The 121,896-nt window shown below is 40.7% G+C and overlaps 4 protein-coding genes across 8 annotated transcripts in view; 1 reads left to right on the forward strand and 3 right to left on the reverse strand.

Moving 5' to 3' along the window:
* The window catches only part of anks1b (ankyrin repeat and sterile alpha motif domain containing 1B), a 180,917-nt gene extending 130,365 nt beyond the window's left edge, over positions 1–50,552 (forward strand). Inside the window, exons 17-29 of one of the 3 annotated variants that reach the window (XM_083906997.1) lie at positions 1,806–1,912; positions 9,920–10,018; positions 11,145–11,297; positions 33,016–33,123; positions 33,943–34,146; positions 36,756–36,878; positions 41,099–41,170; positions 43,332–43,418; positions 44,401–44,538; positions 44,619–44,786; positions 46,717–46,839; positions 48,106–48,197; positions 49,326–50,552. In XM_083906997.1, the coding sequence (XP_083763123.1) occupies positions 1,806–1,912; positions 9,920–10,018; positions 11,145–11,297; positions 33,016–33,123; positions 33,943–34,146; positions 36,756–36,878; positions 41,099–41,170; positions 43,332–43,418; positions 44,401–44,538; positions 44,619–44,786; positions 46,717–46,839; positions 48,106–48,197; positions 49,326–49,374 (1,523 nt within the window). In that variant the 3' untranslated portion in view covers positions 49,375–50,552. The remainder of the gene's footprint in view (positions 1–1,805; positions 1,913–9,919; positions 10,019–11,144; positions 11,298–33,015; positions 33,124–33,942; positions 34,147–36,755; positions 36,879–41,098; positions 41,171–43,331; positions 43,419–44,400; positions 44,539–44,618; positions 44,787–46,716; positions 46,840–48,105; positions 48,198–49,325) is intronic. The other 2 variants (XM_083906998.1, XM_083906999.1) reach the window with 2 other exon arrangements.
* A 14,868-nt stretch (positions 50,553–65,420) lies between these two features.
* apaf1 (apoptotic peptidase activating factor 1) lies at positions 65,421–104,733 on the reverse strand. Its single transcript, XM_083907147.1, has 27 exons — positions 104,638–104,733; positions 103,467–103,641; positions 102,841–103,030; positions 102,385–102,582; positions 102,014–102,203; positions 101,776–101,888; positions 101,513–101,644; positions 100,805–101,043; positions 100,463–100,630; positions 100,127–100,258; positions 99,851–99,964; positions 98,832–99,016; positions 98,191–98,317; positions 97,788–97,913; positions 97,559–97,699; positions 97,297–97,422; positions 97,070–97,216; positions 96,421–96,549; positions 95,545–95,670; positions 94,588–94,707; positions 94,290–94,415; positions 91,972–92,097; positions 90,519–90,638; positions 90,304–90,429; positions 88,374–88,499; positions 85,922–86,068; positions 65,421–67,147 (listed from the first exon to the last, which is right to left on the reverse strand). The coding sequence occupies exons 2-27, from the start codon at positions 103,608–103,610 to the stop codon at positions 67,001–67,003; spliced, it is 3,765 nt and encodes a 1,254-aa protein (XP_083763273.1). The 5' UTR covers positions 103,611–103,641; positions 104,638–104,733; the 3' UTR covers positions 65,421–67,000.
* A 644-nt stretch (positions 104,734–105,377) lies between these two features.
* Positions 105,378–114,620, reverse strand: tcp11l2 (t-complex 11, testis-specific-like 2). 3 transcript variants are annotated; one of them, XM_083906825.1, is made up of 10 exons: positions 114,508–114,620; positions 111,779–111,962; positions 111,407–111,539; positions 110,306–110,426; positions 109,511–109,734; positions 109,284–109,420; positions 108,645–108,814; positions 107,879–108,060; positions 107,604–107,776; positions 105,378–107,466 (listed from the first exon to the last, which is right to left on the reverse strand). In XM_083906825.1, the coding sequence occupies exons 2-10, from the start codon at positions 111,948–111,950 to the stop codon at positions 107,207–107,209; spliced, it is 1,572 nt and encodes a 523-aa protein (XP_083762951.1). In that variant the 5' UTR covers positions 111,951–111,962; positions 114,508–114,620; the 3' UTR covers positions 105,378–107,206. The 3 variants fall into 3 exon arrangements, with proteins under 3 accessions (XP_083762951.1, XP_083762952.1, XP_083762953.1); XM_083906826.1 differs by lacking the exons at positions 111,407–111,539; positions 111,779–111,962; positions 114,508–114,620 and adding an exon at positions 110,549–110,856; XM_083906827.1 differs by lacking the exons at positions 111,407–111,539; positions 111,779–111,962; positions 114,508–114,620 and adding an exon at positions 110,505–110,856.
* A 2,906-nt stretch (positions 114,621–117,526) lies between these two features.
* Positions 117,527–118,672, reverse strand: LOC310941580 (4-galactosyl-N-acetylglucosaminide 3-alpha-L-fucosyltransferase 9-like; the record flags this gene model as incomplete). Its single annotated transcript, XM_083906767.1, has 1 exon — positions 117,527–118,672. The coding sequence occupies one exon, from the start codon at positions 118,670–118,672 to the stop codon at positions 117,527–117,529; it is 1,146 nt and encodes a 381-aa protein (XP_083762893.1).
* Positions 118,673–121,896: the final 3,224 nt, after the last annotated feature.

The raw sequence follows: 121,896 nt of genomic DNA on the forward strand, positions 1-121,896 counted from the left end.
CCACCGAGTAAATGTTCTTTTTTGGAATTCTGGTAAGACATACTTTTGTAATCATGGTAAAAATGTATCGGCAGAATTAAAGCTGCAGTGTGTGAGCTCTAATGTTGAGACTACAGAGAGAGAGAGGAACCTTTCTAATCACTGACAGGAAATATGACCACGACTTAAACTGAAGTTTTGTGCCCTTAGCAATTCCCGTGGTCTTTATTCCTGTTTATTCACTCTTGTAAAGATGCAGCAGGCGCAGAGATGCAGTTAAAGACACAGGTACTTTTTCCTCCTCCTCCTCAGAAGCAGGTGTTCTGTGTCATAAGAAGCAAACATGCCATGGATTACACAGAATAACCCAGTTCCTTTGAGACGGAGATTCATTTATTGTGTTTTTTTTTTTTTCGCTGAAAACTCAGTCCTGGTGCCAAAGAGAATAAGAAAGTGTATCTGTGTAAAAAAAAAAATCTGCTTAAGCATTTTTAATTCTAATAATCTGGAATGATATTTAGCTGCATGTTTATGCGAGTACATTTTGCGAGTACATTTTGACTTTCCTGTGTGCAGTACGTCCACTTTGTTCACCTGCGTTCTCCTCATCTCTGATAAACGCGCTCATCCCTCTCTCCCTACATTGACTCCCCTCTCCTCCACCTCCTGATCCCCTCCCCTCTCTCCCTCTCTCTCTGTCTTTCATCTGTGAATGCACAGCCTCAGTTAACCATGGTTACCACTGGGGAAAAATCCTGTTTGTGCCAAACCTTCTTTACCCCCCTCCCTCCCCCTCCATCGATACAGATAGCTAACAGTATACCACACACTCTCTCACAGGCCAGTGTGTGTGTATGTAGACTGCATACGTACGTTCACCGCGGTGCAAAGGAGTGGGAGGGAACTCGCTCTGCTTCTTGCAGACAAAAGAAGCTCGAGCTGCTGTGGAACTGGAGTGAGCGATAGAGATATATGGAGAGAGAGAGAGAGAGAGAGAGAGAGAGAGAGAGAGAGGGGCAGCGATCGAAACCCTGAGAGGAAGATAGAGACAGGAGGTAGACAGAGGTGAGGGAGGAGGAGAGAAAGTGAGGGGACGAGGAAGGAAAGCAGCGCTCAGAAAAGGAGAGAGAGAGAGAGAGAGAGAGGGGAGGCTGCAGAAGAATACAGATGAGAGTGGGAGTACTTGATAAAAAGAAATCTACAGCACAGGCAGCTCTCGCTCTCTTTCCTCTCTCTTACGCACACACTCTTACATTTACACACACACGCACACACTCAGGAGCAGTCAAGCGAGCGCAACAGCTGAAAAAAAAAGAAAGCGACCAAAGCTTGTGGGCACAGTGGGTTCCGTGCGCGTGGATCTGTAACTCCAAACACACGTCGCTGGGAGGGATTTAACCCCCCAAGACAGAAGCTCTTTTCTGGATACAACTTCAGCCTTCACCCCTCCTCCTCTGCCACCCTCCTTCTCCGTCCTCTCTGGTTGGATTCAGAGAGAGCATCATCTGGACTCCTTAACCTCCTCCTTTTACCCACTTGCACCCTCGCATGCTGACCCTCTCCATCCTCACCATGCCTCTAGCCTAGCTCTCCCCTTCCTCTTCCTCACCTTTCCCTCCCCCTCCTCCTCCTCTTCCCCTTTATTCTTTATTCCACCTGCTGCCTTGCCCAAAAGACTCCTGAGAAAGGCATGGCGGGCTCCTTCGACAGCCACTTTGCCCGCCATAACATGATGTGGCAGTGCCAGCTCTCTCAGCCGGACTGCCGCTGCTACCGCGTGGACGGCTACTCCCTACTGAAGCGTTTGCCCCTCCACCCTCTCATAGGTCCCCGCTGCCCGATGCAGTCCGTGGGCCAGTGGCTGGACTCCATCGGCTTGGTCCAGTACGAGAACCACCTGCTGGCGAACGGGTTTGACAACGTGCAGTTCATGGTGAGTGTTTTCGCTGAATGTAAAAACCCTCATGCTCATGTGTCACCTATACTTGATCTTTCATGTCTTTGTTTGGGTCTTTGAATGCATCATGTGTCCCTCCCTCTGATCGCTCTCTCAGCTTCCCAGGGTTTATCTTAGATCTCTGTCATTTTTATTCTTTCTATCATCCTCTCTCTCTCCCTTTTCCTCCTCTGTGATTCTTCCTCTCCCATCATCCCTGCCTCTCCCTACTGATGCCATGTGAGGTCCTCCTACGCACAGAAATCCTACGCCACATCTCTTCCACCACAGCAAAACAACTCCAGCCTCAAGCTGCACACATAATATACACTCACACACTGCACTGAAGCACCATGCTCTCTTTAATCCTTTTTGCATGCATGCTTTATTATATTATTATGTATTATTTTGGTATTATAAGACCGCAGGTACAACCACCTGTAGCCGGTGCATCGGGACGCAGCCCCATCCTGTTAATGCTCAATGGTTTGTTGATCTCCAGCGACACTGGAGGGGGTTATTTAGCATTTGGAGAAATTCTTAACGTGGATTTTGCATGCATTTTAGCGTAGGCAGGCTTCTACAGGAAAGGAAGGGTAATGCGTAATTCTAATGCTGGGAAGCAGAAAAAGAACCTGCACCACAGTGACACAGAGAGAAAGAGATGCTGACTGCATGAGTTTATCTGGAGTTTCTGTGCCATTAGTGCATGAAACATCAGACTGTGTCTCCAAAATGGCAACTTCAGGACCCACAGAAACATGTATTTCTTCATATGTCAGTTTCTGCGCATTGATATGATCTTTATTATTTTGTTGATGACGACTAACGTGGAGGCATTTGAAACAAGTGTGTGTGTGTGTCGCAGTCCTCCACTCAGTATGACCTGCATCTGTTGCTTTGGTTACCCTGGTAACAGGATGAAATCATAGAATCTCTGATTCTTTCTCTCTTTCACATTTCCAAATGTAGTCAGTCAGTTTGTTTCTGTAATTCTGGTTTTAGTCTCCAGCGTTCTGAAGCATTTCATATCATTTATTCATCTCCATATCTACTTCCATTTCTATTCCTTCCCCATTAATTCCTCTTTTTTTTAACCTTTTTTATCAGTGGAATTGAAACCGCACCATTTCAATGTTTCAGGACATAAATAAAACACACTCACATTACAACTTCACTTACAAGCGCTGGCTACCGATAAAATAAATTGGAAAAAGTGTTTTCCTCATCCTGTGAATCCTCACAGAGTGAATGATAACGCCTGCAGCATTAATATTTTAGCATTTCTGCACAGATTTAGCCTTGATTTGCTTTTCAGGGTTAGAACAGAAGAAGATTCTATGCATTTGCAACGTAAGGCGATATCTTTCCATTATAGGTTGGTGTTTGTTTTTTGTTATCAGCATTAATCAGAAAGTATAAAGTTGCATCAAGTTGCTTTTTCACTATTCACATAATCAATTCTCTTGATCAGAAGCCTTTTTGGAACATTACATCATTTTGTTAAAGTATAAAAGCAGACACATACAAATAATGGCCTCTTCATACATATATGAAGTCATTTCATGATGCATTTGTGTTTTTATGTCTAGTATTTGAATTCTAGAAGTTCCTGAGAAGAATATCTTGCTTTATCCAAAGTGGAGAATTTAATGCTGTCAATGTTGTCAAACTTATTTTAAGTTCAGTGGCCACATACGACACAATATGATCTCAATAGTGGGCTGGACCAGTAAAATAATAGCCTAATAACTTATTATTAACAAGACTCCAAATGATTCCCTTTATTGTACAAGTACAAGATTCTTTGCTTTCATTTTTGGTTTTTAGACAAAACATCAACACGAGACATTTGAGAACATCCTCATTTCCAGGTTTGAGAAACACTGATCAACATTTTCTGACTTCCGACTTCTGTTTTATGGACCAAACGATTACTCGATTAATCGAGAAAATAGTAAGTTGCAGCTCTCGTTTCAGGCCGTGACAGAGTCAAAACACGATAAAACTTGAGAGAAGATGCAACACTCCAACGACCAGGGGTTCAAATAAAAGGCCAAAATAACGAATAAAACAACAGCATTGTCTGAATTGTACTTTAAACAGGAGCCGGTTCATTTTTAAATAATTAATTATCTTCTCACTCACATAAATATCAATAAACACCTCTCATTTTTTAACTCTCAGCGGCTTAAAGTCACAACCTTTCCACACCCATGTGACCTCTGGTTATTTGCTGTGTCAACTAAGTCTCATTTTTATTCACAGTGAGTCTACAGCGGTCAGAGAATGAATGAATGTTTATCTGTTAATCATGTCCTTAAGTGAACTCCTTCTCCTGCTGGCACTCTCATAAACACAGATGAACATGCCATCACGTCAGTGTGCCAACATGTTTTACTGTCATGTTGCACCTACTTTAAAAGTTGTTAACAGAGCTGGCAGAGCTTTCCCAGAGACTTAAGGATTCCCCTGCTCTCGCCTCTCGTCTCTAAAAATGTTTCTCCGCCGCTTTACAAAAAACGCCTTTAGACGCAATTAATAACAGCCTTTAAAAAAACATGGTGGGGACTTCAAAGTCCTGTTTGTGTGCGAGTGAGTCTGTCTGGGTCTGTCTCTGTGGAAAGCTGTTTTATTTTGTGCGTGTCCCACTTGCCGAGTGGAGATTTTGCCTCTTTGTGTTGTTTATATGATTATATTTCAACCTTGGAAAAATGGAAATATTCACACAGGTCACTGTATGAGGAAGATAAATCATCTATTTTTCTCTTTTGAATTCAAGGACAGTTCAGGTTCATCTGTAGGACTCGTACTGTAGATAGGCTTGCAAATGCATGTGACCTCGAGGCTGATCTGCACCAGTGTGTAGGGAGAAGACCCTGCTGCACGTAAACACAGACTATTCCCATCCAGCGCTAATTAGGGTCATCGGAAGTGGGCGGGGTTTTTTTTGGCACCTTAAGCAGACAGCAGAGGATAAGTGCTGCTGGATTGATGGACAAACAGCAAAGGCAGCATTTAGCATGGATGGAAAAGTCTGTTACATACACAGCGTGTGTGAGTGTGTAGATGCAGCATAAGATACTGAACAAAGAAGCAGATTCATGCACAGATTTTGTAGTTTGTATTTATTGTGTAACTCTAAGCTACACGGAGCCAGTGTAGTTGAGAGGGCGTGGCTATGAAACCTAAACAAACTGCTAAAAAAGATGCCAACAAATCTGTCTTATTTACCTGAGACCAACTGCAGAATAAAGTGATGCTGTCATGTTTAGATGCGGTCGTCACTAAAGCTGCAACTAACGATTATTTTCATCATCGATTAATCGAGTAATCGTTTGGTCCAGAAAAATCAGTGTTTGTCAAACCTGGAAATGATGATGCTCTTGAATGTCTTGTCTCGGAGAGCTCTGACCTCCGCCAAGGCAGCTCAGCCCCCCACAAAATAGCGATTAAAATAGTGATAGGGTCTATGGATCACAGCAAAAATGTTCCTGGTCCCATTGTGGACTTTTCCTGAAAATTTCATTAAAATCTGTCTACGACTTTTCAAGTTATGTTGCTAACAGACAGACGGAACGTATACCTCCTGGCGGCGGTCAAATATTTAAATTTAAGAGGCTAAAACAATCAGAAATCTTGATTTAATCATGAAACTGATTAAATTAAACTGATTTATTAAAATAATCAATAAAATTGACAATTAATTGTCCAAGGCACTTGCACACTGTATGTGATTGAGACTAAATTGCTTTTTTTTTTACCGTTTAGTCTTTTACTTGGTTTTACCAGTTAATGAAGGCAAAGATAAAGCCGTGTTGAGATTGTAAGGAAAATACATAAGGATGCAGTATTATAGATAGCACAAGGGAAAAGATAGCATGTGATATTAGTCAGGTACAGTCGTCTGTGCGCTGATAAAGAGCAGCTGCGAGGCTGGTAGAATTAATTAGACCTAGCTTTTTCCTCAAAGAGAGATACTATGAGAGAACATTACAAATACAATGTAAATAAATCCAAACAAAATTCATCATTTGTACTGCTTTATCTTCTTTTTTAAATTTTAATCTGAAAGAAAATATGAGCAGCAAACAACCACTGATGTGGGGGATTTAGGCTTAAGGGAAAACTTAAGCCGCTGCTTTGCCATATCAGCAAACAAGCACACACACACAAAAAAAAAACGACTGCATGAAATGAATTTGAGTTGGTCTGAAACGTAAATAGAGAATAAAATCGTGTGTGAAAAGAGGGAAACATCTTTGACAGCAGAGCCATGGAGGCGAGAGGCTGAGGGGACGAGCACATGACTGAGATACAATAGACCGAGCATCATCTGTAGTCGTGGCATCAGCCCGTTTGTGTTGATAATGGCCTCCACCACTATCACTGAATAACAATTTTTGCTCTATCTCTCGTCTTGGCTCAATCCCCCCCTCAGTCCCCTCCCCCTGCACTTGTACATGAATTCTAATTCTCATGACCCACTGCTGCGCCGTCATTATGCAGAGTACGCAAAGTATCACAAGCAAACCGCGGGTGACGGCAGTCGTATCAACAATGAGGAGGATGCTAAACACCTTCTTCTGCCTTCTGGCATAAAAGCATGGTTAGAATTCAAAAAACAGTGCTGCACAAACACACACACCACAACAATACCACCATATCAGTTTACTTCAACAATAAAAAGTAGAAAATAGGCTGAAGAAATGAAGCCAAACCCTGATGACTCGATGGCTGAATCACAATTCTTTTGCTTAGAATTGAGATCACGACTCTCTGGCACGATTTTAGAGACATACCGCAGTTTAAAAAGACTTGACGATCCTGAAAACGTGGGTTAATCTCCGACATTTCGCAAAGGAAAAGTCTAAAATATAATTTAACAGAGGAGTCCGGTTAGCGACAGCACTGCTGAACCTTTTTTTTCGGCACAAGCTCGGCTCGGGTGGTCGTGTGATTCCTGTAACTACCACCTTAGCGCACACTTTCTCCTGCATACTATTCAGAGAGAAAGCAGCGACGAGGCTGCAGTGAGAAACAGAGAGGAATTTATTAATTAATCGTTTATTAGCGATGCAGCTTATGAAATAAAATGCATAAGCCTCGTTGTCATTTAGACAACTCATTTAGAAATGAGATCACGCATAGTTTTTATTATACATACATATACATATTTTTTGTGCAGCCCTATTGAACACACAGTGTTGTCATAAATCGGTTTTCTGTTTATCACGTCTTCGTATGCGCTTGGCAGATATGGGGCGAACTTAATATGGTTCACAAATGTTTAGAGAACGAAAAAGAAAGACCAAAATATAAAGGTTTCCATCTCGCTCGATCAGGAGCCCAACAGGGAGCAATTAGTCAAGCCTTGAATTCCCCCTGCAAATCTACTCTGCGAGTCATTACTCTGCTGTAAAGTTGTAGCGGCGGTTACTCCCGACGTCGCCTCTGCTCTGTGCTCTATTAATCAGCCTGGGAGCTGATCTATGAACTGCCCTGTTTCTCGATGAGGCCCCCGGCATACCGGCTGCTGAGAGGAATAGGGAGGAAAGAATAAGTTGCGGCTCAGGATGAGGCCCGATCAGCTGCGGGGATGAGTTTTTACTAACAAGCCTCCTGAAGCATCAGTCACTCTGTGCAGAGAGTGTGATGTGACAGAGAACTCACAGCATGGAGAATTGACCGATATGGTTTTATATACAACACGAGTAGAAAAAGCAACACCAACGTTAATGAAATGAGGCCAGACGTCGTAACCTGACACGACAGATGGTTTGTTAGTATGGCAGCGTCTGGGCTGATGCAGGTGATCGGCCCAAACCATCTGCCTTTCATTGAGGAAAAGGTTTCGTCCAGTTCTCATGATGATGATGATGTAAGTGGGGCTGTCTGAGTATCGACTAATGCTAACATAAGTCTGATACATTTGCTTCATAGCTTTTAAACCACTGGGCTGTTAACAGCACATCTATGCTGACGCTTTCACCGCCTCACTGTAACCAAGCCATTTCAAAACACATCATGTTCTGCTCCCATAAAGAAGAAATAAATGGCTCACAACATTAAAATGCTATTTCGCTGCTCCTTTACATTTACATCACATTATGTATACAGTGTGTGTGGTTATTAAAGCATTAGAATGTTTGTCCAAATTCCAGGGATTTAAATCTGTGTCAGACACTGATGAGTGTTGTGTTGGATTTATTTCGATTTAATGGCTGTACGATTGTCCAAAAAAAGTTAAATGAGTGAGTTCTTCTGCTTCCTTTTTTCCAAGATAACTTTTACTTCTTTTTACTTTATTGAACTGTTTGGGTATTAACAGTACTGAGAAGCTGACTTTAAAAAAACAACAACGTGTGATACGTTGAGGAATCTTGTTTGTGATTGGACGGTGGTTTCACAAAAGTCCAGAGGTTCTACCGTAATGACAAGTATATGGGTGCAAAGATCTATTTCTCTGCTTTCTGGTATCTGTCCATCCATCTTTTACCGCTTGGAGAGGTCGCCAGTCCAAAGTTTTTGAAAAATCACAAACGGTCTAGGAGTTACGACAGTGAGAAGTACGTTTGCCAAATCCTGTCGCTGAGTGTTAATGGATTTCGATTTCTCCATCATCATCATCATCATGTCATTTTTTGTCCCATTGGACAATACCAGCGGTCAATCACATGTGTGGCCACTCATTATGTGCTATGCAAAAAGACCTTAAACTCAAAAATCTAGCAGTCTCATTGTTCCGTAGACTATCATTCAAAGTGACTTGTTTCTACAACCAGCACATTCACCCCCCTGGTGGCCAACTGCTACCTAAATACTTACTTTATGGAAGATCGTTCTCATTTAGTCTGTGGTTAAAACAGCACGTGGCTAATTGAAGTTTAAGAAATTAAGAAATGTAAAAATATAGATATGTAGGTTCTCTAATCTGCTGAATGCATGGTTTACTTTTTGTCCTTGTGAGAAGTTTCCCAGCTTTTGCTTTTATTGATGATACCCAGGTTGTACACATTTATAATGAGAGTCAGTATCTGCAGTAACAGTAACAGTAAAAACATTGTGCTCTCAGAGAATTCAAGAAAGTAAATAAACTATATAGTTAGAAGCATTAATTACACACCGTCACCTTTGTGCATGTTTCTCAGGATTTCACCACTTTGTCGACTGAGGTTGTTCACAGCTATTAAAATTCAAATTTTTTATACTAAATTAATTTGTCTTTTCCCAAGGATGCCAGGCTGCAGCGAGCATGTACACCACTTAACGCAGGATATTATTAAATACCTGAAGCTCGCCGTGCAGGACATTTCCCCCCGTCTTATTAATTTGAAAATGCAATGATAGGAATTCTTGCAGATTCGTGTGCACGAAAACGCAATGATTGCAGCAGATCTGCCGCTGAGATTTCCCGGTGAATGGTCTTTATTTTGCAGGGGGAGGTGAACGGTAAATGACAGCTACAGCCATGTCTCCTATCTTGAATTAAAATGTCACAGCTGCGGAGCAAAATGTCCTTTTTTTCAAGGGAACGGCGATCTCGAAGTGGACAGAAAGTGAAATAGAAGCAGGGGGGAAAAAAAGCAGATAAGTGGTATCTACGTGCGTTCTTTCTCCTCATCATTTGGATGTTTATAGTTGTTATTAGATTGAAAGGAAGGAAAAGTTGAGTCCTTGTGTGGTCTCTGGTCCCTCCGTCCCTGTCCTCCTTCACTATTTATTTATTTATTTATTTATTTATTTATGCACCATTATTTTTTACAGTTACCTCCTTTTACCTTCCTCCTCCGGTGTGATCCATATGTCTAATGGTACGTCTGGCTGAGTTGCTGCGGCTGTCTAACTGCAGCTCTTCCCCATCCCTTCCTGTAATTATCGAATATCTGTATGAAGACATGCTCTCCTGCTGTGTGCGTGTTGTGTTTTTAAAGGAGACTGTGAAAAGTCTTATTTTTAATCTTTTTAATCTTTAACCTCATTTGTTGTTGTGTTGCTCTGCAGGGCAGTAACGTGGTGGAGGACCAGGACCTGCTGGAGATTGGGCTCCTCAACTCGGCCCACAGACAAAGGCTGCTGCAGGCCATACGGCTGCTGCCCAGGGTCAGTACTGCAGACCATCAGAAATAAGGACAATTTAGTCACTTCATCAGCGATGTTTCCTTTAAATTTAACGCAAATAGTAACCGGAGATCCAGTTAAAGATGAGGACACCTTCTCTGATTTTCTGCTCAGGAGAACGGTTAAGCTTTAGAAGCAAAAGCTGCTTCTAAGAACAACATGACATCACCACTCTCTTATGTTCTGATGGAGGTAAAGTGGACCATAGAGCAGTTACTGCAGATGGTGGGTTGCACTTTGAGGCTGTATATTTCACACAGATTTTTCTTTGTACGTTGTTATTAGGGATTATTGGAAATGTAAGACTGATATTTCAAAATATCGGTTTCCATCACTTTTTTGAATACACCTTTTAACTTATAGATAGATTTGACTGTTATTGATGACATTGACATGATTTATGTTCCTATATTACTTCATTGATGAATGATCATGGAGTATTTGCACATGTGGGCTACTGTAAATGAAGTAGTAAATAATAGGCTGTTTGGAGTAAGAACAGAATAAAGGATCTCCACTCCACACACCTTCCTTCCTTCCTTCCTTCCTCCTCTTCTCAGCCCTGCTAAAACTTTTATTTTGAAACACTGTGAAGAAAAAGAAACAAACATTTGACTCTGGCCTCACATTTGAAGCCAAACACACCCGACATGAAGCGAGAAATAGTGGAGATGTCTTTGAAGCGTGTTGTTTGCATCTCAATCTCCTTATCCTCCTTTTTCCTTTCTCCTCCAGATGTCAGGCTGATGTTTGCTCTGTGGAGATGCTCACTTAGATTGTTGCTATCAAGTTCCTGTTGTCGACTCATTCCTCTTGTACTCTGTGGACACTGCACTGAATCCTTAATGTGTAAAAGAGGCCACTGCAGTAGATCTAAGAAAGGAAGACGCGATGAAGTATAACATGAGTGGAATTCAAACAGCTGCTGTGTTAGATAACTGTGCGTACAGTACAGTATCTTTAGGTAGCTGCAGGGTTATGTAACTAATACTGCATCACATCACACCCAGTGTTCAGAATCACTCATGATGACACCACGAAATGAAGAATAAACAATCACGAATGACCACTCATCATCTCTCTCATCGTCTCTCTCCTCGTACCAAAGGTTCGGCCCATCGGCTACGACGGCAACAACCCCACGTCTGTGGCAGAGTGGCTGGAGTCGCTGGAGCTCGGTGACTACACCAAGTCTTTCCTCATCAACGGCTACACCTCAATGGAGCTGGTCAAGAAGATCTGGGAGATCGAGCTCATCAATGTGAGTCTCTTTCTTTCTTTCTTTTTTTACACTCCCGCCCAGTGAAGCGCGAGGAGCTGTTCCTACCTGATCCGTACCGTAAACTGGATTTGTTCCACACACTTGAAGTGTTAATAATTATCATATTATAATACATTTTATACATACTTTACTTGTGCTAAGTCAGAGTCTGAGCCCGACATGTCCCTCCGTCACAGTGATCATCACTACTGTAGTTTCTTTTCTTGAAGTGATCCCACGTACACTGCACCATTGCCAGAAATGCTTACAGAACACAACGTGTATTAATCCGTGGCTGAAAATAGTCTGCGACAAATGCTCTACATTCACTGCAGTAACATTTTTCTAACAAAAAAAAAAAAGCCACAGTGCTACACTCACAGTGAAACTGATGAGTTGTGACCTGGTTTTGTCACCATTTGCTGTTTTCTTCTTCAGCAAACAGAAAATAGATTCTGATAGTTCCAACAAGAGGCGACATAGAAAAGATGAAACATAGAAAAATGTCCAAGAAGTGCTTTTTTCCTAGATCTGTCCTCCCCGCAGTAACTATATACAGTACACTCAAAACGGAGGGAACTGTTACCAGTTTATGCCGAAATGTGTTCACATTTTCAACAAAGTGCTGATAAAATAGCTGTTATTTAGTGTTCAGGTGTTGAAAATCAGAATTTTAAAGATCCTTTACAGTAAATAATGCAGTCAAAGCACAATATAATCGCTATGTAGCCATGTAGAATTAGAAAACACCAACGGATATACGCCGTAATTAGCACAAATGCTAAGTCACGCAGGACAAATAACCCACCTAACTTAATTACTTGACAGTTTATAATTAATAATAATTTTTTAACATGCATTACAGTAAATAAATACTGCCAAAGCACAATGTAATCAATTTTAGCCGTATAGAATGAGAAAGCACCAATGTAAATATGCCAGAATTAGCACAAATGCTAAGTCACGCAGGACAAACTAACCTAACTAAAGTGCTTGACAGTTAAAACTAGTATTCACGACTACTTGTAATGACTGGGTGAATTGAATCAAACTGTGAGAACAACTCATATTTGCAGACTTCACATATTCCACATTATTATTATTATTATTAGGATGCAGTGATTCTCCAGTGAGAGGGGAATATAAATGGTGATAAAGCCCAGCGCTGTTTTGTGATAAAGGACAGTGGAGTCACAGCTGGGGCTTTTGTGCCGCTCGTCCTCATCGTTCACCCCCGTGACACAGAATTTGTGTGTGCTACTACTACGCGCTGGTAGATATTGCACCATACATCAGTGTGGAGCGAAACACACACACACACACACACACACAAGCTTTGCCCTCTGGATTTTATCCAAAGCACCAGGCTGAAGTCGATGTGAAAGTTTCCCTCTGTGGGTCGAGAGCTGAGGATGCGCTGTGCTCAAATACCCATGAGGCCCTCGCTCTCATTACTGTGCTGAGTAAACAAACAGGGATGAGGTGCATGTTTGGTTTTATAACACATACTATCTTCACTTTTCTTGATTTTTCCTCTCGTCTTACACGTGTTTGCCTCATAACAGCTGTTTTCTCTCCCCCCCCACCCCCCCCCCACCCCCTCCGTCTGTTAATATCAGTTCTGTCTGGATAACACGGTTTGACATTTGAGCTGCCGTGTTGTCATGAGTAATGCAGAACTTCACAAAATCTTCCACTCTGGCTTTCAACCGCAGCCTGATCTCATCACAGCGACGCTGTCGCTTTTGATGCCGAGAGTATAAATCACGCTGGAAACGTAGAGGGAACCCGACATACACATTTCACTGTGTATGAGTGTGTGTGCATGTGTGTGTGAGAGATGGAAATGGAGCAAAAAAGAGTGATGAATTGATGAGTGATCAGCTGGAGGAGGAGGCGGAGAGGGAGTTATATAAGCATGTGGGATGCAAGATGTTTCAGTGTGTGCTGGGGAAACCACCCACATGCTGTGCTTGTGTGTGTGTGTGTGTGTGTGTGTATTTCTGGATGCATATGTGCGATGGAGAGAGTGTGAATACGTGTGCCTGTGTTTACGTGCGTGCTTAAAAAAATCTTGTTAAATTGCACATGGAGCTATTAATCGTCTGCTTCCGAAGTCTGTATCGTCAAATATACATAATACACCGCCCATAAGAGTTTTGGGTTATAAATGAGTGTGTGAGGATGTAGTGCAGACTGAAGCCACAAGAGGCTGCACAAGCACCAACTACTGTATGTGTATTGTCAGTATTTAGACCGATAATATACAATTGTATCAAGCTATATGTTTATACAGGACAGTTCTGAGTCAGTGATTTACAGTATATATAAGCAGCAGCAGCGGAGATTGTTGATACAAAATTATACTGATATCAACTTTAATTATAGCATAATAATAATAATGGTAATGATATGATGTGAATAATAATAGCCTCTAAACGGGATCTGGATCCTGCAACCTGCCAGGATAATGAAGTCATATTCATACCCTGAGCGTGAGTGCACCACGGGAATCAATTAATAAAAACATGACATTGTCGTTAGCTTGTGGAAAAAAACTAAGTATTTGAGACCAAGAAAAAAAATGATTGATCAAGAATAATAACCATGTTTGAAACAGATCTCATGGACTCTGCAGCAGAACACTGTCGCTGAAGTTGTCTCTCGGGGTCATGGAGAGGTCACCGCTGCTGCACCCCAGAGACGGCAGAGTGAGATATTAAAAAAAAAAGCTGATGTGGAGAGGATGGAATCATAGAAGAAAAGATGGGAAAATGGGGATGGGGGGGGTGGATGTGTTGTAAAAATAGGCTCGGTCCACTCACTGCCTTCAAGTAATGACCAGATAATCGCTATGGGCAACAGATGCTGTGGTGTCTACAGTGACAGGGGAGGGAGTGTCAGACATTGTTGGAGTACTTTAAAATAGAAAAGTGTGTGTCTGTGTGTTTGATGGAGCACATATGTGCAGCTCTGTTGCTTTGGGAGAAACATCCACAGAACACCTTTTAATCCTGGCTGTCCTCACTCATCACTCACACACACACACACACACACACACACACACATTCTTGTACTTGCTGCATACTGAGGACCAGCATTTCCACTTTATAAATCACCACAATTACAAATATCTACTTCATGAATGACATCTACAAAGAACTACTGGTTGCAGTACAATACAATGTCTGCAGGAGGAGCCCTAGAGCAAAAAGGGCTGGAAAACTTATTTGATTTTTTTTTTTTTTTTTGGTCCAAATTTTGACAAAAATGTCATACTATACTGTCATCCAAAATTTGAAAAAAATCTTTGACAGAAACATTTTGGTCCAAAATTTGGCCCACAATTTGAAAAGAATATACTATGTCGTCCAAAATTTGAATGAAAATTTGACCCCAATTTTTGGTCCAAAATTTGAAAAAATATGAAAAAAAAGTCGTCCAAAATTTGACAAAAACGTCATACTATACTATGTCATCCAAAAGTTGAAAAAAAATTGAAAAAAAAAATTTGGTCCAAAATTTGACAAAAAAAAAATTGGTCCAAAATTTGACAAAAACGTCATACTATACCATGTCGTCCAAATTTTTTTATTTTTTTTGACAAATTGAGTATAACATGTTATAGCAACCTAAGGAAGTGATTTGAATGAAAACAAAGTGAGGACCGGCCAAAATGTCCTCACTCTGTAAAAATGACCTCACTCAGATTTTAATCGTTTTAGTTTTATTCTTTAGGTTATGTATTTAATTTCATTCAAAAACTGTCCATATCTTGAATGAAAAGGAGCAGAAAGAAGAATAATCTTATTTACTCGTTTACCCCTTTTATCCCAAGTAATCGATTTACGGCAGTATATAAAACAGAATAACAACAACGTACACCAAATGAAGCGAGTAAATGAAATAGTCCTGGTCCAACACAGCCACTCACTTTGCTGTTGTTCAGACAAACGAGAACATTACAAAACTTCAAAGTGGAAAATTGGAAGGATTCTTTGGTTTGTTCCATCGACTGATTCCTGTCACAGAGATGCAACGTCGTGGTTAGATCAAGGTTAGACGTTAACTAGTTATCGATGATAATGATTGATGTGGGTTAGGGATAAGTGTGTCTTAATGTGTAGAAGTCACTTAAGGATATAGTCCTTAAAAGGATAGATTCACAAATCAGGGAGAAATACTTTATGTAATCACTGTAGTTTGACTCATTTTGCCCAATTTAACTGTTATAATAATGGATGACTCAGTTCTATTAATGTGGGACTTTTTAATGATGTCATCATTTTTTGTAGGTGTGGATAAAATCTAATAATCTGTCCGTTCAAACCAGTCAATAATATTCTCAACAATACGGTAAATACTTGTCCTAATCCACAGAAAAACATATTGTTTTGGTTGAAATTATTCACAGAAAAAAGGAATTTTTTTATCCCTTTTTATGCTTTAATATAATTTAAAGTGTTAATCAAAACACCCTGCACATATTTGCGTTGCGTAACAGCAACAAAAAATGCTCCTTTGTATTTACTTAAAGAGAGAAAAGTGTGATTTTAAATGAGCTTATAAAGATGAAATGATTGTGTGAAATCAGTGACACTTTGTCTGGCTCAAGACTGTAACACCAATTATTTTGGACACATAATAAACTGGAGGATTCACTCATTTGTTCTTGCGTTTTGAGACAAAGAAAAGATTCAGTTCAGAATTTAAGAATCAAAGAACAAATCACATTATTGGTGAAATAATCTGCTGATTACTAACTGGCTGTGACGCCTCAGAAACTCTGTGTGTGTGCAGTGAAGAAGGGATTTAAAGCCTTCAAGACCTGAACGTATTAAATCTAATTGAGCTTGTTTTTAAATTATTGAACGAATATTAATTTATTTAAATGGATTCCATAATTAAAACTGGTCAACTGTGCACACAGTGCATAATTGGATTTTTTTCTTACACTGTTAGGATTTCACTATAAACTCTGATTCCACCCATATTCAAACAATAATGATGTCTGGGGCTGCAGAGTTTGAATAAAATAACACGTTTTTCTTTAGTTTGCTGCGCTTTGATTTGCAATTTCTTCAATTGGCATAAAACAGAATTATCCTTCATTTCCTCAAGTTATTACCAGTACTTAAAATTAAATGAAAATGACTCTCGTTTTGTTTTATGTCTCTCATTTTATCTGACGTTCTGTGCGAGGATGATTATTTTAGATTGACAGCACAAAGATCACAAATTATTCAAGCAAAAATCCCCATTTGCTGGTTCTAGAGCATCCATAATTATGTTTTTATTCCAGCTCGTCAGATGATTGCAAATGGACCGTCGGCAGCAGCAGTTGTTGAACATCTTTGTCTTTGGGGAGACGGCGTTTAAGCTGCTTTGCTTTTGGGCTTTTAATTTTCCCCCTCCGGTCCAAACTAATTCAGAGGCTTATGTCAAATGACTGTGGAGGTAATAATAATGGAAATAGACTTTAATATCCCAGGTCCCCCGGATAACATCTATCAGCTGTCTGTCACACAAATAATTTACATTTTATAATCTTCCCTCGCAGCGACCACACAGTACATTTAGGGACGTTTGTACCATTTAATGGTCAAATTAATCAGTTATGGAGAAGAGGAAAAGCAACATATATTCTACAAAGAAGAAGCCTGTGTATAAAACCTTTAAAAGTGTAGTTTTCTTCACTGTAGAAGCAAACCACAAACCTGGATTTTCCTGCAGTGTGCTGTCCTGTGAACGTCCACATGGTGGTGCTGTTGCCTCTAACTTCAGTTGCACCACCTCGCTTTGAGGTGAGAGAGAGAGAGAGAGAGGGAGAGGAGGGGAAAAAAGAGAGAGAAGTTACAAAGCCAACTGCATCAAGGCTGACAAATTGATCTGCTGTTGGAGTGAGTGAGTCCTCAGAGAAGCCAGAGCGGAGCAATTAGACATGGATTTTATTTTGAAAAGTCACGTTCACGACAGTGGAGTGCAGATCGTTTCTGGCCCTCAAGGAACATTTGCCTTAATGTGTTCTAGATGAGTGGAAGCTGATATGTGAGGAGGAGGTGTGTGTGTGTGTGTGTGTGTGTGTGTGTCCTTGGTTGCCTGAATTGTGCTGAAAAGGCAGAAAGTGTTTGATTGAAGGTCAGAGGACAGAGGATCTGCTCTTGCATATACATTATTCTCTCCACCTGTGCTACTTTAATTAACTGTTTTTGTGCCCATAATTGACAGATAAAGGCCGTCTTGAGGTGCTTGAGTAAGTTTAGTTTTTCAAGTTTAGTAGAATTTTAAATCACAACCCTTTCCTTCGATGACTACAAAAACCAATCCAATCTTGTTTTCTGATATTAAAGGCACAGTCAGTTGTGTAAAAGAGTTTTGCAATTGTTGACTCAATTCAGGTTTAAATATCCAGGGCTTTATGGCTCAGTATGTCGTCATATCCTATAGGTGTGATGTCAGGAAAGCTTTCATGTGAAGACCTGTGTGTGTGTGTGTTTTACCTGCAGGGCCTGACTTGTCCCTGGATTGCATGTAATTTTAGAAAGAACACACACACACACACACACACACACACACACAACACACAGGCAGCTATCCTTCTTATGACCTTAACAGTAACCAGCGAATACTTTTACACTCGAACCTAAACTTAACCAGTTCCTCAGAAATTAGGTTCTGGTTTGGGTCTCCATGAGGACTACTGGACCCGACAAGGTCAGGATTTATGCCAGAAAAGATCCCAGAGAGGTAACAAATACAAGGACACACACACACACACACACACACATACACATAGTATTGGGAATAATCTGAAAACCTCAAAAAGACCAACTCTGTGTGTGTGTGCATGAGCGTAACAGTCAAAAATAAATTGAGGACAGTCATGAGAGTTCAGTCTTTCTTCTTCTACCGCGTGGACTCAGTTGCCATGGCGGCTAGTAGTTACCATAGAGACAAGAGATATGTGTGTGTGTGTGTGTGTACTGGATTGCATTTTTCCTGACACTATTCCAAATATTCTGCGTGTGTGTGTCCGTGTGTGTGTGTGTGTGTGTCCAACGCTCCTGTAGGTATCACCTTCTTTGTCACGTCTCCAAACGGACAGATTGTCCCACATCCCGACACCAGATGGTTGCTGCCTTCAGTGGGAACTGCAGGACTAAATCCTATACGTACAATAATAGCCACACTTTGAAAGTGTTGGTTCATTAGTTTGCCTTTACATTAATTAACATATTCATGAGTTTTCACACCAAAAAGACGTTGTGTCATATATGTACATTCACGTACAGCGTCTGTTTGTGTGTGTGTGTGTGTGTGTGGGTATAAAAAAAAAAAAGAAAAATCAAGTGAGTAGTAGCTGGTGTTAATTTTAGCGTGGGTGGATTCGCCTCAGGACTGCAGTGTACTTCACCGTCCCTCACCGACGATGTGCAGCCCCTTATTTGGCCGGCCTGCACTTCCGGTTGTAGAGATAAAGAGTGGGAGGTGTCGGGATAGAATGTGTGTGGCCCCGCCCCCCTTTGAACCTGTGGCTCATTATTGCAACTGAGCAGAGAAGGATTAAACCCTCCTCCTGCTGAGGTGTTGCAGTGTGCTGTGGACCTAAGCCTGCCCTGACATCCAGACGTGGAGTCGTTGCCTCATTGTTTAAGCAGCGTTAACATGATTGCGTCATGTGTGAGTCACACTGAAGGTACGATCTACTCCGCTGACGTCATAATGTGTTAGTCATAGTCAGAGTACTGCACCTATTTCCTCACATATGTCTGAATATGTCATAGTACATTGAAATATACAGCATTAATTAGGCTATAAATAGTCTCAGTATTGTTTTAGTTTTCTTTGTCCTCTTTAAATTAACTCCACTCTCGTACAGAAGGTATGGTTAAATCAGTAATAGACTTATTTTGATTTATTTGATGTCAAAATGATGACAAAATCAACCCTAACCCTTCAATCTAACTCATACCTATGTGTAAGGGGGTTTAAAAAGCCAGTTATTTATTTATTTATTTTTTAAACCAACCTTAAAATCACATCAAGTAAATGCACAGTATGTCATTTGTGCCATTTCTGAAGTCGGGAGAGAGTGAAGCATCATAGGAATTGTTGTCTTGTCTAGTTCTCCTGTGCATCCTGTGCATTTTGGTCTTTACAGGTAGATCTTTAACGGCAGAGTGACAAATAAATGCAAAAATATAAAAGATGACGCTCACTGGCTATACTAGATGATGTCATTAAAAGAGGAAAATTAAGTTAACTTAAATAGAAATACAGATTTGTATGGATTTAAAGAGTGTTGGAAGCACAACTCCACGTGTGTGAATTTTCTACTCCACTTGGACTCCCCGACACATTCCCTTAGTTTTTAAAGTACCGATGTACCCGTTTAAATCTATGTTATATTTATCTATAAGAGCAGACTCTGCTGCTTCACATAAGCAAGGACCTCATAAAGACAGAAATAGCCGGCGTGACGTCAAGCTTTTTGGGTTTGGATTTCATTTATCTGACGCCTGTAAATGTATACTCTCATACGTAAACAGATGCACGCACACACACACACACACACACACACACACACACACACACACACACACACACACACACACACGCACATATCTCTGGCGTTGGCGTCCTCCATGATTATGCCGCGAGAACGTTTCATAAAGTAAGTTTTATTTCTAACTGGATACATGTTCTGCACGCTTTTGAAATGAACAATATTGCGCTCTGTGATGACGTCGCTCTGAAGTAAAGGAACATTGCAAAAGAGTCACTGTGATCAGATAATTGGGAATTTCTCTGCTGCGAGCCATTTTCCACCAGATGTCTGAACTTGTCTGTGTGTGAAGCTGACGAGAAGAAAATGTGGACTTAAGAAGACTAAAATGACAGAGTTCTAAAGTGAAGCCTGTAGTTTTCTCCTGAGATAATGTGAGCTGACTGAGAGTTAAAGTTACCAGGTAACCACACGGCTTGTTTCTCCACAGATTTCAGTCTTTGTGTTAAACTTCATCCTTTCGTTAGAAACAGATCAGTCATGCAAACATCTCATTTTCACTCTCGTGTGAATCCTTTAAAACAAAACTTACTATATTTGCTGTATATACTGTACACTCCACAGCCCCTTTATTATGTATATCTAATCAGATATGAGAGGGGAATTATCATTTCGACAAATGTATTCTCATATTTAAAATGATTACGGTGATATTTTTGCAGCACTCTGAATTAAAAAAAGATGTTTTCTTCAGTCTGTAGCAAATAATGTGTATAGGGTAATCTAAAATGGAAATTTGTTATGCATTTTGGCTTGAGGAAATATTGCGTTTCCATTGCAGTAGGGGCCATATTGTGCTTTTTGATTAAATTTCCATGAATTGTTCAGCCCGAGTAGACGCGATCATCAAGACCACCTGCTGTAGGAATAAAGAAGATTTAAGTTGGAGCCGCAACTAGAGATTATTTTCATCATCGAGTCGAATCTTTTGAGCGATAAAATATCAGAATATGTCAAAAAATGTTGCTGATGATTTTCTCAAATGTCAAAATGACTCAGTTTTAATGATTTCTTTGTTTTATGGGGCAGAGAAACCAAGAAATAGTATATTATATATATGTTTATTCTATTATATTATATTTAAGAAGCTGAAACAGTCAAAAATCTAGTTCTAATCATGAAAAAAGCTTCAAACGATCAGCTTGAAGCGTGTGGAGCAGCAGCAGCAGCAGCAGCATAAAGACCACACCAGCATACATTAGGCTCCATGTGTAAGTGTATAAGTACACACTGTACATATGCACATTATTCCCATCACGGCGATGATGATGATGCTTGTGCTGCTTGTTGAACTCGTCTAAACTCACGCATTTGCACCAGCACGAGCTGCTCTCTGTACGAGCCCAGTGTCTCCATAGTGACGAGATGGAGAGGAGGAGGAGGAGGAAGAGGAGGAGGGGAAAATGTAAACTGGGTAAAGAGAGGGAGAGGGCAAGCGCTCAAGCAGAGACATGTAGGAGATGTAGTCTGACTGCTGCAAGCTAGAGAAAGAGGAGGAGTTGGTGAGCGGAGGAAATATCTGCAGACAGAGTGAGCGTGAGAGGAAAAGGAAAGACGAAAGCTGTCGGTGAGGAGGAGACGAGAGCGCGGAGAAAGAGAGGAGCGATAAACGCAAAGGGACCAAAGAAATAAAGACTTGTTTTGGACGGAACAGAGAGAGAGACACTGCAGAAGAGGAAAGACGACTTCCCTGTGTTTCTTTTTGGATTAAGCGGCGTCTCGGCTGCAGAGGTAAGGCTACGGTGAGACGGGATGGAGACGGAGAGAGATGAGCCGTGATCCTTTTGTTCTTCACTTCACTGCTGTGTGTTTTATTTCTGCAGCTTCCTCCCGTTCTCTGCAAAGCTGAGGTGGTTTTAAATAAGCACTGCTACGAGATGAAGGTGTTTTTTTTTGTGGTACATTTAGTGTAGGAGTAGGAGTGAGTTGAGGATGAGCTGAAGCGTATTTTGTGTGTTTTTACTGCAAGTCTGTTGTTTCCACTTGGTAAAGACAACTCCTCTGTTTTCTGTCTCTTTGCTGATGATGAAGTTACTTTTCTGAGTTGCATAATAGGAGAGGCGGCCGCGATGCTGAGCTGTTACGCCGACTTGCGTGCACACTTGTAGTTTTCGTGTTTGCGCCTTGTAACAGGACTTTGTAGAAAGTCAGGTTTATCTTCAAGCTAACGTTGTCCTGATTTATGTCAAATTCTCATTTGCATGCAGCAGCGTATGCTGGGTAGATGCAAGAGGGGTGAAATCTGGGACAAGAGATAAAGATAGTGCCGAGGAAGAGCGGTGTGGTAAGGTTTTAAAACGGTTATAAAAGTAATGTAACGCAGTGATTGTCACACTTAAGGCGTCTTGGATTGATCTCAGTGGCTCACAGTCGTCCATGCTTCAAAAAGACGCTGAAAAGTTTCTATTCAAGCAGCCTGTGTAAACTTGTTTAAAGAAAATGATGAAGGGGTAGAAGATGACTGTGATTGCGTAAGACTGTGAAAAAAAAACCTTGCAGGAGGTAAAAAAAAATAAATGGTGGGACAGAATGAGACAGGTCCCAGCAGGACTGAGGAGACATAAATATGTTGAGCAACAGAAACACGCCTGTCCATCAATCACAGCACAGCCTCCCGTTCATGGAGTCATCTCATAACTGCGAGTCATTGCCATAGATTTTTTACTCTTTAGCGACCGGCGTTAGTCAGAACGCAGAACGGTAACCGACGTCATGAGGCTACGGTTTTCAATTTAATTTTGTTTACTTAATTCTGCCGGGATTAACACATACTTTACACCTGATCTGTCATTGACATACAGTTTATTTTCAATGCGTTGACATATTGTTTTACTAAGGCAGTGGAACGCGTGACAGAAAAGTGTTGGCAGACGCCCCCGTCTCCCTTTACAGGCCGTCAATCAGACAGATCTTTTTCTGCTCTGAAACATTTGTCCTCGTCGTCGTTGGCGGCGGTGAATAAATAGACCGAGGCGACCGCGTCCTGAAATATAACACAAACGTTGTTTGTGTAGGAGAGGAGTGACGTGATGTTGGATAACCTTGAAAGGACGCGGTGTGTTATTGTTTGCTTCTAAGTTGATTTATCTTCAACACCGACGCTGCTAACCTCTTTGGTTTTTTTCACCACAATATATAAACACAAATGAGGCTACAGTTAGCTAATGGAACAGGCTAACACATATTTGACCAATGTAGGTGAGAAAACACAATTTTAAACAAAGACTCACTCTTGAAGTCAAAGAAAGCAACGTTTTACACATCTCTGTTAAAACTTGTCCAAACAGCTGTGTTTTAAATCTTATTAATATACTGTATCTTGAACATTAGCCAACCCTGACATCAAAAACATGAAACCTACACGTTTTAAACGACTGTCGTTTCTTCACTTTTTTGTCTACGCGAGTTATTCCGCATCTCAACTTCTTACTCGAGACGTGAGGAGAGCACAGTGAAGTTGTCCCACAGACGCACATAATATGGTCCATACAAGCTTCTTTATTAGCCGAGTCTTGTCTCCAGTCTCGTTTTTGTTCACGCTTCAGCAGCCGTGATGAGCAGCTGTTGTACTGTACCTACAGTATGTCAACCTGAACCTGTGTTATTGCACAAACTGCGCACATCACACACACACACACACACACACAAACTATACACACAACCTTGTTTTAAGATCTCATTTCTTATGCAGCTTCACTTTTAGATGTAGTATTATTTCTGTTTCATGCAGTATAAAACTCCTCCTTCATCCACAGATAGTATACATATATATATATACATACATATATATATATATATATATACACACACAGCGTGAGGAGAGCTGATGTGCTGCTCTGCAGAGTAAAGATTATTTCCATCCTCCAGGATTTGAAGTATTTTATAATCCAGAAAAAAACATCATAAAGCATTTCCTCTCTTATCTTATTGGTAAATTCAATTCATGAGCTACACACACACACACACACACACATACACACACACACACAGCACTGGCAGTCATCGTTACGCTTCTCTCGCTATTATTGGAGATACATCTGCCTCCATGGCTTATGAACGGCCCGCTCTCATTGGCCCGCTCGCTCTTCTCGGCAGCGTGACATCATCGTCCTATTGGTCCGTAATTTTTTATACATCACCCTCAGCTACAACTACAAGCTTCCACTCCGCTCTCTCTGGTTGCCGGGCAACCCAGAGGTATCCGGTTTCTCTCCAGTGTACCCCCCCCCCCCCCACACACACCTCATTGTAATGTGGTGTATGTGCGTGTACATGTGTTTTTTTTTTTTATTAACTTAACCTAAATTCACAGAAATTTGCCCTTTGTCACAATTTTGGTTGCAAAGGTTTGTCCTTATATCACTGAGGTTGAATGAGGTGTGTGTGTGTGTGAGTGTGAGAGAGGGAGAGAATAATCAATTAATAGTGCAAGCAGATCAATACTAATCATGCCACACACACAAGTGAGGGATGGAGTGATGAAAGAAGGCAGCGGAGGAGGAGGTGGAGGAGGAAGGTGACTGCGGTGATTAAGTGTGAAGGGTTATAAATGCATCAATATTCAGGGGTGGAAAAATTAACCAAGCATAAACGTCTACACCTTTACAAACACTTAGAGCTGAGCACATGATTCATCTTGTATTAACAACTTGTGTTGCATAACAATTCACATTTCCTGGCTGCTGAGTCTTACAGTGGGCAGATTTAAGTGCCTCAGGTAGGGCAACAACGTTGGCTGACATTATCCCTCACATTTATGTGACTATAATAATTATACTGCAATAATTGGGAAGAAATCCTTTCTCATATGCGTTTGGTTTGGACTTGATTGAACTTGATGGTTCAAATCCTGACTCACTGTCAACCAATTCTCTAGAATTTATTTTGTATTTAAGGAAGGAGAAAATAATAATGATGCATTATCTTTGGAGGCGCCTTTCAAAGTGTGAAATAATTTCCTCCAGTGGTTGCTGCTCTCAGCTACAGAAGAGCATTAAAAAAAAATCTAATAAAACAGCATGAATTCTGAGATTAAAGAAAAAGTTAGAATTCTGAGATTAAAGAGAAAGTGGGAATACTGAGATTAAAGAAAAAGTTGGAATTCTGAGATTAAAGAAAAGGTAATAATTCCGAGATTAAAGCCAGAATTCTGAGATTAAAGAAAAAGTGAGAATTCTGAGATTATCTGACATTACAGTGAGAATTCTGAGATTATCTGAGATTAAAGTCAGAATTCCGAGATCATCAGAGATTAGTCAGAATTCTGAGATTATCTAAGATTAAAGTCAGAATTCTGAGATTAAAGAAAAAGTCAGAATTCTGAAGAAAATCAGAATTATGAGATTAAAGTCAGAATTTTGAGGCAAATCGGAATTATGGAAGTTAAAGTCAGAATTATGAGATTAAATTCATAATTATGAAAAAAAAAGTTATAATTCTGAGATTAAAGTCAGAATTCTGAGATTAAGGTCTTTTATTCTATAATTCTGGCTTTTTTTTTTCATGTGGCTCTAATGCTCTAATAGTCAAGCATATAAAAATATAAAAGCTGCAAAACCAAAATATGTCCAACTGTTATAGAGTTCCTGAGCTTCATGAGTGCAGGAGGTCCATTTTAATCACAGTCAGATTTGACAAAGCAAACATTTCAGTTGCAGTTCTACGTTACTTGCCAACCAACTGTTGGCTCATATATTCAGCATAAATCTGTGTATGTTTCAAACTAGTGATGACACCTTTTTTCTTTTGTTTGTTAGTTTGTGCCAATACACAGGCAGATCTTGAGGAATCGAGTCTAAGAATAGAGTAAGAATCATGACCATAAAGTGTGAAAGCTACAGCTCTGTGTGTGTTTAATTACCTCCACCGTGAGGTGGTTGCCTACCACCAAGTTTCATAAAAATGTGAAATATATTTTCTACTAAACCTCAAAAGAGACACAAAGACCAGAGGTTTGTGTGTGGGAAAAACTGAGTGCGTACAATCTTTCCTGAACAGACTCATCTGGTGTGATTCACTGTCCACTTAATTTGATTTGAATATCCCAGGCTTCAGGCGGAGTTTGCTGAAGCAACAAGAGAGAGACGGGATGATAAAACTGAAGCTAACCAAGAAGAGAAAGATGTAAATGAGGAGGACGAGGATAAACCTGTCAGAGCAAGAGCAATAAATGAGATGTTGTTCCTAAATATTACAGTGACTCAACAGCTTGTTTAATTTGGCTTTAATGCATAGTGTGTAATCTATGCCACTAGGGGTCTCTGAGTCAAAACAATAACAAAATAATTTGTCGTTTGATGACGTCAGGAGGCGCGGGATCAGTTATTGCTACTCTCTCTCTTTGGTGAAAGAACAACACAAACGCCACCAGATACTTCCTTTACATGGCGTTATTTAAAGGGAACCTCATCATTTTTAGATGTTTTAAAGCAGAAATATGACCTGTTATTAAAATTATGACTTTGGTCTTTTCTCACTCTTTGAGGCGATGCTGAGGCAGCTGCGGATCAATATGACCATTCATTGTGTGGCCTGTAATGTATTCTGACCCAGGCAATTTAAGTAACCTGACACCAGTGGTTCTTGAATCTGGAAAAATCAATTCAGTATTCTTTCGAGTGGTGGTGCGTGTGTGTGGGGTCGAACCCCAGTCTTACACCATTAGAAGATGGCGCCAGAGTGTGGAGCTGAGGCCGTCTGGTGATATCACAGATGTCACGCCCTCACAGTTTGCAGGGAGAGAAGTGATCGGTCATATTGACAATGTGGCCTGGAGAAGAAGGTAGAGAAGCACACACACACACACACACACACACACACACACACACACACACACACACACACACACACACACACACACACACACACTCTCTTGTACTTGCTGCATACTGAGGACCGGGTTGCTGACAAAGTGAGGACCAGCATTTCCACTTTATAAATCATCACAATTACAAATATCTACTTCATGAATGACATCAACTACTGGTTGCAGTACCATAAAAGGTCTGCAGGTGGAGCCCCAGAGCAAAAAGGGCTGGAAAACTTTTTCTATGTTTTTTATTTTGCTGTAATTTTTGGTTCAAAATTTGACAAAAACGTCATACTATACCATGTCGTCCAAAATTTGACAAAAACGTCATGCTATACTATGTGGTCAAAAATTTTAAAAAATCTTTGACAAAATTTTTTTGGTCCAAAATTTGACAAAAACGTCATACTATACTTTGTCAACCAAAATTAACAAAAAAAATTTGACCAAAGATTTTTGGTCCAAAATTTGACAAAAACATCATACTATACTATGTGGTCCAAAATTTGAAAAAGTGTTTGACAAAAAATTTTTGGTCCAAAATTTGACAAAAATGTCATACTATACTATGTCGACCAAAATAATAAAAAAAATTTGACCAAAAATGTTTGGTCCAAAATTTGACAAAAATGTCATACTATTCCATGTCGTCCAAAATTTGACAAAAATGTCATACTATATGTCGTCCAAAATTTTAAAAAATCTTTGACAAAAAATTTTTGGTCCAAAATTTGACAAAAACTTCATACTATACTTTGTCGTCAAAAATTTTAAGAAAAATTTGACCAAAAATTTTTGGTCCAAAATTTGACCAAAACTTCATACTATACTATGTCGTCAAAAATGTTAAGAAAAACTTGACCAAAAATTTTTGGTCCAAAATTTGACAAAAACGTCATACCATACTTTGTCAACCAAAATTAACAAAAAAAATTTGACCAAAGATTTTTGGTCCAAAATTTGACAAAAACATCATACTATACTATGTGGTCCAAAATTTGAAAAAGTGTTTGACAAAAAATTTTTGGTCCAAAATTTGACAAAAATGTCATACTATACTATGTCGACCAAAATAATAAAAAAAATTTGACCAAAAATTTGTGGTCCAAAATTTGACCAAAACTTCATACTATACTATGTCGTCAAAAATGTTAAGAAAAACTTGACCAAAAACTTTTGGTCCAAAATTTGACAAAAACGTCATACTATACTTTGTCAACCGAAATTTACAAAAAAAATTTGACCAAAGATTTTTGGTCCAAAATTTGACAAAAACATCATACTATACTATGTGGTCCAAAATTTGAAAAAGTGTTTGACAAAAAATTTTTGGTCCAAAATTTGACAAAAATGTCATACTATACTATGTCGACCAAAATAATAAAAAAAATTTGACCAAAAATTTGTGGTCCAAAATTTGACCAAAACTTCATACTATACTATGTCGTCAAAAATGTTAAGAAAAACTTGACCAAAAACTTTTGGTCCAAAATTTGACAAAAACGTCATACTATACTTTGTCAACCGAAATTTACAAAAAAAATTTGACCAAAGATTTTTGGTCCAAAATTTGACAAAAACATCATACTATACTATGTGGTCCAAAATTTGAAAAAGTGTTTGACAAAAAATTTTTGGTCCAAAATTTGACAAAAATGTCATACTATACTATGTTGACCAAAATAATAAAAAAAATTTGACCAAAAATGTTTGGTCCAAAATTTGACCAAAACTTCATACTATTCCATGTCGTCCAAAATTTGAAAAAATCTTTGACAAAAAATTTTTGGTCCAAAATTTGACAAAAACTTCATACTATACTATGTCGTCAACAATTTTAAGAAAAATTTGACCAAAAATTTTTGGTCCAAAATTTGACAAAAACTTCATACTATACTATGTCGTCAAAAATTTGAATTGACAAATTGAGTATAGCATGTTATAACAACATAAGGAAGTGATTTCAATGAAAACAAAGTGAGGACCGGCCAAAATGTCCTCACTTCGTAAAAATGACCTCACTGTTGGTTAAAAACCCTCACTGGTCCTCAGTATGCCGCAAGTACAAGAACACACACACACACACACACACACACACACACACACACACACACACACACACACACACACACTAACACTAACAAAGACGGACCAATCACACACAGTTGTCAAGGTTGCACCAGAAGAAAAAAAAGCCTCTTCTAACCACCGAGCCTGGTCTTTTCTTTTATTAGACCCAATCGCAAACAACACTCGCACTATTTGTTCTCCGTGGCTCCTTTTTTAGCCTCTCCTGCTATCGTCTGGGTTCATAAGCGTGAGAGGAGAAGCAGTGACAATAAGGACAAAGCAGCAGAGGAGAGACGTGCAGGAACAGACGATGAGCGCTAATTTCAGGTCAAGGGAATAATACGGGCTGATAGTGAATAGGAGGCTGATGAAAGGGATATTTAGGCCAGTCGGTGTGAATTAGACAGAAGTAAAGACACTAATGAAAGTGTTTTTCAGTCTCCTCTCCATGTCCGTCATTAAAAGTTTGTGCTAACTTGAGCACAGACCACACTGTTGGTTCCCTTCACTGGGTTTTGTCATGCTTCAGTGACCCGAGCAGCTTCCAAACGGCGAGAAAAGAGCGCTTTGTGTCCAGTGTCCCTCAAAAAGAGCGAGGTCGCCGCTGTTAATGTCCTCAATCACTGACATTCTCTGCTCAAGCCTCGTGTTACTGCACAGGTTTCTCTGCTACAGTATCTATGGCACCATTTATTGTTCTGATTCAAGGTCGTTTTCAAGGTGAATTCACATTTTTCCAGTACCTTACAGCCGAGGTTTATGTAATTACATATTGCAAATAAGTATGAACCCTTTTCATCACATTAGACGATCATATTTAATAATAATAATTACAGTCGCAGTTTTCAAATCGTTTAAGAGTCGTTTTAATCCTCCATCTCGTAAGTGAACTATCCAGTCAGTCACATTTTCAAATACTTCATCCAGAATTCAAGGACTTCAAGCACCCATATATGAAAGAGGTCGGCTCGTTTATGTGATTCCCTTGAAAGTGTTTGTATGTAATTGAATTAAAAATAACTTGAAGGCGGAGCTTTGATCCTGACATGACAGAAACGCCAGAGAATTATATTGATTTTTTTGCAGCAGCAGTAAAAGTGACAGCAGGGAGTTCAGAGGAGGAGACGGCACGGCTCCGTTAACCGTATGTGTGGCGGCTAATCCGTTAATCAAGCCTGTTCAGTCTGGACTAACGGGACTGTTAAAGGGATTAGCGGATTGATCGACACACACACACAAACATAGCAGCTCATCCAAATGCTGCAGGCAAACGGCGCTCTGCACATCACATCGTGCTACTGTTCTGAAATCAAGATCTGTGACACAGAGAAGACGTGGATATCACTTTTTATACGAACTCGTAAGAAAGGCTCTCGCTTAAATGTTTTCTGGTTTCTTTGCTCCATGTAACAAAGAAAATCATTAAAAACTGACTCTTTTTTGGGATTTTTGAACAAAACGAGAGATTTGTCATGCTTTTCAGGTTTGAGTGGAATTTTCTGACATTTTTTGGGCAAAAACAATTACTCGATTATGAGAATAATCATTAGTGGCAGGCCCAGTGAGATTTATACACTCTGGATTTTTAAGGACAGTAGATCACAACATGTAACTGTTTGACTGTTTTTAAGCAGAAAGTCGTCATCAACTGTCTCAGGGAGTTTGGCCTAAATAAACAATGGACCGTAACCACGTACACAAACGTGCTCATTAAGCTAACAGGTAAACAGTGGGTTGTGGAAATGCAAGTGAGCACATGGTCAATTCTTAAAGACTCAGGTCTTATGTTCACTGTCCGTCTGCTGTCCACCACAGCCTGAAAGTCCTCAGCAGCAGAATGGCTGTTTATGTGACAAGAAACATAAATAAAAACACAGTAATAATCCAGATATATGCTGTGGTAGCTCTGCTGCGATGAAAATAATCTAAATGCAGATTATGATGATGATGCTACTGCTGCAGTGAAAATGTGTCTTTTAACAATTCAACCTGGCATCCATTCAAGAAAAAACAACCTCTGATGTAAGAGCTGTAGAATCATGTGCAGGTTTAAATGTACATACATTTTTATTATATCAGGGTTTTATTTATTTTTTTTAAGGATGAGTGAGTGTGGGTGGGTGACTGCTGGTGCTCAGTGTTGCCATGGCGATGGTTGAACTTGAGGCTGAGGTTGACGCTTGTACTGTAGTTGAAGTAGATGCTGTTGCATAAGGCAAAGAAGTGTAATACAGGGACACGCAGGTATATGTTCTCTGTGTGTGTGTCATACTATTATAGCACACAGGAGGCTGAATATTTCATAACCTTTTGTATTTGCTGCATAAAATCTAGGTAATTTACTATGAAGTTAGTGCCATCATACATGTTTTCTTTTCTTTTTTTTTCAATAAGGCAAAATTAAATGAAGACAGCAACTTTACTATTTTTCTAAATTAAAAATTCTAAAATTCTTGAAGCCCAAGGTGAAACTACAGCTAGCGATGCTGATTGTGTGTCCAGAAAAGCCATGAAATCATATAAAGCCAAGACAAAAAGTGTTAGAGAGGCTTTAATATAAGAGTACGAGAGAGAGAGAGAGAGAGAGAGAGAGAGAGAGGAAGATACAGAGGCTGATGAAAAGCAGAGAGAGGAAAGATGGAGAGTAAAAAGTGGTGGAGGGAGCACAGGGTGGCCATAATACGCCAATTAGTTCCACTGGCCGCTAGTCCCAGTTCTGGTCTGTTTCCCTTTGATCGGTCTAAATTTAACAATTAAAACACATTGTTTCCATGCAGACGAGAAGAGCAGAGGAAGAGGGAGTTGAACGCCTTCCTCTCCCCCCTCTCACTGAGTAACTGTAAAACGTGCAAAGTTTAGAGCTTAGCATTTTTCAGCTCTCTGTATCAATTATGCAAATGCAACGTTTATTTTGGTTCTGTTTGGGTGTTTAGGTTCATCCTCGTATAAATCCACAGTGTGCGCTTCCTGCACCTCTGCCCCCTTGTTGCTAGTCTATATTTTTGTTTCTGGAGCAGATGTAGGGCAGTAATTGGTGCAGCTGATGATGAACTCTGTGTTTGTGTGTGTGTGTGTCTCTGATTGCGCTGACTCCAAGCAAGACTGTTTGGAGAATCATTAGACTCGCAGCAAGGCCTCAGATTGAAGCTAATTACCACCTTTTGCCCTGAAGACGCACTCACAAACACACAAATATTCTCTCACATTTTAAAAGACCTTGAGGTTTAAGCCCTGGCAGCAGTTTATTATACAGAAGCCTGGGTGACAGAAGGTAAACATCGGCCATTTTTTTTTAAACGTAATTCAATAGAACAATTGTAAGTTCCAGCTATTTCTGGTGTGTCTGCACCACATAGGAATACAAACTCTGACACAGGGACCTCACAAGCCACTGTAGCTTCATGTAATCCGTGGCTTTGCTGTCGACTTGTGTGCTCTACGTACCGTTGACCGATTACCAGGCTCCTACTTGGGGTACAGACGCGTTTCCACATCACTTTGTTAAGAGAATTTCTCATAATCCAGTCGTCTCTTACTCCAGTAACTGTAGTAGCATCAGTGAAGGCCTGGTGTCCACAGAAAGAAAGAAGAGAGAACGCTGAGTGCATTAGTGTGTTTGTGCCTCTGTAATGAGCGCCTCAGGAAAATCAATATGCTATTACAAATTTACCACGTTCTCATATCAGTGAATTTGCTTTTTCCACGGTCAAACAACTGTATCTCAGCAACAGTGTTTTACCCCTGGCTAATGTATTTGTTTGTTTTTATCACTTTTTTATCATTTTATCACTCCACAATTTTATATTTTTTTAAATGTCTTAATTCACCTTTTTGATGTGACAATGTAAAAGATAAAGACCACTGTACACATTATGGCGTGTATGAGACTCCTTGAATTTTGATAATTTTCTATCTTATGTTCCAGTAAGTCTTGAGTCTTTATTTTCAGGAGTTAAGTTTGACTTGAGTTAAGTTTACAGTTCTGGTTAACACGCATTGTCTTCTCTGTTGAAAGGTATTGATTTTTTTTATCCATTTGAGAGAAAAAGACCAAAGTAATAAATTACAGCGGCAGGTTTATTCTATATTGAACCTTGTGTCTGTGTGTACAGCATAAAGACTTAAATTTACAGCTTGAAATCTCAATTTCCCAGTTGCTCCATTGGTAACTCCTGTAGTTATTTATGTTCAACCAGCTGTCCAAAACCAGGATTGAATCAACAAACATGAAATAAATGTTAAAAGAAATCCTGTCTTCTTGTGTGTTTGTCCAGGTGTTGAAGATAAGTCTTATCGGACATAGAAAACGGATCTTGGCCTCGTTGGGGGACCGGCTACACGAAGACACTCCACAAAAGCCACCGCGGGCCATCTCCCTCCGGGTGAGTGGGTCACAATGACATTCAGTGACTAAACCAACACACATTTAAATTATTATTATGAATTCATCATTGATGGCTGCACATAATCTCTGAGGGGAACACAGCCTCCCCACCACCGCTGCTGTCACCATCTAAATGATTACCCAAACATCTCAGGCAGGCACAAAATGGCCGACCCATTGTAGGTTCCTTTCCTGTTGGCTTTTCCTGGATACTAATCACAAAGAACTGGCTTTCCCCATCCCCATCGGTGCTATGCACTAATGTTCCCCGTAATAGTATTTTGCTCTTAGTGCCGAGGGAGTCATGAGTGTCTGCCTGGTTGATTCTGCTCATTTCTGTTTCTTCCAAAATGTCTCATGTCAATTTGAGAATTGAAATGATGTAACTAATCATTTACTAAAATAAAATGCATGCAAACCTTTGAGCGATATTGTAATGATAGGATTAAATCAAAAATCCTCAAAACCACGACAACGTCCAAGTTCGACTTAGGTAAACATCCTTTTCCCTAAGTCGATTATTTCTCTTAGCGCGACTTCACACTGAAGAGGTGTGGCTTCAGTCAAACCTGCCGAGCTTCTGCTCACAAAACAATGTCTTTGCCTCTTAACAGAACAATTTTTAGATACTCGTACACGGGCGCCATGGCAACACTGGAGCTGAAAAATAAAATGCGACCATGTACAGTACTGGGAAGGCAACTGCCCTACTTAACTGTACTCGCAGCAGTGACACAGCACATTATGAAATGATGAACGAACCCTGCCTTGCTTTCCCAACCTTTTCCAAATTATCTTACCACCCGTGTTTTCCCAGGAGCCCGGCGGGAACCACACTCCTCCCCAGCTCAGCCCGTCGGTGGGCCAGGCAGTGTACACGGCGGGGGTCCCGGGCGGATCTCTAGACGTGCAGCATCTTATCATGCAGGCAGACGCTCGGCGCAGACAGCGCAGCAACGACAACTACTTCGAGGACGTGCCGCGATCCAAGCTGGAGCGACAGATGGCTCAAGTCAGCATGGTGAGGAAGGGATGGAGGGATGAATGGAGGCTGGGATGGGGAGTGAGGGGTGGACACAAGGGCTGTATTATGAATGGTCACAGAGACACACGTGGCTGAATGAATAGTCTGCTAGAGTTATTTGTTTGATTACAAACGTTGATTGATTTTCTAATAACTACCAAATTCATGGTGCATCAATTACCACAAGGGGGCTGCAGCGGGAAGCATGTGTGTCTGTAGAAGTGATGACATTTACAAGGTTCCTTGAATGCATTTTGAAGCTGCTCCTCTAATCACCACAGAAGAGATGAAATTCACCAGGGTCATTGAATGCATCTCATTAACAGCTCATCACCCTGCCTTGCTCCCCTGCACTGGGGTTTGTTGTTGTTTTTGTGAAGTGGATATTTACCCCCTTTTAGAGGAAGCACACACTACAAATGTTTTGACGGCTAATTTCTTTCTGATTGCGGAATAGCATTATTGCGAGTGTGGTAATGTGTTTTAAATTGTGCCTTCCTCAGGTTGACATGACATAATCCTTAAACACAACTGTACCCTGCAATTTTACAAAGTGGAAGATGGTATAATACGCTAATTTGCTTTCAGGCAAATGTCGTATTTCTAAATTATTAATTAATTAAGTGCATGTCAACCAAAAGTGTTTTAATCTGTCTGCTTTTGTTTAAAACCTATCATTAATCTTCTGCAGCAGCCGAACCATCTGACACCAGCAGTCGATTTTACAGTTTGTAGTAAACTAGATAACTTTGTGCTTTAAAATGATAACATATACAAAGCACAGTTTAGTGGGCGAACTGCAACTATTGTTTTGGCATCTTTACAAATGGAATGAGCAAATAAATGATCATCTCTGGTAGTAGCTCCATAAAAAAATAGGGCATTTTGGATTTAATTTTCATCAAAGATGTAAAAACTTAATCAAGAGATTTTTTTCCCCCAAAATAAGCACTTTAAATTTCAAGCCAATTTTATTCTCATCCAAATGCAAAATTACAACTTTGCAACCCCACAATCAACAGCAGCACAGAAACTCAGAAACACTTGGACACGTGTGTGCACACATCTGAGGCAGCAGCTGTGTTTTGATTGGCTGTGATTAGGGTCTTTTTTTGTGTCTCTCTGTGTGAATCACAGAGCTTATCAGTGCAGATTATCACACACACTCTTGTGGTTTTCCTGATGAATATCTCAAGTGTGTGTCACTGTATCTCCCCTCGTCTCCAGATACAGCACTCCACCGAGGTGGTACTGATGACTCAGCTCTGCCAGATGAGGAGCATAACTATAAAGAGATCTTTATTATTCTTCACTCTCTGTGTCATTACCCTTCTCTGACTGTCAACACATCTCTAATGTTTCTGATGTTTCCCCCCCTCGGCTCTTCTTTCAATGGCCATTGTCTAATGGTGTAACAATTAGTGAGGAACTAGGGAACTACGGTGGCCTACACATACCACACATTCTTCTATGCGTATTAAGTTGTGGCTTAAAAATGTGAAAGGCTGCAACCCTAACCCTGAGGCTGCAGGAAACATGCCTCTGTAAAGCAAGGCCCTTGCTGTAAGTCCACATTAAAGGCTTACTCTAAGGCAACAGAAAACTTTTTGATCTTCAAATGATTACGCTATTATATAAACATACTTGTGGGAAGTATATTCAATAAGCCTAAATCTTAAGCCGGTGGAGTTTAGCATTTCTTTCCATGTCCCCACTTGTTTCTATCCCAAAGCTGTTTATCCAACATCTCCACATCTGACCACAAAGTCTCACCTCCTCGCTCCCTCAGCAGCTTTTTGAAGGGGATTAAATACACAAGCAATCAGATATGGACTAACGCATAAACATGCAGTCTTTGGCGCTGTGTGTGCATATCTCCTGCAAAAACTAGGAAGAAAATAAACTCAAGCTAAAATATTGGAACATTTAAAAGCTGAGAGCTATGGAAGCGTATTGCATTCACTTGAAAAAAAAAATAAATCCTGTTTTTCTCACTAATTAATTTTCGGTTTGATTTTTTGAATATTTTTTTTTTCTGTTTTTCTGACTAATATTTTTTTCCCCTGTTTTTCTGTCTAATTTTTTTCTGTTTTTCTGAGTAATTTTTTTTTCTGTTTTTCGTGCAAATCTTTTCTCAATAAAGGAGTGAATGTGTTTATTATTTCAAATGCTCTCTAAACTCAGAAAAAAATTACTCCGTAAAACGGGAAAAAAATTTGCACGAAAAACAGAAAAAAAATTTGCACGAAAAACAGGAGAATAATTAGACAGAAAAACAGGGGAAAAAAATATTACTCAGAAAAACAGAAAAAAGATTATTCAAAAAATCAAACCGAAAATTAATTACTGAGAAAAACTGGATTTTTTATTTTTTTTTCAAGTGAATGCAATACGCTTCCGTAGAGAGCAATTAATTTGAATTTAATTTCCTCTGGGATGTTCTTTGAAGTGTGTTCGTGTTCAGTCAGGAAAGCCGTCACATCATGAACCAAAACTCAGGCCAACAAGTTATGTCCATGCGAGATACTTAGGCACAGGCCCTTAATGTCATTTAATCTCTTGTGATCGAATTTGCATCTCAATGTGGAATTGATTGTGCGTTTCAGGCAGGCGAGTGGTGCGAGCCAATCACGTTGCGGCCACCAAACGAGGCCTCGTCCACGCCGGTGCAGTACTGGCAACATCATCCCGAGAAGCTCATCTTCCAGTCCTGTGATTATGAAGCCTATGTGAGTATCTGTGTGCTTACACACTGTATGTAGGGCAGAAAACTTTATGACACTTAATCATGAGAAGTTTGACTGGTTTTGGTAAAGGTATGGACTAGAAATGAGGTAGATTATTATGTAAGAGGGAGCGAGAGAAATAACTGGGTTGGGGAGAGTTGGAATATTCAAATTCAACCTCCTTTGTTGTCCTACCTCTGAAGATTGGTAGCAGTAGTGTGGACCAACAGACTTCTGACAGATGGTACAAACACACATACAATGTGTTTCCAGGAGAGAGATGGGACACCAAGGATAAATATGGAGGTGCTTTCACAGAGCCATTTGTGACAACATCTCTAACATGTGCTGTCCTGGGACAACAGGCACCAGAAAGCTCAGAAAGTGAGATAAATGAGCAGGTGCCACATCCAGGCATGTGTGAATATTGGCATATTGATCTACTGAATTGAGTAGAAAAACAGAAAAGCCGTCAAAAACTATTTGTTTGTTCATAGAGAAACGAGGGGTAAGTAAGTGACCAAAAATGGTCAAAACTACTAGGCCGCTTACTTACTACTACTACTATTTTTAAATGTAAATGTACTTTATTTATGCAGCCCTTTACAACAATCCTTTCGGTGATCCAAAGTGCTTTACAAGAAATAAATAAAGACCTACTTGTTTTTGGGGGGCTTGAGCACAGCCCTGATCTCCCACACCACAACCACCGAGTTATTTCTTGGGACTGCGAGGTGGAATCGAACCAACCACCAGCAGACTGGCACCACCTTACAGGTGCGGATGAAACCACTATGCCACACATCCCGGAGCTCTTGGTGCTTTTCAGTATGTACTCCAACATTTAAGGTTCCTGAATGTGGAACCTTAAATGTTGGAGTATAAGGGAATTGAACCCACAAGCTCAAGATCCTGAAGGCTGCTCCTTAACCAGTTGAGCTAACTAGACACTCTTGCTTTCATTTTCTAACTGTTTTGCTGCGTGTGCTGAACTGACGTTATTAAGTAGTTCAATACGTTGAGGTCATGGGTTCGATTATTGAAAGGCTCCCAAATTTTGCAACTAAACACAAGGACAAATAGCTCATGGGACTAAGAGAATGACTCAAGTTCCTAAGATTCGTGTGAGTATGGGTTCAAATCTTGCATGGACTGATTTTTAAATACAATATTCAACCAAAAAGAGTAAATAGGAAAGAGTGTGGAGTTAGCTCAACTGGTTAAGGAGCAGTCCTGAGGATCCTGGGGTTATGGGTTCAACCCTTATATGCCAACATTTAAGGTTCCACATCCAAAATGAACAATGAAAAGCACCAAGAGCTCCCAAATCTCTCATGGGTGTGTGGCGTAGTGGTTGAGTTCACAACTGTAAGGTTGTACCAGTCTGGTGGTGGTTGGTTCAAAACTAAGTTACTTACTTACTTAACTTAACTTACCTACTTACTTACTTACTTACCTACCTACTTACTAGGCCGCCAACTAACTAAGTTACTTACTTACCTAACTTACTAGGCCGCCAACTAACTAAGTTACCTACTTACCTACCTACTTACTTGGCCGCCGACTAACTTACTAGGCCGCCAACTAACTTACTAGGCCACCGACTAACTAAGTTACTTACTTACCTAACTTACTAGGCCGCCGACTAACTAAGTTACTTACTTACCTACTTACTTACTTACTTAACTTACTAGGCCGCCAACTAACTTACTAGGCCACCGACTAACTAAGTTACTTACTTACCTACTTACTTACTTACTTAACTTACTAGGCCGCCAACTAACTAAGTTACCTACTTACCTACTTACCTACCTACTTACTTGGCCGCCGACTAACTTACTAGGCCGCCGACTAACTAAGTTACTTACTTACCTACTTACTTACTTACTTAACTTACTAGGCCGCCAACTAACTTACTAGGCCACCGACTAACTAAGTTACCTACTTACCTACTTACCTACCTACTTACTTGGCCGCCGACTAACTTACTAGGCCGCCGACTAACTAAGTTACTTACTTACCTACTTACTTACTTACTTAACTTACTAGGCCGCCAACTAACTAAGTTACCTACTTACCTACCTACTTACTTGGCCGCCGACTAACTTACTAGGCCGCCAACTAACTAAGTTACCTACTTACCTACCTACTTACTTACTTGGCCGCCGACTAACTTACTAGGCCGCCAACTAACTTACTTACTTAACTTACTAGGCTGCCGACTAACTAAGTTACTTACTTACCTACCTAGCCGCCGACTAACTTACTTAACTTACTAGGCCGCCGCGTTTTGTCCAGTGTAAAACCTCCTCCCTTCATGTGTCTCCCATGCATAACCCTCTCCTTTCATGTCTCTTTCGTGCATGACCCCCTTCTTTCATGTCTCTGAAGAGCCTACCCTCTCATTTCATGTCTCCGAAACGCCGGGGGGATCATGCCCCCCGGTCCCTCCCATCCTCCACTTTATTGCCGCTCCGCACCACCGAGTAATCTCTAGGGACCGCGAGGTGGATTCGAACCAGCCACCACCAGACTGATACAACCTTACAGTTGTGAACTCAACCACTACGCCACACATCCCTGAGAGATTTGGGAGCTCTTGGTGCTTTTCAGTGTTCACTTTGGATGTGGAACCTTAAATGTTGGCGTATAAGGGGATTGAACCCATAACCTCAGGATCCTGAGGACTGCTCCTTAACCAGTTGAGCTAACTCCACACTCTTTCTTTCATTTTTCGAAGTCCTATTTACTCTTTTTGGTTGAATATTGTATTTAAAAATCAGTCCATGCAAGATTTGAACCCATTCTCACACGAATCTTAGGAACTTGAGTCATTCTCTTAGTCCCATGAGCTATTTGTCCTTGTGTTTAGTTGCAAAATGGGAGCCTTTCAATAATCGAACCCATGACCTCAACGTATTGAACTACTTAATAACGTCAGTTCAGCACATGCAGCAAAACAGTTAGAAAATGAAAGCAAGAGTGTCTAGTTAGCTCAACTGGTTAAGGAGCAGCCTTCAGGATCTTGAGCTTGTGGTTTCAATTCCCTTATACTCCAACATTTAAGGTTCCACATCCAAAGTGAATACTGAAAAACACCAAGAACTCCTAAATCACACAGGGACGTGTGGCGTAGTGGTTTCATTCGCACCTGTAAGGTTGTGCCAGTCTGGTGGTGGCTGGTTCGATTCCACCTCGCAGTCTCAAGAGATTACTCACTGGTGGATTTTTCAACATTTCCTGAATTCTTTGTCTTTCTGTAACAAACAGAAAACAACATCATTTGTATGTGAAGACAAGTGAAATGAAAGGTGTTTGTTTACGGTGGGGCAGTGACGTCACGTCATTAGCATTAGCCGGTGGCATGTGAACACTTGTGATCAGATCATGGATGTTAACAACAGTTGTAAACATCAATAGAACATCTAAGAAATGTGTGGATCATTTTTAAGCAGCACTTACCACATGTTTGTCCTCATCCTCCTCCCGGTTGTCTCCTCCTGCTGGCTCCAAATGGCAAACAGGAGTGGAAGATTCCAGATGGATTTATCTAAACTGCCCTCCGGTGGACAAACGTGGTCAAAAACGTCATAGTATAGTATAGTCATAGTATAGTATGTTGTCCAAAAATGGTCAAAAACGTTTTAGTATAGTATGTCGTCCAAAAATTTACCAAAAAGTCATACTATAGCATGTTGTCGAAGATTTGACCAAAATTCATACTATAGTATGTCGTCCAAATATTTACCTAAAAGTCATACTATAGCATGTAGTGAGCTATCATGGCAAATTTATTGCAGAGTAACAAGTCTGATCAAAGAAGCTGTAAATGTTTCTCCCCTTATTCACTAAAAGCCCAGCTAGGTTCCAAATTTAGGGGATAAGGCGGCAAAGGGAGGGCAGCAGAGTGGTGGCCTCTTGTCGACATAAACATTGTCCCTGTAAAACACTGGCTGTCACTGGCTTCTCTATTAAATGTACACTGGTTGAACCTGTACCTGACCACGGACTTGTGTCCAGACAGGTAGTGGCAATAAAGTTCCTCCAGGAGTCTTGATTCAATCACTGCTGTGTGTATGACACAATGTTACTGCACCAGAACACAAACACAGCTTTAACAAATAAAGTTGATTGTTTACATTGTGCAAAAATCTCAACATCTCTAACGTGCTGCTGTTACCAAACCTTCACTAAACCTGTGTGTGTTTGTGTCTTTTCTGCAGTATCTGGGCTCCATGCTGGTGAAAGAGCTGAGAGGGACGGAGTCCACACAAGATGCCTGTGCCAAAATGAGGGTAAATCACAGCTTCTTACATTTTACAAGTGCTGCTGCTCCTGTAGTCATGTTTGTCTACAGGTGCATGAACCTGACCTGAGGAATAATCTGCTTTGGTCTTAATTTGTAGATTATGTCATTCTTTTTGCACCGCTCAGACACTATCAAACAACTTTCAGGGAATAGAGTAGATCTCAGTAAAACATGTTGACAGACTACTTTCATTGTCTTCACGCCGTGGTCCGTCTCAACCTCTTTGTGTAGAAGACGCCTTAGTGCTGTAATTAAGGGAATAACTTCTGCCACAGATGCATCAGATGATCAGATCATCATCTTTAGTTACCTGCTCAAAGGCGGCGAGAAGAGAGAGATGTTCTCTGGTGTGAAGTGAACGTTAATCTGATTAATGATCTGTGCTGAATGCAGCCAAGTTTCGCTTTTGCAATTTTTGGCCGATATGTTTTCGGGTGCTGAATTTTCAGTGCATCCCTAAAATTTTTATTATTTATTATCCTTGCCTGAGTGTCCCACAAATCCCCTTTTCCCTAAAATCCCCTTATTTCTTCCTCCCACTCGGTGTCACTCAGCTTCACACTCCGTTTCCTACCACCACTATCTTTCTCCTGCTATCCATGTCTTCTCCTCCAGCTTCTATCCTCCTGTTTTTTTCTTACATATTTTACTGTTAGACTGTCTCCTCCAGCCTTCAGTTAATATCTCTCACTTTCATCCAAAGATGCTGCTGCATTGTGCAGATAAATTATGAGAATCCTGAGCCTCTTCATCTTTTCCCTGTCTGACACAACCTTTGTGGTGCAATTAAGTGAATTGCACATCATATCACTCTGGCTTACACCGGCACCTGCTTGCCCCTCGTTCCCAGCATCCCCTTCTTTTATCTGTCACTCCATCCCCACACCGTGGAGGTAGATGTGGATATTTAAATCCCAACTTCACATCCTTCGTCACTGCCAGCGTTGCCTTTGTCAGCTTTTCTGCAACTACATGATCCTGACAGGGCTGAACTGCAGCAGCAGCAGCAGCAGCAGCGTGCTGCAAGTGAGGAGCAGAGCAAAGAAAAGAACAAAGAAAAGACACAGATACGGAAAGCTAGTAGAGTAGATTTCGACAGCGGGAGAATGAAAGGACAGAGTGTGATAGAAATGTGGATACAGAGAGGAGGAGATGACAAGGGAGATAGTCATCTATATTTAAGATTTTGGCAGGTAGAATGACAGCTAGGAGGGCAAATGCTGACGCCGCCGTAAATCACCCGATTCCCCAAAGCACCTCGCTGCGTAGTGAGCACAGATACAGGTAATTGAGACGTGTTAAAGTGCCACTTTGTAATTAAAAGGAAGAAGAAGAAGAGATAGTGTCGGAGCCCGTTATGATTTAAAATCCAGCAGACTTATTGGGTGTGTAGTATCACAGCCAATTGAATTCAGAGATTTAATTTGAACGTCGTGTTTTAATGAAGCAGCAAACAACCTTCAACCACTTGGAGATGATTTGAATGGACTGGTGTTGGAGTTAACTTCCTTTTTGCGTACTTCATGCTTTCCTCATCATTATTATTACTAGTGCAGTGCCCGTAGGAAGTATTCCTATAGTGGGAGCTGAAGAAGATTTTTTCAGTTATGGTAATGCATGATAAGGAACGTAAAGGCTAGAATAATACAAACACTGTGCAACCTCATTAGGCACAACACAAATGTGCCTAATGTTTTTTTGAAGAAAGTCAGCTCACTGTCTAAGTGAATTTCAAAAAAAAAAAAAAAAAAAAAATTAAAATTATTCCTTAAGAGATTTGCAAATATTTTCGACGGAACCTTGTTCAGGGCGATTCCGACTATTATGATGGTAAATTTCAAGTCATTCCGAGATACTTTTTTTTTTTCTGATGAGCCGCTGCTTGGTGTAGCATGATAAATCAGTGAAAATTAAAATCTGCACGGTGCCCTGCTGGACAACTGGTAATTACTTCACACAGTCTGCAGTGCTTGATGGCTGTATTTAAAGTTTGAATGTTCCATGGGTTGAATTTCCAACAGTGGGGTTCATCTGTGTTGTCCTTTTTTTGTTTTGTTTTATTATAATTTCTCCTTTTATGTGACAAAGTCACGTCTGCCTCTCTCCTCTATGTGCCTCTATCTTTGTTTTCTTGTGTTTACTCCAAGAAGTCGACAGAACAGATGAAGAAGGTGCCGACCATCGTTCTCTCCGTGTCCTACAAAGGAGTCAAGTTCATCGATGCCACAAATAAGGTAGACGCTCACCGGCTTACTCAGTGCGACGCCGACTGAAGAACACGTTAAAAGGTCACACTTTTGAACACCAGCACTGGTGGTGGGGGGGTCGGGTGATGTCTCCTTTTGCTGAAATTAAAAAATGAATAGGGTGTGATAAGGCTCAAGGTTTTAATGGGAGTTATTTATACTATCAACTATCGCTGATGTTAGGGCTGAACAATAGAGATTTTGTCTATGTTCTAAGGCAATTCAAATAGTAATGACAATGATTGGAAACATAGTAGTAGCTATTGTTTTTATAGCATCGTGTGTTAATGCTCCATTATTTTTAGTACACGGTAGATATATTTACATTGACTTTTTTGTCTGTAATTTGGTCACGGGACAGACTTTAATTGTGTTCACACAGTAACTGCCAAATAGAAGAGTCCCATTTATTCTTACCAGGTAGTGACTCGGGAGCATTCATCCCCCCCCCCCCCCCCCACCTCGGTACAAAAGGTGACAAAGCAAGAAGCTAAAGATAATTACAAGTCACTCGCCTGCAAATAAGTAATGCATTCATTTAAGCTTCTGTGATACACAAAGCACACACACACACTTGCAGTGACAAAAATATGCACAGACAGATGTTTAAAATACACAAAATGTATAATTAGTCCAAATAAGTTGGACTTCTTTCTTGCATTCTTGCAAAAACAGGTGTGAGATGAAATGTGCTGGTACATAAAATAACAAATTTTTGCTTAGACATACCTTTACATTTTGCTGCAGAACACTTTTCAATATCTCCGTCCTGATCCAGCTGTGAATAACGCACAGAAGAGATAACGATGTAACACAATAAATGGTAATGAGAGTATTAAATAAATAAAGTGAAGCTCATTAAAGATGTAAATTAAAATGGGACAGTGGTTTACTCTGCATTCTCCTCTCCAGTTAATTCATCAGAAATCACACACATCCTTATCCTCTGTGTTCTTCTGTGTCTCTGCAGAATATCATTGCGGAACATGAAATACGAAACATCTCGTGTGCTGCTCAGGATCCAGAAGATCTGTCTACGTTTGCCTACATCACCAAAGACCTCAAGTCCAGTCACCACTACTGCCATGTCTTCACTGCTTTCGATGTGGTCAGTACCAACGTCGGAAAAGGAAGTCTGTGTGTGTGTTAGCCCACATTCCCATCGTCACGTTACCCTTCTCTCGACAGAACATGGCGTACGAGATCATCCTCACGCTCGGTCAGGCCTTCGAGGTGGCGTACCAGCTCGCGCTGCAGGCCAGAAAGAGCGGCCACGGCTCGTCCACGCTGCCCGAGAGTTTCGACAGCAAGCCCAGCAAACCTGTGCCCAAACCACGCATCAACATCCGCAAATCTGTAAGCACACACATGTCGCTCAACTGTTAAGAGGGGAAAATCCATCACAAACTGAAACTCACACCAGTGACCAGTGATTTTTCTATCCCCTTTCAAAATTTGATTCACAAAGCATGATTTTATTCAAAAATCAACATTTTTGTGATGGATTTTCCCACTGATGTTACTGCATCACAGTCCTAACCAGCACCTCATCCACATTTAACTCATCCCTCGACTCTGATTCATCACAGTCTCTCATTGCCACTCATTTACTAATTTCACGTCATTTTCAACCCTTGGATTATCCTCTTGTTTTGCGTGGGTTTTTTCCGTGACACAGGTGTAGCTTGATATTTGAGTGTCCTATAGGTCGCAGGATTACATCCTCACTAAGAATGCTATAGTGCTCCATGTTAAATTCAAAGAGATTAAATGTCTACCTTCCATCTCACGTACTGCTATCTTCAACAGTTGTCTAATTGGTTTGCTAAACCCTCGCTCTGTGATATTAGATATCATTCTATCATGTCTCTAAGTGCAGACGTGATCCTTCCTTACTTTATGCCTCCTCCGGCCAAAAGCGTCACAAAGTCTATCTGCAAACCTGTCAACCTCACATTAACTCCGACACAGGTTTAAAATAGTCAGACTAACTCGCTCTGCACACGCCTCGGCTGGCATAGCAGCACATGTGTGTCTAAAAGGACGTGGTATAGAGTTACAGGGGCTGACATATCAGTGTGTTTGCAGCGTTACATACTCACATACTGTGTGAGTCATGGAAAGAAGGAGATGGTGACGGAGGAACGCTCTCATTTTCTAAAGTTAGATAGAGAGAGAGAGAGAGAGAGAGAGAGAGAGAGAGAGAGAGACAGTGAGGACAAACAGTGAGAGAGGAAGGAAAACAAGACAGAAAAACAGCAGAGTGTAGCAGCGTTTGTGCATGCGTGTGTGTGGTCCTGTGACCATGGAGATCATGAATGATGGCTTGTGCACACACAATGTGCTGACTCCACCACAATTACATTAACCATTAATTGCCTTTTCCGCTCTGTGCTTGTGTGTGTAGTCAATGGCCTGTGATGTGTAGCAGGGTATATACTGCAGGATTCACTTAATATTCCTGCCACCTGCCAGCCATAATCTCCATCCTGCAGCACCTTGGAGACCCTTGTGCTATAAAATACTGTTGCTTTGTTTTTCTTTCTGCCCACAAGTATCCGTTTCTCCACACCCTCACACTATCGTTGTGTTATCTGAGCACAACTGCTTGTAAATCTCCCTCAACATCCACTCAACTTATCCTTATGAGTGTCTGATGTGATGTGAGACTTTTGTCTTTGATCTGCTTCGACGTGTTTAAGTGTCCAAGTGTTTAAGTGTTGCTTCAAAATGGAGTTGAAAATATATGACCGTGCCTATATGAGACCGACGCTGGTTAATTAAAAACGAGTGGAAAAATGTTGTCAGAGGTGTTTAAATAGCTCGTCTCCAGGCAGCCGATTGGCTTCCACTCATCTATGAGTCACGTCAACGCTTACATTTATATGTATAAATAACTAAAAATGCAACCAAAAGCTCTCGTGCCTAATTGGCTGAAACGTTGTCTGACAGAATGAGCGTCTGAAGTGATTGTGGCTGTTGCCGAGTGATGTCTTATAGGTTTTGTTTCCTGCCATATTCATCATGCTGGGCGTCTTGTTGCCATGCAGGAGCTGCTATATAAATGTAGCGTACGTTGAGCTTGAGTTTTGCTGTATTCTGGCGTTTGCTGCAGTCCTCTCGCTGTTGCCAGGGCAATGACCACGTTGTTGCCATGGCTTTTGCTTTGGTTCTGAATTGTTGTTGCCATGCAGCTGCTCAACCTTGTGGTTTTTTGCCTTGCTGTTCTTCTTGTTTGCTGCGCAGCAGGCCCAACTTGACCATTATGTGACCTCTGCCCCTGTAGGTCATGTCCCCCTGCAGCCGCTGGTCACTGGGCCACATTTACACCCCTCACCGGCCTCCTGTCCACCCTTCTCTTCCTCCCTCTCGACTCCACTTCCATCTTCCTCACAAAGCTCAGTCACAGGTCCTCCACGCTTTTCCTTCTCTTATCCTTTGTTTCTTCATGCCTTTTCTTTTAAGTCAAGGACAAAGCGTCATCTGTAAGTGCTTCCATTTTCCTTCTGTCACATTCTTCATCTGACTGCATCCCTCGAGTGTCCTGTTTGCAGTGAGTGTTTGTGTCTCATTCTTTAAGTATTTACTCCCCAGTTAGCGTCACTGTGAAGCTAACCCACTTCCACCAAGTGGTACAGTTTGATTCATGCCATGATAGACTAACTTTGAAAAGGATACTAAAAGTAATCCATCTGTACGTCCCAGTTTTTGGTTCCAAGCACAGTAGACCAGCTTCTTGAGGTTGATGTTGGCCACACTGCTGTCCATTAATTTGTCAACAGAAAATCAATCATGTGACAATAGTGGAAAAATGGCGATGATTTTCCTTGAGTCTTTTCTCAAACAAAGATCGTCGTCTTCTTTGGATAAAACAGCCACGCACAAAGACGACCACCGTTTGTGAAAGACTCATCGGTGATGAATCATGAAACGGTCTCTGTCACGGTGGCGATTTGTTGAAAATGCACGGTCGTCCAAAAGTCGTGCCGATTGGTTGAATTTGTGTTAATTGTGTGATCACAACGTTGCGAGATCCTTCATTCAAAGAGTGTAGATATTAAACCTATAGTAAAGGCAGACAAACAGTAGTCAGTGGCTTCATGAGTGGGTGATGAATTTGATCGTGGTGCTGCTCTGACAGAGTTCTCCACCAAACAAGATGATGTCAGTGATTTAAAAGTGTGTCTGTCCTTAATCCTGTAACCCCATAACAAGATTACGAGGCCTTGTGACTGCTGTCCGAGTGTGTGTGTGTGTGATGGTGCTGGTGTGTAGTATTGACGCTAATATCTTTGTGACGGCTGCTACTCAGTTTTTGAAAGAGCTTTCTGAGGATAAAGACATGGTTTTAGAATTAGATTTAGGGCAGATGGGTATTTTATCCTTACTAAAAGATGAATACAAACCTGTGTGTCAGTGCGATACTTTAACATATTGTTATAAAGGTGACTTTCAGGATCTGCAGCATCCACTACATCACTCTTTCATTCCACCATATTAATGTTTTCACCCGTTGTACTAAGCATGAACCTGAATCAGGCAAATGATGAATAACGTACATGCTCAAGAAGTGTACGAGTGTGTGTCTCCTTCTCCCACCTCTCGTCCATCGTTTTCTTTCCCTCGTTGTAACGTCTTTCCATTTTCTTTCCTCCTGCGTCTCTTCTTATTTCAGATGGAGCAGCCGTCCATGGACCAGAAGGGTCACGCCAACGTGCCATGGATTGTGGAGCCGGGTCAGGAGGCCAAGAGAGGAGTCAACACCAAGTACGAGACCACTATTTTCTAACATACACCCGCCTTGTCCACTCCTGTGTGTGTGTGCCTTTCAGAGGTTGCCCTGTACTGGGGCCCCGCCCCTGGAGTTGGGCTCAAGCGACGCACGCCGCCGCTGTGTCACCTCACTGGCTGAAAATAATTTAAAAAAAATAACATCCTGCCCCGCCCCGCCCCGCCCCACCATTAGCTGAGCCTGTCCACTGCATGATGACGTTTGGCGCTGCGCCGTCTTTCTCTTTGTCTCCTCTTCTTTCTTTCTTCCGTTTCCGCTCTCCCCTTCTTTGGCCTGGGCCCCCCCCTCTTCCTGCCTGCAGGCCTGGCGCATGACCTTTGAACCCAGGGGTGTGGTGCAGTCCACCTGTAGGGGGAATGGTCAGCTTCGTTTTCCCCACTTCCTGTCTGTGGGTCAGTCAGCGGTTGTTGTTTTTGCTTCTTGTAGATAGACGTTGAATCTGTCTATCTCCTCTATCTGCCTCCATCCCTCGCTTGTATCCACAGTTCAGCCCCTCTGTCCAGCTGACAACCTGAGAGAGAGAGAGAGATGTGAAATAAGAATACTGCTAAGAACCGTCACAGTGTTTTAACTGTCTGTTCAGCCTAGAGCTGGAGATATGGAGGGATCTTTGTCTAAACATGACAACTGAAGGGAAGCAGCGTAGACTTTTTTTTAAGAATGTTTTTTTAAAAACAAAAGAGGAGAAGAGATGTAGCACAGTCTAACTTTAGGCTTAAACTGGTTCATTCAGCAGGCTACCAGAATGTACTTCAACTTTTTGATTCTTTATATCAGACTTGCTTTTTGAACGTTGGTTTCTTTGACAAACAGCTTTAAACTTGACCTGTGACACAGGAAGATGTAGGTGTTCTATGCTTTGATGGCACCTTTTTTTTCAGAACACGTGTACATATACGGTATGTTCTGCCAAGTGGATTTTTTTCCCTGGGCGTAATCCTAATTTTATTTGGGGGAAGAAAATCTTGTATGTAAAAGGTTTTTTAGCATGTGGCTTTGTGAGACGCATGGTGGCCATTTTGGATTTGCTGAGCAGGGGGGCCGGTGGAGAGGCGGCGGGGCTGTGAGGGCTCTCTCGATAAGTGATGTCATCTCATTTGCAGGGCAAAGCCGGACGCTCATGTCTATTACTGTGGAATACAAAGAATGTAGCCAGCCCTAAACACGGACCTTGTCATACATACAATGCAAAAAGGACTACAATGGACTACAAACATGGAGGCCACTGCAGTGTTTAAGGTTGACTACAAAAAAAAAATATTGATAATTCATCCACATGATGCTTGACACCGTAGACTCTTTAACACACACTAACTGAACTACATGGACAGACGACGGTCTGCTCTGAATGTACACTTATTTTGAAGCAGCCTCAACTTTCTGCAACTACAGCAGGATCTGTTTTATGCAGCCAGCAGGGAGCTTTTGGGGAGGTTAGAGGGCATCTGTTGGTAACTGACATTGCGCCAGCTAAAGGCACCACTGGGCATGTGTCAATGTTGGAATGGGTATGTGTTCGATGACGACGACGACGTCTGGCTGGCTCTTTTTTTTGGTCTTCTTTTTATTTTCTTTGAAGTCAGAAAATAATAGAGATATATATGCACAAGCGTGTAAATGTGATTGGACTAGCTGCAACACGCTTTCAACTGCAACAGGTGTGTCACCTCTGTGAACTAAACTGCATCTGATGTTTAAAAAAAGTATTCTATTCATATTGCCCGACATTTTAATGTTTAATATGAGAGTATTATATGACCATGATGATTATGATTATTCTTGTGCAATTCTTGTCTACTGTTGTCTTAATGTTACATTATTTTTCTATGATATGCTGAGATCAAACTTGAGCTTGAGAATGACGGCCATCCTTTAAAAAAAACATGTAAAGAAAATGTCAAAGTAGACGATAGTACTTGTACACAGAGAATGGACGTTGCCGTTGGCTTGCTAACTCGTCAGGTCAACATCATTTCTCATGGAGCTCTCCTCTTCTCTAGCAGATGGACTATTTTAAACGCAGTATTACTGTATCATTTGGATGAGACATTGTCCGATTATAAAATGTATATAGATATTTTGCCAACTCATTGTTCATATGTGTAATGTAAAACAGAAAAGAAAAAAGGATTTGCAGTATATGGCACTGGAAACAAGGTACAAAAAAAAATAACGGTTGGAATTAAAATAAATAAATAAATAAAAGAGAGAAAAGTGTTACATGTAGAGATTGTATTTTGAGTGAAAACTGAAATGAGTTATATGGTTACATCACTGCTGACCAACTAATGTACATAGGCTTGGGCTTCCAGCACACTGATTTTTGTAATTTTGGCCATTATTTATATCCTTGTAAAGCACATGAAATAAAATACAACTTGTACAACCATTATTTATCCTTTAAGTTGTCTATGTCATTTTCTCTTTTCACTTTATATAGAAAAGGTCTGTTAAAGTATAAACAGAGCAAAAACAAACACTTGCTAAAGGGACAAGTTGTTTGGCATTTTTTAGGACTTAATACAATCAGTGTATAATCACTTAAGACTAAGAATCACATACACATCCAGCAAACTGAAATGAGTGCCAACACTGTTGTGTGGTTCTCTTCTAATCAAGAAGAGCCAAAACTATTACACTAAATAACACGTGTGTGTGTGTGTGTGTGAGACAGTTAACATCGAGTGACACATACCTCAGGTTGAATTTGACACCAGGCTTGGATGAGGGCGACTCCAATGCTCGTCTCCTTTCACTGCCACAGATCCACCTCCATGAAGAACACCTTTACATAGAGACAGAGATAGGAAGGTTATAAGATCAATACACATCCTACATCGTTTTATCTGTAAATGAAATAACAAACTGAGGTGTTATATGTGGCTAAGAATTTGTCCAAGACTGTTTTCCTTGTCTCCAGCCCAGTGAATAAGTCAGGACTACATCGACTCTGACAACGAGGTCACCACCGGGTCAGCCTTTCACTACCTTTCTGCTTTGGTCAATCAACTTCCTCCCCTGGCCTCAGCCCAGCTGATACTTTGATACAGGTGCTAATGAAACCAGGCTTGAACTGTTGCTAGTTTCCGTGGCAACCAAATCCCTGCACAGTCTGACCCGTAAGCCTCTGTGCAATGTTGAAAAAGCACAAACATGTAACGTGGACGCTGCCATGACAAATAGACAGCTCGGCATTGCAGCAGCCATGTATTGACTGAAGGGACTTAACTCTGCTGAACACACAATATGAATCTGAATGAGTAACAATTTCCTTGTTGATGAAACACGTTTCCTGTGGATGTTTTTCAGAGATTTTAGGCCAAATATTAAGGGTTTTACCCGCTGACATGTCATTGTAAATCCAACACACGTCTCTCTGACACTGCTGCAGCACAGGTGTGAAATTAGTGAAAGATTTAGCGCCGCATTCTCATGTACATGAATGTATTAATCAGTGAATTACAAACACAACCCACAGAAGAGAACGCGTTTATGCAATAAAACAAAGCTTAGCGATGCAGGATTTAATTAAACAAACATGAAACGGTTGGCAGGGTCTGGGGGGCTGGAGTCCCTCTAGCTGTTCTCAGCACACGGTCTGCACAGATTTGACTGACGAAGCCTGCAGCCAGATATTAAACCCGAATATGTTCACAGTTTAAAAGCATCCACAGAGGTAAGTGGAAAATTTAGGTTCATCTCAGGTCAACAGGGGGTGCTACAGTAATTTCATATCGAATTATGTAAATGGCACTGCTTATTAAAGTGGTAATTGAGTTTTTTTTTTGAAAGTTTGGTTGTATGAGGCATTAACAAACATGAATGGCTGCCAGTGTGATCGAAGAAGAAAATTATTTCAGCTGCTTAAAAAGGCACAGACGATCTTTACGACTGGCATTTGTAAACCGCTCACTCCTCTGCACCAAATTTCACTAAGAAAATCAGCAATTTTATCTTTTGGGGACGCAGCAGCTGCTTTTTAAAAATTATTATATTCATTTTTGTATACCGCAATGTGAACGTGGTACAGCAAAACACAGTTTCGAGTCGGGGGGGACCCTTTTTACTGCTGCACCACACAGCTGGGGTAAGTATCTGGGGTAGTAATTGCAGCAATGAGCAATTTACTCCACTACATTAGCAGAAAACGTGTTACAGAACCAAGAATGTATGCAGTACAAGTTCACACACATACACATTCTCAACTTCGCTTGTCCCTCTCGCGGTAGTTTAAAAAATACCGTTGTGTATCGTAAAAAAAGCCGTTGACAATTGAATGAGTATGAGTGTCCATGTTGCAGGCTGCATCCCAGCATAGACCATAAATGGTACATTCACTAGTTTATCATGGATTTCAATGTTAATTTGTGCTTTAAAGGCAGGGTTGTCTTCTGATAATTAGCGGTCTTTGATTTATTGGCATCGACGAACCCCATTTTCAAACTCTAACCCTGCATAAAGGTTCAGGTTGTGCTTTATATATAAAGGCTAAAATAAACTACAGTATGCTCCACAAAATACAATTCCCATCTCGTAAAACAGGTTTCTACAACGATCCTTACTGCAAGATTTACATCACCGTCTTTCACGAGGCCTTATACAACTCGTATTAAATAAAAAACAACACTGTGATGTGTAGTAGTAAGGATGAGTGTTTGTGATTGAGTGCCTACTAAACTCCAGAGGACTGATTTACAGCATCAGCTATGAACTATAAAGCCTTACACTCTGCAGGCTGCACAGTTAAAATCTGATTCTGCAACCATCACAAACGACTGCTCGGCTGTTTTCTGCAAAGACAGTTTGGTGCATTGTGGCGAGAATGTTGTATTTATTTTGTAAAGAGCAGCAGACCACTGTGGAAGGATAGTGGGAGGTGTTTGAAGACATAGTTTGTGGGAGATTAGAGCGCACATGAAGAGCAGTCCAGTGGCTGCTGTATTTAGACTCCCCAAAGCTCGATTTTTATTTCCACTGCTGGCAGAGGTGGAGGCGCAGGACTTGACAAGGCACAAAGAGGGACAATGAGAGGAGAATAATGGAGCATGACAGGAATACACAAAGACAAGCTGCAGATTATTTTTGCACCATGAAAAGAAAACCTTGGACAATGGTAAGATGGTGGTTTGTTAGCAGGTTTCTTAGATTTCCTCCTGTCTGCAGTGCAGCGAAGTATAAGACAGGAAGAGTACACTCTTTGTTTGTGCGTCTGTGTCAGACTGCTATAGAGGGCCAAACTTCCAGATGGTATGTGCTGCACACAACTACCGACTATGTAGAGAACTGCTCACGTACCAACAACATAAAAATCATAATATCTGGCATTTGTTGAGTAGACACAGCTTCAATCAGAGAACAACTGAGTCCTGGTCACGTTTGGGGCAAAAGCAGCTGGTCTGTGTTCACAGTTAGATTCAGGTTTACCTAAATTACCCAACTTTATTACACACTCAGAGTCAGGAAAACGGAGGAGGGGGATCTGCACTGAAACCCTGTTTTACATAAAGACAATTTTCTGCATTTTAATGACTGGCTGAACAACAACACCTGGCAGATGTGGCGCAACAGCACTCACATTATCATAATATACTGAAAAACAAGTCAAACACAAAAAAACAAATGGCTGGATAGTGAAGGAGGAATAAACTGCTTCTGCGAAAAAGACTTGAACAAAAGGTAAGTGTACCCACACACAGGCAAACACGTAACCTGCTGGGCTTGGCTCAGAATGTGCAAGAAAAAATAAATATAAAAGGCTCCCCTCAGTGTTACAGGCACAAACAATTCACTGTGGACTGTGAGATTTTATCTCAGTACAAAGCTCTGGACAACATAATCCTGCACTGTCCTTTCAAAGGAAACGCTCTCAGGTGCACTTCCTGTTTACCGTCTGCTTTCCATCACCAATATAATCCCCAAATAATCCAAATTACAATACAATTGGAATGTTGGCAGACGTCAATAAATGTCAAATGTTTGTGATTTTGCTAAATTAAAAAAGAACAACAAATAAATAAATAAGCTAACCAATATTGACTAATATTTTCCAGTTCTCCTCTTTATGGAGCACAAATGTAGCTACAGCTGCATTACTGTACATTTATGTAACTTCTGGGTTGCTTTCAAACCAAAAAAGAATAGAAAAATCGATATAGAGTTGGGAGGACGCCCAAGGCTGGTGATGGTGAAGACAGAAAATCACCTCTCAGACTTGCCTCAAGTTCATTTTCACTACATTCGCACATTTGTATAGAACGTTTGCATTAAACATGAGGTTTAAATCTGTTCCTGCTTGGAGTGCCACATGAGCAGAGGATAAGTGTGTGTAGTTTAAGTGCTACAGCAAAAACGAGATTTGACCGCACTGCAAAAGAAGTTTACATAAACGACAATTTGCTTTCGTTTTGTGCAGCTCAGTGTGGAGCTGAAATGAAAGGTGGGTGGTGTTAAAGCATGTGTGTGTATGTGTGTGTGTGTGTGTGGGTGGGTGAGGTGGGGGGGCTGCGTGTCGTTTTACCCTGGAGACGACAAAAAACTACAACTGGCATGACGGCGATGAGAGCTGACGGAATCTCACCGGACCACGTATCCGAGCCGACTTTGACTCCTGCTCCCTGTGTCACCTGAAGCGAAGACGAGAGCAAGTCTTCTTCCAGCAGTCAAGCAGAGTGACAGTGGTGAAGCTGAGCCGCTACATAAAGCTGCTAATGTCACGTTTCCAGTAGAGAAGAATCGGCAAACGACAAAGAATCAGAGCGTAAAACTAGAGGAGTAAAACATGGTACATTTAACTGTACTGTCCTTGCTCCCTCTGAATGTGTTTGAGAGAAGAAATAAGCATATGATCCATTAAATATTTATTGTATGTTATCCTCATTTCATATTCATATTTATGACAATCATAACCCGTCAAGGCTGCTAATAACTCCCTATCTAAAACGTAAGAGTGAGAGTTAAACGAATCTAAAACAACAATGATATATATCAGAATACGGCAGCTCAGCCCCCCACAAAATAGTGATAGCGTCTACGGATCACGCCCCAAAATGAAATCACTTGTTCCTGGTCTAATTGCGGACATTGCCTGATAATATCATCCAAATCCGTCCACTACATTTTTGAGTTATGTTATTAACAGACAGACGGACAAACAAACTCCTGCGAAACCATATACCTCCAGGTCAATAATCACTAACAAATAAGCAGCAAGATGGTTTATCATAACATTAATCTTATCATCTTTTCTACTTTATTTCACAAATATTTTCAGAAACGTATGTGCCTTCTTCAAAAGGAACACCTCGAAAAGGTTTTCTGCAGCGTTCGATGCATCCCTGTTGTTTCTCTGGGAGTAAAAAGGCAGGACCACTGCATCACTGGACAGTCAGCAGATAAGCATAACTTCAACATAACTTCCAAACTGCACATTACGGATTTAAAAAAAAAAAAACGTGTGTTCATAAAGAGAGCTCTTTCTACGGCTCAGCGTGGACGCAAAGTCAGCTGATCGCAGTAGTGCTTATTCATCCAAACACAGCAGCACATTAAGGCACTCTGTTTAAAGTGCAGGCCTAATTTCACAGACAGAAAGTTGCCTCTGCAACAGAGCCATTAAGCCAAATTAAGCTTGTTGTCAAAAATGGTTAAATCTCAAGACACGAGTGCAAAAAAACCATCAACAACTCGCATGCCATCTTAATCCCTGAAGTCGAATCCTGCATCCAGTCTAGGCTGTTTGTGGCTGTGCTGCAAAGGACTGAGCAAATATTTTTGTTTTATCATTATTATTATTATTATTATTATTATTATTTAAAGCACATGGAAGAGCAGATGAGCAGATAAACTGCATGAACGCAGAGACAGAAACGTCCCGAGGCCAGACCTAAGACGACACGGCTCATCGAGCTACTCCAGTCACTCTACGACACAAGCGCCTGTCGTCGTCTGAAAATCCTTAAATTTGAGGTGTTGGTTGGTTAAAATGAAAGCTAGCATTTAGGCGGTAACCATTTATATAGCGTTTAATAAACTGTTCATTGACTTTGACTTAAATGTCTCGTCTTGACAAGAGAAAAGTGACATCGTAGACTTTAAGTATAAACAATGATCTTGTAGAGTTGCTTGCAATCAGTTTTGCCTATAAAAATTACAGAAAAAAGTACATCTCTCCAATGCATGTGTCAATGATGATGAATTGATATGGCAGCAAATGCTGTGATGGTAGTCTTGAGATAAAATATCACTTAACCTGCATTGTGGAATAACACCAGAGGTAAACTGACATTGACTTTTTCACAGTCACAGTTAAAGGTTATTAAATCAGCTGAAGATTCAACATAACTATGTATCATATCATATCATGAGAGTATATGGAATAACCAAACAATAACAAGGCTTACAAGTGCATTACTAGACACAGAATGCATTTCAATTAGTAAAACTCTGTATCACAACACTGTATCACTATAAAATAAAGCTTGTACACCGCGCTGTGAGGTGCAGAGAGACTATAGGTCCACAATGTCATAAAAGTGAAGGCGAGACTGTAAATCCAACCCACAGCAAAACAACCACAGACAGCTGCTCCCCCAGAGCAACATAAACAAGACTCCGGTCTGCAACAATACCAGAAAACACAACCTGCTCCACTGAAAAGTTCTTTTTTTGTGTTTGTTTGTATGGATTCAGAGTTTCAACTTTCAAAATTCAAGCAATCTCAGAAAGGCCAAAACTACAATGTGCTGTAAGCTAAATTTGTAAAAACCCCATCTTGAAAGCTGTAAGTGAGACCACAGCCAGTGGAATAACTCCAACAAGAGTCTCTAAAGACACCATGAACAGAAGCTGGGCTCTATTGATCCTGAGCCTCTGAATAATTTGAATTAAATGTCCCAAGACAAAAGCCGACTGTGTTGGATTTTGTCCAGACTGAAAAATCCAGCATTTATACAGGCCAACTCATTATTAACCAGAATGACTGCACAGAATGTGAAAGCTTGACTCTTAAATACAGAAAGGACATTTCAGATCAAGGAAGACGGCTCAATGTGCTCCGTTTATTCTAGCGCTGAAACAAATGATGATTTTAATTATTGATCATTCAGTTTTTCTTTTATTATCTCACTCAATGGATTAGTTATTTGAGCGAAGGAGAAACCACAACATGTGCACATTTAAGAAAATGTAATCTCATAACATGTTCGCCAAAGACTAAAATCATGATTAAACAGAGTTTAGGTTTTGTGTATAAATGCATTTTCCATATTAATCATCATGTTCTTGCTGGAGGGATTTTCATTCAGTAAATTTTGCTTGAAAAACGCATTTATTTTGGGCTGATGCAAGAGCCTGAATTGTATCACAAATAGTTTACTTATATTTGAATAACGGCCTATAGAGTCAAATCTATTCCATTCATATGCCGTCCAGCTGGAGAGATTAAGAAGATAAGTCATCTCCCCTCCCTCCCCCCTGTCTTCCTGTAGGATGTCAGTGTGGATGCTGCTGGTCTGACTGGGTGAGCTACAGCATTTGCTCTTCCTCATCTATCTTCCACTTCGGGTTTTCTCTCCTCTCCTCTATATCCGCCATAGTGATAATAAATATAGATTTATTTTTCCTATTGCTAGGTCCACCTCAGTGTGATGTACGGGTAGTAGCCTAGGCTGTGTTACTTACACCATATGGACAGATGGGTGAGGGGAAGGTAAAGCAGAGCAGGAGAAATGGGAAATGACCCAACCTGGAATGAGTTCTGGCTCTCCGCCGTCTGGCACAACAAGGGAAAGCAATAAAGGTGGCGTGCAGCTGAGCCAACAGCTGACAGGAACAGAAACCAATGTTTGGCCAAGGTCAGGAGAAACACTATAAACACACACACACATACAGAAACACAGTCGCATGCACCTGAGGGGTGAGAATGTAAGAGTAAAACACGGTCAGGAGACACGGGGGAAATGATAATGTGGCGAGAGCTTGAGTTGTACAAGCCGTGCCAGAGACACGATGGTCAAAGAGCAGAGGGACAACACCTTCGGTGTGTGTGTGTAGTGCTGGCAGAGGAGAGGCCTGTAATCAGTGAAGCTGCTACTGTTGGCAGCCGTCAACGGCCAGGCCTGATAGCAGGTAGAGACAAACTCGAGAGAGGATTAAGCCTTTTTCACTTTGCCTGGATCTTTCCTCACTTTACGCTGCCCTCGTCAAACCAGCTCTACATTTGATTTAATGGTCTTATGGTTTAATGAATCAAATCAGGGCTGTAAAAAGTTGTAGCTGTAGAACCAAACGTAATAAATATTCCATGCAAATATATCATCTGATACTAGATTATTGCAGATGCATGATTTAGGGTTGAATAAGTAAGTAAATAATTAGGAATAGCAAAATATGTTAAATATGTATTTATCATAACATGGGACGAGATTTTACCATGGATTTTGTGACACAGGATCTGTGATGTGTTTTCCTGCTTTTAAAGGCTGTTGTAGTACTGATATTGAGGCATTTAATCAGACGTTATGATCCTATATTGGATGATTGAATTTATCACAAAAAATTAATACGTGAAATTATTTTTTTTGACTGATTAAAAATACATGGAATCCTAATTATCTGTGTCATGGCAGATTTGAATCCTATTTATAGGCAATTTTTTTGTGTCTTTCACATGGAAGAAGAAAGGAAACTACAGGTTAAATATGAATACAGAAGCTACTGCATTTTCTTACATTTTAGAGTATTTATGATGTATTCTCTCCATCCTGTGAGAAGCACAAACCTCTAAAAAAGTAGTTTATATCAAGATATAATCAAGGTATAGCTTGCATATTGGGGCACAGGATAAAAACATCGAAATAATATTTAATTATAAAGCCATATTGCGCATTCCTGACACTTGAGGTTAAAAGCCTACTGAGCTTTAATGAAACGCTAGCCCTCTAAACTATATGAGAATCTGCATCAACGTCAGTCACAAACAACATTATTAAGTCACTCACTTTGTTTTTTTTGTGACATAAATAATAAAAACTACTCACATGTCAACACTGTTTACAGAACCGACCACTGTGCTTCTTTATTTTGGCTAATATTAGTATGTATCCTCTAAATTCCACAAAATATATTTATTCTTCTGTTGCTGTAATAATAATAATAAAAATAATAATAATAATAATAAAAAGCTAATAATCCTACACTACTTACTTCTTGTCGAGTCATTTTAGTTCAGCTTTTTAAGGATCCCGGGTCATTTTTTAAAGTGACCTGTTTTTAACAAACCTAAACAGCAATAAAATGGACTCGGAACCAAAACATTCTGGGTCAGTAAGTTAGAAATGGGTCAACGACTATAAGACAAAGAAGTCTTTAATTCGTTGCATATGTAACAATGATAAAAATAGATTAAAGCCAACACTAAGAAACATTCATTTTAATCCTCATCACACACACACACACACACACTCTCATCCTCCAAACACAAAGTGAAACTCGAACAGCTCTCTATGGGAACTTCAATGTGAGACTGTATTTAGGTTGTTGCTAAGATTTTTTTTGTGTCTCTTTGATACACCTAAAAATATGCATGCACACTTGTACACTGCTTACAGCCGCCAGCTTATGAGCCGAGCGAAGATTCTATTGGAAAAGAGGCAGAAAGCGCAAAACAGGCTCGAGACAGCTGACGGGCAGCCACGGGGAGGCTTACTTTTACACTGAAGGTTTAAATATCACATGTAGGCCTCGGAAAGTTCACCTTTCGATTCACGCTCACAGTGTTAAATTAACACTGAGGCTAAAATAAATAAATATAAATATATATATAGACAGACATCAGAGAGAGCGCAGAGGAAATCCTGCAGCCAAGAGGGGAAGGTGGTGTCAGTATAGCGTGGAGACACTCAGACAGCCAGATAGCTGTAATTACTTCAGCAGCAGACAAAGATTAATTAAGTGGGAGAGAGCAGAATTAATGAGGTTAGTGCACACCTCAACCAGACTTTAAAAAAACTTCACACCGTTCCTGTGGTGACTGCGGCGAGTGTAAATGCAAGTGGGAAAGGAGATGCAGAGAAACAGAGGACGAAACTAGCTGAAGAATTCAATATTCCCTAGTCTGATAGAGGGGGAGCAAAAAAAACGATTAAATTAGACGGATACTGGTATTTGTCGACACTCAAGGCTGTAAAATCAGACATGAAAAAGTGGTATCAAACATCCCTAGAACTGGCAGTTTCAGACGAAACCTGATACTTGAAACTAATCCCGCCTCCAAGGCCTCAGAGTATCAGATAGGCTTATAGTTTAACGTCAAGGCAAAAGAATCGCACTTATCTCTCCAAACTTGGCAAAGCTGTCCACACAGGCGGGAAAGCAGGGAAAAATGAGATCAGCAACAATTTAGGTTACTCATTCTTTCCTCTCATAGGCCCATGGCTAAATGCATATTCAAATCAGATTCTTGCATTTATGCAAATGTGTGTAATTCCAGCTGGAACATGACTAAATCCTCCTCCAAGTCAATTGTATTTAATTCCACACAAATGTAACCTAAAGTCTAGGAAAGTCAACACCCTGTCTCGTTTCAAATCTCCAAATATCCACTTCAACCTAACGGGCAAAGTACAACCCAATAAACTGGCCTGTACAACAGCAAAACAGGCCACTTTTACACAACAACATATAAATAGAAATGTACTGAAGTCTGTTGGACATCTGGCAAGGCGGAATTACTGTCGGCTCAAAGTCTTGCACTATGATTGGACCTGTTCCCAAATCTGACTGGCAGCAATGTTGCTCTGCAGTGCCCAGAAAGTCTAAAGACCCAGAGACAAATGGTTTCAAGCTCACTGTCAGGGGGTAAGAAGGTAATGTCATGCTGTTCTGGCCCGATAACAAGGCATCTTGTTGTGTTTGCCGAAGGACACCATTTCTCTAACGTCACATAAAGGACAGATTTTCTAAGCTGGTCCTCAACATGAAAAGCAGGTGCTGAGGTCATGGACAGCCATATTTTTTACCCTGGAAGATCTACGTCAATGTTAGATGGTTTCCTGAAGTTGCCTGATGTTTTGAGCTTAAAAACTTAAGTGGAAACTACGGATGCATAAGAGTGGACATTTTGCCGATAAATGATGAATGAGGTGAGTGGAAGTTGTCGTAAGTGGCGTAAATCTACGACAGACTGATTTTAAACAAAGAAAATTAGCCTCCATGAGTGGCTTAGCAACCCAACAGTTATGACCTCGAGAGAGCTGTTAATGCCAGACAAGACAAATATGCCTCATTTGAAATGGTTCCAAAGCCCAAAATCCCCTCCTGAATGTGCAGCTTTTATCCACAAACGACCAGAAGCTCAGGTCTGATAATACAGTTGCTTCGGGAGGACATAGTAACCAGTGACAAGCCGACAAATTCCCTGTTTGCCTTCCACGCCTGCCTGTCATCACAGAGAAATCTAATTAATTAGGCAGCGATAAATTCACTCACAGCTTTATCAATCACTGCTGTAACTAAACAAAACTCCATCCCAGCCTTCCACCCAGAAATAAAAGTTGAGTTAGTGAACACCTTAATGACACAGCCCTGACTCACAGATTTTTTTATACACAAATCGAGTCAAGCTACGGTTTCAGCTGAACTACGGCCCTTGTCCCAGTTCATAAGAACTAGTGGGGAATTTAGTGTGTCTACCTCTGCTCCAGCCAGCTTGTTTTCTGGTGCTTTTCCATGAAACATGTTTTTTTTTTTGCTTTTCCACTAGGGACAGTATCTGGTACCTGCTTTTGGTTGCTCTGGTGAGGTTCCATGGGAGCTGAGCCGATATTAAAACATGATGTCAACAGACTGCCGGCCCCCCACAGTCGCCCGTTTGGTCAGAGAAGTCGTCACTGGAAGAGTCATGAGTGTGATGTCCGACGCCAGAATCAAACCGAAGAATGCCAAACTTGCTGTGGCCCTGTTGTGCAAATCACCAAAATCACAAATGGGAAAACACAACGGCATTAACTGAAAACACAACAAAAGCAGAAAACACAACAACAATAACTGAAAACACGACAATAACTTAAACACAACAACAACTGAAAACACGACATTAACTTAAAACACGACAACAATAACTGAAAACACGACATTAACTTAAAACACAATGACATTAACTTAAAACACAATGACATTAACTGAAAACACAATGACATTAACTTAAAACACAATGACATTAACTGAAAACACAACAAGATTAAAACACAACTTTAACTTAAAACAAAACGACAACACGACTTTAACTTTAAAAAACAACATCAACTGAAAACACAACAAAAGCAGAAAACACGACGACAATAACTGAAAACACGATATTGACTTAAAACACAATGACATTAACTGACAACACGACGACATTAAAACACGACTTTAACTTAAAACACAACGACATTAAAACACACATAATTACAAAAAAAAAAAAAACATGACTATAAACTAGCCTACGCTTGTTTAATGCTAATGCTTTAACAATTTTTTCTGGTCACTAATAAGTTAACCAGTTAACTTATTATGTAACTATTACCAATCATAGCCAAAGTAATAATGATTGTACTTGTAGATAGTTGTTACATGAATCATTGTACAACATTTGAAGGCAATATCTCCATCAGTCTGGAAGATAAAGCCGGAAATGTGTTTTTAGCATAATAAATTAATTAATTTGCTAATTAATAATAAAGCTACAAAGATAGGGATAATTCTCAGGTGGTATGTGATGCCCATGCAAAATTTGAAGCCAATACCTGCAATACTTTGGAAGATACAGGCGAAAATACGGTTTTTATATCATTAATTAATTAATTAACTAATTAATAATAATGGTAGACAGATCAAAATCAATAAGGATCATCTACAGGGTATATGTGACCCATAAAAAAAATAAGAAAATGTAATCTCAAACGCCTTTCCAGTTATCGCGTTAACGGCTAAAATCTGCTGACGCGCGAGACCGATTCCATAATATCCGCATTTCTCGCGGATATAATTAGCCAGACATTAGCTAACATAGTAGAAAGTCTTACCTTAAACCAGGTCTTCTTTGGTCTGGCCCTCTTCTTCTGTGCAGAAATCCGAGAGCACTGCTCATTTGTAATCCATACATGTATATTCCATGTGTAAATTATTTATTTTTGTATTTAAAAAACAAAAACAAAAAAACACACTGCTAACAGGTGTAGGCAGGTGCAGGTGAGAGCGCAATTACGTAGTCCGTGACACTCACCCTCGCGGTGTCGCTGAGCGTCTTCGCACCGCGTCACATTTTCCCTTTTTCCAACCAACCGCCTCAGTTTTGCTTTAAAATAAATGTTTCTTCGACAATTTATTGGTTTTACCAAGTTTTGACCCATTTTTAGACCGTAGTTCGGGCCAACGTACGGCGTACAACCTACATCCACACCGTCCGACGTTACAATGCCACCGGAAATGTCGCCTTGATATGATAGACGACGGGCACGCAGCAGCGCCCCCGTGTGGCTGAAGAGGGAACAACATTATTATTTTTCCTTTTCTTTTTTTTTCTTCTTCTTGTATTTCATTCCAGATTTGTGTATATTTGTATTAAAATAACTAAAATTTATTTTCAGTTTATATCTGTTTATATATTTATTTTTAATGTCAATGGTTCTCAAACTGTGAGGCGAGTACCACCAGTGGTACACAAGCTTCCTCTGCAGGAAATCAGAAATATTGTTCTACTTTATCCCAATCACATAGGAATTGAGGAATTTTATTTTATTTTATATATTTTTTGTATAATTCGTTAAATAATAGTAGAGTTTATAATATATATACTAAATAAATACATGCACTGTACTGATTAAGAGAGACTGTAATAACAACACTTTCAAAATATGAATTCATTAATTAATAAAGTACCGATGAATCATTCCTGTATATTTCACCAGTCGCTGCGTCCACACGTATTAATCCATTACTAAGGTCAGGAGTGGATGTCTGAGTTCTTCAAGCTTAATGAAAGTCCACTGATGGATGTGACGACAGAGTGACGTTTCACAAATAAATCACATCATTTGAACGTGAACAACACCTCGTGTTCGTTATGAATTGCTAATGAATTGTTGCGTGCAGTGGTTACACGCGCAGACACACACACACACACACACACACTCGTGTCTGGTCTCAAGAGCAAAGTTATTAGAAATCGTTATGGATATGAGAATGTGACGAACGCGGTGTCCTAGGACAGAATGGCAGCTGCCAAATCTGTGAAATCTGTTCCAGTAGCTTGATTGGTCCAGATGTTTTGATTTATTTGCGTCCACTTTACACCGACGGCTCTGTCTCTGGAGGGTCACTTTGAGATTTTACATTTTTTGAACAGCAGTGAGTTAGATTTAGGCAAATAATCACAGCTAGATAAAAAAAAGGACCATTGATGGTGCATAAAATGAACCTATTCCGATTTTGTTACTTGGTCTTTGTAAACAGACACGAAGTAACATTATTTGTATTCAATAATATGATTTGCTTTATTATAAATTCGATCAGCTACTGTGCCTATTCAGAATATATGAAAAACACATTTATAAAAAGAGATATTTCTACCCATGACTTCATGTGTGTTTGCAGAAGTGATGAGGTATCTTGAATGCATCTCATTAGCTGCTCCCATTAGTTCTAGGATCTTTGTTTACACATAAAATGATGAGCTACAGCTTTAAAAACAGCTAGTTTAGAATATATTCTGGGAAAAACAATTTAATTCTCCTGTGCAAAAACACTGAAACCTCCCTCTTTACCACTGTGAACAGGTTTTTGAACACGATGTAATTTATTTGTCTCGACAACATCGGGTGCGAATCAATGTTCTCAGTCGCATCTGGAGTGAAAACAGGAGGTGACGCCGGACGTAATGAGTGTCAGCCGAGATTCAGTCAGTCAAGAGATTAAAAAGAGAAAAAAAACAGTTAAACAGCAGCTGAGATGCAGAAGAGGAGGAGGAGGACGTGGAGGGAAATTATCTGCCACACACAAACAGAGAGACATTATCACACAAGTCAGGTCATTAAAAGCTGGGCAGGCGACCAGATGAGGAAAGACAACGCACACGGACGTTATAGATTATGTAATTTAATCTGTTATAAATTACACTCACACTGGAGCACATCGTACAACGGCGTCAATACATCCTGAGCAGAGACATCGATATTTCAACAATTACGTGTAACACAGAGGAAAAAAATCTGTTGATTTAAAAAGTATCGCTGTGTGAAAATGTTTAAAAATGTCCATTTGTTGTCCTGTTGTTGTACACTTGTGTTGTCAAATCAAAGTCATATTGCGTTTTAAATAGTCTCAACATGAAATAACACTTTCAAAAAGATTGTTAAACGTACTCTTAAACTTAAAATGTGAGTTTTGTAGGTAAAATAAAAAAAAAAGAAGAAGAAGAATGCCTGTAAATTTTATCACGGTTAGAAATGTGAATTACAAATCACATTGTGCAAAATTCTTTCATAGAAAACATTTATCTGTGATTCAAAAGTACAAACAGAGGCTTTAAAGAGATTTTTAGGTTCAATTTTGAATGAGAACCCATTAAAACTTTAGCATGCTATCAAATTTTAATGCTTTCTGTCCATGCTGGTGGAGTGGAAAGGCAAAAACCAGTATATTTCACCTGCAGTGATCCCATTCAGGCTTAAGGCTGCAGTGTTTTTAAACGGCTCAGAACAGTTTGTAGTAAACATGCAAAAGACTGACTCTCACACACTCACACACACACACACACACACTTAATTTAAAAAAACAACACAGCACAGAGCAGTCAAAAGCACTTCTTGCACGGCTTCGTATGGATCTGCAGACGGTGCACAGTAGCTTCTATCGATTACGAACAGCGGAGCGGAAAACAACTCTCATCCCGTGCACTCATGTTCAGCCCTGAAATTATTCACATTTTAATTGACGCAATAACAATCGCGCTTCTTGATAAGCGATAAATTAGTCTGAGCCGTGAGCCGACCCCTGTGTGTGTGATCGATGAGGACTAAACAAGAGTTTTTGTTTAGGCTGTTTTATAGGAAATCTGTCTGGGTTCATGTACAAAACAGGAAAAAATTCGGGGCAGGAATCTTTATCTTTAAAGGCTTCACTCGCCTCTTTGGTGATTGTCAAACTTTTTAGGTTTACACATAGTTTTTGCGGTTTTTTTTGCCCTTAAATGTAGGGTGGGAGATAATTTTTTAAACTGCATTGCTTAAAATCCTCTTCACAACCTGCGATTGTAACCAATTAATTAATGCATTGTCACAAAAATACATAAACAGGCCTGAAAAATCATCCAATCACATTGAAAGGCCCGAACAAATGATTTGGAACTGCCATCTATCGCTCTGATGCGCTTCTAGGCTGTATTTTTTTTTTTTTTTTATGAAACAGCTCCACTATGTATTGTTTTGAAATATAAAAAAAATTACGCAAAATATTTTTAGCTTTCTGTGAAAATCCCAGAGAATGACATGGTAAAAAAAATTAAAAACTTGTTACACTGTGCAAATCATATTTAACACAAAATGAACACAATTAATTTTTAATTCATAGCTGGTTGAAAAAGGGAATTTTACGAAGTGTCTACAATTCCCTGTTATTATTACTGTTGTTGAGTGAAAAGAGAGTGTGTGATTCTGCCCACTTTGAGTTTTGAAAGTGTACCATTTTTTTGTAGCCGTTTTTTTGGTTTCCCCGTCGTTTGATTTAGCACCGGTCGTCATGGTCACACCACCCTCTGCAGGATGTAGAGGATGCCGATGCTGTCGATGGTGACAAAGGTGGAGAAGTCGGACGACACGTGGATCCGCTTTAAAGCACTTCCCGCCGGGTAGAAGGTCTGCCGGGCCTCGCCTTGTTCCACATCCCACCACTGGAGAACGAGAGAGAGAGAGTGTTTTTAGCTCATAGCAAGTAAATAAAGACAGAGCGAAGTAACATTATGTATCGGCGCTTTTCCACTATACAGTTCCAGCACGACTCGACTCGGCTCAGCACAGACTTGACAGTACTTAGTAGTACCGCTAATGGAAAAAGCAAAATGAGTCAAGTTAAAAGGGACCCCGTGTTTTATCCGTTAAAGGTCCCATGTGTGTGATTTAGCGACATCTAATGGTGAGACGGTGGATTTACAACAATTGCCTCCATTTTCCGACGAATGCCAGGGAACTACGGTGGCCTTTGGGTGACAGAAATGATGCAGAGAGTCTGAATTGGTCGATGTATTCGCAGAAACCCGGTGGAATTACAATGTGAACAGTTTTGATGGCTAATTGGTGCTTTAATAATTTAATTCTATTAATTTTATTCATGATTAACACTAACTCATTTCCTGGGAGACAACGTGGCCTGGATGATTGATAATATATTCTCAGATTCAAATTCAGCTGCATATCAATTTGATTTGGGCACATTATAAGAAAAGTTTTCAGGAAAATAAAGCACTGCCAAATTATAATGACAAATTCTCATTTAATTTAGAATAAAGCCAGATAAAGCATTCTCATAGCAAGCACAACGCACTTTTCAAGGTCAAACAATAGGCTGTATAACATACTGTGTATCGTCTACGTATAGATTATCAATTATAGATGTAATCTATATTGTTTCATCACAGGGATGAAGGAGGAGAGAGAGCGTGAGATGTGTGGCTGGACAAAGAAAGACGGACAAGATGAAGGACGGGATCGATGGAAGGATGCGCTCGGTGACGACGGGGGAATGAGACTCTTAAAGGGTAATTGGACGCGAGTTGAAGGAAATATGGCTGTTGGCTGGGCTGGGAGCAGTGCCAGCTCAAAGAAAGACATAACACTCGGACGCCTGCACACACACACACACACACAAACGCACACACACTTTTGTGTATAAAATACAGAAAATAAAAAAATTAAATGAAAAAAAGAAGAAGAAGGACAACGAGACTGAATTTCAGGACAAACAAAAAAGGGGATTAGCAGAGAGATGAAGGAAAGAGCTGCTGCTGAGTAAATGTTTGAAAGAGTCAATGGAGGGAGGGAGAGTGTGCGAGTGTGTGTGTTCTTGTTATTATGTGGCATAAACGCACATGGACACCAAGGGTGAATTCCAATTCCTTGCTTAACCCTCAATCTCAAAAATGCGCGCTCCCTCTAGTGCAAGTGCTGTCCCGATTCTCAGAAAAATTAAATTGAGGGGCGAGTTTAAGCGCTGTATCGCCCTCAATATTGAGATTTTCCGAGGCCACCCTTGGGAGCAAGGGCTACCCAGAATGCATTGCGTGTTTTGCCATAACAAAGATGGCGCCGAAAGCAGCGAAACGAGTACGCTACAAATTAAGCATTTTCTTTGTTAATAGAGATATAAAAATGATGAAAACCATTGTATTATCTTAGTTTTGGCCCATATTATGGATTACTGACGTCATTGTTGCGTAACATTTATCTTACGATCTTTTGTCAATAGCCAGACGGTGCGGACAAGCAATCGTTTGCTATTGTTTACTTTTCAATAGGCCGTGGTGTGTGGTCACTGTCAGCTGAATATGTCTGTGGTTGTGGTATTTGTATGAGTATCATCTTATAACTGACAACCTAATAACTTGACTGACAAACGGATCGTAATAAATAATCGTGACGTAAATGTGTTCTTCTTCTTCTTCTTTTTTGGAGTTGACAGACTGGACGCAGCTTTCGCGTTATTCTGCCCCCCACAGTCTGAAGACGTATCTGCATTTAAGGCATTTCTAGGTGACAAAATAACCCTCAACACTTTGGTTTTGAGGGCCGGTTAAGTTAGGAATTGGAATTGGCTCCAAAACCGGGTCCTAATGAGGCAGAACCTCGTTTCTGAGGAACTGGGATTGCGGTTTAAGAAATTAAGAAGCTTGGTGCAAACCTCTCCCTCTCTCTTCTCTCTATATGTGTGTGAAAATGATGTAGGCACCAGAGTAAGACAGGATTTATTATGAGGAGGGGAAAAAGTAGCCCAGTAAATCACTGTGTTGAATGATTCACACTGAAGGACAGTGACAAGGCTACTAGACGCCGTGGAATGAATATTTATGGATGTGGATGAGAGAGCGACAGAAATGAGACGAGGAACAAAGGCAGATTGGTTTGATTGAAAGCTGCAGCGCTGAGTTTTTTTTAAGTGATTTTCTTTACGCGTTGTCGCCATTACTGTTCTTTAAACGGAACGTAAGCGTATACACGTTTGCTTGTATTTGTTTTTGTTTAGGAGAACGGAAAAAAGAAGAAGGAGGAAATCTGCGAGACATTAATCATCGCAACAGGAAGTGTGATTTCATGAGCGCTTGTGTCTCCTGCGGGAGTGAACACAGTTGATATCAATAGCAACACTATGAGACCACTGATTTATGGGGGCGCTAGTGAGGCACGTAGTTAGACGCTAAATGACTCGGGGAGAACACGTTGATTTCTGAGGACAAACCCCGCCCCCAGGGTGTGTTTACTGTGTGTATTTGTGTTTCCGTCTTGGGGGTTTTCTTCGCGGTGGCCAGATTTATTTGCAGACATGCAGCGAGCGAGCGAGCAGCGGCGTCCTCGCCTCCTCCTGTGGTGCTGAGGTTGCTGAAATTAACTTGAAGAATGGCTGGAAAATGTGGGCTGAAACTGTGTTCTCTGTTCTGTGTACAGTGCATGAATACTAATGACAGACACACACACACACGGTACGGCCAAGTGGGAATGTGTCCACAAAGACAAGTGACTATATTAGCATTTAAGTCACACAGACTTATTTATAATGTGTTGATTACGATCTCAAATATAGATTAGACGTATATATGACATATAAAATGATGTCTCTTAGGCCTGTTCAACTAATGTAGGCCTTTCATGATTTAAAATGAACAAAACATATAATATTTTGTGTTTATCGGTGCTGGTGGATGAGTGATGATTAATCGATTACTAAATGAATGGTCAACTATTTTGATAATCAATTCATCGGTTTGAGTTTTTTTTTTCATGATTAAAACAAGATTTCTGATCGTTTCAGCTTCTTAAATGTGAACATTTTCTTCATTTCTTGCTCCATAGAACAAAGAAATCATTAAAACTGAATCTTTTTTAATTTGTGGACAAAAACCCAAGACATTTGAGAGGTTTGACAAACACTGATCAATATTTTTCTCCATTTTCTGGACCAAACGGTTACTCGAGTAATCAAGAAAATACTCGATAGATGAATCGATTATGTATATTATCGTTAGCTGCAGTTCTAAACCCTATCTTGCTAATGCTAATGGCTAAAATGCAAATAAATAACATAAATAATAATAATACTGAACTGCAGGTTTTTTCATGAATTCTTACCTTTATTTTAAGGGTTTTTAGGTTTCAGGTGCAGCATTTATGATTTCATTACACTCGTAGTGTGAATTGTTCTTTAGCTTTTGTAGAAATGTTTGGCCCAGAAAGATTTATATGTTAAGTATATGTTATTTCATTTGTTAAAAAGAATGAGATAAATGGATCACTTACACCTACTTTGCCATGTTTAGATATATGACATTGTTAAATGCCAATAAATCTAGAGCTGCAACTAATATTTTTCGTAATTGATTAATCTGTCGATTATTTTTCCCGATTTAATCGTTTGCTCCATAAAATTGCAGAAAATGTTGATCAGTGTTTGTCAAACCTGGAAATGACGACGTTCTCAATGTCTTGTTATGTCCACAAAGGAAAATGTTCACATTTAAGAGGCTAAAACAATCAGAAATCTTGTTTTAATAATGAAAAAAGCTTCAAACTGATTAATCGATTATCAAAATAGTTGACGATTAATTTAGTAATCGATTAATCGTTTCAGCTCTAAATAAATCGTTTATTACTCGTATTTTTCAGCATCTTCTTCTTTTTTTCAGGACCAAATAACTGACTAATTGAGACGATAACCAGCCGGTGAATTGATGACGAGAATAACCATTTTATAGTCACGTTATTGTATTTGCACACATTTACATGCTGTGCTGACATGAGAAGCTGAAAAGAAAACGCAACCGCAAACTTGGGAGACACGAAACATACAACAAAAAAGAAAGACAGACGAACCCTCCTTATCTATGAAGCCACAACCATTCTGCATGTTCAGATAAGCTCGCTCTCAGCGTCACACACACACACTCACACACACACGCACATTCTTGTACTTGCTGCATACTGAGGACCGGGTAAAAGAGCTGACAAAGTGAGGACCAGCATTTCCACTTTATAAATCAGCACAATTGAAAATATCTACTTCATGAATGACATCTACTAAAAATTGACCCAAAATTTGGCAAAAACGTCATACTGTACTGTCATCCAAAATTTGAAAAAAAATTGACCCAGAACTTTTGGTCCAACATTTGAAAAAAAAGTGATGCAAAATTTTTGGTCCAACATTTGAAAAAAAAATTGACGCACAATTTTTGGTCCAAATTTGAAAAAAAAAAATTGGACCCAAAATGTTTGGTCCAAAATTTGAAAAAAAATTGGACAAAAAAATTGATGCAAAATTTTTGGTCCAAAATTTGAAAAAAAAAATTGGACCCAAAAATTTGTAAATAAAATGGACAAAAAAATTGATGCAAAATTTTTGGTCCAAAATTTGAAAAAAAAAATTGGACCCAAAATGTTTGGTCAAAAATTTGAAAAAAAATTGGACAAAAAAATTTATGCAAAATTTTTGGTCCAAAATTTGAAAAAAAAAATTGGACCCAAAAATTTGAAAAAAAAATGGACAAAAAAATTGAGGCAAAATTTTTGGTCCAAAATTTGAAAAAAAAAATTGGACCCAAAATGTTTGGTCAAAAATTTGAAAAAAAAATGTACGCACAATTTTTGGTCCAAAATTTGAAAAAAAAAATTGGATCCAAAATGTTTGGTCCAAAATTTGAAAAAAATTTTGACGCAAAATGTTTGGTCCAAAATTTGACAAAAAAAGTCATACTATATACTATGTCGTCCCAATTTTGATTTTTTTTTTTTTTTTGACAAACAGAGTATAGCATGTTATAGCAACCTAAGGAAGTGATTTCAATGAAAACAAATTGAGGACCGACCAAAATGTCCTCACTCCGTAAAAATGTCCTCACTTTGTTGGTTAAAAACCCTCACTGGTCCTCAGTATGGCGCAAGTACAAGAACGCACACACACAGGTCAAAATCACATCTGGGGAAGCTGAGATACCTGCTGTATCTGCATGTGTGTGTGGTGTGGAACAGCACAGGGACACCAAATCTCCTCCGACAGTCCCCTCGGTGCCGACTCTGGCGAGGCTAAATACGTCTGTTGTTTAGACGACCTGACAGGGAGTCAGCGGCGGGTTACGTAACAAAAATACCTGTCCGCGCGTCGAAGGCCCGAGAGATGCTTACGTGTGAGTGAGCGCCTTTTTCAGAAAAAGGTGGCGGAGGGGAAGTAATTAATCTTCTCCTCTCCAAACATAAATAGCTCACGTACAGAGTCCAGAGTCCGGAGGGAGAAGGAACAGTTTTCTTACACAGGGTTTTAGAAAAAAAAATCACGAAGACTCGACTGACGACCGGCGGGAGGGGACGGGGTTTACAGACCAGCTGGAGAAGATTCAAACGATTGTGAGAGGCCAAAGGGAAAAGTGAGGGATTTAATGTGTGTGTGAGAGATAGAGATAGAGAGTCAGAGAGCAGGCAAAGAGTCCTGCTGAGAAAGAAACAGTGTGACACCGAGTCTCAATTATTCATCCAAGGTTCTGTCCACTAAAATATTGATGCCCAGACAATTCACTACACATTTCCCACTTACACTTCCTTTCTTCCTTCCTCTCTTACTATTCTTAGATCTCACTTATAACTAGTAATGGCTCGATTATTGGGGACTGAGCCAGTACGATTGATTGGATATCAAAGAAAATCCAATATGATCCAAAAAGCTTTCAGTATATCACATTAATGCTCTAGAAATGTATTAGACCACCACCAGAAGCCACAGCTGCCACAAATTAACCGCACTGCTAATTATGAAAATCCTTTTTTTTTTGTTTCTATACCCGTATGTAGAAGCTCTTTCATATTTAATTCTAAAATATCATTATTAAATGTTAAAAAACTAGTATAGTAAAGTACATTATTATTTCTTCAAATTATAGTCATTTACTCGCATTCCTGAATAGAAAAATTAAGATTTAGTGGTTGAATGTTGATTCTTGAGCGCAAATGTTGGATATAAAAGGGTGGATTTACAGTCTGCTACAGCTTTTCGTGCCATGAAAACGTACACTCTCTTATGTTGAGATCAAAACGCACTGCAAACAACACGGAACAACGCGTTTTTTTGACAGAATGGAGGAGCCAGATTAATCCGTCCTCTCACACTCTTACACCTACGGTCAATTTAGAGTGTTCGAATTTGCCTTATCCCCAAAATCTGCATGTTTTTGGACTATGGGAGGAAACCGGGAGAACCTGGAGAAAACCCCACGCGCACATACAGGGAGAACATGCAAAACTCCTGAGTCAAAGAAATGACGCCAAAATCTGTAAAACAAAGATAGAAACAGTTTATGACAACATTCGTGTAAGATAGTGTGTGAGAGAGAGGGAGCGAGCTGGAGTACTACATTTAGTCTTCGCTCTTCCTCATTTCATCTCTGTATGTTTGGCGCACACACAGACACACACACACACACACACACAGACACACACAGACACACAGACACACACACACACACACACACACACACACACACACACACACACACACACACACACACACACACACACACACACACACACACACACACACACACACACACACACACACACACACACACACACACTCACACACACGCACAACTTCTTCAGCCAGAGACAATTAACCCGGGCTTAATGAGCAGCGCAGGGGAAACAAGTGCCTCCCAGAGACAGATAAATATTTCACCAGCCTGTGTGTTTATACCCCAAGCCTGACAACAAGAGCACAGAAAAACCAGGCCGAGTTCCTTCCAAGCACGACTCTTTCTTTGTCTCATGTCTGGATTTAAAAAAAAAAAACAACAGAAAATGCAAATTCAAGGAGAAGTCAAGGGAGTCAAGGACATAAAGAATCTACACTGCTAGTCTGGAGGTATTTTGGCCACATGGAAAAGAACGTGTGCACGAGGAAAATGAACTGTAATCTCAGGAACAGGAAGAGAGGCTAAAAGAACCCAGAACAGAACAATGGCTTATGAAGAAAGAAAAAAAAAAAGATAAGGCCTGTTTTGCATCTCATGTGAGCGTGTAGTTATTTTTAGAGGTGGGTCTGCTGCTACGCTGGAGCGGCACTGCGGGATGCTCACTTCTGAGACAGCATGAAGACGGAATACTGTACATACGGACGTATCCATTATTGCTCTCTCAATATTTCAGTTCAAAAAATATACTCACTGGAATAACTGCCATGTGGTCCAGCAGAGGGCAAATAAGTAAGCACAGCTTGGCCTTATGGCGTGGAACGGTTCTGTACTGTAGATAATAAATACCCTTCCCTTGGGGTACTAGAGGAATACGGTGCGGTACGGGGTGGAGATAAACCCACGACAGTCAGATGATTGGGGCGACATCGGCAGTCTATTATCATACAAAGTTTGACAGCCACAAACCGAGTAGAATAAATAGAGCTGTTGGATGTCCTCGGGTGTTGTTCGCTGTGTTGTTGTCCGTTGATATGATATGGTACGATACGGTACGATAAGGTACGATACAATACGGTGCGGTACGATAGGATAGGTTACGATACGATACAGCACGGAACGATACGACAAGGTGCGATACGATAAGGTACGATACAGTATGATGAGATACGGTACGGTACGATGCGATGCAGTATGGTACGGTATGATAAGGTACGATAAGGCACGATAAGGTACGATATGTGCGGTACGATATGTGCGGTACTATATGTGCGGTACGATGCAATACGAGATGGAGTTTGCTAGCCTGCCTCATTAAAATCACTTATGATCAGCAGACCGATGATCTCTCTTGTTTGCTGTTGTCACACCGGTACAACATCGCTACGTGTCTCACTGACACGGGCTATCGGGCCATCGGGCACACTCTTCTCCAAGTCCAAACGCAAGGCCTGATTGAGGGCTTTACTGTTCCCAACCGTACCGTACTGTACCAAAGTGAACCGTACCGTGATGGAAACAAAAGCGTTAGCTCCACTTTGTTGAAAAGGGATCAGGGAAAAAGCATCAGAGAAGAAGTAGGTTCTACAACGTAGATGAGACAAATCTGAGAACTCACCTGTGAGCGTTGCTGCTAGCACCACTACAACGAAGCAGTTAAGCACAAGAATAAATAACGTGATTGTTATTTCTATCTCTGCGCCAACTTCTAGGTACTACACAAATAAACTTGCCTTGCCTTCTAAGGGAGTGAGGAGGATGATAGTAAATGGTAATTGCAAGGTTGGATGGTCCACACATGGCTTGGCAAACCTCACGGTGCAAATCTGTATATAAAAAATAAATCATGTTGGTTCGATAACCCGATCCATCCCTCAGAGAGGTGAGTGCACTTGTTCTCTTCACCTCCATCCTTTTCCCCTTCAGTTCTTCTCTAATCAAACAACTTGCCTCTTGATGTCTGACAGATCAGCCGTCCATCAAATATCTCCTGAGGGAAGGTCAGTGCAACCTCCATTCCTCCATTTCATCACAACTCTCCTTCCTCCCACTTAGTTTTACCGTATAATAGTTTGCTGCCCTTCAAGGCCTTAGGCTAAATGATGACGGCCCACGCTGGGGAAGGCAGGAAGGAGGCAGATTATCACCAGTCGGATTATTGCAATCTCAAGTGATCTGATACGAGTTCTAGGGAGAAATACTGCAGGCAAGTAAGCAACATGTACTCCCAATTAGCAGGTATTATTGGGAGTTTCTTTGATTCTTGTCATGAAGATGCATTTTTGTATATTTTCACCATCTTATTTGTAAAAACAATGCTTAACCATTTAATCTAAGACTCAAAATGTCCGTTTGCTTGTTTTAACCATAAAGGGGGCAGAAAATGCCCTGTAAGTAAGTAGCTTTTGCCCATTTTTCCAGAGTAACTTTGAATATCTGACAGTTATTTACAGTTTACTGCATGTTAAAATAGTGTATTAACAATTTAAATTGTAGAAAAAACACAAACCAAAGTTTGTACACAAACCCCGGATTTTGTGTGTGAAATTTGAAATATGAACAATATAAAACATATTTAAAACAACATTTGTTTGAGTTTTTGTCTCAATGTCCAAAAACAGGCAAAAAAAACAACCTATATACATGTCTCTCCTCTCTAGCGACAAAGACACTGATTTGCCAGGTTCCTGCAACAGCACGAGTGAAATCACCGTAATAACCACAACATGTTGGCTTTGACATGCAACTTCTTAGCTCTCAGAAACCGTTGAAATGTTTCCGACATCGCAAACTGTCGCGTAATTGCAGTAATGCAAAGTGAATTTGCATGTGAATGAATCCCCGTCATCGTGGCGTTATGTACACGGCTGGGAATTGACACTGAAGCCAATCAGAGCAGAAGCTGATAAAAAAACATAAGTGTGTGCCGAGTAACACCCGCTCATACCCGGGATTAAACAGTGTTTTTTGACAAGTGGGAATGTGTGCAAGGGAGAACCACTGTGCACGGGGAATTCAAGTGTTTGCATCCAGCGAGGAAGCAACACTTTCAACACTAACATGAGGTTGACAGAAAAGACAAAGAAAGAAAGAAAGAAAGTAACAGCGGGGGAGGAAAAACTAAGGTGTGAAACGGAGAGGTAACAATGAACGGAGACAACATTAGGCGAAGGCCCGGTGGGAACATGGAGGCAGAGACGTACGGAATGAAAGAGCGGCAAGCGTCAGAGAAGGTGAGACGAGGTGAAATTGTTTCCGTCGGCTGATAAGTGATGTCTGACAACAGCGGCGGTAGGAGACGACTGTCATCTAAAAACACCGCCACCCAACTGGGAATACACTGTTGTCCACGAGGTGTCGAAGTGTGTGAAGACAATTAAAGAAGAAAACTGTTAATGCCAACAACAGGTGTTGGTCGCATTGAAAGACTTTTTTTGCTACTGCCAAAACTACTACTGAGTCTGCGTTCCTGTGCTGTGGAGGCGTACACTCTTAGAAATTAGGGTTCCAAAAGGGTTCTTCTACAAGGGCTGAGGTTCTACATGGAACCATTTGCTTCAGAAGAAAGGGTTTTTCAAGGGTTCTTGGTAACACTAATAGTTCCAGTAAGAACCATTTTGATCCAGAGAACCCTTTAAAACCCCTTTCCTAAATAAAGGGTTTTAAAAGGGTTCTTGGTGGAATCCTCCAAAAGGGTTCCAGGTGGAACCTTTATAAAAAAAGTTCTAGCTGGAGCCAAAAAGGGTTCTCCTATGAGGAAAAGCCGAAGAACCTTATATGGTTCTACTTAGCACTTTTATTTCTAAGAGTGTAGCTTCGGAAGGAAGTCTGAAGAAAGGGGCTTGGACATTCGAATTCAAATCTCCAACCCTACCTTTAAATGTTGCTCACAGATTATATCAATGTTTCAGGAAAACAACTCTTTTTTTCTTTAAACTTTAGCATTCAATTAAAAACGGCCCGATGCAGAACAACAATAGCTGATGTTGAGCGTTTGCTGTTGGCTTTTTACGGCTGCTTTGAGTCTCTCCGACTTTGGCTTGTGTTGGGTGTGCAATTAACGTTAGCAGCTATTGGTTCCATGTTTGTTCCTTTGTTATAAATATAGATTATTGTACTTTTACTTTTTTTTTTTAAGACTTTTTCATTTTGGAGCACCCGGTTTTTAAAATGATCTACAACGGATAAACTAAACCATCTTTTGAGTTGCGATGCTAACTGAAGGCTACGTAGGTTCTCCAGCTCACTTGGAGGGAAAGACAGAGGTGAGGGATATTCAGCCTGCAACCAATAATTTCACACATTGTACATTAAACGCCTTGTTATTTATTTTTTTTGCACTGATTAACATCAATGTGCCATACCAATCCATTAGTCAGGGTAAGTCATTACTAAATTGAATTAGCATTTTAAATGTAACTGTGGTTATTTTATTATTTATTTCACATGAATCAATTATAACAAGACTCCGTCACAAGAATTGGTATTTTTCTGTGTTATCTTGTTATCTTCTCCACTGCCCTTTTATTTGTTTTAACCTGGAGGCAGACAGATTAATAAAACAGCTTCTATTAATTGGCCTCGTCCAATTTGTAAAAGTTCGATTGCGAGCCATTTACACATTTATGCTGTGCACTAAAACTTTTATGATTAGCTTTTTCCATGTATTTATACAACATCACTATATCAAATGGAGAAATAAAAGAAGTAAAAAGAAGAGAGGCAGGCCAAATAAAATCAGCATCATCATCAGCTGCCCTGATTTCAAAAGACTGGACACACACACACACACACAAATAATCTGACAACCTCCAATATACGTAGTCATCCATTTTTTATCTACTGTTTTTCTGTTCTATTAAAAGATTAAAAAAAAAAATTGTATTGACTTGCTTTATTTACACGATCAGAGAGCGACGCTCACGCTTACACGCAGATAACGTCTCTGTCTTATTGACGGAGACTCTCTTTGAAGCTGATCACTCGTCACCGAGCGTCAACTCGCACCACTCCCGCGTGGCAACACGAATCAAAGCGGACTGAAAACATGAGACACGACGTTTGTACTTTCATGCCTTCAAATGGAGTCTGAAGCTCCCGCTCCATGTCACACAATAGCAGCAGTGAATATATATTTATTTTTATTATATGAGCATTGGGAGGCTGACAACAATAGTTGTGACAATAGTGTCACGCTTCTTTTTTTATTTCCCTACAGCAACTCATAATCCTTCTGTAACTTCTTCAAACTGCAATTCCTTTCACTGCAGTGTTTACTGACACTACTACGATGAGTACGAGGGCCACGCATGAAGAAAATAATAGGTTTTGCCAAGATTAATCTCAACATGTCGAGATTAAACTCAAAATTTCGAGAATATCAGTGGAATATCATGTCGAGATTTAGGTCAACATGTCGAGATCAAACTGAAAACTTCAAGAAAAAAGTTGGAATATCAAGTCAATATTTAAGTTGGCATGTCAGGATTTAAAATGACATGTCGAGATTAAACTCAAAATTTCGAGAATAACGTTAGAATATCATATCGAGATTTAGGTCAACATGTTGAGATTAAACTCAAAATTTCCAGAATAATGTTGGAATATCAAGTTGAGATTTAAGGTCGACATGTCGAGATTAAACTCAAAATTTCGAGAATAAAGTTGAGATTTAAATCTCGACATGATATTCCAACTTTTGGAATTTTTTTCTTGTAATTTCAAGTTTAATCTCGAACTTGATATGTTCATTGATATGTTAATTAATCTCGTCATGGCTAGGTTACCTAATGAAATCAGCATTTAGCGCTCATTATTTTCCTTCCCTCACATTGGCTTTTCCCCACAGGATTCCTCTCATCGAGCTGTAATGTGTGGCAACTCACTAACTTCAGCAGCCGTGTGATGGATGTATCGTTGAGTCTGATCTGAAACCGGAGGATTAACAGATCAGAACTCATCAGCCCTCCCCGCTGAGGAGTTATCTTCCCCATCTGGCGTTTGACAGCTGGCTTAGCGAAACAGACCCCAGAGATATTGATTAAGGTAAAATAAGGACGGCGTTTGAATCTGAGAAAATGGCTACACTACAGGAACATTTGTATCAGTAATAACAGAGTCATTTTTTCAGTGCTTTTATTTGTTATTCATGTTCGGTTGGTGTGAATTATTCTGGGCTTCTGGGCCTGTGTGTGTGTGTGTGTGTGTGTGTGTGTGTGTGTGTGTGTGTGTTCTTGCAGTTAGGACAAATCTCTTCACACCTGCCGCCTCCCTCTTAGATCATGGCACTGTGACAGATCGACTCATTGGCATTTGGTGATTGCACTTGTCTGTGTGTGTGTGTGTGTGTGTGTGTGTGTGTGTGTGTGTGTGTGTGTGTGTGTACAAGTCCAGGTGTGAGACATGTACAGCATTTCTTAGCGAGACTCACCGCAGAAAAACAGAATAGAGGTTGACCAGTAATGGATTTCTTAAAAAGCCAATAGAATAAAATAGAATATCAGTTTGAATCATGAAAAGGCCGATTCATGAACAACTCCTCCCCGAGGAACTTCAGATATTATGTCATTATATTTCAAGACAATATACAAAAAAAGGTATATTTCCATACTCAGGAGTGCAGATGAGAGGAAATTCACAAGGTTCCTTGAATGCATCAGCAGCATTTGTTTGACTAGCTTGTAAAATTAACACATTAATTGGCTAAAACGATTAATCGGTCGACCTCTCAAAAAGAGGACCGAGCGTACAGCACAATTAATACTCCGTAAAGTGCTCTACGTCGGTTACGGAGACCCCTCTACGTCTCGGGAGAGCCTCTCGAATCTCGAATCCGGCTGCACAAAATATTTTTTAAGTGTTCAATGCTATTCAGCTACTCAACAACAACAACAACAACAACAACAACAACAACAACAACAACAACAACAACAACAACAGTATTTCTCTCTTGGACGCCATTGCTCACTGTAGCCAGAAGCACAACAACCTTGCACAGCGACCCCCATTGATCGGGCGGGAAATTGCAGTATGTATCCGGCACCACGACGGAGAACTATGAAGGCTCGAGGGGTCACCGTGGTTACGCAGTTGGATAACGCATTACGCAGTTGTAGAAATATAATGTGGCTTTAATCAGTGAATTCACACACTCTGCCTTTTTCCCCTGATAGCTAGTTGTTTTGTTTTTTTCATCATAAACTCAACACAGGTAACTACACACAGCAGGGGATCGGGCAAATACACACCCCACACACAAGCCTGCTGTTTCTAATTACATTCACGCCATTCATCAACCATGCAAGAGTCAGAGGGAGTGATTAAAAAATGGGCAAATGAAAACAAACAAGGCGGAAACAAAAGGATGCAAGAAAAACCACAGCTTGAGAGCCGAATAAAAATACGGCATCATTCTATATGTGGAACCAAAAGACAACTAATGAGTCCTCGCGCTAGAAGCCTAATGTTCCATCATATCACCCGATGGGAGGACGACATCAAGCGGCATCACCTCTCCCGCTATAAACCAATAACAACATTGTTCCGTTCAAGCAGCAACAGCAACAAACTGAGTCATTGCGTGTGTGCGCGCTCAGAGAGGATGTGAGCGGCGTAGAGGAGTCTCCAGCGAATCACTAATCCACTTATTTTCATTTGTTTTCCCAATAATTCTCTTCCAGGATTACTTTCACGGCAACTTCATGTCTAATATTAATTTATGCGCCGCTTTCCGAGTGCAAGGTTCCGCTGTGGGACTGTAATCACAGAGAGAAAATTTGGAATGATCATAGTAGTTAATGCTTAGAGGGGCTGTATTTACATGAACACATCACGCATAATAATCTTATCTTGTCCGTACCTCATAAAACATATCTGTGTCAGGCTTCAAATTTCTTTTTCCTCTCCTGAATGTACAGTTTCCTGGAGCTGTGGATCACCGTTGATTCATGCCGTCAAATCAGGCTGGACGTTAATTCTCTATTTCACATCGCCCGGGAAATATTTACCACTGCACTTTTATGTGTATGATTATCTCCCAATGATTAATAACAACAACGCAATTAAATGAGACGGCAGATTCTGTGTATGAGAGCAAGTGAGCGTGATGCTGAGCCCACACCATGTTGGTGCATTCAATGAACCTCACAAATGTCATTACCTATATACCGTCCTTGAAACAAAAGTGAGCTGCTGCTGCCACCTTGTGGTAAAAAATCAATGACTAATTAGGTAGGCATTATGTCATTGAAGAAGTATAGAAATACAATCATAAAGAGATGCGTTGCGACATTTGTCTAACTGAAGAAAACAATTGTGTTCCATGAAAAGAAGAGAGAAATGTGTGTATCGTGACAGTTTGAGAGCCATGGATCAAGTTAGTAGATTGTCGCATATTAATTGAGGAGTTCATTACCAATCATTTAATCAATGAAATACTACTAGATGTCCTGGAAACAAACAAAAACATGTTTTTATCACTCAGTAAAGTCATTTTTCAGAACTCTCTCTGGGCTTTTACACAATTGATGCCAAACTATCACATCAATCAGTCTATGCCTATGATTCAAAGGCACACTTGACACAATCCCACTAATCCTCCATAATTAAATCTCTCCCTTTCACCAGCTGCGGGTGAATACAAACCAAATACCCTTGTGATGATGATTGCCAAGCCCGTTTCCTTGATTCCTTTCAAAACAATGTCCGTAATCAACGGTGTTCTCAACAAGTCTGTTCAAAGTAGTGAGTCTGCTGCTAATTGCAAAATAGGCGCGCGCAGAGAGACCCGACCCTGGCGACGATCATTTAAAGTGATAGGCACTTAGCTTATCATCGCGCAGCGGTATCGGTCGTGAGAGGAACGCGCACTCGGTCACGGTAATTGCTGCGACAGGCAGGATTGCACACACACAGTATGATTAATCAATCAGAGCTTCCCCCGACACAAGGGTTCATTCTTTAAGACAGGCATAATAATCCATCACTGCTTTCTAACATCCATGACGTCCTGATCCATCAAGTCAACGTTCCTGTTCTGGGCAAATCTGAGACATGGAGGAATGGAGTAACCTGGATGCTGATTCCAGGAATGTCATGGTAATGTAATGGAAGGCAATGTTGGTCTGGTGTTGCAGTCAGCACAGCTCGGAGTCAGGGGTAGAAAAGGTGAGCAGGCGACTGATTAGTACAACGTACGGAGTCTTAGGGCGCTTTCACACATGTAGTTCGATTACTTTGGGTAATCCCGTAACTCATTTCATACCCATAATGCATTAAACTATACCGTTTCGTCCCATTTGGTTTGGTTGCTTTCACAACAGAGGAACTGTACCAAAGTAGGGCGGATAAAGCGGTCAGAGACCACCCCTTCAGGCAGGTCTTGGACCGGTTGATTTGGTGCGCACCAAAGTACAGAGATTACATTCACACCTACACAAACGAACTGAACCAAGGTACCAAACACATTTGGTGCGCACCAAATGCTGTAGGTGTGAAAGCACCCTGAGGGCCAAACTGAGGAACTTTAGAGTCGCATGATTATGAGAATAAGCTGCAACCACCTGTGTCAAGATGAGGAACACCGAGCATTTTGCGAAGTTATATTTTCACAAATAAGGAAATACTTCCATTAGTGCTAGAGAATTTGTCTGTTTGGAAAAAAGAATCACACGGACGTGGAGGAACGAGGAGGAAATGGCTGCTCGTGGTGGACTGCAAGGCTACCGCCAGTTACATCCGTATGCTGTTGTTATTTTATTATTATAATAATAATAATAATAATAATAATGATACACAAAAAATACTGTTTTTTCTCTTCAGTTTGGCCCCAATACTCTGTCGTAGATAATGCATAAACTGCCAAGACCTTTCCTTTCCTTAACATTTTATGAAACAAGAGCACTCAGGCAGTGCCTGTCTGCTTATAGCTATTACCATATTTACATAAACATGACAAAATGTATGCAGATCTCTTAAAGATGTCTTTGAGAGAGACGCATCTGAACTCCTTAAATGGGACGTCCCGTATTCAATTGAAAATTGCCACCAAATCCATAATCTGGATCATCAGATGTGTCCAATCCAGCTGATTTCTTCACTTATGCCCATTATTAGAGGTATTAGACGCTTAAATTAGATTATTTTTGGTGACATCTTACCTACACTTAATGGGAAGATGCTCGTGTCTGAATGATGACACTTAGAGATAAAGCCATGCTGATGAAAACCTAATCTAATTTAATTTGTCACCTTATGCCCCTACACTAAATCTGACATGCAGCCAAAAGTGGAGCCTCACATCTACATCCTTTAATTCCTTGTTTGCTTCACATTGATTTACTTCAGCCTGTTCTCTAATAGAAAAACATTTTATTCCACAAAGGTCCATATTCTCATATATCATGTCAATGCTACACTGTCTGATGTGTTTTCCCCCAGCACCTCATCTCTCTTCTTTTATAGCTTTTCCTATGCCCTTTAAACTGCATTTGCTATCTGTAATTTAAAAAAAGATTATGGATCTGACAGTGTGTGAGTTTAATGAAAATATTATTCGGTTATATGGTATATTATAAAAAAAAAAAAAGAGATATATTTTTACGTTAAAGGGGGACATTTAAAGCTTTCATTACGTTTTACTTAATTTCCGGGCTTCACTGTATGGTCCTGTCAACAGAAATCTGCTCTATATGACATTTTAAATGTGTTTCCGTCCATGTGTAGAGAAGCATCCAACAGTGACATGTCTGTCGACCCACACACACAAACACAAACACAACACAACACACGGTATCAGGAGTAATCTGAGGTATAAAGCCTCATCCACCCAGGGCCTCGCTCAGATTACATCATTGCCCAACAAATAGCCAATCAGAGCCCAACTGAGGCTGGCCGCTCTGTGACCCCCATCCCCTGTAAAAGTAAAGGCATAAGGCCTGCACGCACACACGCACGCACGCACGCGCACACACACACACACACACACACACACACACACACACACACACACACACACACACACACACACACACACACACACACACACACACACACACACACACACACACACACACACACACACACACACACACACACACACACACACACACACACACACACACACACACACACACACACACACACACACACACACACACACACACACACACACACACACACACACACACACACACACTATATGACTCACAACAACAACAGTCGTCTAGTAAACACTGGTGTGTGATTATTTGTTTGTACAGTGTGTGACACATCAAATGTCTCTTAATCAGCTCAGTCTTTCAGTCTCACGTGACATTTGCATCGTCATAGATCGAAAACGGGACGAAACACGGCCACAAGATACTATTAAAATATGAACTACTCCACATTCTGATAAAGGACAACTCAAACATATGAATTGCCATTATTGTTTATTTGCTTTTATGTGCTTTTAGTATGCCGTGTGTCACATTATTGCGGCTGTAGCAATTTTACTAATTGTGTAAATATTGGTGATTAATTTGTCCAATGTATATCTGTATTAGTCAATTGCAGAAAAGGCAGTAAAAGTCAGTCGGAGACGTTGTTTTATGCGCAAATTTGATCTCGTCTAGATTTATAATATTGTGAATTGTGACTGAGCGAAAAACCACAACACAACCATGTCGAGGCGCAGGTTTGAGGAAGGATATAAACACCTTTCCTGCTACATCGAAGGTTATTAAGAGCACACAAGAGCCTCCATTAGAAAGAAAGTGTAACATTCACCTGCAGGGAATTACAAAATCACTTCAAACATTGACCTTTGTCGCAAAAAACATGCTCATCAAAAATAATTAAAAAAGGCTTTATATTGATAATCTGGGATAACAATGTAATCCTACTGTGTCAAAAAGGTCTCCGACAAACAGTAAAGTCACGATCAAACTCACGACCCAACAACAAATCAATTAAACCAAGAAAATAGTCATTAATTGTCACCAATACGACTGATACGTGCAGTCATACCTTGATGTAGCCACCAGTCGAGACCAGGAGGGAGTCGTCCGGTGAGAAGTGCAGATCGGTGACCCAGCCTCCGTGGAGCGAGTCCAGGGCGTCTTTGCCGTCCCGCGAGCAAATCTTCAGCAATGATCCGTCTTTGACGCTCCACAGCTGTAACAAGACAAGCAGACATGATGAATCATCCACTGGGCCATTTTACATTCAGTTGCCTTTGGGAAATTGGTTTTGTTGCCCTTAAGCATCCATCCATCTATCTATCCATCCATCGACCAACATTTATCTTTAATAAACCATTACCATGGCAACTGAGCAAAAACATCATTATCTGTCCAATCACTGGCATATTTTGTCTATATTAGGGCTGAAACGGTTACTCGATGAATCAATTAATCGGCAACTATTTGTGTGTGAGTGTTTTCTAAAGAATTAAAACCACTTTATGTGCTTTTTCAGCTTCAAAAGTGTGAATATTGTCCAGTTTCTTTGCTCCATATGATTAAGAAATCATTCAAACTGAATCATTTTGGTTTGTGGACAAAACAAGACGTCATTTCCAGGTTTGACAAACACCAATATCACTAATATATCTATATTTTTCAACATTTTATGACATTTCATGGACCAAGCGATTGCTCGATTAATCGAGAAAATAATCGACAGATTAATCGATGATGAAAATAATCGATAGTTGCAGCTCCAATTTATTATTTCTATTAAATGATCACAAAGATTTCACACTAAGTTGTGAAAAAATGGTGTTAGTTGGTTTGGAACAATTCACAATTCAGCCTTATAACCTTATAGAGTTCATCTCGCACATTTGATTTAAAATTAACTTTGAACAAACATGGAGTCACCTGAATCTGGCTGTAAATTGTACGGTGCATTTTAAAGCTCTATCATTCTGTATTTCATTTATTTGTCCCTCTGTCTGTTCAATGTTTTAAAAAATAAGAAAAGTTAAGATATGACCACACACATATACGCACGCGTGCAAACAATACGGCCTTCCTGGTCAAATAACGTGATAATAATATCATACAGTGTGTGAATGTACATCATAAATTACCCATAATGCACTGCACGCACACAGTATATACCAAAATAATGGTTTGAGGTCACTGTTGCAGCACATCATCTCGAAAGCTGTTATGCAAGTGTTCAAATGCCACGCTCATTTGACAATGACACATCACATGTCGGGCTATATTTAACTCTTGGTGCGCTTTTGTACTGAATGACTCAGATTTGTTTCCATAGAAACTGGGGATGAGAATTCAGCGCAGTTTATGTAACTGGATCGGAGCGATCGGGCCATTTCTGGATCATGGAGCTGGTTCAGCTCAAGTGGTATCAACCTGGAGTTGACTGTGTCACTGCGTCTCACACTTCCTCCATCCTTCCTCTCGCGCAGTTAAAACTTTTTTTTTTAAATTTCTTTTGTGTCTGCACGCGCGTGCGCTCGCAGATAAGCGGGTTGCCAATTCCAAAACCTCTGGGATCTAATTTGGCAGCCCCGAGTCCTCTCTTTCGCTCCTTCGCCTCCCACTGTCAGACGTCTCCTCCTCTTCTTCCTCCCCTTTATCACAACTTCTCGCACAAGCTGAGCCTCCTGCAGCAACGGCACCTCATCCTGGGAAGGAGCCCTGCCACCTCCCTTTCATCTCCTCTGTGCACTGCAGCAGTCGTGACACCTTAGTAAGCACTTCATCGAGATGAGTAACGACGTGGAGATCCCTGGAATGAATGCTGACTGCTTCACGTACGTTTTTTTAATTGTTGCGCTCGGTAAATAAGAACTTTTGAGGTGACGCAAGTTTTCATGCTCGTCACGTGAGCTCGCCTTTCATCTGATATTTCACATCAGTACCTGCCACTCTTTCCACTTCACCTTTTCACATCTGAGCATTTGTAAACCCAACGAGTATAAAAAAAGCTGCATGAAAATCAAGGATAATTAGAGTGAGATACAAAAGTTTGGATTCACTTAAAAAATGTCCTTATTTTTGAAAGAAAATCACTTTTCTTCGATCAATATAACATTAAATGAATCAGAAATACACTCTATACATTTTTAATGTGGTAAACGACTATTCTAGCTGCAAACGTCTGGTTTTTAATGGAATATACATAGGTGTATAGAGGCCCATTTCCGGTGTTCTAATGGTATATTGTGTTTGCTAATCGTGTTAGAAGGCTATTGGATGATTTGAAAAAACTTGTGTAATGATGTTAGCACAGCTGAAAGCTGTTTTGCTGGTTCTTTGACGAAAGCAAAGTTGTTATTTTGAATAAAAATCATTATTTCTAATCTTGCCAATGTCTTGACTATATTTTCTATATTTTGATGAATAAAAGTGTGACTTTTAATGGAAAACACAACAAAAATTGTATAGGTGACCCCAAACTTTTGAACGCTAGTGTATAAACGGCTGAATTGCTTTTGAACACGCACCCGGATCTCGCCGTTGTCGTCTCCCGTGGCGAGGCGGCGGCCGTCCCAGGAGAATCGGCAGCTTCGGACGCAGTCCTGGTGGCCGCTCAGCGTGTGCACACACTGCCAGCTCTCAGCACACCACAACTGAAAATCAGAGAGGGACATATCAAGGAAAAACCGGGACTTGAATGGTTGTATACGCGACAGTAGAACTTAAGCGAGTGCCTAAACACAATAAAACGTCCACGGAAAGTAGAAAAATTTTGTACTGTAGGTATGATTTTATGAAGCACGATTGAAGGTGTCGTCACAACCAGTGCTTTACGCTTGTGGGAACAAATAATCACGCCCCATATGTTGCTCTAGCGCTGCATAACTGATGAGCGCTTTCACACTCTCCGCTGTTGTGTTTCTCACTTACTTTGGATGTCCCTTTTTCTTTTTCTTTTTTCCAATTTCCCTCTCATCTCTGCCTCACATGCATTGCTCTCTTTCTAACTCCATTCTCTTCTCCCATTCAAGATTTTCCTCCCTCAACACGGTTTGCTTCCTGTGCTGCACAGAAAATAACACGCCTCATAATTAGACTCTTCATTTGGCAGCCGGCTAAAAGACTGTGTCCCCCACACAGAGTACCATTCATTTGAAGGTCAGTGGGGAAAAAAAGAGAGAGCAAAGCAGTGTGACAGAGAGAGAAAGAGATGAAGGGGGAAAGGAATAAATGGAAGAGAACAATGTGGTGTCCAGCAAAGACATTCATGCATAAACCCTTCTGGTTTGAATGGTAAATAAATAGATAGAGACGTTTAGACGGTTTGTTTTGAGCTACTAAAGCACCTCGGTCTGTAAAGCAAGGACTATAATCAATTATTATCATTGCCATTCCATAAAACATACATTGTCTCTAGGGGCAACTTGGACTTTGTAAGACAACCTAAAACTTCCAATATCGACTGAAAATAAAAAAAAGTGTTAGAGCTAATATATGAGCACCATCCTAAAATACCTTGGAAATGTAGAAATCATCAAACAATGCTCCGGTTTATAGCGTGCCTTCTCAAAATAATACTTTCCATGGAGTGGAACGGTTCGGTTTGGCACAGTACGGTACCAGAATAACCAGCCACCGAGGTAAGGTGAGGTCAGGACAGTCAGCTCATTGGCCGACAGAAAAAATGGCATTCCCTCGTGACCGGTGTAAATAGCCCATGAAAGTCGAGGCGATTCAAACGCCCGCAGTCTATTCTCAAACAAAGCTCCAGGTCTTGTTGTGTCTTTTGCGTCACATTGTGTGCGAGCATGAACGGTACCACAGCTTGTAAATGTGATCTTATAAAACAAATGGCAACTGCAAAGAAGCCATTAGACAGTTCTGGTGCGGTTCAGCATGCCCAGTGCAGCACTGCTCACTTTTCTGTGGGCGACAAGTAGGAAAAAAGCAATGATTTCAGAGCTGTTTGAGTATTCAGCCTCCCGAGTCAGTCAAAGTCAGACCAAAGTCAAGCACAGCAGTGTTGGTAAATGGTAGCCTGGCAGAAGCTACATCCAGAGAGGGGGGGATGGCGCCAGGCTGGTGTTTCCTCCCGCTTAGTTGGGGTAAATAATCGCTGAACGTGGGTGTAGCAGGACAGTCTGACCTGCAGCTAAACCACCAGACCTGGAGCTTTTTTCCCTCTGCTGCAGAAGCTTTGGAGCCTCAGATTTCCCCTATAGCTATGCACCTATGTGCTGTAAGTAATAAAGTTTGGGAGGAGGCTAGAGGAAAGATGCTGATGTGTTACACTGGCAGCACAGTTATGTCTCGTTTCCTCAGAATGACGGTGTGTGTCCTTTGATGGCCCTAACCCATTTCTGAATTCTGGATAAGTTTAGGGCTAAGTTTTGAACTGCGGGTGGGTTAAGGTAAGGGTAATTGGTAATGGTGTATGTGTGTGTGAGCATGATCAACCTTAGCAGTCTTGTCAGCAGACGTGGTGACGAAGAAGCAGCCATCTGGTGAGACGTGACCGGACAAAATGGCTCCCAGATGAGCCTGGATGTCCTGCAGCTTCTCTCCACTCTCGATGCTCCACACCTTATAGCAAAGTAAAGACAAGAGATGAAAGTGAGCGAATGCTTAATGTTGCTATTTCGCTTTTGTGTGCGATCGCGTCCGAGCATCACCTTGACAGTGCCGTCGTAGGACCAGGACAACAGGCAGGTGTTGGAGAGCAGAGAGAAGCATCGGACCTGCTCTTTGTGACCCTGAAGTACTCGACTCTCCCCGGACTGCCATCTCCACACCTACAGGGGGCAGCAGAGACACATACATTCATACTTGGAACCATAAACTATATATATATATATATGTATATATATATATATATACATATAGTAGAGTAGAAGAAGTAGATTTTCCCAAATACTTCCTCTTAAACCTAATTATTTTGAAAATAGCAGTCACCCCCTGGTGGCTAAGTGCTACTTCCGTCAAACCAAAACATCCACCAATCATACGACGGGAAGCAATAGATGCTGCATTGCAGCCTTTCACAGTATATACAGGGATGTGATATATCAGTGAGGGCAGAAAAGCAACTATGCAACATTGCTGGCACAGCAGATCTTATTATTTCATGTTTGTCTTAAACGTAGCAGGTTTTTTTGATAATGCAAACTTTGGAAATTCACTTCTAGCGAGTGCTCATTTTATGACAGCGTGCACATTTGTAGAGATGTGAGGGAAGGCAGGTGTGACGGCATCAGTCAGCTCATCTTATCATGCAATGTTCTGCCTTTTCTCCTTCTGAACTGAATCTGTCATTGGGTCCAAAGGTTAGAATCCATCAGCAGCAGCAGCAGCGGCGAATGTCAACGTCATTATATCTCTTTACATTCACTCTGCGTCTGCACTGACATCTATGTACGCACACATTTCCTCGCAGGCGCAGGTCAAACAGCACAAAAATCTGAAAAGCTCCGAAAAGAGCAGCGGACGGTCCGAGGAAAGTGATGTTGCACTGTCAGGAGAGAGGAGGAGGAGGATGTGCTGCAGTGGACAGGTCTACCAGCAAAAAGACAAGATGAAGAAGGAGATAAGGAGGGAGGAGAGGAAAGGGGAAATGAGCAGCAGAGCATGACGGGTGGGGGTTGAGAAAGGGTAATGACCCAAAATACACACACATACCTGCACATAAGCACAGACACTTGCTCACAGGCAGGAGAAGAGTTATTGTGAGTGGCAAAAGCCAAAGGCAAACGGAGGGAAGAAGAAAAAGCTTAGAAAGGATAGGGGGGATTAATAGTGGCGGGCAAAAAAGGAAGATAGTTGAATGTAACAGGTAGGGAAAGGAGAAAACACCTCATAGAACCAAAAACAATGTGAGGATGAGCAATTTAATGGAGCACACACTTTTACTCAAGATGAGGAATGGGCATGAGGGAGCGGAATAATCAATAGCAGAGAAAGAAAAATGGGAGGCAGGCTGGTGGAGGAGGTGAAAGAACGCGCCATGAATTGGGCAAAAAAAAAATAAGGCGAGGCAAGAGAAAGAGAGAGAGTGTGATGGATGGGAGAGACAAAAAGAGGGAAAAACGGGGCAGACAAAGACAAGCAAAAAAGCATCGAGCTGCACACCCTAATAGTGGTGTCCTCGGAGGATGTGATAAGTGTTTGGCCGTTCTGGCCGAACTGGCAGTGCAGCACCGTCTTAGTGTGTCCCAGCAGAGTGGCCAAGAGCTTCCCCGAGGGCACCTCCAACACCTGGAAGGAAGAAACAAAGAAGTATAATCACCACAAATATTCAAGTAAACAGTAACAGCTATGCGCCTCAGTTGTAACAAAAGTAGAGCTTGTGTAAAACCAGAAGAGCCACCTATTGGTTGTATATATACAGTTTCTGCAGACGCCGATAGCATTCACTTGTTGACTTAAAGCTGTTGTAAATAAAGTTTCTTGCAAACATTTGTGAAATTGATTAAGTGTATAATGATGATGAAGTTTTTTTTTACTGTATTAAAGGAGTAGGACTGAAAACAGAAGAAAAGCACAAACATAACAACAGGATTTTGTGAGGCCAGGCTAAACACTGTTTGGACCGAATCTGAAAGGATTCTCTCAAGTCATTCTGAATTCTGACCTTCTACCACCAAATTATTCAGGTATTCTTTCATTTACTCACGAGCTTCAACAACCAACGTCATCCATGTCCACGTAAATCACCTTCATTCCCTAACTCTGATGCTAGGTTTGAACTACAGCAGGTCGTCTTGTCTCCAAAATGCATGCACAGTTGTTGTCATGTGATTTGGTTGAGGTCAGCGAAGTCCTCGTGAACACTTGAAGAACTGTCCTCAAGGAGTTCTTTAGATATCATGTTCAGAAGAATTCCTCCGTCTGTCTCAAAGGACGGCCGAGTTTGCCAAGACACACTTAGTGAGGAAACCCCGTTTCCACAATGTTTCCTAAATAAAAGCAGCATCTTAAAGGGAGAATTCGAGGAGGAGAAGAGAGGCAAAGAGATGACGCCTGCTTCATAATGATGAGCACATCAAAAAGGAAGTGAGGGGGGGGGGTATAAGAAAGTGTGGGCTTTGTGTCTGACCGTTCGGTCCTGTCAAGCCCTCAGAAGGCTACTGAAGCTCCGACCGGCCTGCCCACATCACTGTGGGGGGAATATGGGAACAGAAGAGCTTTGATGCTGTATTCTCACATGGGAATGTTGTTCGTGCCCAAAAAAAAGCCTTCTTTTTAATAAGCACAAGAGAAACTTTCACATAAACATATTCAAGATATAAGATTTTGTTTTAAAAAGGCTCATGTGGTCCAGGGCCTGACTAACTGTTCTCACTTCTCGCACAACGTCAACACAAGACACGAGAAGCTGTGAGTGAACTCTGCTCCGAAACTCATGGATTATTATTCTTATTATTAGATTTTTTTTTATTTCTGTAATAAACATAAATGAAACCAGGTGAGAGAAGAGAAAAAAAAATCAATGCCTTCAGTTTCACTGCATCAATCAGCAGCATCAGGAAACGCCACAGTCCAGCACCACAGCGCTCTCTGCTGTCCGCTCAAGGGACAGCAAGAGGAAAAGTGTGTGTAGTGGGAGTGGAGTAGGATTTATGTCACATTTATGTTATTGTGCACTTCCTGCTCCAATTGTAGCTTAGAGGAAACATGCCTGAGGGCCTTAAATTAAACTTTATTTTAACTGGTAGACAAATTAATATCAAGTCTCTTTTTCACAGAAAAACCTAAATAAACAAGAAAAACAAATCAATTTTGTGCATCACCTGTTGTGAATGAATTTTCTCCAATTGTAAGATTTCAAATTAACATTAATTTGTTCATGTTCGCTGCGATAAACCTTCCCTCTTAAATATCGGTGTTCAGGAGACCAGAGGAGAGACAGATGAAGAGCCGTAATTAAAATCATTAGCCGCGTGTTCATTAAGAGCGCAGGACCTTTTAATGATATAAGAGTCGCTCTCTGTTGTAAGGGGCCGGCCTGGCCACAGAGCAGATGTGTCGGAGGACAGCGGGCGAGAGCAAGGGCTCTCGTGTTTAATGGGGATGATCTGCCACTGGAGTCATAGTGTGCATTACATGAAAGCACGCTATGACGAGTACAGAGCAAACAAAGGCAGGGAATCAAAAGAAGGAGCAGTGTGCAAGAGTGACGCGGTTTGAAAATGGAGTTTAGCCAAAGTAAAATGTAGAGTAGTGGAAAGGGGGCGTTTGGAGCTGAACTGATGTACATCAGACAGGACCGACTGTCAATCCCTAAAAAAAATGCGGTTGATAGTCTGTGTGTTGCATTCACTGTGCTGTCATACATTTTAAACCAGCTTCCAAAACAGAAAAACGTCTCAGTTTCTACCTATTATCACCTATTTTTTTTTTTTTTTACCCATTATATGTTTTTATTCGCTTCCGCACGTGTTCTCTACCTGTATAGTGCCGTCCTCTTGGCCCAGAGCCACAGCAGACAGCTGTCTGCACATGCAGGTACACCGGATCCTGGACGATTTCTCCTCCGACTGGAACAGCACAGATCCCATCCTGCCGTCGCGTACCTGAGAAACACACAAAAATGAGGTCTATCCGACAGCCTAATATGGGCATAGCGCAGTCATACCTGTCTACACTTGATCTCAGGCTCAAAGAAACACATTCCTCCTTCAACCAGCCAACTGCTTTAAAAAAAAAAAAAACTTTCAAATCTTCTTCATTTTCCCCGCGGCTCACCTGCAGTCTGTTGCAGTTGTCAGCAGCAGAAACTGTGATTTCTCCGTCATTGAAGAGAACATCAGAGTCTCTCTTCAGACACACGGCAGAGGTCGTGTGAACTTTCTTCGTCTCCCATAACTGTGAGACAAGAAACACACCAGACATGTGAGGTTTAGGGGAAAAACAGAAAACCCTGTTTGTCCTTTTATATCATTACATGAAACATTAAGGTTAAGGTTGATCTGCTCCTGTAGTTGAGCAGTAAACGTAATCAGAGTTATTTTTCATTATTTTGCTGGAGACAAATTTATTTCAGATGGGCACTTTCAAAATAAAGTTACTAATTGGATCTAATAGCTCAGACACAAATTCTTCACTACTTTTTCCAGTAACACTAAGGCCAATGTATTTACCACTATGATATATATATATATATATACACATACATATACATATACACACACATATATATATATACATATACACATACATATATATATATATATATTTATATAAGTAATTTTAAAGGATGTTAAGTGCAACTTAAAGGTCCAGCTTGTAAGAATTAGTGACATTTAATGTAAAAAAGGGTGATATTCTTCTTAGTTTGCATAATAAACTTCTGCTTTAAAATGCAAAACATACAATCATTTTATTTCAAAGCACTACTTACCAACTACAGATAACTAGATTACTTTAGTTTCTCTAATATTATTAGCTTCATACAGTACAGAGCTCTAATAAATAAAAAAAGAAAGAAAGAAAACACAACTTATTTAGAAACAAAAAGCTCTTTTCATCCAGTATATTGTCATTTAAAGTAGTTAAAGTAGTAGTAGTGAATTAAAAAGGTTTATTTTTTAAAATTATTTTATTTTTTTAATGTCACATGAGGTAATTGGAACGATAGAGAAGGGATTTGTACAAGGTCAAACACTAACGTAGATACATGACACACATTTTGGTCAGTCTTACCCTGACGGTCTGGTCATCGGAGCAAGAGAGCAGCTGCGAGCCGTCGGGAGAGAACTGAACTCCATGGACCCAGCTAAGGTGTCCGCTGCAGTCAGCCATCTTTTTATTCGCCTCCAGGTCCCACAGCTAGAAGACACACACACAGACACACACATAACGTGAAATTTAAAACACTATAAAATCGAGTTAAAACAGTGAGAGAAAAAAGTGCTCCAGGCTCCACTGGTTAAGACTTAAAATATATTATAAATAAATAACACAAACCACTGGATAAATACATATGATAACAATTAAAACAAAAGCAATATTACTTGAGAAAACCTACTTTTATACGTTTTGTTTTAGGTCTGTAAAGGACTGTAGGGAAGAAGGAAGAAGAAGAAGCTCAATTTCATCTAATACTAAGTTTGCCATTGGGTTGATCATTTTTTGTTGTTGTTTAAGACAAATAAACATTTGTTGTTTAAGACAAATAAACAAGTTATTACAAGTTCGCAAATTTATTACAAAAATTAGCGTAAGAAATGGAAATTACAGGCTTAAACTATTACTGAAAGACATTCATTCTTAGACAAACATCTTATTCAGGGGCACAACTTGTTAGGTTTCTAATAAGTGCTTTTTAAGTGGCTTATTAATTAGTTGATTACAATTTATTCAAGGAGAGTTCTGTTCTAAGTTCAGTTCTGAGTCACATTTTCTACCGTCTGGCCCTTAATGGTGGTCATTGGATGCGATAGGGGATGTCGTCTAAAATCAATAATCATTTCTTTAAAGTTCAGGCATGTCAAGCTTCACATGAGACCCCTGACTGACACCAACAAAACATCAACAGACATTTAATCCAGCAAATGTGAGGGAGAATGTGTTATATACCTCAACAGCATAGTTGGAGAAAGCAATGGCAAGCAGGTTATTGGTGGGACAGGCGTGACAGTACTGCACGGTGCTGAGACGGTTAGTTCTTATCTCCAACAACATGTCTGACGTCTCCACGTCAAACACCTGGGAAAAAGGGACAGACAGATTGATGGGCTCAGTTTGTATTAGATCAGGAAAGGAAGTAGCATCTGGTAGAAAACTCCTGCACTATTAGTCTCCTCTTCCTCTCCTCAAAGTCGGAGAAATAGGGTCAGGCATCTTGTTTCCCAGTATATGAAGGAATTACGAATTCAGACGAGAGCGGCAACTAAAGATTATTTTAATAATCCATTAATCTGTCGATTATTTTCTCAATTATTTGAGAAAGTACTTGTTTGGTCCATAAGATGTCAAAAAAATGTTGAACAAACCTGGAAATGATGATGTTCTCAAATGTCTTGTTTTTGTCCAATAATACTCAGTTTTAAGGATGTCTTTGTTATATGGAGCAAAGACATCAGGAAAATCAAAGACAAAATAGCACCACGACGACACCGGGTGAATCTGAACCTGTGAGCGAGGAAAATCCACATCCAAACATCTTCACCTCTAAAGAAAGGTCTCAAACCAGAGGAGAAATGTTCGAAATCCAAAAAGCACTCACCAAAACGGCGTTCCTGGCCGCGCAAATGACTCTTTTGCCGTCTGCCGTCCAGGTGCTGCACTTGACAAGGGCGACGTCATCGCCCTCTGTGAACACACTGCTCACATTGATCGTCTTCCACTCGTTTGCAGACGACACTTGAAACAGCTGCGGCACGCGGAGGACACCCAGACGTTGAGAGCATGTCGTCCATGAATAAGAACTAAAAAGGGTGTGTAAACACTCACCTTAACAGCGCCATCATTGGAAGAAGTGGACAGATAAGTGTCATCGGGGGAGAAACAACAGTGGTTGACTGGCTCAAAGTGGCCAAACATGGTGTTCTGGGAGGACGGCTTATTCAGGTTCCACACCTAAAAGAAAAGAAATACAAATGAGGGAGAAACATAGCTCGTTGGAGTGCAATTTATTTCAAGCAAATTTGGAAATTGAAACAAAGAGACAGATCACACAATGGACAGACAAGTGTTTATAAACGTACACACACACCTTGACATTCAAGAACTTGTCGTTGGAGCAGGTGGCGAGGAGAAGTTGTCGCCTCATGTTTGTAAACTGACAGTGGTTGACCTGCTCTTCATGCTCGTCTGCAAAGACCCTCAGCAGCAAGGCACGCTCCACATTCCAAACCTTTGTGCGGAGATTCAGGATAGAAATCACAAAACATGAACATTATCACCTACATCTATGACGTACGATCGGGTCGTTTTCCACTTACCTTTACTTTGCGGTCACTGGAGCAGGTTGCAAGGAGACGGTCGTCCGAGGAGAAGGCACAGCAGAGCACCTCATCGTCGTGGGCCTGGATCTCTGTGAGCTTCTCACCTGATGTGCTTTTAAACACCTGAGCACACGGGAATGATTACATTGATTCAATATGACCACAATGGTTCATTCATTAATTTGTGTATTCAGCGATCTGGGTGTCCACTTGTGTGTTTGTTATCTGTTGCCTGGGTCCAGAATTCTCTCATTTGTGCCAAAAAAATGCTGCATTTTCCTTCCTCCCCGCCCCCCATCTGGGCTCTTCATATTTTCCACAATAATGTCTCCCAGGCAACAATTTGCCAGCAACAATAGACACAAACACACATGGGGTAAACGCATGTCTGCTTCGATACCTTGAGTGTCTTGCTGGCTCCGCAGGTGGCAATCTTGGCTCCATCGTTGGAGAAGCAGGCAGAGTAGATGGAGCCCTGGTGGGGCTGGATCACCAGGAGGGACAGACTCTCTACGCTGCTCTTATTCCTGAAGGAGAAAGCACACACACACACATAAGAACATAGACCCTACTTTGCTAAGAAGATCATCCTCAACGCCCACTTGAAAGTGGCAAAAGCAAACTCAAACAACTGTGTTTACCTATTTCTATGTCCTATTATGGTACTTAAATACTATACTATATGGTACTATGAACCTACCGATCCACTTACAGTATTGATCTACCTAATTATGTACCTCCTAAGATACTTACACACCTACCTTCCTACCTGTGGTACCAACCGAGCTACGTACCTCTCCATGGTAGCTACCTTTCCGATCTACCTCTCTACAGTATGAACTTCCAATCTACTGACTACGGTTCCTACCTACCCCCTTCAGATATGTACCTACCTTTTTGCCTATCTATGATACCTACCTATCTACTACCGACATATCTACCTATCTACACATTGTATGAATCTGCCTAACTATGATACCTATGTACCACGAAATCAAACACCATAAAAAAAAAATATATTTTTCTTGCTTGCGTACGTACAGCCAGTCAAAGTAGAGTTTCCCAGTGCTGGCTCGTTTCTGTGCCTGCACCAGAGCCTGTCTGTAAACTTCAGACGCGTGTGGCTGGGACAGAGCGAGCTGCACCACGTCAGGGAAAGGACGCTGCTCCAGCTGGTGGCCGGTCAGAGAGAGGAACTCCTGGAACTGACTGCGCACCTCGCTGTTCTAGGGAGACAGACAAAAACAAGTTCATATTAATAAAGGGACACAAGCGTAATCACTGACTAATTCCCCGATCCAGTCACAGGATCTTTGTCTTTTTGTGAACTTTGATGATCATAAAAATCCATGTTTTCTTAGGTTAACAGCATTGTTATTGCACTGTGTGTGTGTTGGAACGCGCGCACGCACACACACACACACACACACACACACACACACACACACACACACACACACACACACACACACACACACACACACACACACACACACACACACACACACACACACACACACACACACACACACACACACACACACACACACACACACACACACACACACACACACACACACACACACACACACACACACACACACACACACACACACACACACACACACACACACACACACACACACACAAACGTTGGGGCACAAGATTAATCCACTATTCTCTCAGAGAAGAACAATGACTTCCAACAGTGCATGTCCTGGTTAATCAAGTGCGTGGCCCCTATGCTTCTCCACTCATGTCTGATAAACAATTTGCTAATTATTGAATCGGGACACTTGCAATGATTGAAAATTGGGAAGGGACCACGGGACAGGAAACAATGAAGGGGCAAAAACACTTATCTTTATAAAGCAAATAATCAAAAATGACGCCGGGGGGAAAAAATAACAGAAGGATAAACTTTCTATTCAACTCACAGTGTTTCACGGAGAGAGGGCAACAGACTGCTAAACCAGTATTTTCCCCTCAATGGTGACTTGTGTGTGTTTTATGACACCGTTATACATGTTCTACACAATAAGGTCCTGTTATCTGCTGACCTCTTTGTCCAGAATTGGTCCATACTCCACATAGTCATTGATGAGGTGGGCTGGACCCATAATCTGGGCCTTGGTGCTCACCCAGTCCAGAGAAAACATGAGGGAGTAGAGCTCCTTTACAAAAAGAGCAAAAAAAACATGAAAGATAAAGACAGAGTGAGCAAAAAGTGGAAATACAGGTAGATCGTGAAGAAACAAAAGTCTGTAGATTAGTTATAAAACATAATACTGCCACTCGTGTAGTTTCTCTGAGAATCAGAACGTTGTGTGTGCTACCTGGGAAAGGTTGGCTTTAGCCATGTGGTACGTCAAAAATCGGATCCAGTAAAGACACTCTTCGTCTCCTGAGATGGGAGGACCGTCTTTGTAGTGCTGCTGATACTGACGCACCACTTTACTGTGAAGGCTCTGGAAAAAAGGATTCAACAATGACTTCTTGTTTTATCAACACATTTTAGCTTCTGTAAATCAGCAAAGCCTCTTAAATGTCCAGTGTGCGATGTTTGTTGAGAAAAAAAAGTAATATGCAACCAATAAGTGTGTTTCTTTAAGAATAAAATTGCTTTAAATCAAAACAAAACCACTGAAACCCAACAGTTGGCAGGAACTCACCTCAAGCTGGGTGCGGTTCTGCTCCACCAAGAAGTCCAGCTGCAGGTCGTGGAGGTAATACAGGAAGGGTTTGTTGTGACTGTCCACGAAAAGCAGCGACTTGTTGACAAACTCCTGGAGGATGTCCTCCACCTCCTCTGGCTCCAGGTCCCACAGAACAGACAGCACCTGGAACAAAGAACAAGATTGTATCCTGTGTATCCAGTGGCTGCCCAAAAGAAGTTGATAAGGGCTTGATCTGCGTCTCGTTCTGTGTCTTGTTCCTGCCCGATGACGAGCAAATAATTTGCAAAAGTTTAAGTAATTCAAACACTTGTCAATAACTGTGTTGTGTCACCAAACCTTTGCAGGGATTTTGATGTCCTTCTCCAGCACAGTGAGGTCCTTGTAGAGCTCACGATGGTCATCGGGCAGGACCTCAATGCTTGCAGCCATAGCCTGGTCCAGGGCGTCGTAGTCATAAGACGACGACTTCCGTATGCGCTTGAACTGCTTCTGCCGTAGCTGGCGGAGATAATAGTCCCAGCGGTTTGGTTTCTCCTTGAGCAGAGCCCCGATCAAGGACACCACCAGGGGGGATCCTGTGATGGAGTCACAGAGAAGAAGAGAAATGTCTGTGTTACGGCATAAATTGTCAGCAAACGCACAGCGAGAGGTGGACTATTTTTAAAGCTTTTGTGGCCCCCAATCCCAATCCAATCTTTTTCCTGTTGAGTATCCTCTTACATCGAGAGTCCCAGTCCCAATACTTGAACACAGAGCTACACAAAAAAATGGTCTGTAAAATGAATATTATTCCTAAGCGAGGTTTATAGAAGGAAAGAAGAACAGGAAATAAATTGAGTTGAGCTACATGAAGAAGCTGCTCACTATGATTCAACTAGCCGAATATATACAATAAATAAATATAAATAAACAAATTAATCCACTGAAATCATCTTCAATACCACACAGTCAAACCTGTTTGTCTCGCTCCTCATTCAGCCTGCGCTACATCACCTTGCACATATACAGGGTTAGGCATCCTGCCATTGTGAGACAAAAACAGACCTTTACATTCCCTGACAATGCTGCGAGCCTCCTCGGGAAGCCCCTGGAGTTTAGTGTTTGTGTACAGTGCCAGTATCTCCAGTCCTTTGTTTTCGTCCAGACCACTCTCCACTTCTACCTCATGTTTGGCACCTAAAAGAAACACAGGAACAAGTGCAGCGTGTTCATTTCCAAAGCAAAGCAGTGCAAAGTCAACTCCAGAAGGGTTTTGAGTTGACACACTGTGTATGCATGGTGACCAGAGTAAACAACAGGTTGCTTACCACTGACTGAGTCAGTGAGGCTTCTATTTCTGGTGGTCAGAAGAATCCGACATTGGATATCAAACACTTTTAGGACTGTACTGTCCCAAATGTCATCTAGAATCAGCAGAGATCTAAAAATCAGAACAGAAACCAAATAAGTGTAGACAATAAACAGATACAAAAGGCAACAATAAAAGCACAGGAAGTGAAATGTTTGGTCTGGATAAGTAAATAAGGACGTTCTGAGTGGAACAACCTTGGGTATCTGCGCAGCATGAGGAAGCGCAAACGCTCCTTGGCTTCATCCAGAGAGTTGGGAGGCCGGTGGAGAGAGAGGGAATCCAGGTTCTGCTCCAGGCGGAAACACAATGACTGGATCTTCACCAGCAGGTCTGCTTTTTCCAACTGTCCGATGGACAACCAGTGAATACCGCCAGTAAAGCAGTCTGCAGAGGGCGGCAGGAGAAGAGTGAAGTCAGATGTACTGAAAACAGGCAACTGTGAAAAATAAAAATCTATCCACAATTACTGCAGAGTTTTGAAAGTTTTGTCTTTCTGTTATTCCTGACTGCTTCAGTAATATTTATGCTGACTGTTTCGGGGCAGCGTCGGTTATAAATAACTCACCTTCGATGATGCCGTGGTGTCGCACAGCCTCTGCAGCCAGGACAGATTTGCCTGAGCCAGCCATCCCGAAGACCGTGACCCAGCCAGGCTCATTCTTCAGCCTGTAGAGTTTCTCTCTGATCCGGTTCAAATGCTCCGGACGGCTGACAAACACCACGGGCCTCTGTGGAACACCGCCTTCACTTAGCACCATTTGAACTGTTACACAAAGAGAAAAAGGGACTCAGCATAAAAGCGGAAGTATTTCCACATGATGCAGATTGTGTCCACCTTACACTGGCCACCCATCAACTCACTACTTGGTTTTAACTTGTACAGACATTCAGACGCACCATTATATCGCTGACCTTCACTCCATATTTGCTCCTTATGTCTTAATTCATTATCCATTCTAAGCCATTCTATGCAAGAATACAATTTGACCGATACCCAGCCGACATCCACCCCCATCCTCACCATAAGATGTGCAGTCATCAGAAGAGTTCTTATTTGCATTAGGAGAGATCTGCGGCAGGTCGTCATACAGCATATTGGCCAGGTCGTTGTATGCCTCCTTGACCAGGGAGTTGTAGAAGGAGATGTAGGCGTGGTTGTCTTTCCTAAGGAGCAGCTCTAGCAAAGCCACAGCCTGATCCTTTCTGGTGGGCTGGTTGGAGAAAGATAGTGATGAAAAAACCTTATTCTGGTCGCCTTATAGTAACATGATCCTATTTATCTAATGGTGCATTTTCAATTGTAGTCAGAGGTCACAATTTCTGCATTCATAGTCTACTCTGGGTCGGATTTCCAACTCTGAAAGTCGGACCAAACCTCAATTTTGTTTTATTTGTCTCATAGTAAGTCACTTAGCACTGTTTTTATCCATGGACGTGTTGCCTGCTTCACTGTGTGCGTGGGCAAAATACTGTGCAGTGTTGGGTTAGGGTTAACTTCGCAAGCGAAGAATAAAATATTTGGTACTACTAATTAGCAAGTGTGTGGTCTTTTGTCGTGTTCTGCTGCTAAAAAAATCAACAACAAGTGTGTATTATGTTAGCACGTCCTCCAACGCACTGAATAAGTCATCTCAAATTCCCCCTCACCTGAGTCCTGATCTTCTCCTCCTCCTCCCCACTCATCACACCGTCGCTGATCATGTGATCCATCAGGTACGAGGGCTTGATGTCTTGCTCCAGTCTGTGGCGGAAGCGCAGCAGACAGCTCCGCGCCCTTTCCTCCAGCGCCATCTCTGCGCAGAACACTTGACCATGCAGGACACTGTTGTAATGACGATATGATTTCCTTCAATATAACAACATAACAAAAGATCAACATATGTCAATACGTGTATGAACTGTGCCAAGACACATGTTTGAGACAAACAATTACTATTTACTCTGACTGTTTATTTTTACTATTTACTCTTTTGTTTTCTACCTATGGATATCAACAATGTCTGTCAATTGTATGATCATCATGCATACAAGCTATTCAAACTGACATATTTTCTATAAATACATCTATAAAATATTGTCTAATCAACCAAAAATGTCCCCTGCAGTACCTGGGTCAGCGCACCTGGTGAAGACCTCTGGTCTAAACACTAGGGATGGGAACATACCACTTTTTTGTGTCCGATACCAATACCACAAACTTGAGTATTGAGTCATTTCAAATGGACACAATTCTCCAACTGTGTAACAAAATATTGTTCTCACAAAAAGAATAAATAACAGCCCAAACATGGCATGATTAAATTTTGTTGCATAGTGAAGAATGCTATATATATAGAGAGAGGATTATATCTGATATCTGATCCATATCCATGCCTCTTAAACACTGTTAATAGCTGACACAACTACCAAAACAAGTTCTAAACAAGTGGCAAAGAAATTATCAGCTGTTGACAGAAGCTTCACTGAGGTCAATCGCTCCAAAATACGGAAGTGACATTTAAAAAATCAACATCACAGTCTGCTCTTCAGTCACAGTCAATATGAGGGACTGTATCTTCTACACTGTAGCTTTTACTGCTAAATAACCGCTTTCTGGGTTCATTTATTCACAATATAGCGTCTAATAGAAGCAACACGGTGGCGACAGAGCCGCTAAACTAAGTGTTGAATGAATGAAAACACAAGATACTTCAAGACACAAAAGCCCGGTAACAAAGTGAATTTGTCTGACATACTTTCACTGGTCATGTCAAGACAAGTTCACTCTCATTCAAACCCACAAGTGGAACAAAGAAAGAAACACCAGGAAGCGACTTACGACTATTTCCTCGGCGTCAACGAGAACGGCATTTGTTGACGTATCCAACGGGTAAAACAAATGAAAATTACGTCTTTGTGTTTACGTTAAACTCACACGCCCAAATTTAAAAAGCAGGGAGCTTCCGGGTTGATAAGAAAAACAACTATCCCCTGTGTGAGGTGGCCAATGGCGTGGTGAGGTTTACACCACGTGTCCAATGAGTTCACGCGACCGGAGGATCTGTAACTGGGCAAAGTGGTGCGCCTTCACGGACCACATATGATGCTCGGAAAATTGCGTTTCCACCCATTTCGTTGTTACGACTTTAATAATATATGTATATAAAATTATTTATTTAGGCGAAATTGAAATATTACATCTAGATCGTATTTTATGGGAAGTTTCTTTAATGTGTACTATTGTCATCCCCTAAATATTACATCTCCGTAAAAATGAGTGTCTGTGAATAAAAACTCCGACTTGACAGATTATTTTCGAGACCATCTGAAACGCACCATTATTGTCGAATGACAGCAAGAGATGAGAGCATGTTTGTTGTTTTGTTAAGTGGCCACAGAGAGATTAATATGGACGACGATGAATGACATCATAATGAATAAATAAAAGAAAGAACGAATGAATAAATACATAAACAAATACATATATAATATATACATTTTATATATTATCATTCAGAACATGTTCTGTATTCAGAGGCTTCAAAACTGTTACATAAACAACACAACTATAACAAGGTATGATGATGTATTATATTTTTATTATATTAACTGTGGAAAACAAGAACAACATCCCACATTTTGTGTAAACTTTAAAGGATAAAATAGCCTTTATTTTTTAATATATTTACTTTTACTTATTTGGATCTCCTGGAATTTTTTTCTTGGACACAAAAATCCCTCCGAGTTCAGCACCTTTCTATTACAAATGGGTTTCAACAGTCAACATAGAAAACACTGTAAGAACTACAGTACCAAAAAACATAACAACATGTGACAAGTATTCCATTATTAGAATATACTGTGAGTAAATGAATACAACATAAAACATGATGTCAAACTGATGACCTAACGAGACATAATCCTAACACAACGCTACTCATGCAGACATGAAATCAAAATCCTTTTCTTCAGCCATTATCATCGAGTTGTTAGCATGCACCGATTCAAAACTATAGTCTGTTTTCAAAACTCTTCACATGGTCGGGGACACAGAAGACAATGTGGACAAAAAGTGGACGTTTTTTTATCGTATTCACACATAAATGCAGTCAATGACCAATAACTGTTATCGTCCACGAACAGTTTTCAAAACTGTAAAAAAATAAAAAATAAAATAAACAGGATGGTGGCAAATTCCATACATTGTTTGGAATCCAACATACTGACAAAACTGTACAAATGAATCACTACAAGTAGCTTTAATACTGTACTAATGTGCTGTATGGGTGTGAACTGTGTTTTTCTTTTTACCTTAACATCTTTGGGGACAAGAGATGAAAACGAGTCTGTTGTGTTGACATTCTTGAAATGTTCATTAACATCCCACTGTCCTTTCCAAAACAAAACAACCCTACAAAATCATAGTTTGTAATGCAAACAAATGGAAACATTATCTCATTAGCAAACAGACAAATTGAGTTGCTATATCTGAACGTACAATGAAATACTGATTATGCTTTCTGATTGAATTTCTTATGGTCAACTGAGCTCACTTTGCGAGCACACAACTCCATTTTTGAAGTTTAAAAATTATGCTTGAAAAACTTTTTTGGTTTTGTTTTTTACGTACGTACGGGCAGAAACATGATGCAGTTATTCACATTCACTTCCTGATTGGTACTCATCGGTCCGCATGTCGTCGTCTTCGCCGATTTGTCACAAGTGGAGAGATTTCAGTACGTTTTGAAAGTAAAATTAACTGGTTGCTCACGATGCCTGTTGGTCACCCAGACTGTATGAAGAGTTTTGAAAAAGTGGATTCAGTAGTAGAGCCATTAAAAGCCTCTTGAAACATCATTGGATTAAAAATGAGAGAAAAGTCTTGTTATCAAGCTGACAATATCCACTGAAATCTCATGTTTTTGCATTATTTTGTTGTAGTCAACCATATTTTAAATGCTACTCTGCTATTTTTTACATATATGTTGCTGTAATTGCTGATGTTTTATTCCTCTTTGCGTCATAAAGCTTACTGTATATCTCACACATCGCATACGTTGCCCTTTTGCCCTATTCCCTCTTTACAACAGCAGTTTGACTACGCACAAACGTACAATGTAGGGCCACCATCGTTGGGTTCAGCTGTGAATGTTCATAGGAGAAACATTTATCACTTACGATGGAGGTCACATTTAACGATACCCTCGCGGTGCCTACACTGCACGGCCTTCACTGCGCAATGTAGTGATACAAATTACATTTGTAATACACGGAAGGTAACTCCAGCTACAACAGAACACTGGCTGAACAGAGCAGGAGTTCTGCGTGGCTCTTTGTGGTACCTACTTGGATTCAGCCATATCAAGTTGCAAAAAGAGTTTCTAGACAGCATGTGCCAAAGTGTTGATTTACTCTGAGGTGACAGACTCCTGAGCCGTGCTCTGAGGTTGGTTTCCTGCTGGTGGGTTGCTGCTGAAAAGCTTTCTGATGATATCTGCGTAGAACGGTCCATACACCAATCTGTTGTAGTTGACCAGGCTGATGAACCTTGCTCCAATCGAGGCCAGTTCAGGCTTGATCGCGGTCAAGCCGGCTGGTACCTGTTCAAGTTTGGCCTGGGGTTTAGGATCACAGATGAGATCCATGAAGTACTGCAGCACACGGTTCTCTGCACAGATATGAAAGAATGACAAGGTTAGAAAATGCTAGAGATCTGGCTTTATTATCGTAACAAGTAGTCTCACACCGGTGTATAATAGGATAAAGATCTACAACAGACAGTCTCTCCTGCTGTGTCTCTCTTACCAACTAAACATCGGATGGGATTGTCCTTCTGGGTGATGCTGCAGATCTGGCCCGTGAGTGTGGACTGAAGCGCAGCACTCAGTGCAGGGTAGTTCCTCTCTGTTAACGACTTGTTGAGCTCACAACAGATCTGAACACTGATGCCCTCTAGTGCCTCTTTCTGATTAAAGTCCCTGGAAATGAAGTCAGACAGACGATCAGCTGTCATAATCAGTTGTACGTTTGAATTAAAGAATATGTGGGATTTAAAATGGAAAAAAAAAACAAGAACTGACGAGCGGTGCATTCCGTCCAACAGCACTGTTGTCATCCTCTTAAGGCGGTCGGACAGGGTGGGCAGACCTTGGATGGGTCCACCAATGGTGCTGTGCACAATGAGCAGCACCTCGTTGACAGCTTGATACTGCTGAAGCTTCCACTGAATCTCTCGCAGACGCATCTCGTCTGTAATCCAGGTCTAAAGGAGAACGAGAAGAAAGCGATGTTTTAACAGATAGTTTGACTTTTGTCCAGGAGACACCTGGACTGCACACAACGCTTCTTGGCAGTAAATATTATACCTGTTTATTTTTCCTTTTAAATGGTGCCACATTTCTAAGGAAAATGCATTTTTTTGGGTTGAGCAGCAGAGTTGAGTATGTGAGTTGCGCCCATGGAAAAACTTGCCAAATCTTCTCTGCCAATGCCAAACAGCTTATTATTCTGCTATTGAATCTTGCAACACTCTTTTTGTGCTTGGTTAATATTCAGAGGCAATAACCATTCACTCTCACACCAACACCTACAGTGTGACCAGTTTATCTAATCTACGTGTTTTTGTTGTGGGACGAAGCCGGGGTACTGGGAGAAAACCAATGCCCAAATTCCACTTGTCTTGTTGACGTTGGACTGAATATTTAATGATTACTGGAGACCTTAAAGTAACGTGTTGTTTTATATCTTAATCTATAGAAAAGAATCATTGCAGAAGCTTTTCTTGCCACCATGGAAGTGTAAACAAACTGAATCACATTAACTCGAGAGCTTTTTTCACCGTCTTACCTCGGGCAGCGGGCTCTTATTGTAGTCCCATGAGAGGATATGGAGGAAGGCCACACTGAGGATCTGGAAAGGCCCAGGCAAACTTTTCTGTTCTTTCTGGTCTGTCGAGATGTTGGCCAACAGCTGCTCCAGTACCGACTTAATCCAGGAGGTGGTGTAGTTCAGAGCATCTGAAGAGGGTTAATTATATACACAGAGTGCCATATTAACACACCATCTTGTAAAATACGGTTTTAAAATGCCGTCATATTGCCATAACATCCCACTCAACATAAACTTGTAATGCAGTAGGTTACACCCTTCGTAACTACTTTAACTAACCCAGTTAAACCTGCTTAATATCCATCCTAAAAGGTCTGATCGCACGTGTACCGTGTACCAAGTATGGCGTGGCATGAAAATGCAGACTCATGTGAATTAGGGCTCTGCTCACGCTGCTGTCACATGAAATAAGATCTTCTTAAATAACCTCTTCTGCCTCAAGCAGTCCAATGTTTACAATTATTAATAATTTCACGTCACTGTTAATGGTCTTGTATGGTTTTTTTTCAGCCATTTCTCTTCATATTAGTCTCAGTCGATGTGGAATTTTTTTCTACATTTCTACATCTACAAGTGTTTTGAATTGAATTCACTTACTGGGTGTTTTTTCCACGATGTTCTGGAACGTTGCCCTCTCATATTCAACGCTCTGTTTCTGCAGCACGGGCCGCAGATTGACAATGGTGAAGTTCACCATATCTGCCTTCATCAAGTCCAGCACGCGGAAAATCTCCCTAGTGTGAAGAAACAATTCGGGCCACTGTGAGGTCATCGTGTCACGGCCAGAGAAATGTCTTGTGAGCGTTTCTTTAAAATGTGCTTACCTAAACAGTGTCACGATATTATCTGTACTTTCACGCAGCTTCTTGATGTCGTCGTCCCTGACCGGTGCACACATCTTGCCCATGGTGGTGATAATGTAGGAGGCAAGTCCCTGGATGTCAACAGCGTCGTTGTCAGCCTGCTGTCGAATCAAGTCCATGTCCAGCACCTCCATGATCTGGGTCCTCATTCGATTGGCACCGGGATTGAGGAATGAAAGCAAGATCTGTCAAAAGACAACATGAGATTATCATTTTTGTAACGTGTTATTTATCTCTCAGGTAATCAATAAATATAACATTAAATTAATCAGAAATAGACTCTATACATTGTTAATGTGGCAAACAACTATTCTAGCTGCAAACTTCTGTTTTTTAATGGTATGGTAATATGTACATAGGTGTATAGAGGCCCATTTCCAGTGTTCTAATGGTACATTGTGTTTGCTAATCGCTTTAGAAGGCTATTGGATGATTAGAAAACCCTTGAAAAGCCTTGTGCGATGATGTTAGCACAGCTGAAAACAGTTTTGCTGGTTCTTTGACAAAAACAAAGTTTGAAGGTTAAATCATTATCATTATTTCTAATCTTGTCCATGTCATTTTCCAACTCTTTTGATGAATAAAAGTGTGACTTTCAATGGAAAATGCAAAAAATTGTATAGTTGACCCCAAACTTTTGTTATTACATTTTCTACATGTATTGCTCACAAAACACAACGGTGACAAACATAAAGAAAATCCCCTTTCTATGTAGTGAGTAAAGCTATAAAAAAGTAAAAAAAAGTGTGTGCTGACCTCTCTGATCTCTTCCAATAGTCTGATAGCATGGCCATATTCAGGCGGGTCGTCGTTCAGCTCCGACTCAAGGATGTCCCAGAAAGCTTTGTGGACATTATCTCGAACTAGCTTGCATAAACTAAAAAAGAAAAAAAAAATGTGTATGCAAGGTTGCACCTAAATGCAAGATCATATATATAGGGGCTAAATATTGTACTTTAATACTGCCATCGACTGGGTATGGAGCTCCCTCTGCATCACCTGATATCACAAAGCATGAAATTGGGAGGTTGACAAAGAAGAGAGCTTGTGATTGGCTGTCTCAAGATGCGAAGGGACATTAGGACGAAAGCTGGAGCTCATTCCCAAAAAGAGAAGAGGAAGACGGGACTTAGCACTTTAGAGAAGATGTGAAGAGCAGAGAATAGATGCAGACGAGTTCGACTGCAAGAAGATGACCAGGCCAACTGAAACTAAAGAAAGTGATGTGAACAAACAACTTGTTTTATTTTGATAAAATATGTCTTGAATTAAATAAGTTCCACTTAATTTAGTGAAACCTCCATCACATTAAAGAAGACTTTAGTATTTTGTAAATACTAAAAAAAAAATCACACATTATTGTCACTTGCCAGATCCCTTTCACGGCCATTTGACAGTCAACTTGGTGTCTGATGATAAAAAAACAGCAGCTTTCACTGATCATTTCATCCAAAGAAAATCTCAGACAATCTGAGCATTCATTATGTCAGCTGACATAAAATCAGTGGAGGGTTAAGAGCGGGGGTGTTGGTTGGTGTCACACTTGGCATATGACATATGACAACAGGACTACAATCCAATGGGGAAAACAGATTGTGGATCAATCACACAATAAATAACTGAATGAATCTGCAGCTGCTGAGCGATGGTGAAAAACAACTGTGCTGCTTCTCTGTCTGTGTGAGGTTAGACTGTTGAAAGAGGGGAATGCAACTAAACTGAAACTCCTACAATGTCAACATTTCTGCAGGAGACAGTGTGTTACCACAGCCCGGCCTTATTTCAATTCTTAAAAATATTCAGCAAAAATATAATTCAAAAAACAAAGAGAATCAAGGTGTAGCACAGCTGGTTTACCTGTCCTGGGGTAAGCTGACTGGCTCAAGGTGGAAGTCGTGGTTCACTGTGATCTCATGGGCAAGGCTGAGTCTGGAGAGGTCTCTGGCCGACTCCATGACCTCATCCAGGGTTAAAGTTTTGGGTGGACTCGCTGTGGGAAATTATTGTTCAATTGTTAAATTTACACCGAAAACAACTGCTCCCTCAGCACCCGTTTGCGTGTGTGTTGTGTGTAAAACGAAGTCACTGCAAATTATTCCACAGTAAATGCATGTCGTATCGTGGCAGTGATCTGTCAAACTCAGGCTCTGCAATCTAAATGCCAAAAAACACAAAAATGGTAGGACCACGAGGTCGTCTGATGGGTGTGGAGACCTGACACAAACTCACAGGAGGGCGTGCAGTGCTTGCTGGAGCAGTCGCTGGTGAAGCTTTCGCGGGAGCAGTCCAGGTCGCTGGTCGACGTCATGCTATCGCAGCGCTCCGACGCCGACTCCCCGTCGCTGCCTTGGTCCTCGCCACCGCTGGATGTGGAGTTGGGTCGCTCGTCGTTCAGAGGCATCTCGGGCCACAGCTGCACATGAGAAGTTACAGACAGCAGTGACTTTAAGGGGCACAGACAAAATATGCCTGTTCGTGGTTATCCTGGCAAAATATGCTGCTACCCTTCTGAAGAAGAAAAAAGGACAAAAATACATCAAGGAAAAAGATACATACATACATGCATGTACACTTGTAATCTATTTACCTTCAAAAATAAAACCACAACACATTTTTCCCATAACCTAAACACAAAACAATTCATGTGCTTTGCTTTGCATCTTATGTAAAATCATTGACAACAATGGAATGGCCAGTTCCTTCACAGCTCAAATTTTAATGTTGTTTTTGTTGTGGGAAATGAATGATGTAGTTCCAGTCGTTTGGTTTGTGTTCCTCATACCTGGCAACCTCATATTTGTACTGTCCTAATAACCCACCTTATTATTGTTGCTCTTTCTGTGCTAAAACTATCAACTCTGGCTTTGTTTTAAATGAAGGAACAATAATATTATTTCTGTTTTGCTAAAGCCTGATACACATAATAGCTCTCTGCCATGTATTTATTTTTATTTATTTATAAGTCCATGAGGCCCTCTGTTACACAGCAGGGAAACTACCCTGACACTTGTGTCCAAAAAAAAGTGTATTAATCTGCCATTAGTCGCCACAATATACAACATTTCAGGGAATTAGGCAGCGTGAGCTTCGTGTTTGTACTACGAAAAACAAAAGTCCACGTGTGTTTGCTTGAAGGCAGTAAACACACTTTCAGATTGTGTTTACTGCCACATGGGGGTTGATAATGTTACACGGCAAACTTCCACAACGAGGCTTTAACAAATCACTGCGTGTCCCTTTAGGTTAAACAGGGACACTGTGTGTGTGTTGACCTATTGTGTCTCCGAGGCAACATGGGACAACAGAGGGCGGGCGTCTCAACAGACAAAATGATCCTGTTACACCAGTCTGCGTGTCTCCTGTCGACCAAACAACACATTAGAATGAGAAGTGAGAGGAAGTGTGGAAGTTGTTCCTCATCATTACAAACAAACAAAAAGACACATTACTGTTTCCATTAAGGCCCGTTAACCCTGTTCTAATATTATCTAACACATACAGTGAGTGACCCTTGGGTGTTCCTGCTGCTGCCAAAAATGAAAGCACACTCCCTTGCTGCTCTTCTGGTTTAAAGATAGCCCAAGGGGTGAGGAGGGGGAGGAGGAGGAGGATGGGTCTTGGTTTTTCCGTGTGCGATTACCATGTTGCCCCTGTCCGGAGCTCATTCGTTACATCATCTGCTAGACTTAACATCGAGGTTACAGCAACAATGGCAGGGCAATTCTCATAAATGAAGTCGGCTATCATCCACTGCTTCCTTATGAGAGATCCTCTGTTGGGCAGAGGTAAATGTAGATAAACACGCCTGAGCCGAAAATGATTCACATTAAATTGGCGACGATACTCATGGATGTTTATCCTAACCTTGACATTCATTAATGGGCTGAGGAGTGGACTGAATGAAAACATGTACAAACATCGACACAAAAACGTCATAGTATAGTATGTCGTCCAACAATGGCCAAAATTGGTCATCGACACTATTTCTAATATTTCCATTTCTAATTATAAATAAATAAATACAAGGATGAAGGATGAAAAGCAGTTTAATCCAGGGACGGTAACTGAAATGGTAGTGTTTAAAACCAGATCTATTCTTGTGTTGTACTGAGAATGTATTAAATATTGTGTAAATCTTTGGTGATGGGAAATAAACAAGCTATCTATGTGTAAATACTGAGGATTCTCTGACAATGGCCATTCAACACACTAATGTGACAGTATTTAAATCACCAAACGTGATCATATCGTGTATCGTCACGTCTCAAGGATGTAGATTAAGTACAGGTGACATCCTGTGGACAAAGAAAGCCCTCTGGCGTCCAGACTTTGACTGCAGCAGAATGTAAACAAAGCAGTGGATCAGGGGAGGCTGATCCAACAGCACGGGGACTCTCGCCATTGGCTGCAGCTGCCTGTCTGTCATCCCTCCATGGAAAAGCTTCGCTTACACAGAGCTGAGCACATGTATTAAAAAAAGAAAAAGAAAGAAGGGGGGGGGGGGCAAACTACCCACACACGAGTGAGATATGGGTACACGTGACGTGGGGGGGACCAAAACACCATGCACGTTTGCAGTAGGGCATACACTTACTATACAAAAACATAAAAGGTTAACTGCCACTGTACATATGACATCTGTTGTGGTTCGCAGCCACACAACTCGTCATGGTTAACTTTGAGTAAAAGCTCCCTGAGTGTACCTGAACCAAACGCTTCGACGAGAAAGCCCCGCACTGAAGTCACGCAAAACGACTCGTTTTTCCAGCGCGAACAACAAGAACAACAACAACGCAACACAGTTCGACATTAGCGAACCGAAGCGTTGGCTCAACATGTTCGACGGTTTGCGTACAAGTGTCCGCTCCCACGGCAAAAAAACACTCAAAAAAGTGAGCCAGCCGATTTAATCACAGTCACAAAAAGAGTGAAATGGACATGACACACTAAAGTTTTACCTCATTTAACTATCCGGAAAAAGGAGAATGACAGGAGAAACAGTCGAATCTTGAAGGGTACTCCGTCGTCGTACTGTACTCTTCGTTCTTTAAAGGTCCTTCGCTCCCCAGCTGGCTCAGAGGACACAACAGGCGAGACCATTTCGCACAGATAGGGGAGGATTCCCCAAAAACAAGGTCGACAGTCATGTATCCACCGAGGTTCTTAAAGCGTATCTCATATTCACGCATCCGTCACACATTCAGCTTACAAATCGTGTATTGAATAAGAGAAAAATGGATATATATGTGTATATGTATAAATATATACTATGAACTGTAACCACACTCCATGAAATGGTACGCTCTGAGACTGCGCGTGTTTGCGTATGTGTGTGTGTGTGTGTGTGTGAGGCACAATAACAACAGAGAGACATATTTTAGTTCTTGATGAATCATACTCAACCATAACTAAACAACATTAACTCTTAGTATACATTCAAAACTACACGGTAACGATTATCTTGACCAAAAGATATCGCAATTCAATTATTTTGTTGTAACTTGTAGATCATACTTTCATATATATTATTTTTTTATTCTTAAGGAAAAAAATCAACTAATGACGTCACAAAATTGTTACAGTGGTACATTTTTTTTAACTGTCGGTGACTGTAAAGATACGGGCGCCCCCTTATGGCAAGCAAAATCACGACAGCACTTACAACTAACCCACATTGAAGAATTAACAATTAGCTCCATGGTGGTATACGAGCTCCCTCTGGTGGAGAAAAAGACATAAATACTGTTCCATCAAATAACAATACTATTATTATTAATAACAATAATAATAATAATAATAATAATAATAATTATGATAATAATAATAATAATGGTCACCTTATCTCTTGCTTCAAAATAATGCAATTCTACTGTACCAGTATCTGATGTGAGAAAGAGGAGAAGGATGAGAGAGCAACTTATCATTATTTTTATTGGTGTTATTATATTTTTTGCTACCTCTTCCTTGTTTTTGTCAAGTATATGTGTCCTTAAAGCAAAAACCCCGAACCCCATGTTGCAGCGTGTGCAAGATGCGTGAATGGGTGGAAAGTGTAGTGTGTAAAGCAGCTCATCAAGACGAGAAAAGCTCTATACAAATGCAGACCATAGCACCAACTCATCTTCCTTTGATTTTATTTGGTAGCAACAAAGATAGTGAGGGGAAATGTAGTGGAGTAAAAGTGCCAGAAATACAAATGACAAAATCAGGTACAGATGAGAGGTGAACTTACAACACTGGACAAGGGTCATTTTCCATGCAGTGACTCAGTAGAAACTCATTGAGTAGAACCTTTGGAACATCTGCACGAGTGTATGTTCACTGAAATAATTGTAAGTTAGCACACGTATTGCCACTCTAAGGTTATTTTTTTCATACTTGTTCATACTTTCTTAATTTATAATAATAATATTTACATAAATGGACACTCTAAATTGACCTATTGGTGTGAGGGTAGATGGTTGTTTGCCCCGGTGTACTTTGTCTATTGCCCTATGTCAACTGGGATTGTCACCAGCGACCCCCACGACCCTCATGTGGAGGATAAAGCTGTAGAACATGGATGGGTGGATTCATTTTTAATTGACGTAGGCACACTTATGCCACAAGGCGGTGCCAGAGTCCTTACTATGAGCTGCTGTGTTTCCCTGGGGTCCGTTTCACAAAGCAGGTTCAACAAACTCTGAGTCTAACCCTGAACTCTGAGTTGATCTACTCTGAGATAGGAAACTCTTGAGTTTTCGGTTTCAGAACAGCTGATTTGAGTTAGTTTGTTTAACTCAGAGTAGTTTCACTTCGAGTTAAGCGCATGCGCCACAAGTATAAAAAGACAGCATGAATATGCAGCATGTTTTTAGAAGTAAGTGTAACAGCAGCAAAAGAGAGGGAGACGGCGTCGGAGAGAACACTGCTGCTGATGAGGAAGTTTAAATGTCCTTTGCACAATCACAATAATATTACAGGGGGAAACTGCTTGAGTTGTAGATTATTAATATGAAACATAAAAACATTGTTCAAACAGGTAAAACCTCGGTATAATCTCATGGGATTAACCTCATTTTGATCACGTTTTTACATAAAGTAAATATGAAGTGGCTGTTTGACTGTACAGTTGTTTTATCACCAACATTATGCTGTTTTCACACATAAATGACTTCTCATTCTTCATGTCACGTTCAAGTGCTCTGCATCTACGACGTTGTATAAAAGTAAAACTTGTAAATTTGTAAGTAAAAAAGACACTTGTGTCTCAAAAAGAGAAGTGTCTGGAAATGTAAGAACATCTATGAGGTCTGATAATCATCTCCTGACGAATATTTAATTCTCTGCGCAGTAATGCTGCACCTTCATCCACGTGATCACTGTCAAAAGTACATGGTTGTGAAAATAGCCGCCACCTAATATAACTTGTAATGTAGACGCAGAACAGACTTCAACACTCTGCTGACTGAATGAATGAGGAAATCAAATACCGTGTGTGTCTGAAAGAGGGCGGAGACAGAGAGAAACTTCAGGTTTGTTGAGAAAAACCTGCTCCCGACCAGGTTAGTTTCAAAGAGCATGTTACCATGGTAACTGACCCAGAGCTTAAATTACCTCTCTCTGTGAAACAGGCTAGAGTTACTCCTCTTTCTCTGGTTTGACTTACCTCCCTTTGTGAAATGGAAAACTCAAGAGTTTCCCTCATTTCACGGTTAACAGACTCAGAGTTTTCACTAAACCTGCTTTGTGAAACGGACCCCTGGTGGTACACTTGATGATTCTTGTGCAAGCCACTTCGGAAATGCTATACGCATTATTACACATAGACTAGAAGGCTGAAGAATGCAGCACGCAGCTTTGTACAAATCACACCTAATTGCACTTTTCATCACCCATCGCTTCTGGCAGCGACTTTAGATTGTCTTTTTTTCATCCTTGCTACACCCTATTTAGATTTAATCCAGCGAACATGGAGCTTGGAAACGTTGGAGCACATTAACCCCAGAACCACTCTCGAAGATTCCGAGAAGCTTCGTACCCTCTGTTTCGCTGCAAGTACATGCACGTTCTGCAGGCATGAATTTGGCCTAAATCAGCCTGTTTAACGTCAAACCTTTTCCTCCATTCAAAGTATTTCATATATTCACTATCATTTTGGTCAAGGTAAAGTAGCCTGTCTGCCAGCTCCTTTGCTGTGGGAAAGTCATCGACATGAATGAAAGAATCAGCTGGGACATGGTCTTCATAATTTTGTCTTGGAGGTCCCAGAGTAACAGGTACAGTTCCTAACGTCAGAGGGTTGTACAACTTCTCTGTAAAGTAATCTTTGTGCACAGAGTTTTCAAAGGACAGGTAAAATTTACAACTGGACACAAAGTGATTATAATCTTTGTCATCGATTTTTTTCCCAAAAGCTCGTCCATAAACGGTGACGTTCGCATGTTTTTTCAGTTCATTGTAGAAGTGAACTCTTCTATGTTGCTTTCTCCAGTGACTCACAATCCAACAGACCAACTTGTCCTTTGGCGGCAACTGGAAAGTCTCCTCTACAGACGCCCGTGCCTCCAAATGCCCATAAGGCACAGGGATGTTTGACTCAAGGCGATAACTGCAGGTCAAGTTGAATAACTCATTAATGTGAGGGATTTGCTGTGTGTGTGTTGGTGACTCCATATCAAACCACACCCACTTCTGGAACCAGGGACGAGGCTCTGTTGGCAAGTTGCCCTCCCTGATGTCCCTGTGATGGATGAGAACCCCGTGGGCTTTATGATAGAGAGACTTATTAGAAGTCAAGAGGCATCTTTTGACATTGTATATGTCACAGCTGAGATCAAACTTAAAGCCAAATGGCCAGAACCAGATCAAGACAACAGTGTCGGGCTCAGCATCCTCCTGGATCTTCTGGATGTCAGTTGGGTTGATCTGCTGCTCTGAGGAACACTTGGGGTCTGCTCCCTGCTTCACTGCGTCCACTGGACACTGACAAGAGGGATTACCTCTCTCCATGTTAATGGCAAAAGTGGGCAAGTTGATGTCAGGATTGTAATATATCAAGAACAATCCGGCAAAACACAACATCATGACACAGCTGAAGGCAAACTTGCACAGGAAAGTCATCTGGCAGCCTGTGAGGGACATGATTGACCTGTGGAGAGAAAAAAAATATTTAACCACTGAATTGTATTATACGGTTGTGTAGGATTATAAAAGGCTGCCATTTTTTCATTGATTTGCACTGGTGCCAATCCCAGCTGACATAGGGCGAAAGCTGGGGTCACACCCTGGACAGTTGGCCAGTCCATCATAGGGCCAGTGGTATTTTTATGGTGCCAAGACTCTGTCCCTTGTGGGGTTTAGATTCGACTTGATTGGTCGTTCTCTGAGAGCAAGCGAGATTTGATTGACAGCCCAACTTTCAGAGAACCCGGGAAAGAGAACAAAGCAGAACGCTCGGTTTTGTGCCCGATCATGTGAATGGGACCCAGGTAAATACACATCCACTGCTTCCAGGGGAGTGTCGCCACTTATCACCTATTGTCATGCACCGTCGTCCCAACCCCCGCTCCATATACCCCATAGTTATGTCCGTTTACCTGTTGTTACTGAGTTTCACCGTAATGCATAGAGTGACCACAATTTTGGCTTCTCGCGATCATAAAAAAATCTAAGAAAAACGATTACTGCGCCGCGCGGTGCGGCGTGTATGTAAATTCCCATGCTAGAAAAAGACCCTGAACGCACCAGTGTAACTGCGGCTCCAACTGGTGTGTGGATCAACAACACGAGGAGAGAACGTGGAAACACGACAGAAAGGCAGCCTTTGGTTGAGAAGAAATGTAGGACATCTACATCTTTCTGCAGTGCTTTCAAACACGTGCTCTTCATATTATTGATCCACACACGCCACTCGCTAACTGCAGGCACGTAACTGGTGCGTTCAAGGTGTCCCTCCAGCATAGGAATTTACACCACGATCAACAACAAAGGGCTTGTGAAGCTTGTGAACATTTTTTTCATAAATAAAATATATCCACTGGACACAAAAATCTTCTGAGGCTGGAAGTTTGTGTAAAACACTGTGCTCCGCTGTGCAGCCACTCTTCCTCCCTCGCCTGCAGTCCCGTATTTCACAGGGACAAGGAGGAGCTACGGTGGAGCTGTGAAGTACTCTTCCTGGCGGGGTGCCAACATTCACGTTGAAATGTCCGCACTGTCGTCACTTTGTCGGGAGGTGTAAACATCGCATGTTTTATCGCCTATACTTACACAAAGTGGAACCACTAAAACATGACTGAGTCTTGTTTTTTCACATTTTGGGGACTGGTATGGCCCTCTGAGTCCCAAATATAAGTACTAAAAGATTAAAAAGTAGATTTTGCACAATAGGGGACCTTTAAAGGATTAAAAGAATCACATCATTTGCCATATTTTCTTCATCACACACCATCTTTGGTCAGATCGGCCGAGATGCACTGTTACTTTTGGCAGCTACTAAGATGTCTTCTTTGTCTTGTCATTTATTATTATTGTTATTATTATTATTCAATCAAATTATTGCCACTAACTGTTGATCCCCAACACTAGTAATCCTTAAATATTACATTCGGTAACACTTTAGATTAGGGAACATATATTCCACCACTGACTAGGTGCTTACTAACGTGCATATAAGTTGCACACTAGCCCTTTATTGGTAATCATTAAGCACGTATTAACACCTTATTGTACATAACCTTATTCTACCTCCATTATTATACAAATTAAGATTTTTCCTACATAAGGTGTTTATATGTGCTTAATATTTACTAATGAAGGGGCTTTTATGCATGTTAGTAAGCACCCAGTTCATGTGAATATGTGTTCCCTAATCTAAAGTGTTGCCTTATATATATATATATATATATATATATATATATGGGGAAAATATGGGAAACACACAGTTACTTAAAAAAAAAAATTATAAAATTAAAATAATTAGTAAAATCTATACTTTATTTAGCCAGGTAATGTCCCAATGAGATACTAGATCTCTTCTTCCAGGGAGTCCTGGTCAAGATAGCAGCACGATGAGCACAAATAGTTACAAAGACAAAAACAGTTTCCGATATAAAAGTCATGAAAAAAAGAGAGACTAACGTAATAACGTAAAGTGCAGTAGTCTGTACAACAGTGTGCAAACCAAATAACTATGTTTGTGTCTCTGCTGTATTAGTCTGTTATTGTTTACAGTTTTTGGTCCTCGTTTTTAGCTGGTCTGTTAAGTTATTGTTTACAGTTTTTGTTTTTTTACTGGTCTGTTAAGTTATTGTTTACAGTTTTGTTCCTTGTCTTTAGCTGGTCTGTTTAGTTATTGTTTACAGTTGTTGTCCTGTTTGATTGTAAGATTGAGGACAGAAAATAGATATGGTGACAAAAGTATACCGCTGACTCATAAGATCTGGAATAAAATACATTTAAGCCTTTTAGCTTACATTTGTATCCAAAACTAGGAATAGGGTACATAGCTGTAGTCTTGACAATAACTCTATTAGATAGGAACATTGGAGATAGAAATGTTGGGCCTATTGACAGAGGAAAGTAAAAACTGGATTTATGTGTTGAAGTAGATTGTTTTTAGGGTATGCTGTAGAGTGAGCAAGGAAATAGATATGGTGATAAAGGTGTAATAAACATGAATACGATATAACTTATTCAAGCTTCTTTTATTAAAATATTTCTTTCTTTCTCTCTCTCTCTCTCTCTCTCTCTCTCTCTCTCTCTCTCTCTCTCTCTCTCTCTCTCTCTCTCTCTCACACACACACACACACACACACACACACACACACACACACACACACACACACACACACACACACACACACACACACACACACACACACACACACACACACACACACACACACACACAGACACATACATCCTGTCTGTAACGGGTTGTCCGTTTAAAGCTTTAATGTCACTGTTTGATGCATTACACCATAATGAGCCTTGTGCTAATTTACTTAGGCAGTCCACCACAAGAAACCCCATACATTGTTTCAAACATTGCTCATCGGCTTAACACACATACACACACACTTACACCATATTGAGCCTTGTGCTAATTTACTTAGGCAGTCCACGACAAGAACGGCCAACATTGTATCAAACGTTGCTCATCAGCACACACACACACACACACACACACACACACACACACACACACACACACACACACACACACACACACACACACACACACACACACACACACACACACACACACACACACACACACACACTCCTCCTGCCTGTAACCAGGGTCATGAACACATCCCTGGATAAGCTCCTTATAACCCTAAAAAACATTAATATCAACATTT

The sequence above is a fragment of the Microchirus variegatus genome (assembly GCF_963457635.1).
Source record: "Microchirus variegatus genome assembly, chromosome: 20".
Classification (NCBI taxonomy): Eukaryota; Metazoa; Chordata; class Actinopteri; order Pleuronectiformes; family Soleidae; genus Microchirus; species Microchirus variegatus.

What these genes read in the sequence shown, in the direction of transcription:
- apaf1 (XM_083907147.1), bottom strand. Translation starts at nt 103,610, where the DNA reads ATGGCGCTGGAGGAAAGGGCGCGGAGCTGTCTGCTGCGCTTCCGCCAC. An exon ending in ATGCTGCGCAGATACCCAAG is followed by an intron (nt 101,889 to 102,013) that starts GTTGTTCCACTC and finishes TCTGATTTTTAG; the next exon opens with ATCTCTGCTGATTCTAGATG. An exon ending in CCAATGATGGCGCTGTTAAG is followed by an intron (nt 97,217 to 97,296) that starts GTGAGTGTTTAC and finishes CGCGTGCCGCAG; the next exon opens with CTGTTTCAAGTGTCGTCTGC.
- tcp11l2 (XM_083906825.1), bottom strand. Translation starts at nt 111,950, where the DNA reads ATGCCTCTGAACGACGAGCGACCCAACTCCACATCCAGCGGTGGCGAG. An exon ending in TATTGGAAGAGATCAGAGAG is followed by an intron (nt 109,735 to 110,305) that starts GTCAGCACACAC and finishes GTCTTTTGACAG; the next exon opens with ATCTTGCTTTCATTCCTCAA. An exon ending in CATCGTGGAAAAAACACCCA is followed by an intron (nt 108,815 to 109,283) that starts GTAAGTGAATTC and finishes AACCCTCTTCAG; the next exon opens with ATGCTCTGAACTACACCACC.